We start from the raw sequence: 144,179 nt of genomic DNA, 5'->3' as shown, positions 1-144,179 counted from the left end.
AACACCAGCTCCAAAAAGTAGGAAAAGAAGCTGTAATAGGGTGTGCATTAACTATACCAATGTGAGCTTCTAATTCTTCAATCTGTGAATGGGCATTGGTAATAGTAGTATGGGCATCCACATCCTTTCCCTGGGTTGCTATTCTGCATCAGGCCTTCCACAAGTGCCACAATAATGGTACATTTTACTCAAAACGAGCTACCAAACCACACCGCCCATGAATATATGGGTATGTGATAAATGCATGATATATAGTCTCTGGTGGATCTTGATAGATCATGATAGGCATCTTGATCGACAAGATAATTCGGATCTTACTGTTTGGTTATCAGCTATTATTAATACGTACTTCTGATTGAGTGTATTCGCCCGTTGCTACGCATATGTTTTCTTTTTAGTGTGTTTGTTACGCATATTAGTTGTTACAAATTTATAATTTACAAACTCGTCCGACGGTCCGAGACTCCGACCAAACTGAACAGCTACTATTCAAGTACGGCATTAACTACAATACCTCAAGCCCTTTCCTTTACGAAAAGGATCCCTCATTCCCGCCTGCTCCCTTTAAAAAGCTTTCGACTCAAAACGCCTGTAAAACAGAAACCCAATTACAGAAACAGTTAAACGTTACAAGAAACTTCGGTAAACCACCTAAGAGCTTTTCTCAACATTATCAACATCAATATAACTTAAAAGTCAAGTTAATCCCTCTTGAACCATTCAAAACTCAAAGTGCAGTCAAATCATTCAACAAAGACTGCTGTTGAAAGAATCAAAGAACCCAAAAAAAAATATCAATATAGGCGGCAGATCCACCTCAACTATCACCTTTCCCGCCTTCAAAAAAAAACATTAAATTAAATCAACATTGTCAATTATACGCTTCCTTGAGAGGGCGTTGGTTGAATGACCTCCAGTTGTTTTCCTTTTCCTATTCACAGAAGGCAATAAATAATACAATATACTGAATCATTGAACGTGTTCAAGCATCATATTGGTTTTTTGACTTCCTAAAGCGACTCCAAGAAAGTGAGACAGCTTATCTACCAACAACAATAGGTTTATTAATTCAAATAAGTGCTTGTCAAAAATATACACGATAAGGAAGCTATATCCAAGCCGCAACGCCATAAAGGCTCAGTTTGGAAGGAGTATAAATACAAGTATGTACAGTACAAATACAAACAAAATGATACAAAATACATAGTTTTGCACTCTAGATATTTGTATTTGTACTCCTTCCAAATTGAGACAGTAACAGAGTGTCATACTTAAAGCGACCATCCAATAGCACATCATCAATCTGAGATTAAATTGGATAGATGTCACCTCATGCAATCAAAAGGGTCCAAACATGGACAGATAATTCTATAAACTCTAGATGTCAAAAGGTTTGGTAACCTAATACAGACCAAGTGTATCTTGAAGGCAAGATTCATCCTGTGTAGTGCAAATGCACCTAGTCTGGTAGTCACTTGTTTCTTTAAAATCAGGATAAATGAAGTAGAATCATAACAGGGATAGTACTAGGATTTACATGGAAAAAGAAAATAAGTACATCACCAGGGATATTAGCCCTCTGCTCCAAAAACAAAAGATCTCAACCAAATATCAGTGTTTTTCTGTTATTCTTACCTGTCCCCACACCAAAGGAAAAAAAAAAAGGAGGGAGAGGAGAAAAAGGCAAAAAAGGAGATAATACCATATAAGAAGCAAAACAGAACCTGCCAAGCAAAATACTATCATCAACAAAAAAGTATGTGAAACAAGTAACAACTCCATTGACCTAAATCTTGAACTTATCGAAAAACTAGATTTCACGATGTTATTTAGAACTTTCATGTCGACACATTCCCTATGTAGCATACAAAAGTAGCAGCAGAACTCTTTTTACATGTACCAACCCCTGTGCAAATAGCCTACTGCCACAAATTAGATGTAGAAATGTATACTGCACATTTAAGGTTTGATAATTCCCTGCCCGTGGTCAGCAGATTCTGATACAGGTTTGGAAGCTAGCTGCAAATACAAAGGAAAGAAATTAGTGGAGAAAAATTTGAACCCTAAAAAAAACAAAGAACAGCCAAGTTTTGATACATGCTGCAGCTACATTGTTACAAACAAGAAAAGCATGCAGAAAATGCCAAGGACCAGGGGGGGAAATGAAAATCATATTCGGAAACAATGGCTCAGCATGAGGGAAAAACTGGCATACATATTGCTGAAACACTGATAGGTAGAATGATAAAATCAAGACCTAGTCCCAACAAGGGTTCCAACAGCCATTGCAGCTGTACATTGGGAACATACACCATAGAGGACAAGAGAGATGTTCCCAATGGACAAACTGCAAAGGCTGTTGAGACCGGTTGTTGGGGCCTGATCTGAACTTGATAGAATCAGGATATCAGATATCTGAAGATAGAGGAAACAACAAGAGAGAGAGAGAGAGAGAGAATAATGAAAGTGGATGGCAAAATAACTGGCAGGCATAGCTGTTTTTTTTTTTGGCACATAACTGGTATTTTAAAAATAACTTAAATTTAATGTGGCTTTTGAAATATCTTGTTAGATGAAGTATATCCTAGAGTTGGATTCGAATGTCCATCATACAGGAAAAGTTACTACAGTTTCCTAGAGTAAGCTAGAATCATGCAGAGTAAGAGCCTGTCAGAACTCTAGTTTCTTTCACATATTGAAGGCAGTCTATGTAGGACCTTGAGTTTCCTATGGAACATGGTGATGGTTACCCCCTTAAAGAAGCTAAGAATTTGAGGACTAAGTCATTAAGCACTAAATGGTTTGAAGCTATATTGCAGGGTTTTAAGTTTGTAATCTCACAAGGGTGAACAGAAATTATCATTGAAGATTGCCAAGTCAAATTAAGCTGGTTGAGACAATAACAAATACCCAGGAGATACAAAACTTTGATCAAACAAAGCAGAATCAAGACAATCCAAATAGTTAATTCAGATGGTCTCCTCAGTCTGCAAATGCAATACACTAGCTAAGTCAAGGATTAACAGGGATTCTTTAGTGCGGGGAATACCAACCAGGAACCAGATTTTTGCTGAAATGTCCTAAGATAAGATGTGACTGTTCTGTCATATACCAGAAAGGCTTTGACCAATCAAAACCCTCCATGAATTTTGATGAAAACCCACCTGATTGGTTAGAACTTATATGATGCTGATCAGAGTTTTAAAAGCACAAGGCGCAAAAAAAGCGCAAGGGCCAATTTGCACCCAAGGTGCAAGGCGCAAGGCGAGGTGCGCGCCTTTTTAAGAAAGGTGCAGAATTACAAAAAAGAAGCTAAAAAATAAAAAGTCAGAAATTTCCAAAAAAATGCCAAAAAATTTTAGGAAAATGCAAAACGTTTTAAAAATATTAAACATAATGTTAATAAAAATATAAACTTAAATTTTAAAATAAATGATTTAAAAAACCTATTATCTAAAATTATAATACATAAGCATAACATGTAAAGTGTATTCAAATGAAAATTTAAAAATAAAAGCAAACATATAAAGCATTTTCAAGCATGTTAAAACCCACAATCTCTTTTTATCCCTAAATCGCATTGCTTCAAGTAGTTAATGTGATGTAAAACATATTGCATTCTTGATTCTATGAGTTGCCTTTGTAGCACACCCCTCGAGGCAAACCCGAACAAGTCTATGTTAGGGTCGGTCTGAAATTTTTATTTCTCACATAAAAATAATGATTTTACAACTTTCATTGCCTTTAAGAAGATATTTTATTGCAATGAATGAATGAACAACATAAGAAAATAGGGGGTTCTCGGAGCTTCGGCTGGGCTGGGCTGAGGTGCACGCCTAGGCGCACCAGGTGCATGCCTTTTGAAAGAGGTGTGCCTAGGACCTGGGCGAGGCGCATACCCCAAAATGCGCCTACGCCTTTTAAATCACTGATGCTGATTGATTGGTTGTAAGTTTTTCTGGTATCATGTCTTTATGGCATCATAGTCAAACTCAGAAAAAAGTTTTCCAGTCTATGCTGCCGGAAAGACATAGTACTATGACAAGAAAAAAAAAAACAGCTTGTTGTTTCTTTTCCAGACAGTTGATCAAAACCTTTTTAAACCAACAAGAAGGTGTTAAATACACCAACTAATTATTGACCCAACTATTTATCAAAAAAAAAATTTATTGACTCAACTGCCTACATTAATATCTCAGCAAATCCATTTATACATAGTAACAAGTTAAAGCCCTGACAGAGACTATATTAAATTAAATGCATTTTTCAGGTGAAAAATGGTGAGGACAGAAGAGCTAGTATCCGTCATGTAACAAATATACTCCAAACAAATAAAACAAGATTACCTTGCACTGAAGACTTGTTATCGTAGACCTCAGCAGTGTGTCCCCAACTATCAATCTCAACTTTTTAACAAAATCATCCCGACTAATCTTCTTTTGCTGATAAAACATATAAAAAAAGGATAAAAATTAGGAAAATCAGAAAAACATTAGAGCTAAAAAACTGGGAACAGGATAAATCTTTTTTCCTTTCTTTTGTTTTTGTTTTTGGTAGGCAGGGGAAGGACCAATCTACATCTTTACAGAACATACCCTGAATTGATCATAATGCTTGTTAACTAATGCCATATCTTTAGGAGGCACTTTACTGGAAATAGCCTCAAACAACAAAGGGAAAGGCATCCATGGTGATCGAGGAGTCTTTGCAACACATGGACCAAGCGCAGACGCTTTCCCATGAGATTGATTCACCAAATCTGGAAGCATATTACATGGCCCAACCTGAGTAGCAGGTGAATGTTACAAATAAATTTGAAAAAAAAAATCTCACAATACAACATTAATAAGCTTGAAAGACAGGACAAAGATCACATCCCTGTTACATTAGCTAAGATACATGAAAAAGTTGGAAAGCAGGGGAGCTTTGTACACAAGCAATCATAGGCATTGTCATACATCAGTGGTTTCAATAACAACCAACAATAAGGTTGTCACTATCAAACAATCCTACCCACAAACTAATGCAAACTATGTGAGATTGAATGACAGGAATCTTGGTCAGTTTCAGTCAGTAGACTGACTGGTGAACCACAAAAACCCCAAGATGTGGGCCCTATTTGCTCAACAGAAAGGTAACCTTTGGCCCAGAATATGAAAATTATGGTAAGATCGGATGCATAGAATCATAGACCAGGGTAATCCTTGCACCACAATATCTCTGCTAATGTACACATTGTGTGCTGAATAATAAAAGAGAATGACCGCCTCCAACATCATAGATTTTAGTAATACATTCCCATCTACATAACCACATATACTCAAAACACACATACACACACACAAGAGAGAGATAAGAGAGAAGAGAGAGAGAGAGAGAGAGAAAAGTAATGTTTTTTATCCACATGAAAACAACTCTGGTCTGCACAGGATACTGACTAGCAAGGGGATGATCGGTAGAGCCAATTTGGCCCAAGGATCCATGGTATTTAATAATTATCCCATTTTGCAATTAGCCTTAGCAAAGCCCAGACATAAAATGATAAAACAGACAAACTATATCATAGATACAGTCTATTGGCATGAATGCATAAATACATACAAATAAAAAAATAAACATGAATATATACATAAAGACAGAAAGAAGCTTACAGAATCAATAGGAGAGGAATCCAGTTGTGGTTGAACTTGACAAGTAGAATTCGTTATACCAGACACATCAAACTTGCTTTCATTTCCAAATGCATGCCCTGTGAGAACATTAATTAAAACATACTAGCAACTAAATCTTACACAATAGAACCAATTAATCACTAAAACCAAACGAGAAAAGAAATGATAGCAATTCTACAATGTTTACAGTACACATGGTCCACCAACTCATCAATCCAAACAGTTCAACAAGTACATCATCTCTTGAAAAAAGCATAGCCCACATATAAGACCAACAAACTACACAAATAGGTGAAATTTGTGCATCTTCTCTCTAAAAAAGAAAAAAGAAATTAGCAATGAAGTATTTCTCATGCTCGTCTGGATCCTTTCCTCCCAACTAATTAACTTGCTTTTTTTCCTTACAAACTCTGACAAAGAAATTATATTAATTGATTTGTCCCCAGCCAAGCTGGGGAAAAATGATCAACTTTTGAAGAACATACTCTTCCAACAATAAAAAATGAGTTGGTAGGTCATTTGTAAGCCAATATGATACAGTTTCTTGAATTTCAAAAAGAGCTTCAATTTCAGAAAACATATTCCATTATGAAACATATTAAATATATGGGAAAAAGAATCACCTTTTGCACTAGGAGGCACCCTGAAACTTATAACACATTCCGGATAAATGTGGGTGTTCACATTCATGTTCCACACAACATAATAACTTGGATTCTGGAAATCATCTATACCACTATCGAAGTTTTCACTACTAGGATAGAATTGCTCAGATCCGGGATGAATTAGTTCCATGTTTCCCATAATAACACGACACAACACCATATGCCGTATTCCATTTTCGTCAACATCACAATAATTTGCACTGTAAGGTAAACAAAATGTTAATCCTTATCAACAAGCAGATTACCAGGAAAAAGACAAGTAAGATATAGAATGGTGATTAAAAACAAAAAAGTAACTAATCAAAGAAAATCATTAGTCATCTTCTTAAAGCCAAATCTATTTACAACTTTGTCAAACATATTAACATGATATATTACACCCCCCAACCCACAAAAAAATCCCTAGCCTGGGTCCACAACAGATAACCCATAGGTCAAAAGGGAATACAACAACAAAATCCACCGTAGCATTCCTCATTATGGAAATTATCCCGAAAACAGAAGGCTGTTAATGCCCAAATATATTGAAATATCATGTAATTGTACCCTTAAAATTCTACTTGAAATCTTGAAAGGTTACCTAATTTTCAGTTTTCCAATAATAGTGCATATTAATATTATAATAGACATTTGCAAGCACAAATATAATTATAGCCATAAAACCAAGTATCACCTGATATGGGAACAGTTTGATGGTGTGAGATGAACACCAACTCCATATGAAGGATTAGGCTTAGGCAGTCCATTGATCCCAATTCCATGCACCAAGATCTTAGATACCACTTCTCTAGAGCAGCCAAGCCAAGCATATCGAACATTTGTATCACTTCGATACCTTTTCGTTATTTCCACTTGCTTTAGGAAAAGCTCAAACCGAGCTTCTGACAAATTACTTGAGCCACGATAAATATCAACTATGTCATTGGCCCCAACTAATGAACAAATCCTACCTGTAAGAAACATGTGCTGCACAGCATCATGTGTCAGCTTTTCACCCACGGATTCACATATATGATGTTGAGAAAGAAAAGTTTCATTTGTTTGTTGATTTTCTCCAATACACTCAACTTTTTCATCTGATTTTGCATTACTACCGTGTTGTTCCAGCTCAAAATGCTTGAAAGCAGATATCTCAATTTTACGCCGCTTCACACAAGTATTTGATTCTTCACTGACTTCATCTAGACTTGAACTTTCAGCCCCATTTATTTCTATTTCCAATTGCAACTTGATTTCACGGGTACCATTGGGCTCCAGATACAGAAGTATTTGATCATTCCCCAAATCAGGTTTAAAACATTCATATAACTCCTCATCCTCAGAAAAACGTTCAGGAAAGAAACAGCCCCCTACTTCATCAATCCATGCAATTGGCCTTCGAGCGCCTGTTCTGAGATCAACCTCAATCATGTGACAAAAATCCAAAAGTGAATGACGGCCATTGAACTCTACTTCAATAGCAACTTTCTTTACCTGGAAATCTGCCCTAACCAACCCAAGAAACTCATTTGAAAAATCAATCCACTCATCATTCTGATAAAACATTATGCGTTTTGGTGATTTACTCTTCATAAAATTCGAGTAGTTCCTCAGTAAAGATTTCTTGAAAGACCTGCATTGGTTCTTGCTTTTGCCTCCATTTAATCCTGCCCGCTTGGCAAGCTTGTTAGATGGCGATCCAAAGGTTCTCACTTGAGCAGCTCCAGTAAAGTGTGCTGCTGCACACCGGGATGCCCACTTTCTCTTGAGATCAACTATAATTTTACGCCCATTATCCAACTCCTTTGCGTTCTTTGCTTCCATTGTTATCTACAATATCAATCCTTAACCACGGATTTGACTCCAAAAGTTTAAATGGTACAACAGTTTACAACACCCTTATTTCTTTTGTGCACTTCAAAGAGACCATGCCAGGGAAGATAACAAGCAGGTTCTGGAAAAGTGGTGGCAATCAGATAAGACCTCTAATCCTCTATATACATTTCCTTATATAAAGCATCTTAAAACAATAACCAGTAGAACAGGAAGTTAAAATCAAACAAGAATCAGCCTTGCGAAAACCTAAACCAAGACAAAATGCAGGGTGATCATGTTAAGACACAAGGAATATATGCAATAGCTAGTGCCCTGATATAGTATCAGATTAGCAGCACTGTGGTATATATATATAGCAGAATCATTATTTCACAAGGTAAGTTCAATATCAAATCAAAATGTAGACAATGTCATCAAGGCAATGAAACAATGATTAGTTGTCTTGGCCTCTATTGTTGATACAATGGCTTTTCAGTGCCTAACCATTGTTGATCGACAAAAATTCAGATATTTAATATACTGATGCAATTAATATGGACTGCAAAAATGAAACAAAAGAATGGTATAGAACATTTAATATACACCCTTTGTTTTTCAAATAAAGAGTCACATCAACCTTGACTATTTGATGTACCCTTGTCTGTGGCAACTCCATATCAGCACATATTTCACTAGAAGAAAACTTGAAAGAAAAACTATAATATGTTATTTTAGTAATAAAGATAAACAAAGAAAAAAACAGGTTTAGACTAGCTTTGTGGTTGCCTAAGTTGACTAGTTGTTCAGCACATATTTCACTAGAAGAAAACTTGAAAGAAAAACTATAATATGTTATTTTAGTAATAAAGATAAACAAAGAAAAAACAGGTTTAGACTAGCTTTGTGGTTGCCTAAGTTGACTAGTTGTTAATAGACTAGTCAACCTAGTAAATACTTAGTTGCCCCAGCTTCCCAGGTGACTGCATCATGAGTATTGAACAACTAGTCAGTGGCACAGTCAATCACGCCCTCAACCAACTCAGCAGCCGATTAATTAACATTTTGATAATACTGCATGTAAATCCAATCATATATATTAAGATTTTCATGTCTTCAAAGAAATTTATCAAAAAGAAAACACTTTTTTCTGTGTCCTTTGAGTGAGTGTTCATTCACATTTATCCCTATGCAACATATTTATCCACAATAATCATATAAATGTAGCTCTTCAGACAAATTAACGATAACATCCTATGCAACCTATTTATCCCTTGTATTTTCCCTAAAAGAAAAAGCAAGCCTAAAGCAATAATTAAGGAAATTAAAAGATCAGCAAAATCCACACCTCCTTTAATACATATATGAACTCTCATCCAAAGCATGCAATCAATCAATATACCTAAAAATCCATATCCATTTTGCCCTCCACTGATGTAGAACAACAAAGAAACCGTTGAAACCACTTTCCAGTTAGAAATGGAAAAGATATCAAGAATTTTATGAAGTAGGATTCACAGACTTAAAATCCCCAAATCCCTTCAGTCAGTTCAATAAAAGTACAAAAAAAAAATTAAGTGGAAAATCAGAAAAAAACTTTACAGAAAATATGAAGCATTTTATATGATACACAACCAAATGCTAGTCAATTTACGCAAATAGCAAGAAGTGTGCAAATAATAAGATTCACCTAAAAAACACATATTAAACACAAGAAATAGAAAATACTTTCACTCCCACCACTTCGAGACCATATTAAATACAGATTTTCACACATGTGTCTTCATCCATATGTCAAGTGCGAAACATCATTTTTCATACAAAAAAACTCCATGTAAAATGTTCCCCCACAATATTCATATTCATACACAGGCAGTTCTTCAAATAAACAAACAAGAGTCACATGCAACATAGTTTTCCCTCAAGCATAATCTCCCCTAAAAAATGAATTCATCCATTTTGTCCTCCATTGTTTTAGAATGAAAGAAAAGCCACAACTATATTACTTAGAAAATAAAGAAGATATAATGATTTTTCTCACATTCCAGTCAAAAACCATAAATCGCTTCAGTATCTTCAAATAAGGCATAAAGAGAAGCTTTGAAATACACTTTAAAAATAAAAAACCTTTAAAGAACTTTGGGGAGAAAAGGAAAATGAAACATTTAATAAAACACAAAACTAATTCCTAGTCAATTCATCTTAATAGCATCATTAGAATGAATTGAATGATTCATAAAATTCACATATAGAATAACAAATTAATGAGAATTTATCAAAATCTAGTCCATTCTTTCCAGAAAAAGGATTTAAAGTAAGACACTAACTGAAACCCTTGCTATTCACATAAAAATTAATAAATCCTGTAGTAAATTGTAAGGTTAACAACATGGTATCTCCTTAAGATGAAAGCTCTAAAAGCCAATAATATAAAGCCTCGCCTAACTACCACGCAAATCCCCTTTCGCCATTACACTTTATCAAGGGTCATACCATGGTCAAATTGTTAACAATAATATATGGCACAGTTGAATAAGGTGTAGGATGTGAAATTTATGCTAAAAAATGAAGTATATGACATGATACCACACCCTTGTACAGGAGCTTAACTTTGCTCCTTCAATTAAGGAAATGCTTGTGTCCTTCCAAGCATTCCACTGATGGATGCATAATCAGGTTGAACATCAGCCTGAATAAATACATAAATAAATAAATAAATAAAAGGCTTAATACAATATTGATTACATGTCCATCACTGGGATGCTCAGAAGGACATGCAACCTTACGTCCTTCATTCAAGGAATGAAAACTTTTCCCTTGTACAACAATTCAGGTATTATAGCTAACAAATTATTTCTAACTTGATCTTTCTTTTTTGATAAGAATAACTAACTTGATTCTTCTTTACCTGATTCAAAAAAAAAAAAAAAGAATAACTAACTTGATTCATGTCCTATCTGGCAATTCATTTACTAATTGTTCCAAAAACAATGATTTCTAATTGTGTATTCCATACTAATTTTAAGTATGGCAGTACCACAGTAGTACAATCCAGCGTGTTCTACAATACCTTCATATGTCTCACACTGCTGTAATTCTACCACTTTTATGTTTTGTTACATAAGTAATGTTTTTGATCTGCATGTACAGAAATATCATTGAAACAAAAAATGCATCAATAATCCAAGTGTAGAAGTCTCTTCCCTTCAATTTTTTATCTTTAACCTCATTGTTTTGAGTTTTGTGGCTAGGAATGACCACTTCTTTGTCAATTTGCCTGTATGTCATTTTTCTCTTTCTAAAACACTTGCAAACTTACAAATAGCTTAACTTTATCCACTGCAAATTTTCAAGAAAGTTATGGGTGAAATCTTTGGGTCTCTTGAGGTTCAGCTATGCTTCTAAAAGGACCTGAAGGCTCTATGGGGTTGGCACTTGGCAACAGAGAGGTCTGTCCAGAAGGGGGAAATCATATGGGGAGTGGTGCCACCAGCAGTAATTTGGTCAATCTGGACAGAGAGAAATGGGAGGCTTTTTGAGAATAAATATATATATATATATATGAAATACTGGAATAAATCATTTTACATTATTTATGAGAAGAGAATATTTATTTAGGTGCTAATAAAAGCTAACTACATGTTTCATGTTTACATATTAACTGCTACTCTGCTACTGCTAGCAGTCAAAAGAATATGTACAGTGTTATTTGCAATATAAAAAAGCATCAACACGAAACTTGAGGTTATATATATGATATTTGGAATTTTCTAACTCCAAGTAGTTTTCATATTCCCATTTGACAATAAGGCTCAGTTTGGAAAGAGTACAAATACAACTATGTACAGTGCAAATACATACAAGAAGAAAGTTCACATATGAGTAGGAAAGAAAAATGCTACATGATAAATACAAAATGGCATCTAGTAAAAATGAAAATAGTTTTTCTATAAATAGTAAAAAGAAATATAGTTAAGAAAGTAGCATACATACTCCAGCAACAAATATTTTTGGACGTTAACCAAGAGGGTTAGAATTTAATACTAGGACAAAAGGTAAATAAAGGTTGTAATATGTATTGAGAAAGATACAATATCACATGATAAACACAAAGTATCATCTAGTAAGAAATGAAGCTAGTTCCAAAATCAATAAAAATTACCGTGCATGAGTCATGTTGACAAAGAGGGAAAAATAAATATGTTGTAATAAGCTTCAAATTCACACACACAAACAAAACAAAAAAAAAGGAGAAAGAAAGAAAGGAAAAAATAGAAACATATCACCAGGGAAGGGATTCCCACATTCATGGGAGTACGTATACAAGGTCCAAACTTGTTATCAGTTACAAGTGACCTCACCCAACTACAACCAAGTTAGCTTCTAAAAATTGTATCGGATGTTGCACATGTTACTGAATGACTTGAACCTTGTTCTCGTGTTCCCAGTGACTCTGAGCAGGACTTGCATGTAATTTGAACAGACATTTCAACCAAAAAATACTCGAATAATTGTTCAACCGTATTCACTTTACAAGATAGATACACAAAAATCACACGTCGTCCATCATTGCAGAGTCTTAACAAAAACTCGTTCATAAAGTATAAGAACATACCGAATTCTGCTATTAGTGGCCATTCTGTACAAGTATTCTGTTCCCAGGCGTCAATAAAAGTCACCAAGGATAAAGCATCCTCTTTTATCCTATATACCCGATTAGTTTTGTTCCTAAACAGAATTCAGAACAAAGCGAAAACCTCTACGAATAAATAAAATAAGGATTGTTCAGGATAAGAGTGCAGATTACTATCAAAAAAGAATAATGATAAATAATTAAATAGAAAAAAAACTATGACCCTACTCTTTGGTCTCAGAAAAATCCAGCCTTTTCAGGAAAAAAAAAATAACTATCTAAAAATAACTATATTAATCCGACCACCAGAAACTATATATACAAATTATCTTAACTATTCAGTCCATAATACAGACTATCTTCCTGATAGAAACACGATTAAACTAAAAGGGAACTTCATCCGATCCCAGTAACCAATATTTATATAAAAATAAGGGGAAAAACAAAAATTAAGTAAACTTCTGAAAATTTAAATGTAAGACAAAAGGAAACTAATCAGATCGGATAGGAAACTCGTGTAGGATAACACAAAACAAAAAAGAAGGTAGAAAACTAAACTGGCATTCGATCAATTTTAGAAATACAAACTGAAACGAAAATAATAACACTGATCCAAATAAAAAGTGCAAAAAGTATTTGAGAAAAAATGTGAAGTCAAATTCAAAAGATGAAAGGAAAAATATATGAAATCCAGGCCCGATAATCAGAAAAAAAGGGGCAAAAACGCTTAAAATTCTCAGAGTAAAGTAAGATTTCCGATTAAAAATTTACTAAAAGCCCATATAATCTCACCTGTTAGCACATTAAAACTGGTATTCGATGATTTTCATGAGAAGGGGGGGAATCGGGCTCGTCCAAAACTCTGAAACCCTCTCTCTCGCGAAAACGAAAACAGTGAATGGGGTTGACGCCGTTAATAGCCGAAGGTGCTAACGGCTCTCGTAAGTCGGCAGGCGAGGCGTGGACCACGCGTCATTTCTTGCGGCAAAAGAAAGAAAGAGCACAGGCAGCCGCCTCATCGTGTTGATCGGAGAAGAATCCGACGGCTAGGATTCGTTCGAGCCGCAATAAGTGATATTACTGTGTATATTCTAGGGTTTCAAATTCTTTTTCCGTTTTCTTTCTGTCAAATACCACGTGGCAATGCATGGTTCGTCTTAAAGGTAATGATCTGATGACGACATGATGATACGGGATACCTGATAAGCTTGAAAACAAAAAAATGGGGTAATAGTATATAAGGGCAACTTTTGCGGTTCAATATCAATAAAATTAATATATTTAAAAAAGTTTAAAAAATAGGATTAACTTTTTAAAAATAATATCAATAAAGGACAAAAATATTATTCATCTTCTTCTTTTTGTCATTTGTTCATCAGACGCCCGCCATTGCCATCTGCTGCCGTCCACCTCCGCCTCCGCCTTCGACAATGTTGTCGGAGGTGGCGGGAGGCAGAAGTGGAGGCGGCAACGCTGGTAGTCATTCCTCTGCTCGCCGCCACCGCCACCTCTATCTCTACCCATCTCCGACAACGTTGTCGAAGGCGGAGGTGGAGGCGGAGGTGGTGGTATTGGACAGATAAACCACCACTGCCACCTCTGACAACGTTGCCAGAGGTGGAGGTGGGTGGAGGTAGCGAAGGGCAATAGTGGACGGCAGTGGTGGGTGGTGGCAGGCAGCGGCGGACGGTGGTTTTGATGAACAAATGGCAAGAAGAAGAAGATGAACAATATTTTTGCCCTTTATTGATATTTTTTAAAAAAAATTAACTTATTTTTAATTTTTTTTAAATATATTACCTTTATTGATATTAAATCCCAAAAGTTACCCTTATATGCTAAGTAGTGAGTTGACTGTAACTAACACTACCACTTCATCCAAAAGTCGTCAAATTAAAATGTAAGGCTGAAAAAAAAAATAATTAAAAGGCAAGGCTTTGTTTGTTTGGGGGGTGTAAATACCGGATCGGTATAATTAAAACACCTTGTATGGAGTATAATTAAACATGGAAAAATCAATGTAAAATTCTACTCATATCGAATTTTACATTGATAATTTTGATAAAAATGATGTAAATATTTATATCAATAATCCCATTTTCTATTTACAACGATCCATAACTTTAAATCGATCAGTGTACAATTCCATTGGTGTAATTGTTCTTTTACACCGAATTCAAACGCAGCCCAAAATACCTAAAGAGATATGATTTCAATTTTTTATGCTAATTAGAATTTAGAAATGGTTAAAACTTTCTTTTTATATTAAATTTCTTAAAACTTTAAAGCTTTTCCCATTATGACCTACATTCAATAAAAACCCCGTTTTTATTTTTATAATATTTTATAATCTTATACCATATTTTTTTTAATAAATCTTATATCATATCTGTATTTATCTATTTCTATACCATATAATGCCAATACTTGCCTCTAGCACTGTATTTATATCAACCTCAACTCTCACCAAACCCCTATATTATGTAGGCTAGGCTTGGGCCAACCAAGCCCTAGGCCCACCTAACCTAGCCCAAAAGGTATGTATATATATATATATATATATATATATATATATATACTATCCATAAAAGAGCGAATTCCCTTTTTTCTGGAATTTTCATTGGACGTTTTCTATCCCTATAGTTTAAGCACACAGCGGGTATAAAGAGGGCATATATGTCCGTTACTCTCACTTCAGAAATTGCCCACTCTAACTACTCATAAGTTACAACCACATTTGAATGTGTGTGCATGTGTGCTATAATATTTTATATGAGAAACTTTGGTTGTTGGATACTAATAGCTTCGGCTATTGGATGCCATATTGGGCATGACATGTTATCATGGGTATAAAATAGTGTTTTTCTACCCGTCCCCTTAGGCATTTCGGATCTACTCTTCATAGATTGTTCCTCACAGCACATTTCAGCCATGCATTGGGAACATCTCTCCATCTCTATGAATAACAAGATACAAATACGGATATATTCACGAACAGATGTTCAATTGCAATGTGGTATGAACTTGGTATGAGGAGTGGATCTGGTCTCCTCTATGTAGGTACTTCTCCAATTATCAATCATAGCCCTTCCTCTAGCACGAATGCAAAAATTACGGAATGCAAGCTTGAAGTTTGGAATAGACCGCACTTAACAACAAGGATACCAATAGCCAAAATAGTTTTTAGGTTACTTGGTTCTTAAAAATGTTGACTCAAGCCCAACTTGTGTACATGTTTAAATCGATGTTAAACCCATAACATTTATTTTTAAACTTATTTTGATATAAAAAATCTTTAAGAGATAACCTACATTTTTTTTATTTTTTTAGTTAAGTTGAAGAATTTAGCTAAATTGTTGGATAACTTGACACATGACCCAACGAAGAAGAAGGTGGGTTTATGCTCATATCTAACAACATTGTGTATGACTAATTAATTTGTGGGTTGGTGTAACCTGACCAAGTCTTTAGGTTCATTTATAATCCTTAGGCACCACACTCCTAAAGAGACCTTCCAATAAGACAGAATAATGAAGAGACCTTTTGAATAATAAGTAGGAATAATGTACTATCAAGTCATGCATCTTTTTTTTTTTTTTCTAGAGAATCTCAAAAGGCAATGTGAAGAGTGAGTGCATTTTGAAACCAATCACCAAGCACAAAAATAGGACAGAATCCGTATCATAGATCACAATTCAACTTTCCATAGCTTTCTATTTTTCTCATATTTTCTATCGAATCAAATATGGTCTTAGGAGTGATCATTTCTAATCCCACCATGGGATGGGATGTTTATAAAATATAATACATACACGCGCACACACACATATATATATATATATAATACCTAACTACTGTAAAATGGATATTTATCTTGGTTTTGACACAAATCATAAAAGTTAATTTTTCTCCAAGGAAAATAAGGCTCCTAGCTATATAGGATGCACAACCTCAATTCATTCATAAACTACTCAATACATTGTGTAATAAAGTTTGAGACAAGAACTGTGCGTTTAGACCCTAGGTGCACATTCTAGGTATACAAAGCGCTTTCTTGGATAGAACATGAACAAATTTTTTGCACTCCCTAGGGACACAATGGAGTAAGCGGTGAGGGAGAGCAACAATTAGGAGCTTCCGATCTACACAATAAGAGTACTTACGGATCAACGAGGAGCAAAATTTGCCTCCAACAAACTCTTGATAACAACATGAGAGTCTCCTTCAATAATAACAGAACTACAGAAGTAATCATCCCAACTTTCAACACAAATTGAAGGCTAGATAGAGCTATAGTTGCTTCCACTTTGTTCATAAAACATGGAGGGGAATCACTAGGGGTGCAAGTCGGGCAAGTTGGGCTGAGTTTATGGTCAACCTAGGCCTGACTCTAAAATTTGGGCTCAAGGCCCGAGCCCGAGGTCAAACCCGATTTTCCCAACCCAAGCCCAGTCTACCCTGTAATTTGATGCACTCAGGTTGGGCTCGGGCCCGGGCCGGGCTCGGGTTGGTCAATGAACCCACTCTAAAATTATAGATATACAAATGCACTTATGCATATATATATATATATATATATATATATATATATATATATATATATGTGCATATTTATGTAAATATGTATGCAAAATATCTATACAAATGTTATATATACAAATATGTATATATATGTATAAATGTATATAATTGGGCCAGGCTCGGGCCAGGTTCAAACTACCTAAGGGCTAGGCCTGAGCCCAAACCAAAAAATAAAAAAACTGACTTCTTGGGCCCAAGTCCAGCCCATGTAAAATTCCGGTTGGGCCAATTCGGGCTCGGGCTGGGCCCGCCCAAGTTGCACCCGTAGGAATCACACATCAAGGCTGGTGCCTCTCCAAATGGAAGCTATGGGTCCATCCGTATACCGATTAACTGATCATCCATTGCCAATTACCCATCTATGAGAGTAGTTGTGGCATTTAAGCATGCTTGACCTAGTAATGGATTGGTGAGCTTTTGGCTTTAAGTATCCAGAAATTATCATAAGCATGCAGATCGATATTTAGAGGAGAGTACTTTGACCCTAAATTGTCCATGCATAATTTAAACAATAAAGCCCCATTTAGGCTGTGTTTGGAAATGATGCAAATGGAATGTAAATCCAGGGTAAATTTGCACTCTAGTTCATTTGTACCTGTGTTTGGCAACATTACATTTATGCATTGACAAATGACAGACCAATGCATATTTACATTGACAATAAGATGTAAAAGTACATCAATAAAAAAGAAGTAAATGTGTATTCAATTGGGCATTTGATAAAAAAAGAAACATATGTTTTATTGGAATTCATATTTGCATCTATTACAGCTGAAAGTCTGTTTGATAAGAAGATAAATTTGTCAGTGCAAAACTAACCCAATTTTATAATTTATATGAGCCGTTTTACACTCTATATATTTGCATTCACACTTATTTGCATCGTTTCCAAACGCAGCCTTAATAATTGTAAGTCCTTGAATGAAAACCACCTAGACACTTGGATGAATAAAAAGTAGCCCAACTCTTTAAGTATAGTGCCAATTTATATCTTTATCATTTACTTGCACATATGCATAGCAATGTGCTCTTACACTAGTATATAATATGTGAATTCTTCTATAAAAGTTCTAGTTCAATGGTTTGATTATCAAAACTTAAAAAAAATGAAAAAAAAAACATGACTTGAATTTCCATTGCTTTGAAAAAAAAATAGGGTCAATACAAGGAGGTAGGAATAGATTAAACTTCATCCATGTAATATTCCCAAGTACTTTTTAATGGACATCTAAGGTGGAGGAGGTGGGAACAAATTGGTAGAAACAAACAATAGACATTAAAAGGTAGAAAAACAAAATAATAATCAGCAACAGAATTTGTAATCAATAATATTAAAAACTAAAAAATAAGCAAGAGATGGAAAAAATACAAGATGGACAAGGTAAAATTACTTATTATAGTTGGAGAGAATAAACAAAAGAGCATCAAGTTTCTTCACTTGAGCATTTAATGCAAAAGAATAGAACTCTCCCCTTCTGTTTTGAGCTTGAAATGTTCAAAACATTAAGTAGATATAAATATGTAGTTTGTTTTTTAGTTGATTTAAAAAAAGCTTAAAGATTAGTAAGATCTTGTAGCAGTTTTGGGTTTTCTAATTTGTGTTGTTTTAGGCTAAGGATGAATATTATGATGAAAAGAATAAAGCTCCAAGGGGTGTCTATGCGAAAAATACCAACTAGTTAGTTGGTAAGGTCTCCATTTGGTTGTAGCGGAGACTTGGGATTGAATCCCAATTGCACCAGGGTTGGGGGGATGGGCTACTCCCTGTCATGTAGCCTCTGATAGAGCCAAAATAAAGGGGCATCCATGGCAGTTCATGTTTCACCACAGTGAAACCGGTGACCAAAATATAGTTCAGTCCACCCCTAGGGTGGAGCTAAGATTTTTAGGGGTGGACTGAATCCTGCCCGTGGATTAATGCCAAATTCATAAACAGGATGCAGTTTATAGGGGGGTTACTAGTAGACTAGAAGGGGGCTGCAATTTCAGATTTCTGAGGTGGATTGCAGTCCACTTATCCCAAATATATATAGAAAAATAAGAATTCATATGCCACTGGTGCAAATATTGAAACACAAAAGTCCATTTTTTCGAATACTAGGAATTTGGATGTTCTCAAATCTCAAATACACAAAAACTTCATTTTTTTTGGAATACTAGGAATTCAAATGTTCTCATTTCTCAATTCTCAACCACCAAATAGTTTCAATTAATACAAAAATATGATGTCATGGATGATCCAATATGTACTCAAATTTTAGATGAAACATTCATTTTTTGCACCTAATGCCCGCATGGCAAGCTACTTGACCCACAATCAACATAACTAGTATCACAAGGCAAATTACACAGCATTATAAATAAACATATGATCTTTTCAAAAATGAAACCTTGTGTGGAACACCCTCTTTTGGGCTATATCCATCTATGTCTATATTATAAATGGGATACTTACTTTGGGTTCCATACATATTGTAAACGTTAAATCAAAATACCATATATTGTTCATGTGCATAATATATACTTATTACACTAGTAATTTATCAAGCGAATACTTGTCTTAAGTTTTGTGCATATCATAAAAATTAAATATAAACACAATATATCATATATGATTAATTCTTATTTACACATAAGCTCTTCCACTAATACTAAAAACCTATCAACAGATATAACATCAAATAGGCTTCACTTTTGAAAAAAAAGATAGCTTTAACTTTTGAAAAAAGTGAGGTCCAAATTTTCAACCATACCACAATGTATTAACCACCACCTCAACAAGATAAAAATTGAATACTCTCAAAAAGGAGGGCTTGCCCTACCTGTTTTTATAGGTCAGTGTTGGTATATTTGATCATAAAAATAACGGATCACCATTGTTCAAATGGGGTTTGTTTCTTGATCGTGAAGAAAGTAGGGAAATTGCAATTTTACAATTGAATAGGGAAATTACAATTCATCAACCAAATAAATCAGTTGATAGACATTAAGTCAGTGTTGGCCTGTTGGTTGGGTTGAAGGAACCCATTTTTCTTTACTATATGTCATTTCTCTTGTGGTGTCGACATCAGATTTCTCCTTTTTGATATCTCAAGATATTTCAATGTCAAATTGGGTTTAAATAAAGTCATTAAAATGAAAACGAGTTTGATGGAGAAAATAGGGTATATTGATTAATTGTCTTTTTTGTTAGTTCTTTTTAAATAGGATAAATTTCTGAAACCTCTCCTGAAGTTTGGTAATTGTAATCGCCTCCTCTAAACTTTCTGACATCGTTACAAATAGACCCCCTATGTAGAATCTTCTAAAAAAAGGCATGAAATTTTCCAAAATACTCATGTAGTTACTTTTAACAAAAATGTTTATTTTTCAAATTTTCTCTTCATATGAATCACTACCCCAAACCCTTTCGGTCTCTTTTCTGAAATTGATTTATTTTTCAAATTTTTCCCTTCTTATCAATCACTCCAAAGTAAAGTTGTAACTTTAAATTCTCTTTGCTTTTATTATTCATAAAGTTTATATTGTTTTTTTCCATAGAAACCAGCCTCAATAGTAACTACATGGGTATTTTGGAAATTTTCATGCCTTCTTTTTAGAAGATTCTACTAAAGCGAGTCTACTTGCTGCATTAAAAAATCAGGGAAAATAATTGCAATTACTAAACTTCAGGAGAGGTTTCAATAATTTACCCTTTAAATATGAAGACTTTTGTTGTGGGGCTGGATTATGTATATTAATGTCACAAGACATTATAAAAGGGGCATGCCTTGGCCCTTGAGTCAACAATCAAACTATTGAATTTATGGCTGATTCATACCAAAAAAATCTATAGCTGATTTTTTTTTTTTGTGGACATTCTGTAATGGGTTGACGAGATCATTGCTATTGTTTTGTCTTTTATTGGAGCCCATATATTTTTCTTAAATGGCCCAGTTCAAACATGGAAAAATGCAGTATTTTTATGCAATATTTTTGGGCTTCAAGGTGAGAAAGTGAGTTTTGCACATGATTCCTTTGTAGGAATCTCTTGAAAAAAAAAATCTTTGTAGGAATATTTTGAAGGGGTTTTTGGTATAGTTATTAGTAATAGGTGGTCTTTTGGAAGCTTTAATAGGGTTTAGAGGGTGAGGGTTAACAAGGCTGGAGAATGGTAATGGTAGAAATACATGACAAAATTTACTATTGCTCTCTTTGGAAAGAGTACAAATGCTAATATGTACCATACAAATACATACAAAAATAATGTAAAATATAGGTTTTGCACTCTACATATTTACATATTTGTATTTGTATTCCTTCCATTCTGAGCCTACATAGAAAATATTAACTTATTTCAAGAGGAGTCCCTAATTGATAATACATATCTCTTTTTCAGATTTTAAAACTAATTAAGCTCAAACATCAAACAAAATGTTTCAACTGATGACAAATATAAGCTTGAGTAGAGGTATTTGCCTCTTAAACTTACTTAGTCAATGACCTGGTGGTCCATTTGGTTGAACCATCAAACCTTTAGACCCAATCAATAGGTCATAGATTAAACATTAAATCTCTTTTTTTTTGTTTAATATGGTTAATAAATAATATCATAGATATTATCAATTTTTGTGTAAGTTTTGTTTGTATGTGATATAATTATGTATCTAAATAGATATTGTATATAATTAATAAATTCAATATTTAATATTTATATAAATTTATATTATATGTATAAGTTAAAATCTAATTAATCTTTTATTTTTTATTTTAAACACAATAAAGCACAACTAAATTAAATTTGAATCCGGTCTAAGTCCAATGTATCAAATTTCATATTGATTTAAATTTGAAGTTTCGATAATTAGAACATATTGGGATGTGGCTGGATCTATCCAACCTCAACCCAATTACAATGATAAAGACATGATGCATTTTCTTTTGTATTTTTGCATCTTTATATATATATTATGATGTCATAGGCTGAGATGATTGAACCATTGACTCACCATGCTCCACGAAGGTTGAATTTTAACATGGACCCAATCTTTTTTTTTATATGCAATATAGATCAATGCTATGTTAAATCGTAGGGTGTGAGATCAATATAAAATTAAATTTGGATTGAGTTAGTAATAATATAGACCATTTTGGTTAGGAATGAGTCAGACAAATTAATTAATTTTATTTATTTTTAATATTATTAGGCACCTAATCTTATATTAATATTTGTATTTAGTTTTTATATTAAATAAAATTTATAATATTATAAATAGAGTAGAATTAATACCAAATTAAATTAATAGATATTTAATAGACATTTCAATTAATGACAGCTGAACTCCTAAAGTCTCTTATAATTAAAGACAATTGAGTTACCAATATCTTTGAGTTATTTCTATCATTTAAAAATTCAGAAAAATAAAAAGAATTAGAAGGGTCTATGACAGTGAAGAGGTGCTCTCCTGAGCTGGGTCCTTTTATACATATTGATTTGTGTTGTGTTTTTAATAAATTTTCGTAGGCTCAATTTTAATTAGTTTTGTTCATTAAATATAACGTCAAAGTTATTTCAAGTTCATTTTATTAATTAATTATATAATATTTTAATCATTTTTAACTTAATTTATTTATAAAAAAATCTTTGCTACCAAAAAGACATGATACTGAAAGGGCTTTGACCAATCAAAATCCTGAATTTAATAAACAACCACCTGCTTGGTTGTCATTTTTATGATATAGGTTAATTGGTTCCAAGTGTTTTCGGTATAATAGGTGAAAATCTGAATTCGATACGAATCATACATAAATCGACATAAATCTGATTGATGAGATCTGATCCGATTTGATCAGTTTGCAGCCCCACTGATTTTCAGCAGGGTAGGCTGGAAGTAACAAATTTGTTGTCCAGCATGAAATCTTTCGTATGCCATCCCACCCCGGCCTGATTTTGGATTCCAATTTCCAAGTTCCTCTGATTGATAAAAAACAAAATGTTTGAAGAGGCAAGACAAGGTACTTTTCTTCCAACAGTGAAAATCACCTTGTATATTTTCAGAATTACCTTGAGAATATCATCATACAAGGAAATTTTTCATAGCTGAAGAGGTCATCCATACAACAACCTTTAGGGGACTGTACTGGAGATCCCACAACTTTTTTTTTTTTTTTGATAATGTCTCAGACATGGGTTTTCAAAATCTAAGGCATTGTACAGTTTGGTGTTTCTCAGAAGTGAAACTGTTCTAACAATGTTTGATTCTAGTAATCACACCCTGACTTTAGCTGCAGCTTCCTTGATTTGTTCAATTGTGAAGACGCCAAAGAAGTCATCATCTACTACTGCATTTATCACAGCAAGGGCAACATCGTCAACACTCACGGGTGGGGCCAAGAAAATATCAGATGCTGGAAGAGAATTCAATGGCTTTGTAAAATTTTCAGTTGCACGAAGAATTCTCTCCACTGGTTCCCCTATCAGATCAAGTGGAATCTCAAGGCCATCAACTTTCCGTCTCCCATATATGAAACCTGGTCTTAACACCACACCTGCAGAATCTTTGAATTTGAGAACCTATGGCAACAAACAGCAAAAGCCAAAAACACAGTAACGTGTGGTGAAGAAAGAAAAAATAGATGGAGGACTGAGTCAGAGACCATCAAGATGGGGGTTACCAGAATTTGGGTATTTGGAAAGAACTTCTGATTCTGCTTTTCTCTTTCCAGTGAAGTACCCAGATGAAAGTAGAAATGATGGTAGATTATAATCATGCACAGAGATCAAGATGAATTTGGGAATTCCTGCATTGAAGAATATAAAGAACATGACTTTTGATATCTTTCAAGTATTATACACAGAAAGTATAATCGATGGTTGATGCTATCAAGAAATTACAACATTGTGTGTCCTAATGTATACTACTATAACAAGTTCGAGCAGGGTCTAAGATTTCTGAAAATTTTCTTGACTAAAATATCCCCTTTTTTTAAATATATGGTCCCTCTTTATTGTGAGGGCAGAAAATGTAATTTGAATACTATTATTCAGTGCATTTAAGTTTTTTTTGAAGAATCAATAAGAAAGAAAAGGTTACATCCGATCACATTGGTTGTCTAAATGACACACCAACAACATCGAGAACATACTTCAATTACATGTCCAGAACATTAAACTGAGAACATTACAAGGCTGTAACTCAAATGAATTCCAGAAATTTTCCAATAAACCAACTTTGGAGACTTCTGAGCTCCAAATTATGACAACCCCTCCTGCCAATCCCGAAGCTTGTAGATCCACCCATTCTGCACCCTCCTCTCCCCAAATATCCAGTTTCAACCTCAAGTCAAAACTTTCCAGTTTTGTTTCCTGCAACAATACCACATCTGGTTTGATGTTTCTAATTAGATTTCTTACCACTTTCCATCTTTTCCATCCCTCAAACCTCTCACATTCCAACTGAGAATCTTCATCCCTCTCCCCCACCCCCCCAACTATCCTACTCCTCTTTACTTGTTCTCGTCCAAAATTTCCTCTTCTTCCTCTTCCTCGTTCCACCCCTTGTTTTTCTCTAGGATTTCTCTTTTTCTCTCTTTCTCTTCTTTCTTCTTCTGCTCAAATTTCTCGAACGCTATTTTGGCAAAACCTTCCCCTCCCCAGAAGACTAACCCAAGTGATTTCCCAATCTGAATCTCCCTCTCTACCAACTTTTCTATATTTACCTTCCCACCTTGTATTACCTCTGAATCATTTCGAACAATTTGAGGGGAGTACACAGTTACCTCCTTTCCTTCCACCTCCCTTATTTTGTTAACTTCATTCCTTTCCCCTCTTCCTGACTCTGTAGTAGACCCGATTGTCTCCTTTTCCTATTATAAACCTTGTTTTGAGATTCTCCCCCTTCCTCCCCTGCTCTCTGTCTTCTATTTGTCTTTGTTTTCTCCCTTTCTCCTCCTTTTAAACTCTCTTCACCCTCACTAATCTCCTTATTTAACCCTTCTAGTAGAGGAGTGTCCAGTACGAAGTATTGACTCACTTCCTTGGATCTTGGAGTCGAATCAGTATAGATAGAGTCACGGTTTTTCTTCTTACCTTCCCTCCTTCCTCTGCTCCTTCTTCCTCCGAAACAATATTCTTTGGAGAAGAGATATGCTCCTCTCCCTGTTCGAAGGAACTCCCCTGCAACTCCGTCACTTCTCCTTGTCCGTCATTAAATTTTTCCTCCCTATTATGTCCCTTTTCTTTATGCAGTTCGCCTGATCAAGACATCCATCATCTACTTTTTTTCTCTCCTACTCCATCTTTTCTCCCCGCACTGTGGGCTTTTTCCGCTGTCTCTGTCTTCTGGGATTGGAGCTCCTCCCCCGTTCTTGGTGGCCCTCTCTTGTCTTCTTCACCTCCTTGTCCTCTTTTCTCTCTTCCATTATCATATCTCATCACTACCTAGATCATTTCTCCTCTTCTTTTCCCTCTGTGAGCAGTCGATCTATTCTCAGACAATCGAACTTCTTCTCATTCAGCCGAATGTATCTTTTTCCAGAAATGCCCCTCTTCAGTCCCTTCTTTTTAAATCTCGCCTTTGCTTTAAGATTAACCGCCAACCTATTTAGACTGTTAAACTTCTTTAACTTACCGGCTGGCACCGGTTCCTCTCTCTCTAGCTTCTTCCCCTTTTCTTTTGATGTAATTCCTATTTTATCCCATGACCCATCGACTCCCACCCGTTTCTTTTTTTTTCAATTCTTCTCTCATCCCCACCGTCCATTTGTAGCCTTCCTTTCATTGCCTTTTCCAGCTCAGCATCTTCTTCCTCTTCTCTTCGTCTCTTCAACTTCCCCTTCTTCTCCATCCTCTCCTCTGCACCACCGATTGAGCTCTCTTCTTTCTTCTTCCTCCCTGATTCATCCTCCTTCCTCCGTTCTTCCTGGAAACTATTTGCCTCCTGTTGCTCTATTATCCTACTAAACGTTCTGTCCATTCCTTCCACACACAGTCTCAGCTCGTAGCTTTCTCCCGCAAATACCAGTCTTAGAGCTTGAGGAATTTCACTCACATCTTCCACTTCCACCAAAATTCTTGCCACATCTACTTTCTCCTATTTCCTGTTTCTGTCATCAAACCTAATCAGGTTTCCACATGTTGCTGCTATTTCCCCACTATGCTTATCCACGTCACTCCCCTCCTTTTCTTCACCTCTCCGGCTGCTGGTGTCCACCATCCCAGTCTTAAATCGAAATTTCTTTCCTTTGTTCTCTCCTCCTTCAAAACCTGCTCTGAGAAGTTTCTATTCTTGAACATAATTAGCAACAGTTCTGCGTTGAGCTTTCTCACCCCCAAAACCTTCTCTCTTCTCCATTCTAACATTGCTCATTTCTCAAACCCCTTCGTTTCCACCTTTGTACCTACAATTCTTCCTACTAGACTTGCACGAAGCACTTCCACTTCCCAGTCTTCCGCACCTCCATGACTCTAACCTGATTATGCCCATTAAATCCCGCATACCTCCATGACTCTAACCTGATTATGCCCATTAAATCCCGCATTTAAGGTGCATTTAATTTCCTCTCATTAAATCCTGCATTTAAAGTATTAACTCTCATTCACCCTCATTGAATCATATATTTTAGGCATTTTTATTTCTTATCATTAGTAAATTCCACTAATTAAATTAGTACATTTTCTTATTTAATTCCACTAATTAAATCCATACATAATAATTCCAATAACATAAAAACTTGTAGTTTCAAAATCAGCCTAGAAAAAAACAATGCTTTCATCTAGGTGGTGGTAAGAAATTAAACCATTTGGGGTCAAATTGGCCTACCCTTGTTGTCGTAATTAAATAATAAAATTTCAAAAATAGATAAAATGAAAAGAATTATAGGAAGTAAAGAAAATTTTGGGAACATCTTTAACATCATAAATTCTTCATATTAAACAAGAATAAGTATGATAAATACAAAATATTTTTATTAATAATGGAAATGGAATATATGTTGACAAAATTAAATAATAAAATTTCAAAAATAAATAAAATGAAAAAGAAATAAAAATTAAAGAAAATTTGGGAACATCTTTATCATCATATGTTCATCATATTAAACAAGAGTAAGTATGATAAATACAAAATATTTTTATTAATGATAGAAATGGAATATAAAATTTAAAACCAATTGGAAATAAAACTATTTTCCTATTCTCTCTCTCATCAAGTCCCGTATCTAAGGTATGTTTTCTCATTAAATCCTAGATTTAAGATATATTTTCTCATCATTAAATTCTACTAATTAAATCCACAATATTAATTTCAATAGTATAAAAATAAATATTTTGAAAAGTAATTTGAAAACAAAACCATTCTCTTCCCTCTTGGTGGTGGGTAAACAATTCAACCATTTGGAACAAATGGATTAATCATTAATATCATAATTAAATAATAAAAAGTTAAAAGTAAATAAAATATAAAAATACAGAAAAATAAAAAGAATTGGGCATATCTCTAATATTATATATTCATTATACTAAATGAAAATAAGCATGATATGTAAAAAGTATTTTATTAATGATGAAAATGGTATAACAAAATTTAATAAAATATTAATAATAATAATCGTTACTATAACTTAAAATTTCCATGTGCAACGCATGTGCACATTTACTAGTCTCATAATTACTCAGGGAATCAAACATCAGGCAATTTGACCAATAGGACTTGTCAAGGAAGGTAATATTCTTAAGAAGAGATTGGGCTTCTGTTGGCTGCCCTACATTAGGGGATTTGAAGATGCAGGCGCCATGAATCTATGAAGAAAAGAATAGTAGTCAAATAGATTAGTCAATGAATTGATAAAGCATTGGTTGTGTAGCACCAAGGAACCATTCTTTGGTGTAATAGTAAAATCTCAAGCTGACAAGTGGGCAGTGAGATTTTGTCTGAGAGCAGCTGCTTTGTGAAAAAAAAGCTTGCCAAAGGTTAGGTCTGTATCCAGTCAACCCTTTCCAAGACCCAGATAGCTAGACCAACATTGAGTAATGGCCTTTTTTGTTGGAAATTGGCACTAATACCAACATTGAGCTGGCTAAGTTCCAACTTTCTGAAAAACCTCCTTTCCTGTATGAAATTATGAATAGCATATCTAATAGGAAAACAGAACCTGGATAAGTCCTTACCAAAATCCTTTGCAGCACCTACTGCCAAGATATTAGCCTCTCCATTTATCTTTTTCATTTGCTCCTCACTTCCAAAGCCTCCAAGTGTTGAAACAACTGCAGTAGCTCCAACCAATACTTCATCCCACTTTGCATAGAAGACGTCTCCTGCACAAATAACACAAAAGATTTAGAGGAACTACTAAGCATGTAAAAACTAGATTAAAGAGATCAGATAATTATCACTTAAAAACACATGCAGATGTGAATCCAAAAAGAAAAAAAAAAACGACAACAAAAGTGAAAACAAATAACCACCCCACCACCAAAACTATCTTGATAACCACTAGATGCCCACCCAAAACACTTCTAGAATTCCTAACTTTTATTTATTTTTTTATCTTCTTTTTACACCATCTCTTCAAGGGACACAAAAAGGACCATGATTGCTTTTATGGCCCTTTGAGAGAATATTTTAACAAAGCCAACTGGCTATTACCCAGTGATGACCCAGGCTATCCAGGTCCTTCGGAGGCATATAAAAGATATGGATGGACTTTTAGCCTTTTTCGCTCACATAGTCGCTTTTTTTATCAGTTAAAAGAGATTTCATTAATATCAAGTTCAAGTATTAAAATTAGGTAGGGATTTTCTCCGCCCCAAAGACAACTTTATAATTTATAATTTTGCCCAAAACACTTGGTGCCTAGCTGTCCCTTGTTTAGCCAAAACATCCACAATCCCATTTCCTGATCTTCTCACCCATTTAAAGACAACATTCAGCTCCCTTGTTATGCTTTGTATATACCAAAAAGTGTGTATAGATCCATGAAATGACCACCTGAGAGTCCCCTTCCAATTCCAAGTTGTGGAATCTGAATTGCTTAGCAAATTTATAGATCCATGGGATTTGGGACACACAGTTGCCATTCTCAGACTCAAACCCATATTCTCATTCTTGTTACCCCGAGATTTTACCATTGCACTAAACACAGCACAAGGTTGTCCCATATATAGTTAAAAACACAATAAAACAAAACATAATATAAAATAGTACAGCTTAGTCTCCTTGCTGCACCTCTAGGTCTGGAGAAATCCTCCTACACACACTGACACACATGCCAATTCAGATTTCAGACCTTACTCCTCCCCTTGCTATAGTGAGCTAGAGTTGACTGATCTAAGGGCCCACCTGAACAAGCTGTTCACCCTAGAAGCTAAAGCTCTAGCATCTCAAATGAGAAACCTGTGGGACCACAGATAATCACGGCATCCACCACCAGCAACATGACAATCTCTTTTTTCTTAAAGTAAAAAGAAAATCCGTTAAGAACAAAACAGGTTTTTTCTATAATCAACCCAGTCCAACCTGAGAACCAGACCAGCTTGGACTCTCTAGTAGTAACAAAATTTCAGACCTCAAAGAATTGCCTTCCTCAACTGGCCCCAAAAAGCTCACGATGGTTGTTGAGACACAAATAAAGGGAATACAAGTGTACAAGAAAAGGCCACGCCAGCCTTTAAAGAATGTAACTAACAGCCAACCACTAGAACAAACCAACTAACAAACTGGACAAGTGGAGAGGCGGGTATAACAGAATTGTAACAGTAGTATATAAATAAGGAAAGGAAGCTAGGAGGGGATTTATCGATTTGGGAATACAATCTCTCTTTCTTTCTCTCTCTCTCTCTCTCTCATTCAGGAGGCAGGCTCCCTCGAAAGAGTCCCTGAGTTAGGCAGTACCTAACAAGTTGGTATCAGAGCCAAGATGCCAAGCACAAGGTCATCCGCAATGGAGAACAGAATCAACAACATGGAAGGAGAAATGCAAAGAATATCGGCTGATGTCAAAGAAATCAAAAAAAGCTTCGCATCCTTGCTTGAATGACTGGCACAGGCACCACCTGCGTCGAATCAGGAAGAGCGCAGTGACACCAGTCATCGAAGCGGATCAAGAACAGCAAGAATCGAGTTTCCCATCTTCGTAGGGGGAGATCCCACATCCTGGCTTCTGCGAACAGAAAGATACTTCGATTACCACGACACACAGGGACCTGATCGTGTCTCATTAGCTTCTGCACACCTGGAAGGAGAGGCAATCGTCTAGTACCAGTGGTACTGGCGACGACACCCAAGAGCCACATGGGCAGACTTCACCAACGCCTTAACTATGCGATTTGGAGTCTCGGCCTTTGAGAACTATGATGAAAGCCTCGCTAAGCTACGACAGACCAGCTCCATCCAAGATTATCAGATGCCGTTCGAAAGATTAGCTGTGTGCGTGCAAGGCTGGCCAGAAAACGCGCTTGTCGGCAGTTTTGTTGGTGGACTCAGGGAAGAATTGCGGCTGGAGGTAAAAGCCATGCAGCCCACCACCATTCTTGAAGCAGCAGCATTAGCTCGACTACATGAAGACAAACTGAATCGGGCAAGAAGGATTAATCAACCTCTGGGAGCTGCGATCATACTAGGTATACCGAACCCAGAACCAGGTATCTTGGGTAAACCGGAGCCCAGATCAGGAATAGGAATCACAGGCAAGGACGCCAACTCTGGTTCAGGCCCCGACTCAGCCAAGAGGTTAACCTGGGCTGAGATGCAAGCCCGACGGGAAAAGGGCCTTTGTTATGCATGTGGAGACAAATTTGGGTCGGGCCATCGCTGTAAGATCCCTCAAGTTTTCTTCCTTCAACCTGAAACCGAATATGTCGAGCAATCAACAGACATTGAAGAGCCAATGGACAACCAAGAATGGGAGCAATGGACAAAGGAATACTCGGAAGTATCCCTGCAAGCCTTGACCGGTCTTGCTTCTTCTCAAACTATGAGAGTAACCGGACTGGTACAAGGGCGCCATGTGTCAGCTCTGATAGACAGTGGCAGCACTCTCAATTTCATTACCCAAACATTGGTCAGACAACTAGGGATTCCGGTCCAACCATGTACAACCTTCCGAGTGGACGTAGCTAATGGGAGCAACCTGGTGTGCAACAGTACGTGCACAGAATTAAAGATGAAGATACAAGGACATGAGTTCGAGGTAGATCTACACCCCCTGGAAATCAGTGGAGCAGATGTAGTTCTGGAGTCCGATGGTTAAGGCAACTAGGGCCGGTGATATGTGATTGGGCCCGCCTCACCATGGATTTTCAAGTGGGCAGCTCACAGGTGCATATTCAAGGGCAGCTGTCCAAGGGTCCAGGACCCATTAGTCTCGCCTCCCTAAGGAAATAGGCAACAGACCAAGCCCACATCATATTAATGCAGATAGACTCCCACAGGAACGGCCCCATTCTAGCCCAAGGAAGCAGATCCGAAGAAGGCCACACACAACTACAGCAGCTACTTCAGAAGTTCTCAGTGATCTTCCAAGAACCTAAGGAACAGATTTCAGGTGGATACGCAAAGGGGATCACATCGAACCAAAGACATTGGTGGTATGGTCAGGTCTCCCAATTGAGGATGCAACTTGGGAACCTTACTTGGATTTACAGAATAGATTTCCACATCTTGACCTTGAGGGCAAGGTCGCTTTCAAGGGAGGAGGGACTGTTGAGACACAAATAAAGGGAATACAAGTATACAAGAAAAGGCCACGCCAGCCTTTAAAGAATGTAACTAATAGCCAACCACTAGAACAAACTAACTAACAAACTGGACAAGTGGAGATGCGGGTATAACAGAATTGTAACAGCAGTATATAAATAAGGAAAGGAAGCTAGGAGGGGATTTATCGATTTGGGAATACAATCTCTCTCTCTCTCTCTCATTCAGGAGGCAGGCTCCCTCGAAAGAGTCCCTAAGTTAGGCAGTACCTAACAATGGTATTGCTAGAGTGGCCTCTAAGAATACCTCTTATACCGCTGGACCTTAATTTCCTATATAACACCTAGCAAAAAAATTTTTTGAGAAAATTTAACCAGAATTTATTAAGAGAGGGAGGAGGGGGGGGGGACAAGAGGAGATATACAAAGCAGGGGGGGAACCCCTACAAGTTACAAAGGAGGAAGCTTGTCGCTATACAGATGCTCCAAACACACACCAAATTTAGCTAGGCCATCTGCAGTATGATTGTGTTCCCTAGGAATCCAAACTAAGTTAACATTCAAACCATCCAAAGAATCCCAAGCTTCAGTCAGATAGTGATACTCACCTAGCAAAATTCGTTTTAGTCACTCCACTAACCAAAGCCTCCCAAGTTCCAAACTTCCCATGCTTGGATTACCTTTTTTTTGTGGGTATGATCAACCACCACTTGCCACCCCCTCAGAATTGAACCCATGAAAATACCCTTGAAATCCTTCCTTGTGAATATCCAATTAATTACTCTTACTATCACCAAATCAATAATGATGTTGACTTTATATTTTCTATGGTTGAAGAATCTAGACTTCCTCTCGCTACAAACTTACAATACTCCAAAATATTGCCGTTCTTGTGCATTTCCGCACGCTCTTCAGTCTGTGCTTAGAGGAACCAATCATAAGACTAACCAACCTCCAAGCCAATGAGCTGACCAGGAAAAAGACATTTCTCATGTGATAGATTTTACATCTCTTAAAACTTTTGAAGCTAAATCCCTTGAGTCATGGTTAATAGAGATTGGAGCAGGCCAAATTTCTCAGCTTCCTTCCTATTGTCATATAAGACACATGGAAATCTCTTACACTGCATTCTTGACAACTCAATAAAAGACCTCAGATTGTGCCCAATGTTTTAAAAGGTGCTGAAGGCAGATGGTGGAGGCGTGGAGACACTTAGGCATATGCCTCTATGGTGCTTTATGCAGGAAGCATACATCTAGATTGCTCTTACCTTTTAAGCTAGCTTTTTATAAAAAAAAAATATTATACGCAGAAGTGAGGGCACCGTTTTATCATGTTCCCAATTATACACTAATAAAATACAAAGGATGAAAGCCCTCCAAATTCATTTATTGTAATTACTCAATATGTTGGTCCCAGTTATCTGTGGTCTTGGGAGGGATAGACTGGACACAGTCCTAACCTTTAGCACTTTTTTTTGCCACAAAGTGGCAGCTCTCAGACTCGAACCCCCATTCTCATGTTTGCTAGCCAGAGATTTTACCACTACACCAATTAATGACCCCTTTATTGTAATATTATGATAAAATGCAATAACTTGAAGTAGAAATTGAGGCACCATAGTTTCGTTTTCTTTTAATGCATTCAATTCATTGGAATATAAGATGACACACTTGTTTATGTCAATGTTGTACAATTTATGTGAATTGTTAATTCTGAAATTTTCTTTTGCAACTTTAAAGTGATATATTGATGGCTGATGATACTGTTACTTATTAAAGAAAAAAAAATGCTTAATGCAGTGACATTTCACTAGTTCTTCACAAAACTTCCTATTTCTATGAGATATTTACTGTATTTTCATTTATTTTATATTGTTAACCTTTACCTCTTTCTCAAACGTGTACAATCTTGAACAGCTTAATTCTCCAAAAGAACCAGCTGCAATTAACCAGATGCCTCTTCACTAAACGATTTACTCAGGAACCTATCACCTGATTGGCTCTAGACTCTAGAGAAATATTTCCAATGGTGACTCCCTGTAGACATTAGATTCACAAATTCACAAAGCCCAACAATGGCTGGGAGACAAGGCCAAATCCTTTCCCTGCATAGAAGAAGGCATAAATTTTCCAAATATGCCATACTTCTGCCTAATGCATCTTATCTTCTACCTGGGATTTCTCCCCATCCACACTGAGCACCAACCCTTCACCAAGTTCTGAACTAGTTTTTGGGGTCGAGGAGGGCCACAGAAAAAAACCCACCATGGAATATGACATGCCCAGAATTGTCCTACAGCAGTATTGAACTGCTTAAATTTGGACCCTGAGGATGGTCTACAAGAGCTATAAAAGATCAATTTATCACTACCAGAAGAGAGTCTCCTATCCATTTCAAACTGTGTGAGAAGACTCCTCACAGAGCCCACTGGTTTATTAGACTCTTCTTTCTTAAAAGTCAAGGAGAATGTAACAGAAAAGTGAGAAAGAATCTAAGGATATCTATCTCCACTCAAGAGTTTTCCATTGAATACTTTCTAACTTTATGCATGCCAAATTTAAAAAGACAAATAAACTATGCTCAACTTTCAGAATATGCATCTCATCTGATGCTATGATTTATAATTTTTTTTTGTTGATAAGTAAAAGGAAAATTTATAATAAATTATAAATTATTAATTTATAATTTATAAGTTGTTCTATCGATTTATAATTAATTTATAATTTGTTCTATCAATTTGTTGAAAAGGTAAATTTGTACTGTGAAAATTTTGAGAGGAGAGAATCTATTCATTTATAATGTTACCGAATTTTAAAACCGAGAGCTTATAACACAACATATTTAAGTTCCACTTTCAAGTTAAAATTAAAGAACAGGAACATGCCTGCCATCCATGAGACCTGGTTGACCCATGAATCTGAGTAAGAAGGCCGCCCTGACCTGTAATTTAGTACTTGAGTAAATGAAGAAAAACAATCTGGATAAGAAACATATAACTTCCATACAAAGCTTTCCATGTACCTGCTTAGGCTTACAACTTCTATGCCCTTGGATACTGCAGCTTTGCATATTGCAGAACCAACAAAACCACTTCCTCCCAAAACTGCAATCTACTAAGGAGAACTTCATAGTGAGGTTTCAGATTTGCTAAGATGGATAAAATGAACGACATATTGGTAAAATAAGTGATTTTTTATAGGAAATAAAATAAAATAAGTGAAATTTGAAATGGTTCTATTTAGTGCAAACCCGTTCGGTCTTCACATCAGCCACAACATCTATTGGTGCAGCTGCATAGTCCTCATTTATGTATGACCCAGCATAATTGCAGCTTACACTGAACCTACACAAGCTATATGACAGAAGTGGAATACATTTTAGCAGGGAAGCATCAAAGTTACCATCCTTTTCAGTTTTATAACAATATACATATTAAAAAAAGGAAGAATAAGTGAAATGGGCAAGCAACCACCAACAATTTCAGCTGAACTGATCCCAACATGGTCAAGATATTCTATCTATCAAAAAATACATGGTCAAGATATTCTTTACCAAAAAAGAACATGGTCAAGATATTCCTGAATCCTGATGTGAAGGGGTTACAGGACAGGTCATAAAATCCACAAGGACCACAACACAGATGAGTATTCCTGCATAATAATTTGTCTTTTACTCAGGTAACACACATCAGTTTCCTTGTATTTGGAACTAAAGTTACTTAACCACTGCAATATACAACAAGACAAACACCAATAATCATCTATTCTCTAACCAACTGGAATCATCTTAGAGCTGTTATCTAAACTCAAACCAAGTCGTCAGAAACTCATCCAACTGTCCTAGTTGGAGGGCACAAATACAAGTAAAAGACTTTGTGGAAAGTGGAATGGAGAAAAGAATTGAGGAAGACAATGTGTTTTTGGTGTGGAGATGCAGAAATCACTAAGTAATATCTAAATCCATCAATATTGTTTTTTTTTTTTTGAAAAGGTAAGGTAATTTATTAAAACAAGAACCAGTACAAAGGAGCCTAGGCCATTAGAGGCTGCCTAGAGCCACCGCAAATTACAGATACATTCCGTTCTGAGATCTAAACAACAGACTCAAATTCTGATTTTTAATCACCTCCGTTGCCGACACCCAGGACAAGTTTACCCACAGCTTTCTGCACCATTTCCTCTGAAGATTTAGCTTTGCCCTGAAAAATTCTGTTATTTCTTTCAATCCAGATAGTCCAAAGCACAGCAGCCGGGATAGTCTTCCAAACCAAGATACCTTTCTTGCTGAGACCCTCAATCTGCCAACACAACAGCAGATCCTTCACAGAATTTGGCATTACCGAGCTGATTTCCAAAGCTTGAAGAAAATGCCTCCAAATATAATTCGAGACTGGGCAGTGTAAGGCCAGATGTTCAGTAGTTTCTACTACCCCACCACATAAGCCACATGACATGTCCGAAATCTGTATGCCACGTTTCACTCGATTAACTTTGGATAGACATTTATTTAAAGCCATTGTCCAGAGCAAAAACTTCACTTTAGAAGGACTGATTGAGCTCCAAATCTGCCCAGCCGGAAAGTTTTCCTGACCTGAACTTATCAACTTACTGAACATAGACTTTACAGAAAACCTGCCATCAGCTTCCCATTTCCATCTCCAAGCATCCTCCATGTTTGGGTCAATCCTCTGGTTTTGGAGCAGGCCCAACAGAATTGCATACTCCTCAATTTCCCAGTCAAAGAGGTGCCTCCTACAAGTTAGGTTCCAACTGAAAGAGTTACCATCCACATTGAAATTCTCAGCCACCAAGGAGTCCTGATTTACAGAAATTTGATACAAGAGAGGAAAGGCATCTTTCAGACAAACTTCAGAACACCAAGCGTCCTTCCAAAATTTAATTCTTTCCCCATTTCCCAAGTTGTAACCGGTTCCTTCCTCAAATAAATTAGCATTCTTCATTATACCTGTCCAAATGGAGCTTATCCCTCTTGAAATAGGAGAATTGGATCTCCAATCACCCCAATCCACTCCATATTTGTCCACAATCAGCTTTCTCCACCAAGCAATATTGTTTCACTGGCAATGAACTCTGATGGGCCTAAGTCAAGGAGAGGATCAAATGCAAAGAGGAAGAGGAAGCTGGTATGATTTCTCCTAGGGAAGTTTCCTATCAAGGGGTTGTGGGGACTGGTAATAATGGATTGGCTGGAGAGGAGATTAGATGCTTCACTTCACTCTTTGCTGGTCTTAACGGAAAATTGAAAGCAGAAGGCTTAGTTGCATTTTGACTTGAAGTGAGACAGGAAACTGTGAAGCCCCTTGATAACAGTTGAGTTAGCTGAAAAGTGAATAAGTCATTAAGTATGGGGTGGATTCCTAGTGGCTGTCATTTTAGGCCATTTCACCCACTAAGGAGCTTGTTCAGTAGAGGTTCCTTTTTTTTTTTTTGATAATTTTCAGTAGAGGTTCTATTGAACACACATGATTTCTCAAGCAGAAGATGGTGGGCCATGTTTCCTTGTATAAAATGGAGAAGTCAATAATAACGTCTCTGATCTCTTCTTCATTATCCATCAAACTACCAACCACCCAGAATCACTTTGTTGTATTCTCCCCCTGGCAATTGCCATCTTATGGAAAATTCTCATATTAGTATTACCTTCTTAAGCCGTTTCCCTTGAGCTCACTGCTGCCACATCAAATCCTCCTGATAAGTCACCCAATCATGGATATATTTTGCACTCTGCTCAGTGTTTGTTTCCTCTTATGCCAGTACTCTACATTCCTCCATCCTGTCCAGGTCTGCTATGATGTCTACTAGCTCCTCTTTTTGTCTCTCTATAGCCCTCAGATCCACTTTACTCTAGAATTTTAGCTCCAGAGCCTTACCTTGCATACAACTCTCTATCAAGATAGGGCCTGTTTGGCATGTCTTTCCGCGTGGTCTTTTGGCTGTTTACAAGCCAGGCAGACTGATTTTCAGTCTATTCCCGTTTGGTTCGCGAAGATCTAGCCGCCGAAAGCCATAACGCCGAAAAGACGCGAGACATTTTGGGCTGATTTCGGGAAGTCAAAATGAAGCTTTTCACGTCTTTTGCGTTTTATTCTCGTGCAGAAAGACACGGAAAGACGCACAGAAAGACGTGTATCTGCCAAACTAGCTTCAGGCTGCTCAGATCTTCATGCAAAAGCTCAATGTGTCTTTTGACTGTCGGAGCTACCAGAAGATCTTCCCAAAAAGACTTGCCAAACGAGCCCATAATTAACCCTTTAATACAACCCTCTACCCCACTTAATAGAATTCAGAGTTCTATGAACACGCAGAGATGGGATACCAAGGCACCTTGGTAATTTTTTGGGGTAATAAAAATAAAATTTATTAAAAAAACGAGAAATACAAGGAAGGTGGCCGACAGTCACCTGAGAAAAAGAAAGAAAAATACATCACGACTCCCAGCCATAACTCCAACCCATTACAAGCATAACACAAAAAACATAGCACCCAACTCTCTGACCCGAAATAGAACTCAAACTTTCAACTAAGCCTTGACACTAACCAAAAATCCCACTCAAACTCCACTTTCAATTATCCAAGGCTCCAAGCTCAAATGAAATATTATTCATCAGATGAAACAGCAATACCAAACCCCTCACCAAACCAAAAACCAGCTAATAGAAAAGTACAACCAGTCAACTTAACCATCAAAGTACTTGCTCCAATGCTCATCTTTTAGACATTAAGCAAGGACCTCTCTAACTCCTCTTACAGTTCACCTTTTTTTCTTCACTTTCTTGATTGGACCAACCCCAAATAAACCACTTTTCGATCTGGAAAACACTTTTGAGATCTAAACACTTCTGAGATTTCTCTGACTTGTGAAACGTCTCACTGCCAAAGAAATCTTCTTGAGATCCTTTTTTTTTATGAATGAGTAAGATTTTATTAAACCAGCAAATAAGAGTTACAGGCAACCCATGGAAAGGCACGAGGTGCAACCTTTCCTTTAAAAACTAGTTACAGAATTATAGGTTCAAAAGAAATTACACAGAAGCCCAAAATAAAGTAGCCCGAGAAACCCTCTGTTTTGCAAGTGAATCAGCCATTGAGTTTGCTGATCTGCCTACCCACTGAACTCTGATTGTCATATTCCTTGTTAGCCATTTAACCTTTTTGAGAAGACCTCTATAGCCCCAGATCACGGAGTCCGGATCCTGCAACCAACCCACTATCACCTGGGAGTCCCCTTCAATAATCAGATGCTCTATTCCTAGCTGGTTTGCGAGCTGGATTCCTTTCACAGCAGCAAGTAATTCGGCCCTTATAGAGTCTCCCACACCCACAGGACCTGAATACAATGATATAATACTACTGCTTTTGTTTCTCAGCACTCCTCCTATACCTGAAGGTCCAGGATTACTTCGGCTACTCCCATCAAAGTTCAGCTTAATAAACTCCTCCCCAGGTGGCATCCATTCAGTGTTCTTGAGATCATTCAGAACCCCAGAATGCTTGTTGATCCTTTCTAACTCCAAGATTGCGTTCAACTCAAAAGTCTGATATGTTTCTGAATTTTCGTCTTCTTTGTCAGTGTTCTTTACACTTCCAACAGGCCTCAATCTTTCCTGAACCTCTTCTGCCATGAGGTTATAATTTCCTTCAGGTTCTACTCCAATCTTAACCCCAGGATTTCCAAATTTCTCTTCTTGTTCCTTGAACTTTTTCCTAGAAAATTCCTCCTCTCCTAAGAAGAACAAGCCCAAAGACTTTCTCACCTTTACCTCTGTATTCACCACAGTCTCCAACTCAACTGAACCTTCAATTGCGTGGGTTTTATCAATAGGAACATCTTCTTCTTCACTTGAATTAGTTTCTTCATCATCTTCACCTTCAATGTCAATATTATCCTGTAACAGTTTAGTTCTGTACTCTCTCCTTGGTTAAGCTTTTGAGCAACACACTGTGCCAATGTCTCCTTTCCTTGCTTCTTGAAATCCTTCCTTTAAAATTTCTTCATTCCCTTGACAAGTTAAGTTCTCCTCAACTCTATCTCTTTCAAACTTCTTGTCTGATAGACTGATACCCCTGCTCCATATCCCTTATGACTATCCCTTGGCAAGTCGAGTTCTCTTCTAATCCATCTCCTTCAAACTCTTTGTCTGATACCCTTACTCCATACCTCTTCAAATCTATCCCTCCAAACCCGGTTTTGTATATTCGTCACCTAAGCAACTTCTATTGTTGGAAGTAGACGATTCCAATTTCCTATTAAATGTAAGACTGGAGTCCAAGGTTCAAAATATCAATACACCCTAATATGCCGGATGGTGCATATTGGGTGTTTCAACCACACACATTCCTTTTTTTAGTTTTTTATTCAAAAATTAGTCAGGGTGATCAGTTTTAATCCTGCCTAACCTCTGAAATTGGTCAAAATACCAAAAGCCTCATATTTGAAGTATCGGGCGCTTGCCGATACAATATTGTTCGGGTCATGGTTGAGTTGACATTAAATGCCATGTGGCTGCCCAGACAGCTTGGCCACATCGGCACCGCCCGGCCAGCTCCACGACATACACCGACTCCGCAGCCATGACCGCGCTATGCTATCTCTGTGGCCCCCTACCTTATCCTCTCAGCCATGTCAGCCCCACGTCACGCGGATAAGAACAACCAAGAACAAGAGGAGGGGTGAGGACAACTCCGCTGGGGATTAGGACTCTATCCCAAAGACCTCGGTGGTTAACCTCATCCCAGCAACCCTGGAAGCCTAATCCGACCAGGACACGGACCTTCGGCTATAAAAATGTATCTCCCGCTCAAGGTAAGGGATTCCAACTTCTAGCACCCATACTGTTCTCTTGCTCGGACCAGCACCCTCATTGCTCGGCCCGACCGTCCTCCACCTTCTACTGACTTGGGCGTCAGAGTGCCTACCCGGGGGTAACCCCTCGGGCCTCTGACTTCCTTTCTTGATCACAGGTCTTGAAGCGTGGCTCCGTCCTTCCACCTTGGCTCTGCCCTGTTGGCAAGGACTATCTGATATGCCTGATACAGAGCGTATTGTATCGAAATTTGAACCTTGAACTGGACAATATAGGTTGCTAGAACATAATATCTAAATTCCTTTTAACTTTGGGTGTGTGAGGAACCATAAAGGAGAACATTGAAGAAGGTGAGATAGAAGAAGTTTGAAAAGAATCCAGAGTGAGGATTAAATAAGAAGATGATCAGGACCTACAACTCAGTAAAGTGTTGCATTGAACTTTAGTTGGTAACTTTGATACTCCGACTATTGATCCAAACGAAAAAAGATACTCCAACTGTCTATCTGTGCTCTTACCCAATAGAGAATATCAGTTCAAAGTTGGGACTTCAGCTAAGTCAATTATTGTGACCATCCTACGTAATGGAGCCACCTTTTCTTTTAATAATTCAATGCCAAGCATACATGAAATATAAAGTTCTAAGCACTTGAGCTTCTTATGATATTGTGCCTTAGTTTTGAGTAGAATAAGGAATGGGTTTTGTAATAGGACACCATTTCTGATGTGGATTTCAAACAAGCACTTTGGTTACAAAAGTTCTTTTTCTGCAAATAAATGTTTTTTTTTTCGATAAATGAGTATGATTTATTAAATCAGAAATATGAGACAATACAGTAGACCCAAGAGGAGGCACGAGTTGCTACCTCTTCTAACAAGTATTACATCAAATTAAAAACAGAATTGACCAGAATTAACCAGAACTAGCATTACAAAGCAGCCCAAAATAAATGTTCCCTTGAAGCCCCTTGCTTAGCTAACCCATCCACTAAGGAATTTGCTGATCTTCCCACCCAAAGAAAGGTAACAGTCATGTTTCTTGTGATCCAGTTGACTTTCCTTAACGTATCTCTATGTCGCCACATAGCTGAAGCTGGTTCTTTGAGCCATCCCACTACAATCTCAGAGTCCCCTTCAACTACCAAGTGCTGAACTCCTAATTGTTCTGCAATTTGAATACCTTGCACCGCCGCTAATATCTCAGCTATATTAGAGTCTCCTATTCCCACGGGGCCTGAAAACAATGCTGATATTTTGCTTTCATTATCTCTCAGCACCCCTCCTATCCCCGATGGGCCTGGATTTCCTTGGCAACTTCCATCAAAATTCAGTTTTACCCATCCTTCAGGTGGAGGCATCCACACTGCAGATTTCCTGTCCTTCTTTGCATGACTGTTAGCCACCACTATCCAATTTCTCCAAAAATCATCAAGGAGAATGTATAAAATAAGTCCATAGTTCTTAACCAATGGATGGCCCTAGTTAAGAAACATTCCACAACAGCTTGAGAGCTTCTTTCCTCCCCCTTAAAAACCCTTGCATTCCTTTCTTCCCAGATTGTCCACAAGGCGGCTGCTCTAATACATCACCACATTATTTTCCTCTTTTTATAGGCCACACAAAAAAGGAGGGATCGAACAGCTGACTTAAACCTGTGGTCAGATTCCACCTGCACCCAAACAAAGAGAAAATCCAACTCCAAATAGCACTAGAAAATCCAACTCCGCATTATTTTTCCTCTTTTCTGCAAATTGAATGGTTGTATTTAGGGGCCATTACTTGGTGTAATGGTAAACTGTCAGGCTAGCAAGCATGGAAACGCAGTTTAGAGACTGAGAGAGACCACTTTGTGCAAAAAAATATGCCAAAGGTTAGTTCCATATCCACTCTCCCAAGCCCCTAGATAGCGGGGACCAACATTAGGCAATGGCCTTTTTAACTGAATTGTTATAATTGTAAAATTAAACCAAATGTTCTTACCAGAAGAATTGTTCTCTGCTTAGAGGAAGATTACCTAACTCAAGGCACATATGGTAATGTGTTGCTGATTGTCTACCAAAAAATGGAGTTGTTCTCCAAAGAAGCTTTAGTGACTGAAAATATTAATGGTAACCATATAACAATTCAGCGAGGATCTAGATATTTGAAGAACCAAAAATGCACATTCTTTTTAATAACCTTGTAGATTGTGCCTCTTTTTTACTGCTATTTATTATTTTTTCAGTGAAAGGTTCTCAATCAGTATTGTGTCTCACTCTAAAACTGTGAAACATCGAGCTTGTTTCTATGAACCTAAGTTCTAAAACCACCAATGACACTTTTCTATTAAAAAAACCAGATTCGAAACCAGTAACTTGACCATCAATAACTATTCTATACCGAGGGAAAAACTTACTGAACACCAGAATTCAGGGAAATTTTCTAATTAAAGGAAAGAAGACCCAAAAAGGAAGAAAAAGAAATGCCAACATTAGCAATAGCCACAACAACGTTTTAGGGGAACAGTCGATGGTGAGAGATTCAAACAAGAAAATGAAAAAAAAAAAAAAAACAGTGATGGAAAGGGAGAAAAAAGAACACTGACCGATTCATAGAAGAATATCGACAAGACGAACTCGAACGAGTCGGAACAGAAAATCTCTTGAGCAAGGCTGGAGGTTTGGAAACGGCAGTGAAGGACGAAAGAGAAGACATTTGTTGTCTGTGACTCTGTACTTCGCAGCTGAGAAGCGAGGACACATACATCCATGAAGACCGAAAGGGTTATGGTGGGAGGGTGGATGGTTTTTCGATTGTTGTGAATTTACTGAAATGACCCTCGAATTTGATGCATCTTGCTTCCATCGTGGCAGAGCTCGAGACTCGAGGGTTGACTCAGCCAACCGGCCCATCAGTTTTACAAGAACAAAATAAGAACTTCTCGCTTAGGCCCAACCAGCAAAGGCGAGGGGTTTTTGTATCGTCGTCGTTGTCGAAGCAAAACCATTAACCTGAGAAGAAAAGAATGGCGAGGTCGACATCCAAGGATACTCAAGCTCTCTTCCAGTCTCTTCGCTCGGCTTACGCTGCTACTCCTACAAATCTCAAGGTCTCTCTCTCTCTCTCTCTCTCTGGGCGTCCATGTGTAAGAAAGTCAGCATCAAGATCTAACCTAAGCCGTTTTATTGCAGATCATCGATCTCTACGTGATGTTTGCGATTTTCACAGCGTTGATTCAGGTATCCTTGTCTTCTCTCTGTATAGACATTGAATCTGCTACACTGATGTTTCCACACTTAATTGAAGTGTTCGTATCTATCTGTATCTGTAATTCTGTATATTTAGTTGGTTAATGTTTGATAATTTATTCTTTTCCTATGATGTTTGAACTTTGAAATGCCAATGTTCTTATAATCCGAATGTCCAATACTAGATCGATAACATCCTTAAACCTCCCTTCAACCTACGCTTTCTAGTTATGTTAAGAGATATTTTTTGGTATTTTTTTCATGAATTTATGGTAATTGTTTAGTAATTATGGTTGCTTGGTACATTTTTATTTCTTTGTTTAATATATTGCAAGCTCTGGTTCATTTTTTTCTTTATTTTGTGAATGTATGATTAACATTAGTGATATTACGCTTTTGTGGTACTAAAATGAGCTCTTGACAAGAATGTTAGATTTGGCTGAACCATATCCCTAATCTGGAGGGCCAATTACAAGTCCACATCTACATTTCATCTACATTTCAAGTGTTTCTTTAAGATAAATAAAAAAAGAAAAATTATTAAAAAAGGATAAGCAGCATACATCGCCAGGTGATGAGTAATCGCCCAAGATCGCCCGTCAAACCCCTTAAAACCGACCACAAAATCTAAGCCAATTACAACAAAAAAAGGAAACCCAGTTCAACCCACCCCAACCCCTCAATCCTTGCCCAAACAACATACCTCCAACTCGTTTAGAAGAACCAGCCCTAATTTCTTCCCCTTTCCTCAAACTCCTTGTTCACTGTCCTTATCATCCCTTCCCTTCTCCAATTACGTGAAAGCTTTTTTGCAAATTCTTCTGTTCCCAAGAAAAAAGACCCATAATTTTGCTCGCTTGCACCTCCACTTCCAACCTAATTTTCTTCTCAACATACTTGATCCAGAATTTGATCATCACCACTGCCTTGCAACTCTGAACCTTCCTCCTGATCTGAATCAATCTTAATATGGCCTGATTCTAGTTCCCCAGGTTGTGTTTCAATAGGAACTGAACCCCCCATCTTCAAAGAGGTTTGTTGTGATGATCCTTCATCTTCGCCACTACTATTTTTAGCTTTGATTTTCGCCCTCTTCCTTTTATACATCCTTTTAAGTTTGTTGCAAGGACCTGCTCCAAAGAGACCATCTTTCAGCTGAGAGAAAACTTTTGTTACTTGAACTAACCATTGCTTGGTCCCTTTAATCTCTTTGACTTCAGAGGGATTTTACTTTTGATTTTATCCCCCTCTTACCGCACCATCCATACAGACTTCTGGTATCTTTCTCCCTTGCTATTATGATTTCAACATAATTCCTCACTTAAGTTAATTCCTCAACACCTTCCAAACACGCATTTCTTCCCCCACAGTTATCTTCACAAACCACTATTTAACTCTGAAGGAATGGTTCCATCTAACACCAATCTCCTTTCAGTTTCTTTGGAATCTTCAACACCCCTTATCTCAGTAACCCAACTGCTACTGTCCACCTCATAGCTGATTTCTCTCTTATTTTCAACTTTCCTGTTTTTTTCTGGCACCCATTAGAATCACCAAATCCATCTACCACAACCACTGCAGCCCCCAAATCACATGTAATGATAGCGGCCTCCCCATCACTGCCAGTAACTCTAACCTCATTGCCAACATTTCGAGGGTCCTTCAAAGAGCTATCTTCAGAAAGAAAGTAATCAGAAACTTCCTCCAATGAACCGCACTGCAAATGAAACTTTGACTCGCCTGCCCTCTTCCAAAACTTCTAGCCTTTTCTCCAGCCCAGTCTTTTCCTGGCACCATCTTCAAGCTCTCTGCCATCTTGTTCTTTAAGTTTGATCCACAACATCCACCACTGTCCTTCACATTGACTGGATATAAAATATTATTTTATGTGGCCTAATTGCAGTATGCTCTGTGATTTTGATTTAAGTGAATCTGAATGGGGGAGAGGTGATTTCTAAGCGCAAATGCTACAAAATCGCGCTATATTGAAGGCATTAAAGCACATGTATGATTCAAAGAAAAGTAGGAGGCATGAGAAACTTCCTGAAATCCTTGTGAATATAGTTCCAACTTCCAAAAGAAAATAGAACCTGTTAGCCTCCTTGAAACTATCTCACTGGCAAAGATGTCTGCTGAAACATCCTGGCAGTCATTTCACCTTGAATGGCCCAAATGGTGGTTAAGGGCATAATGCTTCCTAATGCCTTTCCTATTTTGATTAGTTTCCTAAGTTGCCATTTTTCATGACTCATAAGTATCTTTGACTGATTGAGGAAGACATCAGTTGTTGCCAAAGACTTCCAAAAAATGAGAAGTAGTGGTACTATACTTAAAAGGGTAGCACATTGCACGAGGCTCCCACCAGGGGCAACCCAAGTAGTGGTACTGAACCTGCAATATGAAATGGTACTGGTGTCTGGTACCATATATGTATCTGATATGACACCAGATACTCCATGAGCACTTCTGGAGTATACTTTAGAGCATTAACATTTTTAAAATATGTACAGTGATTTGTTTTAACAAATAGTACTAAAAAATATGTATGTATTAGAAATTTAATGAAATTCAGAAAGATACAAGTATCATAATTGATGCTTAGCTTCAGGAACTGGAAATAAAAGAATGATGTAAGCATATTAAAGGGGATATAATACTCATACCTCTATCCAGAATCTTTGGAAATGGAGGGTTAATCTCTGTTTCCTGTATGCAACTATGCATGCTGCAAATGATATCTGTTTGTCTGAATTCTTTGCTTTTATAATTAAATCAAGTCTGAGAGAAGCTACTTGTGCAAGAAAATGGCAAAAGTTAGGTCCATATTCAGTCTACTAAAATTCAACTTTATCTTGTTTTGTGTGTTTGTGTTTGTAGGGAGGGAGGGATCCATGGAATTGAGTATCTGCTCCTTGACCCTTGTTTACCAACATCTCTGCCACCATAGTCCATCTTCTCATAATATTATATATAGGGACCAGAACACTAGATTGATGATTGTTCAAGAATACTTTAGAATTCCTTCCCTCCAAAATTGTCCACAAGATGGCTACTCTTGTACATCTCCACAATATTTTTCCATTTTTCTTCTTCAGGGAAAAAAATTTTGGCTGAAACAAAGCATTCATGATAATCCCATTTTTATCATGTTGCAAGGTTTTTTTTTTTTGGATGCCAGTTGCAAGGTTTTCTGATCTATTCATATATTGCCAAAAGCTTTTGCAGAATGCAAATTTAGAAAATATGAGCAGTTAAAAAAGTATAATGCGGATATAAAGTTTAAATTAGTATTGATGATTTTTAGAAGTATCCAATAAATTCCGGGGAGAATATTTTTGGGATTCTTTCGATTTTCTTGAACGATGCCTTGATTGCTATGATTGAGAATTGATTGCTTCCTGGTGAGCATCATCTATCTACCTATGCATCATCCAGGTCTTAATAATAATTCTTCATGTTCATTTCCATGATGAGCAGGTTGTTTACATGGCAATTGTTGGATCTTTCCCATTCAACTCTTTCCTTTCAGGAGTCCTTTCTTGTGTGGGGACAGCAGTCCTTGCTGGTAAGGAAGTAGTTGTGATGTTTTTGTCGGAATAGATGCTTATTTAACTGGAGGTTGAGAATGGTTTGTTTTGTTGCAGTTTGCCTCCGCATTCAAGTTAACAAAGAGAACAAGGAATTTAAGGTGACATTCTTCTCCTTTTATAAGAGGAATTGGTAGTAACATCTAACATTTAAATCCCATGCCCTTGTAGTTGTTGACATTGCTTCCACCATCTGCAGGACTTGCCACCAGAACGTGCATTTGCTGATTTTGTGCTCTGCAATTTGGTGCTCCATCTGGTGATTATGAATTTCCTTGGATAGGCAGTTTCTCTGAGGCTTTTAGGTTTTTATATAGTTCCAACTTTTAAGGTGGATGAGTATGCTGTTGTAAGACTTTCATGGTTGCTGGATCATCAGTTCCATTTCTAATTGAAACTTCTAATTTTTTCTGGAACCAGATGGAAAAGTTTGAATTTGGCATTGACATGAAATTCTTGTATTCTCTTTTCTTGTTTTCAACATGAAGCTAATATACACTTACTAGCTTGCATGTATGAAAGCCTCTTGAAAAGGTTCCTTTTTATCCTTTCTAGCGGGGGAGTGAGGAGGATGACCACTGGTGAACCATCCATCTTTGGTGCACAAAGATCTGGTTAGTATGATTGGTAGTATCTTTAGCTTCTCTTTTCGGAGTTGATGGAACCAACCAATCCCATGTCTGAAGTGGCATAATTGGCATATTAAGGGCCCATTTGGTTCGCGGGAATAGGGATCTAAAATTGGAATCAGAACGGACCATTCCAATTTCAACTGTTTGGTTGGGTGGAATCGGAATTTCATTCCCATTCCTTGTGGAATGGCATTCCCCCATTTGAGGGAATGGCTATTCCCTCCCCCTCCCTGGGGAAGGAAATACCACTCCATCTCATTCTCATTCCTGCTGGAATGGCATTTCCCCATTTGAGGGAAGAGGGAATGGTCATTCCCTGCCCCTCCCTCCGGAATAAATACTCATTCTTGCTGATTCCAATTTCCATTCCTATTCCTGTCTGAACCAAACAGACCACCCTAAGTTCCATCCTCAAGCAGGAATAAGCAACTGGAAGAAAGAAACAGGAGATTCAGTATCCTTGGTTATGTTTGTCATTAAGAGCTTTAACTATTTTTTCAATATGCAAAATGTAAGCTTAGTCTAGCCACATGGCTGGGTTTGCTGTCTGCTGAAACAAAATTTGCTCCATGAACGGGTGGGAGATAAGAGACGGGTGGCTTTTCACTTTCATGACTCCCAAGTCCCAACCTCTCACACAGAAGGAATCATGTTTGGAAGTTAATTTTTTCACCCAGTTCTGAATTTTCAAAATTAGGCGCTATTCCAGGCTTCGAGCAACTCAGCTATCGTTTATTTGTTTAGACTTTTGAATTAATAAATCCGTGAAGCAAAAAGTTCACATGCATTGCAATAAAACTCATACCTAGTTTTACAAAATTGGAACTGAAAATTGAAAAGCAGATAGCTGTTGCTCAAACCACTTGGACCAGTGGCAGTGGGTCAAAAATTAACTAGTACTTCGCTGCAACACTTGTTCTTCTACAGCAACAGAGAATACAAAACAGAAAACAAGACCTTAAAGACACACCAAGACCAAACCAAAAACGCTACCCAAAACTTGTCAAAACGGAAGTCTTCACGCAACACCTTTGCCATCCACTTTGGCTGTGCTATGCCTATGTCATAAAAAGAATTCGGATTCAAATCCGGTTTTCACCATGAGCTGCCGAGTTTGCATTTCTTGGATTTTTGATCCATTGGAATTGAATAGGCCAATTCAAGCAGAAATGAGATAGTCTTCTCGCAAAAAGGTTACTTTCAATTGGCATGAGTTACACGGGTGCAACAAGCTGTTTATCAAATCAACTGAAGATATCACTATCCACTATGATCATACTTGCCTTCAACACCCTATACCCGGTGGCAATGAAAAAGAAAAATAGCTACTGCTTGATTGATCTTCATCTGGTGAAGAGTCTGCGGATCTCAGCATCCAGGTCTGAGATCCCTCCATTGTTTGCCTGTGAATCAAAGTAATCACATCATCTAGATTCGCTTCTTTATCATTGAAACAGAAATCATTTCTATCATTCCAAATTTCCAAACATGCCTTGATGCCTTCCTTGGAATACTTCATTTTGACCAGATTTTAAACCAAGCAATCGCGTGTCTGCTTTATAACGCTTCAACAACATTTTAAACCAAGTAGAAAGGAAATACACTCATCAATTTGACCAGAGTTTGTACCAATTCCTGGGCCAAAGTACCAAACCATATGCATCTTGCCCATCACAGAAAACCAAAAGCATGAAGGTATGTTAGGTCTGTTGTGGTCTCAACCCTATAGAATCAATTTTGAATCAGATCTTGTAGGATAAAGATCCATAGTAACAAGACCTAGAGCCACCCAATTATTAATTGAGACTATGGCATGAGATATGATCAAATAAGATACAAGTATAGTTGAGAACCATACTTTTAACATGTAATATGATAGAACTCACTTGTTTGTTAAATTGGCACATTTGGACATCATGTCATCATAATGTTACATATATCATGAGAAAAATAGATAATAGATAGGGGTATTTTTGTAATATAAACATATACGTATTCTATACTATCTATATTATATATAAATCAAGGTTGTCCACGTCACCCTTCATCTCATTTCTCCCTTTCCACTTTCGTGCTTCTTCCTTAATCCTCTCTCTCTCTCTCTCTCCTTCCTCCCTTCCCCCTTCCCAGTCCCAATTTATTTAGATACTGATTCAAATAAATCTTAGTTGATCTGGTTTGGCTTGCCAAACCTGTTATATAAATTTGTAGAAAATACATCTTGAAAATAAATATTAGAAACACTATTAATTAACATGTTTTTGTTAAAATATTAATTTAAATGACAATTAAATTTTTAATAGAATATTTTTTCTGCTATATTTTAAGAAAATATTTTGATAAAAATTTACTAACTTTTTATATAAATCATGTAAAAATTTCACTGCTAATTTTTTAAAAGTATTTTATGTGTTCATGAATTGTCTCCTTTGTCTTATAACTCAATTGTGATGAACTTAATTTTTTTAAGCATTGAGTGGTATATCCAATGGATTACATATGTCGTTTCCCCAACTTTGTTAATTTCCCAAGAGAGGAAGAAAGTAGAAGAATAAATTAACCAAAGGCCCCAAAAATCGCTATGCATAAAAAAAAAAAAAAAAATGAAGTTCATGGGTTGAGTTATTTGAATACCCGAAAGCTATACAAACAATTAGCTCCGATTACTAACTCATATCAAATAGGCCAATCTGGTTAGATCAATTTAACCCAGCTATGCAATTTTCAAAACAAAAGAGTTGGGTCGAGTAATTTGAAAACTCGAAAAGCATCCGACCTGGCTATCTTAATTAGTTCAACCCAATTATGCAATTTTGATAACAGAAAGCGTAAACAATGAAAATTTTAATTAAAAATAATTTTGTTAATTAGAAAATAATAGAAAATTAGAAAAATGGAAGATAACAGAAAAAATTAACAATTTTATTATTAGATAGAAAACCAATAAAATAAGGGAAATATTCTAAAAATTCAGAAAATAACAAAAAACTTAGAAGCTTATTTTTATTTAACTAATAAAATAATAGAAAATTTAAAATTTCACTAAAAATAAAAGAATTTTTTAACATATTAAAAGTATAGTTTGTCAAGAAAATATCAAGTAATTAAAAAATAAAAATAATGGAAAATTAAAAACCAACAACTTACTTTACATGATTAACTTATTAAATAAGTCATTAATTAAAATAAATTAAATAACTTAGTTTTAAACTATGAATAAAAATTGTTAGCAAACTTAGAAAAAAATCTATTAGTTAAAATTAATACAAATTAATTAAAATTTTAAAAATAAATTTTAAATTTAACTTAATAAAAAGCAACTCCCTCTCCCTAATTCCTTATAGATTTTTAGTTTTTTTTTTCTTTAACTCATTGGACAATAAATAACCTAGGATTAATGTTAAGATGGACAGGATTTAGCTTTGCCCAATTACAAGTCTCCTAAAACTCGTGTAAATGTCACTTAACAAAGTCCGTGCATTGCATTTAAGAATAATAAAAATCAACATACATTCATCTAATACCATATAACCTAAAAATAGTTTGAATTTGACGTGATACCACTTGCCCAATTGATATTACTTGCCACAGTTTCTTTTAACAATACCGAGAATCTATCCATTGATAATCACGTTACACTAGCGAGGGGCGTCCGTGAATAATACCGAGTAAGTGGGAGAATAATAAAAACAATAGAAATTATAGTTGTGGAATCCGAATCCGGATCACTAATGTAATGAACCAATTAATCTATGAAAAATATATATTAAGAAATACAAATTTATTAAACATATAATTCCTAAGAGAAATACAAATTTTATATGTATCAGTGTGGTTAACAGTGACGTGCGTTAACCACATTCAGTGGTCTGGCCTTGGATCCAGCTTCTACGGCACCTTCCTCAACATCGTTCTGCTGCTTGATGTTGTTCAAAACGTCTTTAACTATACTGATCACTTGATCAGTGGTGTGGATCCAATCCCCAACCCAACAAGGAGCAGGACATCATATTCTTTGTAGTCCTGTGCTGGGGCTCCATATGGGCCATCGATCAACAGTCTCGGCAACCTGCTTGATTAACAGACATCATGTGAGTTTCAGAGTTAAAACTGAAAATTAAAGCATAGAGAACACTCATGGAGTACTGAAGAAAACTTTACCTCGGAGTGTTGGAGCCTGTTTTAATATCAGTTCGCAGAAGCCCACTCTGGTCTTCGGTTGAGGATTGACACACCTGCACGTGTTTAGACATGAAAGATTATTAATTGCTTGCTAAAACACACATACACACAGACTGAGAGAGAGAGAGAGAGGAGTTAAGCTGCAATCGAATTGATCATGCATCATGTACCTGAGAAAATACAGCTTTGAGCTGCGATGTCCAGTCACCTAATGTGCGAATATGAATGCTCAGATAATCATCTCCGGGGGCTGTGTAATAGGGAAAGGATGCCTGAAAAATAACATAGCAGAAACAAAGCATGATCATCAGTAACAACTTCAACCAGCTACAGAATTTTTATATGGTAGAAGCCAAACAGAATTTTGCTCAATTATGTGTGTACCATTGCAAAGAAGAAACAACGGAACAGTTGACAAAGATATCTTGCCCACTTCTGTACTCAAATCCTTGGGGTTAAGACATGTGGAGTACCAGCACATATCCTGGACAGACGGCAACCTGAGGAATTGAAAATGAACAGAAGTATGCACAAGGAATTAATGAATCTCCATTGTAATATCTTGCAATTGATAATATAATCTTGGGTTTTATGAGATTTGGTCTTGGGAGTACGAGAAGGCATTGAAATCAATAAGCTTCTTGAGGGGTTTCGGAAACCTGAGTCTGAACCAAGGCTGGGCTAATATGTATGCAATGATCATGAGCACCAGCTTCGTGACCCCAAAAGTACCAAAAATTGTTGGAAAAATGGGGTCGTTGTGACTTTGGAGGAGAAACTCTGAGACGCGTCTGAAGTTACTGTCTTTAAAACGTCATTTGCCCCTATTCAGTTTCACTGAGTTTGCTGTTGGGTTACAAGCAAATTCATTCATAGGATACAACAGAACCTTGGGTGAGAATCGGCAATCAGCAAAGTTGGAGAATCTCCGGAGAAACCTTCTGTGAGATTGTAGCAGACCGAACTGAGAAAGAGAGAAAGTGGATTTCGAAAAAGTGTGTTTTTAGAGTCTGATTTATGCTCCTTAAATAGTTTATGAAGGGGTATGAAGAAAAAGGTAGAGCTGATTCAAAGAAAGCACCTTGAACAGTCACAAATTCAAACATTGTGACTGTTTAAAAAGTAATTAACAGTTAATGACTGTTAACTTTGAATTGTGCCTCTTGATCACACCCGACCGAATCGTGACCGTTGATCTCATCAACGGTCACCAGCACCTGCCTTTTTTTCATACCTCTTCATAAACTATTTAAGGAGCATGAATCAAACTCCAAAAACACACTTTTTCGAAATCCACTTTTTCTCTCTCTCAGTCCAGTTTGATACAGCCTCACAGAAGGTTTCTCCAGAGATTTTTCAACTTTGTTGGTTGTCGATTCTCGCCCAAGGCTCTGTTGTATCCTGGGAACGGATTTGCTTGTAACCCAATACCAAACTCAGTGAAACTGAGTGGGGGCAAATAATGTTATAAAGACAGTGCCTTCAGACACGCCTCAGAGCTTCTCCTCCAAAGTTACAGTGACCCCATTTTTCCAACAATTTTAGAACGTTATTCTGCAATAGCGGCGGAAGCAAGCATGACTTCGATCAAGATGATGAACCAAGATCTTGTTCGACTAGACCAATTTGATGGAGCAAACTTCAATCGATGGCAAGACAAGCTGATATTCTTTCTGACCACACTAAAACTATACTATCTGTTGGACCCGAATCTGCAATCACTTCCTGAACCCACTAATAAAGACTCAGAAAAACTAAACAAGGAAATAGCAAAATGAAAAGATGACTCACTTCTCTGCCGATGACACATACTGAATGCCTTATCAGACTAGCTCTACAACTTCTACAAGGAACTTATATTTTCAAAAGAAATCTGGAGGCCCTGGAATTCAAATACAATGTGCAAGAAGCAGGTACGAATAAGTATCTTATTGCATAATACTTTGACTTCACCATGAACGACCATAAACCCATACTGGAGCAAGTTCATGAACTACAGGTGATAGTCAACAAAATTTGATCCCTTAACATCATTATTCCTGAATCTTTCCAAATGGGAGTAATCATTGTCAAACTTCCACCCTCTTGGAAGGATTACAGGAAGAAGTTTCTGTACAAGGCTGAAGAACTTACCTTTGAGCAAATTCAACAACACCTTCGTATTGAAGAAGAGTCTCGGATTAGAAACAGTAGGGATAAGACTCTGGCCGGTATACTGAACTCTAAGGTCAATTTTGTGGAAAACGGATCGAAGAAGACTAACCCTGCATTACAAGTAACAAGAATGATGGGAACTTCAAGAAGAGCAACAATAAGAAAGGATCCTGCTATATTTGCGAAAAGAAGGGGAATTATGCTTGAGTCTGCCGATATTGAAAAGGCGAAACCAAGTCTACAAACATGGTAGAAGACAATCTAGTGGCCATGATTACTAAAGTCAACATGGCAGAATCGTCTTCTGGATGGTGGTTTGATTCAGGCGCCACAGTCCATGTTTGCAAGGACAAGTCTTTGTTCAAGACGTATGAAGAAATAACTGATGGCCATAAGGCATAGATGGGAAACCAAACATGTGCCAAAGTTGTTGGAAGAGGCAGCGTAGAGTTGAACTTCACCACCGTAAAGACACTGACTCTCCTGAATGTTCTCTATGTTCTTGACATTAGAAAGAACTTGGTCTCAGTAAATATTGTTTGTAAGAGGAGATTCAAAGTTGTCTTTGAATCCGACAAACTAATCCTATCTAAGAATGAGATGTTTGTTGGAAATGGATATGGTTGTAATGGTATGTTCAAATTAAATATTAATGAAGAAAAAGTTTCTGCTTATATTGTTGATTCTTTCTCTTTATGGCATGATAGATTAGCACACTTGAATTTTAAATCCATAAGGAACATGAGCAAACTTGGTATAATTGCTTATGATAATGAATCAACTAAAAAATGTGAGATATGTGTAAAATCTAAAATGGCTAAGAAACATTTCCCTAGTGTTGAGAGAAATTCTCAACTTCTATAACTAATTCATTATGACATATGTGAACTCAATGGTGTATTAACTAGAGGAGGTAAGAGATACTTCATAACATTTATAGATGATTTTTCTAGGTACACCTATGTCTACCTTATGAGAACTAAGGATGATGCATTTGACATGTCTAAACTATATAAGACTAATGTTGAAAATCAATTAGAAAATAAAATTAAAATCCTTATAAAGGATAGGGGTGTTGAATACTTTAAAAATGAGTTTAATTTTTTCTGTGAAGAATTTGGAATAAGACATCAGTGTTCCGCTCCCTATACCCCTTAACAGAATGGTCTGGCTGAAAGGAAAAAATAAAACACTTACAGAAATGATAAATTGCATGTTGTTAAAAGCTAATGCACCCTTAAACCTGTGGGGGAAAGCATTCCTAACAGCCTGCCATTTACATAACAGTTCTAGAGTTAATAACAAATGCCCATATGAATTATGGACATGAAGAAAAAGCCTAATTTAGCATATCTAAAAGTGTGGGGATGCTTAGCATATTATAGAGTTCCATATCCTAAAAGAACAAAATTATGACTAAGAGCTAAGAGAAATATGTTTGTTGAATATGCAGAACATAGCAAGGCCTATAGGCTTCTAGACTTAGAATCCAACATAATAATTGAAACTAGAGATGTTGAATTATTTGAAAATAAATTATGTTATGAATCTATAAAAAATGAATCCACAAAAAATGATAGAGAACCTGAAAGAGAAACTCATATCTCAATACCTGTTGATAATAATGAGACTGAAAAAAGAAATGACACAACTGTAACACATACAATAGGACCTAGAAGAGGTAAAAGACAAAGAACAGAGAAACACTTAAGTTCAGATTTTATCTCTACTTAGTCAATTGTATTTTTGGTTGAGGCTGATAGAGAGAAGATTTTAAATAAGATACCTATTGTCCTAAATATTGAAAATGATCCAAAAACCTACAGTGAGGCTATGACCTCTAGAGATGATGCCTATGAAACTATAAATGATGAAATGTATTCAATAATGTCAAATAACACATGGGTACTAGTAGGCCTGCATCTAGAATCAAAACCAATAAAATGTAAATGGATGTTTAGAAGAATATACAACACTAATATAACTATATAAACTTTTAAGGCTAGATTGGTAGCCAAAGGATTTAGTCAAAAGGAAGTGATTGATTACTTTGACACCTATGCACCAGTGGCTAAAACAACTTCTATTAGAACACTCATAGCATTAACATCCATTTATCACTTATCTATTCACTAAATGAATGTTAAAACTGTTTTCTTAAATGGTGATTTAAATGAAGATGTTTAAATGGAACAACCAGAAGGATTTGTTCTTCTTGGAAATGAAAAGAAAGTCTATAAACCGGTTAAATCACTATTTGGATTAAAACAAACACCTAAACAGTGGCATGAGAAATTTGATTCTTGCATTCTACCTTTTGGTTTTAAACATAATAGTGCTGATAAATGCATCTACTCGAAATTCACTGAAAATTATGAAGTAATTGTATGTCTTTATGTTGATGATATACTTATTGTGTGTACAAATATGGTTGGCATAAATGAAACTAAAGACTACTTATCATTTGTCTTCAAGATGAAAGATTTATGAGAAATAGATATCATCTTAGGAATAAAAGTTAAAAAGCATAGTAGGGGCTATGCATTAAACCAATCACATTATATTGATAAAGTACTTGAGAAATTTAAGCATTTAGGGTTTAAAGAATATAGAACGTCATATAATTCTAGTATAAAGCTAGTAGAAAATACTGGTAGAACAATTGCACAACTTGAATATGCTAATGCAATAAGAAGCTTAATGTATGTTATGCTTTTTACCAGACCTGATATAACATTTGCAGTACGTAAACTCAGTCGGTTTACAAGTAATCCCGGTGCAGAGCACTAAAAGCAATTGGGAGAGTTCTTGGGTATCTCAAGAGAATTTTGGAATTTGGCTTGTTTTATTGTGATTATCCAGCTGTACTATAAGGGTACACTGATGCAAATTAGATTACCGATAATAGAGATAACAAGTCCACCTCTTAATGGATTTTTATCCTTGGTGGGGGTGCGATCTCTTGGGCATCCAAAAGACAAACTTGTATATCTCACTTGACCATGGAATCCGAATTCATAGCCTTAGTGGCTGCTGGAAAAGATGTTGAATGGATTAGGAATTTATTATTGGATATAAACTTTAGCCTAGTCCTATGCCTCCAATTTCCATTTATTGTGATAGTGAGACAACTCTGTCAAGAACCTACAGTGGTACCTACAATGGTAAGTCCAGACATATAAGCCTGAGACATGAATTTGTTAAGCAACTTATTCAAGATGGAATCATCACTATAACCTATGTAAAGTCAAGTAAAAACTTGGTTGATCCTCTTACCAAGGGCTTGGTCAGAGAATTGGTAATAATGACAACCAAAGAGATGGGATTAAAACCCTTTACTTAGTCACCTGTAATGGTAACCCAACCTAAATTGAAAAACCATCAGTATTGTGTTTAATAGGTAACAACAAGTTACAGCAATGTGATTGTTAGCACTGACATTGAGAAATTTCCCATCACAACGTAAACAGTGTTGTCCGTTATGATGAGAAGTTGAGTTAAACTCTTAATGAAGTTCTGAAATGTGTCAAATAACAGAACACATAGTGAAACTTCATCTATGTGAATATAGAAGTGGTGTAACTTCTCATGAGAGTTTGAGTTTACTCTCGAGATTGTTCATGAAACCAAGAAATAAGCACATGGCCATAACAATGCTGAGCAAAACTTGAAACTCTTGCAGAGACTTGACATTTTTGTGTGTATAGGTGTCTCCGGTCTGTTTTGAGAGTAATTGATTTAAGGTCTTACCACCAATAACTTTGACAAAGCTCTGAGATATCTATACTAACAAAAGGTTTAAGTTGATAAACACCTTTTGTATGCATAATTGTATCATAGTAGTTTTGATTGAGAGAGAACTATGTAATCGATCAATCAATGTGGGGGATTATTGGATTTTAATATCATAAAAGATTAAATCCAATGGGTTTGATTGGTCAATTACATAAGAAATTGCACATGCACACTTGATTAAAAAAAAAATAGCTTTTCTCTTACAAAACCCAATTTTGAACTTGTCCCACGTTGGAAAATTATAAGCTTTGTTTTCAGTATTTTAATAGGAGTTGATTTATACTCCTTATAAATAGTAAATGAGAGTATGGGGGTTTGATATCGTGCAATGTGTGTGCACGCATGTGCGCGCGTGTATGCAGCGCAATGAGGCGCTTTAGAGGCGCACTTCGCTGTTCGTTGATCACCGTTGACGAGATCAACGGTCATGATTCGATCGGGTGTGATCAAGAGGCACAATTCAAAGTTAACAGTCATTAATTGTTAACTGCTTTTTAAATAGTCACAATGTTTGAAATTGTGACTATCCAATGTGAATCAGACTTAAAAAACACACATTTTTTAAATCCACTTTCTCTCTCTCTCTTTCTCTCCAGTTTGCTACAGTCTCATAGAAGGTTTTTTCGGAGATTCTTCAACTTTGCTAGTTGTAGATTCTCGCCCAAGGCTCTATTGTATTCTGTGAACGGATTTGCCTGTAACCCAACAGCAAACTCAGTGAAACTGAGTGGGGGCAAATAATGTTCTAAAGACAGTATCTTCAGGCGCATTTCAGAGCTTTTCCTCCAAAATCACAGTGACCCTGTTTCCCAACATCGCTTGATGGGGTTGGGCTCTTTGGTCAGAACCAACCTCTGGCTCAATAATTGGTTGAGGTTGCGATTCTGAGTCATCCCCAAGATTCATTGACTGGCTGGGCGCTTGCAATAGCAACATTTCCAAATTGTAAACCTGTTAGACAGTCCCATACATAAAATGAAGTAGTTAGAAAGAGGAAAGAGAATACCGACACTTGTTTAACATGAGCCCGTGAAGAGATATAGAATATTAACACTTGTTTCTATATATATATATATATATATATATTAAAATTATTTTAAACAAATTTATACGTGTAATAAAAGATTCTATTTATTCAAATAATAGAGTGCCACGAATACACCAATCGTATTAATATATATAAAAGATAATGAAGACCCAAATCTTAATATAAATGGGTTGGCTCAGTTCGGTTCGGGTTACATAAACAGTCATTTTAGAAAAAAAAAAAAACTTTTTTGATCCAAGTATTTTTTTTTTTTTTACTCGACCCATGACGCGCACGCCGGTATTGTTATGCCCAAAATGCTTAATTTATTAGAATTCCAATTTTACCTTTCATCAAAAAGTATCCTTGGATTAAGCTTTTAGAGTTTTAGTGGTTAACCTAAAGCCCCCAACCAGAACAAACGTAGAACGCTCCATGCACAAAGCTCTAAAACCCTGTGATGGAGAAAGAAGCAGCAGCTACTTCAAACCCTAAGGAGGCTCCTACCTGCCAAGAGTGTGGCCGCAATCCATCAAAATACAGATGCCCGGGTTGCCATCTTCGCTCTTGCAGCCTTCCTTGCGTCAAAGCTCACAAGAAGCGTACTAGCTGTACGGGCAAGAGGGACCGAACCCAATTCGTCCCTCTCTCAAAGTTCGACGATAATCTCCTCATATCTGGTGCTTATTTGTTCCTCAATTGCTTTTTCCTTGTTCATTCAGTACCCTTTTCGGTTTTATCTCTGATTTTACTTTTATTTACTTATTTATATTTTTTTGTGTAGATTATAATCTTCTTGAGGAAGCAAAAAGAGTAGCCGAAGCTTCTCAGAGACGGCGAAATGGGTGGTCAGTCGGGTATCCTTCTTTCAGACTACCCCATAGGCTTTACCTTCTTCGGAATGCGGCAAGTAAGCGTCGTACGCGGCTTCTTTTTCTCCCAAGTGGAATGACAAGGAGGGAGAAGAACCAATCACGATATGACCAAAGGTTAGTTTCTAATGTGCTTCTCAATTTGCTTGTCTATTTGCTTATTCTTGCTTTGGCAATAGTTTTCCCTTTAATATGTTATGTTTCTTGCTATCAGTCTTTAGGTTTAATGTGTACAATTTAATGTTGTTATTTTAGAAATTTAGGAGATACAAGTACCTGGTGCTTCTGGTTTTAGTTTTTGGTTTGGCGGGTTTTAGATGAGGGTTTTTATCACGTTATGTGGCTTCTTGGTCCCTGGAAGGAGTACAGTGATAGCTTACAACTCAGTGTTAATCTATCTCTAAAATGGTCTTCAAGCACTTAACAAAGTGAAAAATACACAAATAAAATGAAATATAACAATTGAAATATATTCAAGCATGTCAAACTTTCTATTTCTTTATGTTTTTCCCAATCATATTATTTCAAATAGCTACTTTCATTATTAATTCTGCAAGGTGCTTTTGTATCAAGCTTCTTGGGGCAAGCCCAAACAAGTCCATGTTAGGGTCTTAAATTCTTGATCCGTACAAAAAATGGTTTTATAATTTTAATTATATTTTCTTTTTTAGAAATATCTTGTATTAAGAAAAATTGAATGAACAACAGTAGCAAATATGGGGTTCTTAGAGCTTAGGGTTAGTTTTTTTAATTTATAGATCATTCCCTGGCCTTGGCAAACCCCATTCAAGTTTCTTACCTTCACACCCCCACTTTTTCTAAGGATCATCCAGCCCATTTGGTGACCTAGGCATCCACCTGAATGATTAATTTAGGTGGCTCTAAAGATATTTAGCTTCTCTTAATATGAAGCAGAACATATGTGCAGTTTATTCTGCTGCTGTTTGCCTTGAAATAACCACCTGCCAATCACCTTCTATAATCAAGTTTCTCCAGTTCTACTGGCTATTCAGAACTGAAGTTTCAGATAATCAATTTCAGTTCTGAATAAGACCCAAAGCACAATATATTGGGCTCTGCATTCTGTTCCTGATACAGTAGAAGATGCAAAAAATGCATCTTGACATTCCTCAAAATCTGATAATGCTCAGTGCCTCAGTTCAATCCCAAGTCTTAATCCATCAATAAGTTCAATATGTATGGGTAAAACTAATAAAAAAGTTTAATAGAATGGATGCAATCTAGAAACTTGGGAGTATGGTTGCTTAGACAGCCTCTAGGAGAGATTATTAGCTTAGCAAGGGAGAATAGGGTGCAATTTAAATGGGTAAGAAGGTCTGCAAATGGAACGGCTGACGCTTTAGCTAAGCAAGGACTTATCAGGGAGGCTTTTTTTGGGGCTTGTTTATAAGGTTTTTTGTTCTGGTTTTCCATTCTTCTCGTGGGTGGTGATAACTGTAATTTTTATTTTTTATTTAAAATCATCATTGAAAGTTAACATTTCCTATCAAAAAACTAATAAAAAGTCATTACCTATTGCCAATACCATCTATCCAGGGTGTTAAGAGGAGTGGAGTGGATATGAACCTACCCTTTAGTAATTTAGCATGAAGTGGCCACTCCCAAGACTCAAACCTGTGTTTTCACACCATTCAGCTTAGGATTTTTACCTTCGCACCAAACAATGGCTCCTAAGGGTGAAACTACAAATAGGTATGAAAATCTAAGCCGTTCATGGCATGTAACCTGTAAGACACATGTTTAGTTTTGACTTCTTTTAATTTTCACAAGTTTCTTTTAGGTGAAGGTCATTCTATTTATTATTTAAGAATAAAATGTGTCTGTACTATGCAAGCATTCTAGGCCTGTAGAGTCCAGATTTCCATGTTCCTCTACTGTATTTACTTGAATGTGATAATGGTATTTGTTGAACTAGTGTATCTGTCTCTTGGTATGCATGTTATGTGAAAATTTGTGTAAGATGCGACCTAATTCTTTATCTGAAGTTAAGTTTATTGCATGTCCCAATTACCCCCATTGATAAAACAGTTTTTTGGTGATATGGGTACTGATACTCCACATTCATTTGTAGCATTTGTTAAGGGAATTTAATTTCTTTTGGTGATAGTTGCAATTGTGTAGGACTCTTGCAACTTTGTTTTAAATGTACCACAGATAATTGCTTCTTGTGTTTTATTTTTCAGGAAGGAATCTATTTCCTGGACAATTGAATGGCGGTTTCATTCGACAAATGTTGTTCTTCTTGACCACAGGTAAGATTGTCAAATTAGTCCTAATTCTATGTATTTATTTGTCTTTTGTGCTTAACATGCTACTGTGTGGCGGTAGCATCTCAGGTGCAAAAATACACAATTGATCTTTTCCCTCTTTTTTCTTTTTTCTTTTTTCTTTTTTGATCTCATTTCAGAGTAGATGAGAACACAAACCTCTGCTCCATAATTGAGAAGCATCTGGTATCTGGTCCATTGAATCATCAACTGAAACCATTTTGCAAGGAGCCTTTGGAACACCTTAAGCTCTTCATTCAGATAAATCCAAAGGTACCATTATGTTTTAGGAATAAGAAGCTTTTCTATTGACCGCCGGTTCATTCATCAATGCATTACCACTATACATGGCATATGTTTAGGAATTTTGATATACTATTCAGTGGGCTCCGCCTAGAAAATTTCTGGCTGTAAAGTCCCCCTTACCATTTTCTTTTCTTTTATATTTGGCTAGATATTCTATATATCTTTCTTGTTATCCTTCACTATCCTTGTATGGATGTTGATAAAGGAAGTGATTCATTTGTTCATATTTAGGCTGTGGATCAATATACTTATTATTAGTTTTGTGCCTAGGCGGGTATGACATGCTTAAATCTGTTCATGTTTGTGCTATGTATCATTCATTAAAATTCTTAACTGATGGAAGGAGTCAATTCACAGTTGGTGCCATGCTGATGTATGTGCATATTAGTTCTGTGTGTTGTTCATTACTAGGACTCAGCTTCCCCTTTTTGAAGTAGGTTCAACTTGGGGGAGTCAAGGAGTCAGATTGTGGCTCATCCAGTTCCCTCCCCCCCTCTTTTGAATGTCCAGAACACATGTCAGTGAACACTGGCATCATCTGCCAGATGAGTATACTTTATTTATACATTTTAAATATACTAAATCAGAACATCTCCATGTGGAACATAATCTTATCATGTCTTATTTTCTATAGGGTTCTCAGTCACCATTCCGTGAGTTGGACATAAAAGCCCCTATAAGAGAACAGTTGGCTGGCATAACTATTGTGGAGTACCCTGTTATTCATGTTTTTCTACCTTCAGATAGCTATGATTTTGATATTATTAGAGATTCGGAACCATCTCTTCAGAAGGTAGATGTTACGGAGTCTGTTAGCAATGATCAACCAAGCCCAAAAGGTGTTTTGTTCAGGGAAGAGGAAATAGAAGAAGATGGCATGTCCTCTGATACCCAGATTTTCGATCTTCTGAAGTATATAAATCAAGAGCCTATGGAAAATTTTCAGAGTTCTAATGTTGCACAAGTTCAGGAAAGAGGGTCTGATGAAGAAGATAACCAATCTTCTGAAATAAAATTGTCAGGAGTTCCCCAAGAAGGAAATCCCTTATTGGGGAATGAGTTACGAAAGTATACAGCAGAAGGTAAAGATGTTTATTTTGATTCCATTCCAAAAGATTTGCGAGTTGCAGAGAATGTGGATTTTGATTTTAGCCAAGATCTTAGAGATGCTTACTCAGGCCTCATAGAACAAGCCAATCCTGATGGATTTCTTGACCTGGAAGGTCAGTTTGATGAAGAAATGGAATTGGAAGGAATAAGAGATGCCCTTCATAACAGTGGAATGTTTTCCATGGAGGAGGAATTAGAGGAAGGGGAGATACCGGGGTTCTGAAAATTTGGAATTCATTGCCTCAAGGCAACAAGAAACCAGATGCTGAACCAAGCATCTGTTGAGAACCATCACACATGTTCCAACTCCCATGATTGTAATGGCCTCCCATGTCACAAATTTGAGGTCCAAATATAATTACAGTTTCCTGTCAAAGAGTACAGGATGTTAAGAGTTTCAGGTATGAAAAAAAGTGTTGTTATGCTTGGCGTCTCAACTTAACCTGGGACGATATAAATTTTCTGCACACTACCTGGGAAGTTTGGTGCTAAATTATAAGGTTACGGGAGAAAGTCAGAAAACCAAGCCTGGGATGGTATCGGTAATATGTTCTTATTAGTATGCTATACATTTTCATTTTTCCTTCCGGCTCCATTTGTTTGCAGTGCAATTTCATTTCACTAGTACAAATCCATGGGAGTACAACTGTACAAGTGAGAATAGTGCAAATTCTAATGTAATTTTGCTTTGGGTTTTATTTTATTTAGTCTGCATTGAAAACAAACTTCAGCATTTGACAGTGTCAGGTCCAGGACCTTCAAATTTTGACAAATTCTCAACTCGAGCCCGCCCAAGTTACAGACTTGCAGCCCTAGCTTTAAAAAACAGCAACAGAAAATTACAACATTATTGTTCTTTTCTCTCGAGTCTCGACTCTCGACCTAAATGAGCAAACTCTTCTTTTTCATTCGATTCTCTCTCTTCCCTTCCCTCTCGATGAGTAAAATGAGCTTCACTCGATGTTCGATTCGGGAGAAATAATCCAGCCCAATTCGTTTGATGGATCTTTTTGAAGGTCAAAGATTTGTTTAATGAAGGCATGTTATCCAAATTCGAAGAATAACTAAGGACAAAAGAGTCTTTTTCGTCCAATTTAACGAGTCGAATGGAAAGCAAATTTCCAAAATCTCAAGCGTACCGTAAGTAGAGTAGGCTCTAAAATTGTAGTGCTAAGTGATTATATAACTTGGCTAGTTGCTATATTTTGTATTTTCTTTGGCAAAGATATTTTCACTCAAAAACCAACACATGATACAACCAAAGTTAAAAGTATTGGTATTGAGTATTCTATCGGATAATTTGGATATGGATACAGATAGGGATACGAGTATACTTTAGAAATATATGGACGTGGACAAAAGATTTGAATATGCTAGGAAAATATATATAAATTTCATAAATATATTAATAACATCAAATTTAAAATCAAATAATACTTAAGAAATGTACATTTTAATACTATATATGAAAAGTATATTACAGTTAATATGTCAAGATGCATAAATATCATATGATTTTATAGATAATGCATCAATCAAGAGTCTAAGACACATAAAATATACACATATTGTATTTTAATTATTATATCAATTATTTTTTATTTTACTATTTCCTACTTTTTTACATTAACAAAAAAATCAACCAAATGTTAAATTTCCAAATTTAAATTAAAATATCAATTAATAATTTATTAAATATATAATTTCAATTTTTCAATTTAAAATATATCAAATTTGTTAAAATTTCGAAAATATATATAGGAATTAAAAATTAAAAATTATATTATATATGTTGCAATTTTTTAATTATTAATATAATTATTACATTATTAGTATTTTTGTTTCTATATTTTTCTAAAATTAAAAACCATTTTTGGTATAAATTTTAATTGGTAGAGTTTATAGATTCTATTTAATATTCTATTTCCAAATATTTGTAAATATTTAATGTGAAGTAAATTAGAATATTAATTAATAATTGATATATATTAATTTTAAGTACTAAAATATTATTCTATTATTAATATTTTTATTTGCATAAATTTCTTGAGATCAAAATAATTTTTTGATTTTAATGTGAATTTGATAGGTTATTTATTCGGTTATTCTATTAGTTTATAAAATAACAATTTTGAATATTATTCTTTTAATTTTTAGTAGGAATATTTAAACATAAATGTGTTATTTATTTAGATTACATGTAGTATATACATGCAATATTTAATAAAAGTTATTTTATTTCACTAATGAACACAACAATTAAATTAGGTTAGTGGTTTAGGGGTTGATTTGAAACACAAGTGTGAGGCGTGGTGGGAGACATAGGTTCGAATTGCCCCTTTGTCAAATTCAGTTTTTAACAAAAAGGCATGGTTGTGTTGCGTATGGTCTATATCACATTGTATCTGATTGATACGCAAACCTGATACTTGTGGGATACACCTATAATCATATTACAACTTGCAATAAAAAGGAAGGTCTTAAGTAGGGGTGATCCGAATTGGATTGGACTCGGATCACCCTTATCTGATCCGATATATGTTATATATTTATTTATTTAAATATATATAGCATATTATTTTTTTATTTATAAATATGTTATTTATTTTGTATTTTGTAAATTCGTTATATTATTTATTTATTTATAAAACACATGTATATATATATATATGATGGAAATAATTTTGTTTTTCTTTATTTAAATTGGTTCATTTTATTTTTATTTTAATAATTTATTAATTTTTGAAGAAAACAAATTGGATTGGATCAGATTCGAAGGTCTGACTTCCCGATTGGATTCAAATTAGATCCTTACCTATCTTATTCGATCGGACCTTCGGATCAGATTGGATCTGTCATAAACAGTGTCGGATCCAATCCGATCCAGTCTGTTTGCATCCCTAGTTTTAGGGGGTAATCACTAATGACAATGCGTGATTATGTTGTTTTTGTTTTGGAAAACAAAAAAGCAAAATCATATACAATGGAGAACACCAACTCGGGCAGTTTTGTTTTTTGAAGCACAAAACAACTACAACATGGACAAAAGGGATGTTTAGTTTCAAATACAAATCAAAACCACCACATGGCCTTGATTTTATGGTTTAACGATCCAATATCATTATCGTCATCATCTAAGCCTTGTCATAACTATATGGAGTTAGCTACATGAATCCTGTTTTTTCTATTCTTCTCTTTTTAGTGTTACAACCATTATTAAATTATAAGCCCTTAAATCATTTCTTACTATCTCAACCCATGTCCTTTTTTATCTGCCCTAAGTGCTTCTAGCCCCTTTGATTTGCAAATGATTATTTATAGGTGCTATAGATGGTATTTTATTATCTATAAAAGCTAATCCTAAGTTCCTTTGAATGATTTTATTTTTTGATCCTATTCTTTCCATAGTTTTTTTACTCATCCATGCCAACAACTGCATCTTTGCCACACTCATCTTTTTTGGGACATGTAGAGTATTCTCTAACATGAATTTTTATTTTTCCTTTTTTCTGTTGCTGCAATTTTCTCAAACAAAGCAAAATCAGATGGTTTGAAAGTAAATTACTTCTTAAAACAAAGAAAAACAAAACAAAAACACACACACACAAAACAAGGTTCTTTGTTGTGTATGACTTTTGAGTTTTTTGTTTCGAAAACTGACAAAAAATCTCATTTTGAACTTTTGGTTTAAACTGAAAAAAGAAAATGTCGTCTTTAAACTTTCATATGCTTATTTAACATATCTCAACTCAACTTAACATATCTCAATTTCATCTCTTTATATGTCCTATATCAAAGCTAAATGTGCCAAAGATTACCCGTTTGGGATAGTTTTCATGTAGGCTTCTGGTTTGCCAAGGTGGATTCCACATGAAAAGCCTAAAAGTTATATTTAGTGAATCAAAGATGAAACCCTCCCAAATGGGCTCAGTCTTTCCACTTGTTATACCTTTGTTAAGTGAGTTCAATTATGATGCCAAAAAGGAAAGATATGATACATGAAAAATTTATAATCAATTAATCGGTATCATAACTCGTTATGGGTCTTCATGAAAATTCATGGGGCTTTGATTGGTCGATCTTTCCGGCATAATAATTTTTCTTTGTTAATAACAGTCCACCTTGATGAGCAAAAATGCTTTGATCATTGAATATGACTTTACAATTTCTTCCTCTTCTTCTTCTTCTTCTTCTTCTTCTTATTATTATTATATACCCTAAAGGATTCCACTTTTCATATATCAGAAATCAATTTCACCTATATCTCGATGTTATAGTGAGAAATTGCAAATATTTTAAGACTTCGTTTTCTTTTTGGTAAGTTATCCATGCTCTTTTATTTCCCAGGTAAATAAGGTAATGACCATTTTAACCATAATAATCTATAATTAAAACGGGCATTTTTGTCCCATTCAAATGTTAGCAACTTTGCCCCAAGGTGGAAAAGTTATTTAACCACGTATTAAATGGGCATCACTTACCCCAACAAAAATAAAATTTCCATAATCCCCACATAAATATGAAAAAGTAACATGGGCTTCTTGGTCATTGAAAACCAAAATCCTATTGGCCAAAACTTACTCTCAAAATCCAAAAAAGGAACTCCCCTAGAGTATAAGTATAATTTTCCTCCCATTAAATTATCCCATTTGAAACCTGACCTACAAATCATTTCAATGCTTAGGGGTGCAAATGGATCGGATCATGATCCTGATCCGAAGTCTGGTCCTGTTTTTTTGGATTCGGATACCCAGTTTTTCGGATATTTGGATCAGATTGGATAAGATGATCCCTATTCTATATATATTGCATTTTTGCAATTTTTATAAAAAACATGTATATATATGATAAAAATAATTGAAATAATCTATTGTTTTATAAGTGAAATCGGATCCGATCATATTCAGATACCTAACATCTTGATCGGATTTGAATTCAAATTCAAATAAGTATTTTATGAGATCCGATTGGATCTCGGATCAAATCAGATAATACCCTTAACCAAACCCAATCCTTTTTGTTTGCATCCCTATCAATGCTCTTTGGTCACTTTTGACCCTATGTGTGGCTATAGTGTCTTGTCTATAGGGTGCATGTAGCGGATGTGGGCTCGAAACTAGTGGAGAATGGGTCGGGCTCATTAGAAAGTGAAGCTTGAGCCCGATCATGATTGTAACGAGACATGTTCATGGGCTGGGTTTCAGGCCCGACTGTGACTTTCATTGTTTTGGGCAAGGTTCAATGTATCGACTGATACGTATCGTTCCAGGACCCCTTCGATATGCCCTTATAATGGCTGTATCGGGGGTATGACCGGTTTAAGGTGTGGAGGAGGCCTAAACCGGCTTCCCTGAACTAGTTGCAAAAAAAAATAAAAAAAAAGTATCAAAAGCTGTATTGATTTGTCCAATATGCCCATATTAGTGTATTGATATTTTGAACCTTAGTTTTGGGTTCATTATTCAAGCCGAGCCCATTCAAAATTTGGCCAAGCCTGAGCCTGACCCATGAATAAGTCTTTAAAATCGAATTGAGATATTCTGCCAACAAAACATCTTTTTAACCCTCTACCAACTTTATCTAACACCGCACATCTCACCATGAAACTAATACCCACCATAAAAGTAGGACCCCCACTATATATGAGATGTGCGGTGTGAGATTACGTTGGCAGAGGGTTGGAAGGTATTTTATTGGCAGGTGATCCGGACTTAATTGAATCACAAGTCACAACCACTCTAAACTAGTTGTGTTAAAGCATAATGCGTAGTCGGGCTGTAGCATATTCTATATGTGCGGCTGTACCCGTCTTGTTAATAGCATGTTGATAGCGTCGTGGTAAACATATCCGGTCGCAAAACGGGAATCAGTCCCAATCAATAATAAAGTATGAAACGCTACGCAACGCTACAGCCGCTCATCTCTGGGACGATCAATTCTTTCTCCACGTGTCCCTTGCAGACTTCAAATTTGTCGGTTCCCATGTGTAGACTGTGAAAAGCTCGTCCGCCCGCCGAAGGCTAGTCAATAATGTAAAGCCACGTGGGGGAACCCAATTGATGGTCAAGTCTTGTCTCAGACCTAGACAAAGCTTTCGTTGTAGCTGACGTGATGCTCACTTCCTGTTACTGCTCACCGCAATCTCTATCCCACTTCTGCATCTGGTCTTTCGCCTTCTCTACTCCCTTCGTTCTGTTTATTTTAATTTTCTCGAATTACAGACTATTCGGTTGACGTAACCAAGAATAATTTACCTTTTATGCTCTGCATTATTGAACACATCATGGAATGAATCTCCACTCACAGTCCTTTCCTCATCTCGGTTCATCTTCTTTCAATAGTAAACATCAAAGAAATCGAAAAATCTCAGTGATTAACTTCCACCGCTCTGCAGGTAGTAGCTTTTCGAACTTTGAGGCCTCGAATTAGGATTAGGATTTCTGTTTTCACTTTTGATTCTACTTCTCGTTGTTAAGAAGCCAATTCTTGCTCTTTATCAATCGATTGCACTATTTGTTTCCAATTACAGGAGTGGCTTTACTGATAGGACTAAGGAGTGTTCAAGGCTTGTTCTTTTCATTCTTGTTGGGCTATGTTGAGTTTTTCGGCTGCGCCTTCTGTTTGTGGAACTTTTCCGAGGCTTAGGGTTTGTTCCACTTCGTTGTCTTCTACTACTTCGAAGGTTTCTCCGATTTCTTATTCTTTTTCTAGATATAGAGGGTTGGGTGTTCGGCGGTGTACTTGTACGTTTTATTCGTCGTCGAAGGTCAGATCCATGGCGGAATTGGTGGAAGATAAAGAGCCGATGGGTAAGAGGGGTTTGCCTGGAAATGCGGCAGTTCTTGCCTCAGATTCAGGGGCAGAGAAGGAAGTCAGCCATTCACGGACATTTCTTGATGTTCGGAGCGAAGAAGGTTGGTATTCTGAATTCGTTTTGTTAAGAATGATTGTCAGATGGTTTTTGTTTTCTCTGCTGTTCTTTTCGTCAGCATTTTAATTTTTAACAGGAAAGAGACATAACTCCAAGATGGTGTTCGGTTGTGGTGTAGTTGAAAATACTAGGCCCCATTGGTGAAAACTAGTGTTTTGAACCATGCAACTCAGTTGAGAGTATTCTGTCATTAGCTGGTTGTGTTTTGAACCATATAACCTAAATGAATGTGTTTCCTATGTGGCTTTATGGTTAAAATCATGTGAACAATGATAATGTTTCACAGTTATATCCGGTGACATCCTACTCTCATCAGCAGAATATGGAACATCACGCTTGCTTCAGCCAAGGAGAAAAAAAGGCTTTGTGGTTGAAAACATGAAATTTTGGTGTATTAAAAAATTGATGGCATTTTGTGTTTAGGAACCATGATTTGGTTGTTCTAGAACCACTAAACTTGCCAAGCAAGCACCCTAACCGGGTTTTGGGTTTCAGAATTAATTGAAGAATGAACACGACACTGTACTGAACACTCCTTAAAACTTAGGTTAGAAACTGTCAATTTTTACATGTTTGCAATTCTTCCGTTAATCCTTTTGCTACTGCATTGATTTTCCTAACCTGTGTTTTGTTTCTAATGGTTATCCTTATCCAATGGTTTTGTTTTCTATGGTTTCTCTTCCTGGTTTATTGCTTGATGAACCTTGAGTTACAGATGACAAGTGGGAACTTCAAAGAAATAGAAGGAATCCCTTGTGTGGATGGAAATACAAAGAATAATGATTGAATTTTATATCTCTTCCTTGACAGCTCTAGAGAGGAGTTTACAAAAAACATCAGCTACTAGAGTAAAAAGGAAAAGGTAAGAGAGGATAACCTTTGAAGTATAACTCTTTCACCATTCCATTAATGTGGATGGAAAAATGACAAGATCATATACAACCAAACACCCAATTGCACCATCTCTCCCCAAATCCATGATTTTCGTCACCTCTAATAGGAAAGTCCAATCCACTATGTCATAAGCTTTCTCCATGTCCAATTTGCAAACAAAGTCTTCCTTTCTAGATCTCTTCATTTCCTCTAAACATTCATTGGCTATTAGGATTCCAATTTTATCGGATGTCTCCGAAGAGACTTTATTGGCTATTAGGAGTTGATCAATTATTTTTCTCCCTTGACTAAAAGCCCCTTGGAATTAGCTGCTGATGGAGGGAAGTACCACTTTAATCCTAAAAAAAAAGGACTCTAGCAATTATTTTGTAGACATTGGTCACCAAATTTATGGGTTGAAAGTCTTTAGGTTGGCTTGCATTGGGTTTTTTTTGGGATCAAGGCTATAAAGGTTGCATTGACTTTAGGGCTGATGATATATTTATTTGAAAATTCCTTAAATACTTCACATAACTCATCTTTCAACACTTCCCAACAATCCTAATAGAAAGCTATTCTCCGAACAATCCTGATAGAAAGCCATTGTAAATCCATGTGGTTCCAAGACTTTAGATCTACCCATAAAAAAGACTGCCTTTTTATTTCCCCTTCCACAAAATCCCTTTCTAACCCTCTTGTTGTCTCATCTTCTAATGATGGCTTGCCACTCTAATCCTTACTTGTGTTTATTTGGGTTGGCAAGTTGTTAATGGCTTTGATGGCGTTTGATACTAACATGTTTCAATCTGAAGTGTTTTGTTGCTCATGTGCTGTTTCATGTACTTTTAGTGACTTAGGGGTAATAATACTATTATTAAAATAATAATTCAATGGTTCAAAATTTTCATTGAAATTAACCTATTGCTTTAAAGATAGTCTAATTAGGTTGGTGTCTCCCACTTGTCCTTGGGTTCTCTCACGATTTATAGAGAAATGGGGAGGAGAGGGCAACAAACAAGTGTTAATAAACACAATGGCACATTGAGTACACATGAATGGTGGGGTGTGCTAGCAAGAGAAACACTACATGTAATGGATCTCTTTTTGAGATGTTGCAAGATAGGACTGTGATCGTCAATTGAATAATACTCTCAAAGATGGGATGCCACCTACTTCTTGGAAACAGAACCTAAAGGAAAGGTGGAGAGGAGAGTGTTCCTTTAATGTTGCATAATGGTCGGTCTGAAGGGGAGGTTGGTGATGCAATGCAGGTAGAAAATGAGACTTGGAGACCATGATGACATTTGGCTGATTTAAAGGTGAAGAAGCTCATTCATGGTCTGTTCCTTTTAATCATCCCCTTAGCATAAGTAGCTAGGAAATTAAAGGTGGAGAAGCTCATTCATGTTTACACTAGTTAAACCTCCATTGACCTAGAACAAAGAGATGAAGATAGGGGAGTGATGTAGATCAGGTTTTTTTGGCTACCATTGTTGCTATTACTAAGTTTCACAAATATAGATGGATACAGTATCATATATGAAATTTACAGTAAAATTGAAGTATTCAACATGATACAAATTTACACAACATCAGGCCCAGGCCCTTGGGCCAAGCCGATTCAAATTTTGACAAATGCTTAACTTGAGCTCACCCAAGTAGCAATTCCTAGTATTAGTACCTGCCTAATGGGCATGATCATCACTTCGTCAGCTTGAAATTCTTTTCAAACATGAAGTTAACTCGTAGATTTTGTTTGATATGAAGATTTGGAATTCTGATGTCTCCTAGTGATATCTTTGCTCTTTGGCTGATTCTCCATGGGAGTAAAAAGCAAAAATTTTTTGGAGTTGTGCACCTTTTGCAGTTTTTCGGGAGATATGGAAAGAAAGAAATAGAAGGACCTATGAAGGAAAGTCAAGAAGCAAGGAGAAGCTATGCTGCTGGATTGGATTTTGATATTACCAGAATTCAAAAAAGTGTCTAATGAGCCTGATCTTTGGGTGTTGCCTTAACATCTGGATAGGATGTAACTTTTTTCTTTTCTAATGAAATTTTATTTTTACTATAAAAAATTGTCTAATGAGTCCTTTGAGGCAGGTTTTGGTCTAATTTAGAAATGGAAGATGTTGGGGGTGGCTGATAAGGTCTTTGTATTTTGTCGTTTCTTTTGTTTCTTTCCTTTTTGTTGGTGATTCCTCATCACTTTGTTTGATGTATTCTCTTTTTATTTGAAAAAAAATCTTTTTTGTTTACTACCAAAAATATAAGGTCTTGTTTGTACAATGGATCATTTGGTTAATCTATTAGAATAGTATCATTATTCTAATTATGGTTATTGTTGTTTCTATTATTATTGGTAGTATTATTCTCATTATTGTTTTCTTATGAATAAAGTTAAAATTTCATTGATATCATAAATAGTAAGTAGCTGTTACAAGCTTCCCAAGGAGAGGTGTGAGGTGCAGCCTCACACTTAGGCTATGTTTGGTTTGAAGGAAAAAGTAGGGAAAGGAAAGGAAAGGAAGAAAAACCTTTATAAATCTTGTATAGGTTTTCCTGCATTTCTCTTCCTTTCCCTACTTTTTCCTTCAAACCAAACATAGCCTTAAAGAAAAACAGCAAGAGATTTACAACTGTGCCCAAAACAACTGATCAATCATTACTCCTTGCTTGGCTAAAGAATCGGCGAAAGTGCCAAACAATTAGCTTCCCTCCCTACCCATTGTATAACCAGATTCATATGTTGTGTTAGCCATTTGAATTTCTTCATTTCATCTCTATAGCACCATATCGCTGAATCCGGATTCTTTAACCAGCCCACCACCTCCTTGGAGTCCCCTTCTATCACCAGGTTCTCCACGTTCATCTCTTTTGCTATCTGGACACCTTGTAATACTGTGTACAACTCATCTTTCAACGAGTCTCCATTCCTCACTGGTCCTGAATATAGTGCTATTAGATTCCCTTCCTTATCTCTTAAGGCCCCTCCAATTCCAGAAGGACCTGGGTTGCCTTGACTACTTCCGTCAAAATTTAGTTTCAAAAACTCTTCAAATGGAGGTACCCAAGCCTGCCTTGTTTTAACTTCTGCACTGAACTTGAAATTATTGCTATTATTATTATAATTAGTAGTATTAGTATTCCTCCACCACTTGTTATTGTTGCTATCACCATTTGGAGCTGATGTGGTCCTGGGGGCAGGGGGGGGGATGATTAGAAGACAAAAGCAAGGCAAAGAAAAAGTATTTTGGTCATTAGGGTATACTTTTCTGCCTATTATTTTGTAATAAATGGTTAATTTCATATGTGCTCTGGCTTGTGCATCCCTTGTATGCCACGTGTTTGTGACAATTCCTGGCTTCTAATCGAATGCACAGCAGATCTGAACTTGTACAGATGGTATTATTTGCTTCAGACATCCTTCTCTAAACCTGTTCTTCTAAACATTTTGCTAGTATTCTGCATCATTACATGCATTATTTTATTTTATTTTTTATTTGGAAGTTACTCTAAAGTATTTGCTTTCTTGTCTTAAGTTTGATCTGTAATGACAGAGCTGCTATTGGGAATTAGAAAGGAGAAAGAATCTGGGAGACTTCCTTCAAATATTGCTGCTGGGATGGAGGAATTATATCAGAACTATCGAAATGCGGTAAAAATATATTTAAAGACAAGCTATAATATGTGTATGCATGTTTTCAAGCTTGTATTCTGTAACATTGAATTGTTATTCGTGTAATACCATCATGCTTGTAAGTATGCCATCACATTTTTTGAAAAAGATTTCTTCAGGAGATTGAATATGTATTTCATTTACAGATAAAGATATCTTTTTCATTCCACCTTTTGGATCTAACTAGTAAGCGTACATGTGCTTTGCACGTGGTAATTCTAGATGATAATGATAGTAATAATATAAATATGCATTTTTATTTTTTGTTTTTATATGCTTTTTGCTTTTTATTATTATTGGATGCATATTGCAAAATCCAAATCTGATTACATAAACACCTCATCTAAATATGTGATAGTCGGATCGAGTTATGAAGTTTCAAGTATCATTGATAGGTCTACCTGTTTGGTTAGATTATTCTTTTTATAATATTTTATCTTTTTGGTGTTTTTTTGTTCATTTATCAAAAAATGTAAGATTTAATAGAGGGAATTGAATGAGGTGAAAAGTAGTAGTTTAATTTACAATTTAAACCTCACAATTGAATAGAGACTAAATTCAAAAATTAGTATTTTAGTCAAACGAAAGTTCCACAATCTTACTTATATTTTTAATAGTAATGTAAATATAGAATTATAGATGTGCTCAGTTTTTTTCTATATTTTCTTTATATTTCTGTGTAAAAATAATTCTGATATGTCAAACTTCTTAGCAATGTTTTAAAACATGGAAGTGTGATACGAGACATTTCACTGTCTGGAGGTGTGAGGTGTAGTTCAGAATGTAAGAGGCGTAAGCATCCCAAGCTCAAGGAGGCACCTTAGGAGGAGGGAGATGAGGAGGAGGAAGCAGAAGAAGGAGGAGGATTCCTTCCCTTCCCTTTCTTTTTCTTTTTATTATTTATCTTTTTTCTCCTACTCTTTCTTCTCTTTCTTTCTTGCCCTTTCCTTTCCTTTTTCTTTCTTTCTTTTTTTTTCTGGCTTTTTTTGTATGAGGCATACACCTCTAGCATGCCTTATGGACCTGAGACGTACACCTCAGAGGCATCGGCACCTCTGGCATACACCTTAGGGAATTTTGGGGGCACCTTGCCTAGGCTTATGCCTCTCAGACCTTTTAAAACACTGCTTCTTAGTAGAAAGGTGATGGTCAACTATGGAGCTTTTGGTAATCTTGGTGGTTCCTGACTGCCTGGCTAATCTACCCAGTTAAACTTCCCAATCACGACAGAATGTGCTATTAGTGTTGGTTATTATTAAACTTCTTTTGCGAGAAATAAGGAATTATGCTAATGCATGGTAGTGTTCTCTCATTTAATGACTGTTTATGCCATGTTTCTTCATGCTCTATATTTGGGTAATTTCTCTTTCTACCATAAATGATGATGATTGGCATTAAACATAAAGGAATGTTAAAACAGGATTCATGTAGCCAACCTCATATCTGGGATAAGGCTTAGATATTGATGTTGATGTTTCAACTTTCAGGTTCTTAAAAGTGGAGATCCCAGGGCAGATGAAATAATAATATCGAACATGGGTGTTGCATTTGATCGCATATTGTTGGACATAGAGGTAAATATTACTTTGTGCATTTATTTTCTGTCAATTTTTTTGGGTATCAATTTTAATGTGGATCTTTAAATGAAAATTTTATTTATATGCCTTTTATATGAAATTGCCATGTATTTTCAGGATCCTTTTATCTTCTCACCACACCACAGAGCAATACGAGAACCTTTTGACTATTTCATGTTTGGCCAAAATTATATCAGGCCATTGATTGATTTCAGGTGGGAATGACTTTCTTGTGTTGATTTCTTTATTTCTTTTGTTAGTAAAGGTTTGATAATTAGCTTACTGGATTGTAAATTGTCAAAGTCAGTGTGATCTTTGATTTTTGTGACTATAAATTTGTATACAATATTGTTGTGATGTCTATATATGTGCATATGCTTATACCTATACATTAATGTTTTGAAAGGCGTGGGAGACGTATATCTGGAGGTGGACCTCCAGGTGAAGTGCCCTCAAACTGGCCTGAAGCACATGTTGTAGGCGTTGATGCCTCTTAGGTGTACACCTCAAATGCCTCTTGCATGAGGTTTACTAGAGGCATATGCCTCATGTGCCTCATGCATGTCTCCTTCAGAAAGAAAAATAAGAAAAAGAAAGGAAAGGAAAGAAAATGAAAAGGAAAGGGAAGTCTCACTTGCTTCACTTTCTTGCCTCTGCTTTGATAGGACCCCCCCTTTCAGATAGCATTATGCATTCTCATTCTTCTTTATAGGAGGCTCTTTCATAAAAAAAAGAAACAGGAAAAAAATAAGAACTCCTCCTTCCTCTGCCTCCTGTGCCACCACTGCAGTTTTGTTTTGAGCTAGACAAGACTTCCTCTAACGTTCCATTATGATGCAACTCCAAGAAATCCCAACATCTCTTTGGTTGGGTCAAACAGAGCACAAATGGGATGGCGGATACCCTAAACAGACAAGGGGCAAATAGATCTACATTGTACTGGGGAGAACTGTAACTGATTGTTTGTGGGTGCAGATTAGATTAATGCTTTTCTGCTATCTATAACTTTTGTAACTGATTGTAACTTTTGCTACTTTATTAATAAAAATTGTCTTGCTGATAAAAAAAAAGAAGAAATCCCAACATCTCTTGTAGAAAATTATTGCAAAACCATCTGGACAGGGTGCCTTGTCCCCCTCCAACTTCTCAATAGCTTGGAAAAATTTCCTCTGTGAAGGGTTTTCTAGGTCCCCTGCATCCTCCGAAGATAAATCAGCAAAGACCAATCCATTTTTCTTTGAAGAACTTAGCATAGAACTTAGTGATCTCCCTCATTCCCTAACATAGCATAGAACTTAGTGATCCACCTCGAGCATGAAAATTTCCCTTCTTCTCCCACTAGCCTTCAGCCTTCTATACTGGTCCATCCCTAACATAGGTCCATGCTCCTCAGCCCTATCAACTTTACTAATAATCTCTAAACAGTCCTTCTTAGTCAACTCAAACCCCCTTTTAACCTTCTTCCTCCAAGTTTTCAGTTTCTCTTTTAGAAAATAAAGCTTCTCCCCAAAAGTATGGTTGGCTGACCCTACTGTTCTGTGATCCACCCACCAATTTTGAACATTATACCGTTTAGTAAATTTATTGTCACGAAAAGAGTTTCCATGTTTTCTAGGTTTTATTATATCCTATGCCATACTATTCTATAATTAATTTCTTCTTCTGAATCTTGTTTGCTTTGTCTTATAGGAGATCATATGTTGGCAACATCTCCATCTTCCACGATGTGGAAGAAAAGCTTCTGCAGGTGATTAACGTAGTCAATAATCTTTTTGTTCTTTGGTGGTTTATGTGCTATTATTTGGTTCTGAAATAGCGTACTTGTGTTGGAAATGAGTGCTTGAAGCATGAATCATAAGCTGAAGCAGCTTAAAAGTGAGGAGGTTTATGTTTATTGTGGTTTGGTGGTATTCCAATTGCTTTAACTGGTGCTGGAGTTTCTGAGCAGAAAAAAAAGTGGTGCTGGAGTCTCCTTAAGACTATGGACTATGGCTTTGGTGGATGAATTGCTGTCAGTGGCTCAGTCAGGCAATGGATATGACACTGAACAGAGTGGAATGGCAGAAGAGGATTCATGTAGCCAATCCCATATAGTTGGGACTTGGGACAAGGCTTAGTTGAGTTATGTTGGTGGTCAACAACCACTACAAAAATTATGATACTTTGGAAGATTTTGAACATATTGTTGTCACTTTGTGAATTTGTTTTCCTCAATGTTTGCTGAACACTTCAAGTCATTTAATGGTTTTAGAGTTAAAGCCTCTTGAAAAAATTAACCTTGAATGAACATTTTGATCAATTAGCATTTTAGTTCCATATGTAATTCTCATTGGCGTTCTCTCATCCTCTGATGAGGAATGCCTTTCTGGTATGGAAAGTGTTCTTTTTGTTTGGAAGTTCTATTATTTTGATTTTTTAAAATTATTTGACATCTTTTCTGTCTGCTTATTCATTCTTTTTCTGCATATGGTTACTGGCTATTTTCATGGCTGTATACGATAATCCTCCATGATGAAATGTAGGGCCACAATGTTGTCTTGATCTCTAATCATCAGACAGAGGCGGACCCAGCTGTTATTGCATTATTGCTTGAAAAGACAAATCCACATATTGCTGAGAACTTGGTATACTTAATCTTTCTATACTGTGTTACTGCACAAACTTATTGATGTCTGGTTCATATTAGCTTGCATGTCCAAGTTCTTTTCCTTTTTCTTCAACAGACCTATGTTGCTGGCGATAGAGTTGTAACGGATCCTCTCTGCAAGCCCTTTAGCATGGGAAGGTGCTCATGAATTTTTCTCATGTGCATGATAATGCACCACTTAATTTATACAATTTATACATTGTTTCTCCTTGGTTTTGTTTTAGGAATCTCTTTTGTGTGTATTCGAAAAAGCACATGTATGATGTTCCTGAGTTGGCTGAGATGAAAAGGCGAGCAAATACCCAGAGTCTGAAGGAGATGGCTTTGCTTCTTAGGTATAATTATTACTTTGGATTGATCATGTCTTCACTCCAGTCTTAAATCAGCCCTAACCCACTTTGTATCTCCTATAAGCTGTAAAAAATTCTTAATTTTGATTTAAACTATGCTTCCAAAAAATAGCTTATTTTGGCTGAAAATTGCCTCATAAATGTGGGCACTGAAAGGAATTCATGGGGCACATTTGGTCCCTAACCATGTTGTTTTGTTTATTCCAAGTGCATTTATTCTTTCCCATTAAATAACCTGACTGTTAGACCTGTCTCCATGTGTGTGTATGTGTCTTGCTAGCACAAATATTTCAAGATAATAATTTCCTTCTAGAACCATATGCAGTCCGTCTTTTGGCCATAACTTGCTTAATCCATGTCTAACTTGCATGATTTTGAGTTTGTTAGCATGAAACAACCTTCCAATGACACCGATGATTTGCAATTTCAATATTGGTGGACATTTCACCATGTAGAGATGGGGAAATTTCAGGGATATTTCCCTAATTTTGCTAAGATATTTGGAAAATATAAAAAATAGGGAAATTTTCTAAAAAACATGATTGGTGAATAAACCTTCAAGAATAATTAGAAGTGGTATAATTGCACATTTAAGGCTCAAAAATCCAAAGCAAACAATTCTATAAGTCAAATAAGATTAAGAGACTTAAATAGGCAGCTTACACTTTTATCTCCTTGTTAGTCTTTTAGCTATCTTCTTTTCTTTATATATGTAAGTTGCCATTTTGACTTTTATCTTTTTTTGTTATTAATATGTTTTTGATTATATTGTTGTGTGCCTTTTTTCTTTTTAACTATAGTGACTTAGTAAGTGAATCATATTAGAATAATAAGTCAATCATCCAATCACCAAATCCCCCTTTGTTCTTTTAGGAAGAGTATTTTTAAAAATTTATGATGACACATCGGTAATACATCAGAGATGTATTGCTGACATATCAACAATACCTTTAGTTTTATGCTGTCTATCATTTCCTCCAAAGATCTACTTTTTTCATAGAAAATCCTACTATTTCTTTCTTCCCATAGAATCCAACAGATTACTGCTTTGGTGGCTTTCTAGAGCACTTTCCCTCTTTTCTTTGATCGTCTCAAGAAGTTGGAATTGGAAATGCCCACCACTTCCTGAGGGGGAATCCATCTGCAACCAAAAAGAGAGTAGAAAAACACCCAGATTCTATGCACAACAGGACAGGAGATTAATTAATGGCCCAAAAGATGCATATTTATCCATCTTAAAAATACTGATTGGCATAAAAAAGCAATAATGGAGTAGTAAAGGGAATTAGAGAGGAGAGCCAATACGAAAAAAATTAGACAGAGAAGTGAAGCACCAGGATCACTCTGGAGTTCATCTAAGAATCACTCATCAGTCAATGGATGCATAGCTCTTATATTCATTTGCTAGCTTCAAAAGGTTCTTTTTTTATTTAAATAGATGTTAACTTCAAAAAGAATTGAAAATAATAATTTAGGTGTCAAGTGTTGGGTGGAGGAACATTGTCTTCTGTTTTTAGGGTAACTTATGCAATAATGATTCTTCATTTGTTAATAACATAATGGAGCCTGTTACTGTTTTTTTCCTTCTCTCCCATCTTTATTTTCTGGTTTTCTGATTGACATAATTGAATCTAGGGGTGGATCACGGATAATATGGATTGCACCTAGTGGTGGTCGTGATCGCCCAGATCCAGTCAGTAAAGAATGGTACCCGGTAAGTTTGCACTTGAAATTGCATTGACTTTGTTCTTTTTAAATATAAACATCTTGGGGGGCTTCAAATTTCAGTATGATGGTGCTAATTTTTCAATTTTGTTCATAGATGTTATGATTTTTAATTGTTTTCCTTTTGGTTTCTAACATCATTGTGATCAGGGTAGTATCCTTTGAATGTATATGTGCTTTAATTATTTAGAAGCCTCGCACTTCTTCTCATGATGAGTAAATCCAACTTTGGGTAGATATGGGGGTTCCAGAGATCCTGGCGTGTTGGTTGACAGAGTTGGATTGCTCTGTAACAATAGAGAGCGTCTGTGCTGGTAAATGTTTGTCTAAGATTGTCAGTACTTTGTTAGGTAAGCAAGGGGAGGAACATCCCCATGATAATGGAAGATTCACCTAGTCATTAGAAGGCCGAATTCTTTTTTTTTTTTTTGTCTTTGTTTTTTTTTTAAAGTGAACTTGAACTTTTATTAGGTAATAAAAAGTGAATTAATTAGATATTTTTCATAGCATGCCAAGCAAATGAGGCTGGAAAATCCGCTTCTCCCTTGTCTTCCATTATAGTTCTCTATTACAAACCTGCAATACAACTGTTTCCTATCACCCCCTGTCTGGCCATGGCATTGGCCAGGACATTTGTTGATCAGTAAGTCCACTGAAAGCTTGTTTCCAATTAAGTTACTAAGGTTCTTAATTCTTTCATGTAGTTCCACTATTTTAATGATCCTTGTTTATTTGTATCACAGCAAGCTTACCACCACCACCTTTTGGATCTTCTTCAACAATAATTTTCTTTACAACTTGTCCAAAAAAAAAACAATAATTCTCTTTGTTTTTTATTAATTTTTTTTCTTTTGAAGGGCTACACGACAGGGGGTAGCCCATCCCCCAACCCAGGTGCAGGCGGGATTCGACCTGAAGTCTCCACTACAACCAGCAGTAGACCTTACCAACCAGCTGTTTGGCACCTTGCAATAATTCTTTGTATAACTGCTAAGAACTCTGCCCTCGTGGAGTTCCCATTTCCTGTAGGGCCTTGTTGTTAGAATGATTTGAGAGTTATTTGTGCTGTTAGTTCTAGGGTTCTGTCAGCTTGTTTGTTGCTTTTTCTTATTTTTGTATTAGGGTGTGCCTCCAGGGGCAAGTATGTAATTTTGATCTTTTATTTTTAATCTCATTGTTATAAATAGAGAGCTGGGCACCGCCAGCCTGAGTTATGGCTCCCAAACAGCCTTTCTTCTCTTCTCTTTCTCTTCTCCTTCTTCTTCTCTTCTTTCTAGAAGAAAACATGGTATCAGAGCATATTCCTGGGCAATAGGAGGATTTTTTTTCTCAGAATTACATCTCTTCTCATCAGATTTTTGATTTCTTGAACTGTGAAGTAAAAGAACCCAATCAGACTGGTCAGAATAGTCTGGTTGTGTTTTCTCTGGGTTCTTCCTTGGTTGTAACACCAAGGAAACCCTAGGTTTTTTTTGATCAGTACAACATCAAATTTTATTACTGTAAAGAACACTGATGTGGACCCCACTGATGTGGTCTCCACATGTTCATATGGCAGCAATATTTTTGTTAGATATGACAGTGTTAGTTGGTAGTTATTTCAGCTTTATTATTAGTTATTTCTTATTCTATTTGCCATGTAAGCAATAAGGGCAATTCAGCCCTTTTACAGTTAGCCAATAGTTATAAATACTAAGAGAGGGTCGGCAGAAATTATGACCTACTCTCTCTCTTTCCTGAAACTCTCTTCGTGTACTTTTCTTCCTCTCTTCTCTTCTTCTTCTCTTCAATTTTTCATCCTGTTTTTTTCTTTTTAATTCAAGACTGATTGTAGTCTAGATCGACTACTTGGTATCAAAGCCGACCTAGGAACTCTTATGCTAGTCTGATTAGGCCGACTGCATGAGAACCGCCTAGGTTTGGAAGTTTTTCAACAAGGAAGGAGGATTGGCTGATTCTTGGAGGTTACTAGTAGTGTGCAACTGCTACTAAAGAGATTGTAGAAGTCTGGGAGAGTTCCAGTAGTCAGGAAGAATCAGAAGATGCTTCGGATCCTCAAAATTAGGGTTTTGCATCAACCAGAAGGTGGCGGCCATAGATTTTTTCATCAAGTAAGCTTTTTCTTGTGTTTCTATTCAGAAAAGATAATCTTAGTTTAGTCTGAGAGGTGCGGCTTCAGAATCTGTGTTTTCTTTAGGGTTTTGAGAGAAAACCCTAAAATTCAAAACTGTTATTTGTTTTAGATCAGAATTTGGACTGGTTTCATTCAGAATTCTGTTTTCTGTGTTCTTTGGAAGAACTAGGCCGGCTGTTATAAGTTATTTGGGTGTTGTTTCTCCTATTACAGTAATTAAAAAAGTTTTTTTTTTTATTATGTCTTGATCAAGAATGGAGTTCAAGAGTCAAGGAGAAGGTGTTTTTGGGACTAGCAATTTTGGTAACATGTCTGAGAATACCTTTCAGATTACAACCGTTAAGTTTGATGGATCAAACTACCTAGAATGGGCTCAATCGGCCATGATGGCCATTGGGGGTAGGGGAAAACTGAGCTACTTGTTGGGAGATGTGAAAGAACCAACTAAGGAGGACCAAACCTATACCAAATGGGTTCAGGAAAACTATTTGGTTATGACATGGCTGTGCAACTCTATGCAGCCACATATAAGCCGGAACTATTTGTGGGCGAAAACAACTAAGGAAATCTGGGATGTCATTAAAGAGACCTACTCCCAACCCCTTAATGTTGCTAGGGCTTATGAACTGAAATGTGAGGTTAACAACCTTAAGTAAGGAGAGAAACCAGTCTTGGTTTACTTCTCTTCACTGAAATCTTTGTGGCATGAAATTGACCACCTAGAAACACTTGAATGGAAAAGCCAGAAAGATGCACAGACTCATAGAAAGCAGGTTGAGACTAATAGGGTTTTTGAGTTCTTAGCTGGTCTGAATCCCGAGTATGATATTGTGAGACAACAGCTACTGACAAGAGTCAGTGTGACCCTATCACAAGCCTACTCCTTAGTGCACAGTGAAGAGACTAGGAGAAAGGTTATGATGCAGCATTAGCCCTTCCCACCAGCGTTGGCAGTAGTCAAACCTAAGTCCGGGGGTGATACGGAGAGGGATATAAAGAAGGAAGACAAGCGGGATCAAGTATGTGAACATTGCAAGAAACCTAAGCATACTAAAGACACTTGTTGGAAGTTGCACCCTCATTTAGTCCTAGCAAAACTCAGGAACAGAAGGGGTAATGCTAATATGGCTGTTAATACTGATTGTGCCTCCTCATCGGGCACAAAAGGCACACCCCTAGACACCCTAGCTGCTGTCTGGGCTGCCCTGATTCAGTTGGAAAAGGAAGTTGGCATACTGATGTTTGGGGTCCTTATCACATCACTGCTATGGGGGGGGGTTATAGATATTTCTTGTTGTTTGTTGATGACTATACCCGGTTTTCTTGGGTTTATTTTATGCATTCTCGAGATGAGGTTCCTACTTTGACCCGGATCTTTCATTAGATGATTTTAACCCAATTTGGGGTCAAAATCAAAATCTTCAGATCCGATAATGCGAAAGAATACTTTGCCAACCAATTAGCCTCCTATTTGCTTGACCATGGGATTATCCACCAAAGTACTTGCCCTCATACACCACAACAGAATGGGGTTGCTAAGAGGAAGAATAGGCACATATTGGAGGTGGTCAGAAGCATCATGTTTAACTCCAATGTGCCTATTCGTTTATAGGGAGATGCTATTCTTACAACAATGTATCTCATTAACTGGGTTCTTTCACGGGTTCTTGACATGAAGCCTCCATTTACCCTCCTATACCCTAATAAAGACTTGTTTACTGTTCCCCTTGAAACCTTTGGTTGTACTTGCTTTGTTCAAATTCTTGGACCTCATCGTTCCAAATTTGATCCTAAGACCTCCAAATGTATTTTTCTCGGTTATGCACAAACTCAAAAGAGATATTGCTGCTATGAACCCACTTTTGGGAAAAGATTTGTCTCTATGGATGTTACTTTCTTCGAGGATGTACCCTATTATCCTAGGGTTTCACCTCAGGGGGAGAGTAGTGAGTGTGGGGTTAACTCATCAGAAGTTTCTTTACTTGTTCCATTGAGTGATAAGGGATGTAATGGGGAGGGGTGTTAGATGTGCCGGGATTTGGGAGTCTATCATAGGCGGTGGAGGCAGGTTGATTTCGGTCATCAGCAGTCCAGGCCAGCCCTAGTTCCTTCTGCGGACCCAGATCTAGGTACTACAGTTCCTTTATCGGATCCGGGTTCCACTGAGATACCTTCCACTGTTGAGCTCTTACATCCTTTGGATGACCTTGACCTCCCCATTGCAGTCCATAAAGGCAAACGACGTTGCACCACATCCACAACTCACTACATTTCCCAATTCTTGTCCTATGATCACTTGTCCCCCTCTTACAGGTCCTTACTCACATCTATTGCTGATATTCCTATCCCTAGAACAGTGCAAGAGGCCTTGCCAGTTTCTGAGTGGAAAGATGCAATGAAGGTTGAAATGGATGCTCTTCTGAGGAATAATACTTGGGAGCTAGTTGACCAACCTAAAGGGAAGAAACCGGTTGGATGTAGATGGGTATTTACTGTGAAACGTAATGCTGATGGGTTCCATTGAAAGGTATAAGGCTCGGTTAGTTGCAAAGGGATTTAATCAGACTTATGGTATAGACTACTTGGAGACTTTTGCTCTAGTAGCAAAGATGACCACTATTAGAGTTTTATTGTCCCTTGCAGCTAGTTACTCTTGGCCCTTGTTTCAGACGGATGTCAAAAATGCCTTCCTCAATGGAGACTTGCAAGAAGAAGTCTACATGCAGTTGCCTCCTAGATTTTATGATGCAGACACAAGAAAGAAGGTTTTCCGGTTGAATAAAGCTTTGTATGGACTAAAACAGTCCCCTAGAGCTTGGTTTGATAGATTCAAACAAGCCCTTGAAAGGTTCGGCCATGTACAGGCTCAGTCAGACCATACATTGTTCGTTAAGAGAGTGGACTCTTCCTTGACCTTGCTTGCTGTATACGTGGATGATATTGTAGTGACAAGGAATGATAATGGTGAGATTGAGTCTCTCAAACAACTCCATCAAGAATTTGAGGTGAAAGATCTAGGAGAGCTACGATACTTCTTGGGTATTGAGGTAGCTAGATCTAAACATGGGATTTTTGTTTCCCAAAGAAAGTATGTTCTAGATTTGTTGGAAGAAACTGGAAAGTTAGGTGTTAAGCCTGCAGATACACCTATTGAACAGAATCACAAGATCAGTGTAGAGGGTGGAGAGCCACTTGAAGATAAAGCTATGTTCCAACAGTTAGTTGGAAAACTCCTCTATCTTTGTCTCACACGACCAGACATTAGTTATGCTGTCAGCATTGTCAGTCAGTATATGCACTCTTCTAGGACTACTCACTTGCAGTTGAGAGGATATTAGCATATTTGAAGAGGTGCCCAGGTAGAGTTATACTATTCAAGAATAATAATCACATGAAGATAGAGGTTTATACAGATGCTGATTGGGTTAGGAGTATTGATGATAAAAGGTCTACCTTTGGATATTGTGCTTTTGTAGGAGGTAACCTGGTCTCCTGGAGGAGTAAGAAGCAAAGTGTTGTTTCTCGTTCTAGTGCAGAAGCTGAATATAGGTCCATGGCTAATGGTGTGGCTGAAATCCTATGGTTGAAATCACTATTTGAGGAGTTGGGTATTGCTTATGAGAAGCCCTTAATGCTGTATTGTGATAATTAAGCTGCTATTAATATAGCTCATAATCCGATACAGCATGACAAAACTAAGCATATTGAAGTAGACCGACATTTTGTCAGAGAAAGGGTTTCATTTCAAGAAGTGTGTCTTCCATATATCACCTCCAGCATGCAGCTTGCAGATCTTCTCACCAAGGCTGTTCCAAGGAAGAAGTTAGAGGCAGATCTATGCAAGTTGGGAATGACAAATATCTATTCCCAACTTGAGGGGGAGTGTAGAGAACACTGATGTGGTCCCCACAGTGTTCGTATGGCAGCAATATTTCTGTTAGATATGACAATGTTAGTTGGTAGTTATTTCAGCTTTATTATTAGTTATTTCTTATATTATTTGCCTTGTAAGCAATAAGGGCAATTCAGCCCTTTTACAGTTAGCCAATAGTTATAAATACTAAGAGAGGGTTGGCAGAAATTATGACCTACTCTCTCTCTTTCCTGAAACTCTCTTCGTGTACTTCTTTTCTTCCTCTCTTCTCTTCTTCTCTTCAAATTTTCATCCTTTTTTTTTCTTTTTAATTCAAGACTGATTGTAGTCTAGATCGACTACTTGGTTTATGACCTACCCTCTCTTAGCATTTATAACTATTGGCTAACTGTAAAAGGGCTGAATTGCCCTTATTGCTTACATGGCAAATAGAATAAGAAGTAACTAATAATAAAGCTGAAATAACTAACCGAAATAACAACCAACTAACACTGTCATATCTAACAGAAATAATGCTGCCATACGAACACTGTGGGGACCACATCAGTGGGGTCCACATCAGTGTTCTTTACAATTACTTAGAAAAAGAAAAGTGTACAAAACAAAGGCAGCCTCGGTTACCACCAAGAAAATACAAAGACAATTTAATATTCAGTCTTACAACTGAGCCCAGAAACACACTGCCCTGTTTGCCCCTTGCTTTGCTAGGTGGTCAACTAGACCATTTGCCGACCTAGGAGTCCATTGAATTTGTAGAGAACACTGATGTGGGCCCCATAGCTGTGGTCCCACTCTGTCTGTAGGGTAGAATGTGCCCTAGTCATCCTAGGGTTAGCTGATGGTCAATCTGTTATTCCAATTGTTATTTATATTTCAATTTTATATTGTTTTATGTGTTATGTAAATACCAAGGGCAGATTTGTCCTTTCATGTAACTAGCATAAACTATAAATACTAAATAGAAGTGGCGGCGACAGAACATTCAGATTCTGTCATTCCTTTCAATTCTTGTGTTCTACTGCTCTCTCTCTACTCTTTGTCCTCTCTCCTCTATACCTTTTTTCTCCTTTTTCGAACCTGAAATCTATTAGGGTTCAAGACTGATAGCAGTCTCGAACTTCTACTTGGTATCAGATCTAAGTTAGGGTTTCTCATGTGAGTCTAGTCCAGCCGACCACATGAAAATTCCCTAGGGTTGGAAGCTGAGAAAGTGGAGTTCGTGGATTGATTCTTGGAGATCGCCAGAGGGTTTAGTAGCTGTTGAAGATGTGTCACGGTTGCAGAGTGTTGGTGATCAGGAAGAATCAGAGAAGACTAGAGTTCGGGTATCCTTGGAAGGCAGCGAACAGTTTTTCCTTGTAAGTTATCTATTTTCTAAGAGAAGTACTATCAGGATAGGTTGGACCTATCTGGAAAGGGTGGCCGAACCATTCTAGGGTTCTCTCCCTTCTATTCTCTAGGGTTTTACAGCAAACCCTACTGTTGGGCCGAACTGCCTTAGGGTTCTTTTCTCCTACTCTAGGGTTTGAAAGTGATCTTGCGGCAAGCCCTAATGTTAGACTGAACCTTGCGATTTACCTGGAGCTGTCAAGTTTTGTTAGCATTGATCAACCTTTAGGGTTTCATATTAACCCTACTGCAAATCTATCTGTACAGTACTGATTGGAATGTGCAACTGAAATGTTTTCTTTAAGGACTGATTAAAACCCTAATTCAGCCAAGCATATCAGACCTGTTTCTAAGCTGATTTTTCAGATCCTTTTGGGGTTTTTGAACTCTCTTAAGGGGTGAAAACTGTACGGACTGCTGCTATTGTGTTTGCTAGTTGGTTTCAGATCAGATTTCTACCTGTTTTGTGCACATACACTGTGAATACAGATTGGTCCTACACTGTTTTGATTGTGATTGGTAGTCCAAGTGCTGTTTTTGAGACTTGACCGAGATGGAGTTTAAAAATTAGGCAGAAGGCAGTTTTGGGAACAACAGTTGTGGTAGTGTTTCTGAGACAGGTGGTCAGATTACAACCGTAAAGTTTGATGGATCAAACTATTTGGAGTGGGCCCAATCAGCCGTGATGGCTATTGGGGGAAGAGGTAAATTAAGGTACCTCTTGGGAGATGTGAAAGAACCCCCCAAGGGAGATCCTACATATACCAAGTGGATCCAAGAAAACTACTTGGTTATGACATGGCTGTGTAATTCTATGCAGCCCCATATTAGCCGAAATTACTTGTGGGCAAAGACAAGTAAGGAGATATGGGATGTTATGAAAGAAACTTATTCCCAACCCCTTAATGTTGCCAGTGCATATGAATTGAAATGTGAAGTGAAAAACCTTAAACAAGGAGACCGATTTCAGTATACTTCTCTACCTTGCAGTCTCTGTGGCGTGAGATTGATCACTTAGAGACTCTTGAGTGGGAGATTCCCAAAGATGCACAGATATATAGAAAGCAGGTCGAGACAAACCGGGTGTTTGAGTTTCTGGTGGGCCTAAATTCAGAGTATGATATTGTGCGACAACAGATTTTGACTAGAGACAGTGTGACTCTCTCAGGCATACTCCTTAGTACATAGTGAAGAGACCGGAAGGAAAGTTATGATGCAACCTCAGCCTTTCACACCAGCCTTTGTAGCTGTCAGACCAAATCAGGGGGTGATTCAGAGAAGGACAGGAGGAAGGAAGACAAAAGGGATGTGGTATGTGAACATTGTAAGAAACCCAAACATACAAAAGAAACATGTTGGAAACTACATCCTCACTTTGTTCTGGCAAAATTGAGAAGCAAGAAGGGCAATGCTCATGTGGTCGTGAACACTGATTCAGCATCCTCATCTAGCACAAGAGTAACACCTTTAGAGACCTTAGCTGCAGTTCGGGCTGCTCTAATACAATTAGAAAAGGAAGTTGGAAGTTTAGCTCAGCCACCGCAGTCACCATCAGCTCCTGCCACATCTGCCTTCGCACATTCAGGTACTCGAGCTTCAGCCTACCATGCCTTAGCTCCAGGTACTACTGAACCTTGTTGGGTAATTGATTCAGGTTTATCCGACCACATGACTAGCTTGCCTTCACTGTTTACCACTTACCATTTGTCTTCGGGTAGGGATAAAGTATCTATTGCTGATGGCTCCCTGGTCCCTATTTCTGGGAAGGGTGACATTAAGTTATCAGATACTATCTCCCTGTCATCTGTTTTGCACGTTCCTAAGCTTGATACTAATCTTCTTTCAGTCAGTAGTATTACCAAGCATATGAACTGCTCAGTAACCTTCTTCCCTGACCGAAGTGTTTTTTAGGACTTGGAGACGAAGAAGGTGATTGGGACTAGCCGTGAGACGAATGTGATCTATCTGCTCGGGGAGAGGTCTCGTCAGGGAGCGTCAGTAGAGAAGATGTCTTTTGTTTCTCAGAGTGTGAGTTCGGTTATGCTTTGGCATAACCGATTGGGTCATTTGTTCTTTCGGTCTTTAAAGAGTCTGTTTCCTATTTTATTTGAGTCTATTGAGTTGTCTCAGTTGCAATGTGAAAGTTGTGAGTTTGCTAAACATTGTAGAAAGTCTTATTTATTGAGTAATAAAAGGAGTAATAATTCTTTTGATATTGTGCATATTGATGTTTGGGGGCCCTATCACATCCCTTCCATGGGTGGGTATAGATATTTCTTGTTATTTGTTGATGACCATACCCGTTTTTCTTGGGTTTATCTCATGCGTTCACGAGATGAGGTTCCTGCCCTGACCCAAAACTTTCACCAAATGATCCTAACCTAATTTGATGCCAAGATCAAAGTTCTTAGATCCGATAACGCAAAGGAATACTTTGCTAAACCATTGGCATCTTACCTTCTTAATCATGGGGTTATACACCAGAGTTCTTGCCCTCATACACCTCAGCAAAATGGAGTTGCAGAAAGGAAGAATAGGCACATCTTGGAGGTGGCTAGAAGTATTATGTTTACCTCCAATGTCCCTATTCGCTTCTGGGGTGATGCTATCCTCACGACGGTATATCTTATTAATTGGGTTCCTTCCTGGGTCCTTGATATGAGATCTCCCTTTTCCTTTCTATACCCAAGTGAGGAGTTGTTTTCTATTTCCCTTAAAACATTTGGTTGTACCTGCTTTGTTCAGCTTCTCGGACCCCATCACTCCAAGTTCGAACCCAAGGCCTCCAAATGCATTTTCCTTGGTTATGCACAAACTCAAAAGGGTTATTGCTGCTATGATCCTGTCTCAGGGAGGAAGTTTGTCTCCATGGATGTCACTTTCTTTGAGGAGACACCCTATTATCTTCGGGTTTCTCCTCAGGGGGAGAGCAGTGAGAGTGGGGCAGTTCCTTTACCTATTCCATTGGGCGATGAGAGCTGCAATGGTGAGGGTGGTCAGAGGGATCAGGAGTTGAGGGTCTATCACAGGCGATGCATGCAGGTTGATCTCGGTCATCAGCAGTCCAGGCCAGCTCCAATCTCATTTGCAACTCCTAGTCCAGGTATTACAGTCCCAAGGCCCACAGAGACTCCCTCTACAGAGACTTCCTCTATTGTTGCTATTTCACCTCCTGCAGATGACCTTGACCTTCCGATTGCCATCAGTAAAGGGAAACGACCTTGTACCACATCTACAGCCCACTGTATTTCCCAGTTTTTATCCTATGATCGCCTATCTCCTACCTACAAGTCCTACCTTAGTTCCATTGCCAATGTCCCTATTCCAAGAACAGTGCAAGAAGCCCTATCCGTCCCGGAATGGAAAGATGCAATGCAGGTTGAGATGGATGCCCTGTTGAAAAATAACACCTGGGAGCTAGTTGGTCTGCCTAAAGGAAAGAAACCAGTTGGCTACAGATGGGTATTTACCATGAAGCACAATGCAGATGGATCCATTGAGAGGTATAAAGCTTGGTTAGTTGCGAAAGGGTTCACCCAAACTTATGGTATAGATTACTTGGAGACCTTTGCCCCAGTAGCCAAGATGACCACCATTTGAGTTCTATTATCCCTTGCAGCAAGTCACACTTGGCCTTTATACCAAATGGACGTGAAAAATGCTTTTCTGAATGGAGACCTACAGGAAGAGGTTTACATGCGTTTGCCTCCTGGATTCTATGATGCAGAAACAGGTAAGAAGGTTTGCCGGATCAACAAGGCTTTGTATGGTTTGAAGCAGTCACCTAGGGCTTGGTTCGATAGATTCAGATTAGCCCTTGTGAAGTTCGGCTATGTACAAGCCCAGTTAGATCATACTCTATTCATCAAGAGGGTAGAGTCCTCCTTGACACTACTTGCAGTATATGTTGATGATATTGTGGTGACAAGGAATGATAGCCATGAGGTTGAGTCCCTTAAACAACTCCTTCATCAAGAATTTGAGGTGAAAGATCTTGGTGTACTTCGGTATTTTTTGGGTATCGAGGTTGCTAGATCCAAACAGGGGATCTTTATCTCTCAGAGGAAATATGTCCTAGATCTGCTGGCAGAAACTGGGAAGTTAGGTGTCAAGCCTGCGGATACATCCATTGAACAGAACCACAGGATTAGTGCAGAGAGTGGGGAGCCTCTTGAAGACAAGGTTATGTTCCAGCGATTGGTAGGAAAGCTCCTATATCTCTGCCTCACTCGGCCAAATATCACTTATGCTGTTAGTGTTGTCAGCTAGTACATGCATTCTCCTAGAACTACACATCTTCTTGTGGCAGAAAGGATATTAGCATACTTGAAGAGATGCCCGAGTAGGGGTATACTGTTCAAGAACAATAACCACATGAAGGTGGAGGTCTATACGGATGCCGATTGGGCTGGGAGTGTTGATGACAGAAGGTCTACATCAGGATATTGTGCTCTTGTGGGAGGTAATCTTGTCTCTTGGAGAAGTAAGAAACAAATTGTTATCTCCCGATTTAGTGCTGAAGCAGAATACAGGTCAATGGCTAACGGAGTGGCTGAAATCCTATGGCTGAGATCTCTACTTGAGGAGTTGGGTATTGAGTATGAGAAGTCCCTGATGCTGTATTGTGATAATCAAGCAGCTATTAATATGTGCAGCATGACAGAACCAAACACATGGAAGTTGATCGACATTTTGTACGAGAGAAAGTCTCAAGAAGTATGCCTCCCTTACATCACATCCAATATGCAACTAGCAGATATCCTCACTAAAGCCGTATCAAGAAAGAAGCTAGAGGCGGATCTATCCAAGTTGGGAATGATAAACATTTATTCCCAACTTGAGGGGGAGTGTAGAGAACACTGATGTGGGCCCCACAACAGTGGTCCCACTTTGTCCGTAGGGTAGAATGTGCCCTAGTCATCTTAGGGTTAGTTGATGGTTAATCTGTTATTCCAGTTGTTATTTATATTTCAGTTTTATATTGTTTTATGTGTTATGTAAATACCAAGGGCAGATTTGTCCTTTCATGTAACTAGCATAAACTATAAATACTAAATAGAAGTGGCGGCGGCAGAACATTCAGATTCTGTCCTTCCTTTCAATTCTTATGTTCTATTTCTCTCTCTCTCTCTCTCCTCTTTCTCCTCTCCTCTATACCTTTTTTCTCCTTTTTCGAACCTGAAATCTATTAGGGTTCAAGACTGATAGCAGTCTTGTACTTCTACTGAATTATCAGCTGCATATCCCTTGAGAACCTCTTGAATTGTTTGATTTTGTTTCTAAAAGACCAAGGAGTCTTCTCATTCTGTTTTAGCCAACTTATTTCTATTTTGGAGTCACCTTCAAGCAAGGAAACCCTAGTTGGTGACAACCGATGCTGTGAAGGCTTTGTTTTTGTTATGTTTACCTTCGTACAGGTGCTGTACAGGGGTTGTATGACTCCCTCGTGACAGGTATGTTAGTTGCTGGTAGTGGGGTTTCAACAGTGGTGTTCCATTCTAGGAGGCAGATTAGTGTGTGTTTTGTGCCCTACTTTTGTGTTTGGCTTGTAGAACCTGCTTAATATGGAAACTGTTAATTCAACTTCATCTGAGGTTACAACCTGTGGTACAGTTGGTATGGGTGCTGAGAATATGTTTTTTCCGATGACAATCACCACTTTGAATGGTCTAAACTATCTAGAGTGGGCTAAAAGTGTGAAACTATATGTTACAGCTAGGGGAAAACCTGGATACATAATTGGGAGAGTGAAAGAACCTAAAAGTGGGACAGCTGATAGGTGGGACTAGGAGAACAGTATGGTGATGTCTTGGCTTCTTGCAGCCATGGAACCAGGGGTAAAGAAGAATTTTATATGGGCAGAGACTACAAGTGAGATATGGGAACAAACCAAAACAACCTACTAAGCAAAGACACTATGCTAAGATTTATCAGTTACATGCTGAGTCCTCAACTTGTAAACAAGGTGACCATAGTTTGTCAGCTTATTATTCAACTCTTACCTCTATTTGGAAGGAGTTGGATCACTATCAAACTGTAGAATGGAAGAATGATGATGATGCCAAAGCCTATAAGAGGTTGGTATCTCAACAATGAGCCTTTGCTTTTCTGTCGGGATTGAACGCTATGTATTTTCCTTTGGTATCCCTCCTCTCAAAAGGGATACTGGTGTTTTGATTCCGTTGGTCGTAGGTACTTCATCTCTATGGATGTTTCCTTCTTCAAGTTTGAACCGTTCTACCCTACTTCTCCTTAGGGGGAAGGTAGTATGGAGGAGGAAAAACAAGTTTACCAAGTTTCTCTTCCCTCTATTCCGGATCTAGCTCCATTTCATGCTTTTCTACGTATGTGCTGTAGAAACCAGCAGCGTTCTAAAGATGTAGAGCTACCGGATACTATGCAATCGATGCCATTAGACTCTCAGGAGGTAAGTCCAAATGAGTTAGACACCCTTATCCCTGTTGATTCCCTTGTTCCTGTTTTGGTTGTGGATGATCTTGACATCCTGATTGCTCATAGAAAGGGAGTTAGATTGTGTACTACCAAACACCCCATTACCCACTATGTATCATATGACCATATTTCCCCCTCTCACCGCGCTTTCTTATCTGTTGCTGATAGTATTCCCATACAAAAATGTGACAGAGGCTCTGACTTACCCTGAATGGACAAATGCTATGAAGGAGGAGATTAATGCCCTCCATAAGAATCACACTTGGGAGTTGGTGGATCTTCCAAAAGGGAAAGACCCTGTGGGGTGTAAGTGGGTGTTTACAGTGAAACACAAGGTGGATGGAACAGTAGAAAGGTACAAAGCAAGGCTGGTAGCCAAAGGGTACACTCAAGTTTATGGTATTGATTATGATGAGACATTTTCTCCAGTAGCAAAGATGAATTCAATTTGGTTTTGTTATCATTGGCTACAAATCTTGATTGGGAATTGCATCAACTTGATGTACAAAATGCCTTCTTAAATGGTGATCTAGAGGAGGCAGTTTATATGGTTCAACCACCAGGCTTCTATGCCAAAGGAAGTGAGAATAAGGTGTGCAAGTTGAGAAAGCCTCTATATGGCCTAAAACAATCTCCCAAAGCATGGTTTAGTAGATTTCATATGGCAGCTCAGCAGGTAGGATTCGAACAATGGCAGTCTTATCACACTCTTTTTGTTAAGAGGTCTCAGGAACAGGTTGCACTACTGATAGTGTATGTGGATGATATCATCATTACGAGGAATTAAGCTCTGAAATACAAGAGTTGAAGGAGTTATTGTCTTCCCAATTTGAGGTGAAGGATTTGGGTCCTCTAAAGTACTTCCTTGGGATTGAGGTTGCTTGCTCAAAAAGGGGTATCTTCATCTCTCAAAGGAAGTACATCCTAGATCTGTTACAAGACATAGACAAGGTGGGTGCAAAGCCACTGGACACCCCTATGGATGTTGATCATAAATTGGGTGATTGTGATGGTGAACCACTGAAAGATGTGAAACAATTTCAAAGGCTAGTGGGAATATTGCTTTACTTGTCTATGACACGTCTAGACATAGCTTATTTGGTTGGAGTTCTAAGTCAGTTTATGCATTCCCCTAAGACACCAGATATGGAGGCTGTAGAAAGAATTCTCAGGTACTTAAAGAAGTATGTGGGAACTGGGTTGTGATTCAGTAAGCACAGTCATCTGAAAGTGGAAGTCTATATAGATGCCGATTGGCTAGGTGCTGTGGATGACAAGAAATCTACAAGTGGGTACTGCACATTTGTGGGAGGAAATCTAGTGGCATGGAGGAGTAAAGAACAAAATGTAGTTGCAAAGTCTAGTACTGAAGCTGAGTATAAGGCTATGGCACATGGGGTGGCTGAAGCGCTTTGGTTGAAGAATTTACTAGGGGAGCTTGGGTTCCCAGTTAACAGCCCTATGTCTCTCTACTGTGATAATAAGGCAGCCATAAACATTGCTACTAACCCTGTTCTACACGACAAGACAAAACACATTGAAGTGGACAAGCACTTCATAACTCATAAGAGATAAATTGGAAAAGGGTGAAATCTGCACTCCGTATGTCAACTCCAAGGAGCAGATGGCTGATGTTCTCAAAAAGGGACTTTCATACTTGCGACAAAATGAGCTATGTGACAAGTTGGGCTTGATAGATATATTCAGTCCAACTTGAGGGGGAGTGTCGTTAGAATGATTTCAGAGTTATTTGTGCTGTTATAGTCATTTCTGCTGTTAGTTCTAGGGTGCTGTTGGCTTGTTTGTTGTTTTTTCTTATTGTTTTTTATTAGGGTGTGCTGCCAGGGGCAAGTATGTAATTTCCTTCTTTTATTTTTAATCTCATTGTTATAAATAGAGAGCTGGGCGCTGCCAGCCTGAGTTTTGTCTCCCAAACAGCCTTTCTTCTCTTCTTCCTATAAGAAAACAGGCCCGAGTACTTTGCGAATATCTATCTATCTATCTATATATATCCATTATGATCTCTAAGAACTCCTCCAATACCCAATGCTCCACAATTACCCAAACTGTAGCCACCAAAGTTTAATTTTACAAAAGCCTTCATTTGGTGGGATGGAATCTGTAATTTTATCATTCTTACTACTCAAGTATAAAAGATAGTGGGGACTCCAAGAACCTCACGATCTGTTCTGCTCTTTTTCCCATCTATTCTCCTCTCTTTTCTATTCTTTCTCTTCTCTCTTCACTCCTTTCCTTCTAGATGTGAATCAGTCTTCTAATATCAGGTTTAAAATCAGTAATTAACAGTGCAAATCAGATCTGAATAATAGTGCAAGAGCTGTGTATGTCAAAGAGAAGAAGAATTTGAATAATTCACCCTTCTCCTCTAACCCTATTTTATTAATCTCTAAAAATTAATGATGACAAGTATGCCCTTAAGTGGGCGGCCAGCTTGGCAATTACATAAAGAAAATAAAACAAGAACAAATAACAGGCCCATTAAGTGTGGCCCATCAACATAAAATAAAAGATAAAAATAAAGGATATCACACAAGCAGCTGTTAGGGCCCATTCGGCCCAGTCTCTTTACACTTCTTATTTCACCTATTCCTTTGAATTAAAGAAAGTTTTGTGCTGCTGAATTCAGTCCACTTCACTTGGATACTTCCCATGACCTTTTCTTGGGTTCTTCCTTTTCTCCCAAACAGTTAATTATTTCTTTTTTCCTGCATCATTCGGAAGGTTGCAGACCTAGTGCATCTTTGAATAATCTTGCCTTTCTTTGTTGATGATGGAGAGGAAAGGCCTTTCAAGAGAGGTCCAAGATCCTTAGGAGTGCTCCACCTGCACCTGAAAAGATCAATTAATCCCTTCCAAATACCATCTGCAAACCGATAGGAGATTAATAGATGGTAGATAGATTCCTCACACGCAAAACACAAAGGATAGATAAAAAGTAGAAGTTACCAATAAAGAAGGGGTAGATAAGAGGAGACAAACACAAATATGATATTTTTTGCAACATCTCAAAGGTGTGAATCTTTTGGTAGTACACCTCCCAAGTCCCAAGTCCCAACAGCCCTAATTTTGATTGGAACTGAGTTGCTCCAATTTCCAAATTTCCTTAACTAGGAAAGATTGAGCAGAAGGGGTCAGAGGAGAGAGCATTCTAAAAGGTGGCAGCACAAGTGAACATCCCCAATGCATTAGTTGTCCAGATTCTACAATCAGCATTAGAAGGCTGATTTCTTATTATTCTCAATTTCACAAATACTCCCAAAATACTTGGCAGCAATATGCAATTTAAAGTAAGTAAAGACAGATTGGTGACAATCTGTTGAAATAACTGATTATTTTTTTTCATAAGTGATAACTCATTATTTGGACCCTTTCAATGAAAGAGCTTTGTTATTTTATTTTATTTTGTAGTGGGTGGAATAAAAGAATATGCTAAGGGACTAAAATTGAGATACAGCATAACCAATTCATAACACTTGATCTCTCTCCTAAGCCTGGAGAGGCCACAATGGATCTCGCTTGGATGGAAAATTTGTTTACATGTCAAGTATAAAAAGTAAAAATCTGCTACTCCTCTTTTAGAATTTGGATAATTTCCAAGTAGGAATAATGTCCACATCTACAAACTGATCAAGGGTTTCCTGGTCTCCAATGCTGCAATGTTCATGATGCCGAGAGGATTGTTAAAGGGCAATATATTTTTTTGTCTATCATTCATATAACTTGAGGATGCAACCTGTGGAATCCCAAGTGAATTACTTACTTTTGAATGGTCAATGATTTGGCGCCAAATTCTTATCCGCTAGTTTACAGGGCTACTCTTCTTATGACTCTTATAAACATAGATCTCAGGTTTCTTGTTTCTTGGTGTAATGCTATGTGTCCTATTTAGAGCTGTCATGTTCTTTCTACACTGTTGGCTTTTATTTATTTCAATCTCAAAAATAATCTAGTTTTCTTCCGTCCTGTATGGTAAAACTTACATATATCAATAGTTAAAGTTTAAAACCATTATGTTTGACATATGCTTAATTTCCATTTCTTATCTTTATCAATCTCCTTTACCAATTTATTGGGGGCAGGCACCCTTTGATGTTTCTTCAGTAGACAATATGAGAAGACTTGTAGATCATTCAGGTATTCCAGGTCACATCTACCCTTTAGCATTGATATGCCATGACTTAATGCCCCCACCACCCCAGGTAGGCTCTTATCTCTGACTTTTTTCTCTTACAGTTTTCATTTATTATTTTTTGTGTTTCTTTTCCTCAAACTTGATAAAAACACAATCTCTTTCTCCAGGTTGAAAAAGAAATTGGAGAGCGGAGAGAAATTTCGTTTCATGGGGTTGGGTTATCTATAGCTTCAGAAATCAACTTTAGTCAAGTTGCTACTCACCATGAAGACTCTGAAGAGGTTTGCTCTGCATATTTTCTACATGGGTTACCATCATAATTTTTGATAGTATTCTATTATAGGATTGGTTCCTTTAGATGTGGTAACTATCCTGTGTTTCTTTAAATTTGCAATGCTCGGAATTGTTTAGCTAAAACCAGAGTTCTTTCACAAATTTTCCATGTTCCACACCACACTTGTTTTATTAGATTTGTTACTCATGAGATGCAGTCATAAGTGATAGACTAACAGCCAACAAAATTTCTGTTGCATCTTATACATGTTGAAAATTGTTCTCTACTTGTATCATTATATGGATGCTATCTCATTTATTATATCCAGAACTATGTTTAAAGAACAACAAATTTGGCGATAAAAAATTAGGAAGATTACCATCCTTTTTTCTTCTGTTTTTCCTTAGTTTTTCCCCTGATCAATGATAGATGAAAAGAAGTTCAATCAATCTCTACAATGAATATCCTTCAAATAATGCAATGCAAAACAGGGAATACATTACATAGAATAAAAAAGAAACTGGCATAAGCTTGCTCTTGGACTTCAACCCCTAGTAGAGCATCTTGTTTGCCATGGAATTAGCTGACTTAAAATACCATCTGCAAGGGCCATAGCCCAATGTTTGTCCCAGCCATCCAGGGTTGGGAGGGCCATTAGCCAATGCTTGCACCTCTGCAGCTATACCTTGAAACTTACAACTTAAGAAGTCACTGAAATGTAACTCATGCAACATGTCTTTTCATCTATAAAAAAAAAATAACGTGTCTTTTCCCAGATAACCTTCCACATCTCTTTAAGGTAAGTTATATTGTCTATTGTTGGTTATTTATCATTTACTCAAGTTTTTATCCTAGGTTTCTGATTTTCTCATAGTTTATAACTATAACATTGTTTCCATGAACTTTTTATTAATGTGCCTCAAGACTTCCTATTCTATTGAAACTTATATTTGCATGAAAAATGAAATCTGAAGCCCTTCATTTTTTTTTTTTGGGGGGGGCGGGGGCGCTGGTTGCCTGTCTACTGCTTCAATGCCTCAACACCACTTGGTAGATATTAGGAGAAACTGGTTTTTATGTGTAATATTCAGCCCTGAACTATATTTCTTATTGGGTAGTTTATACCTATGTTTATCAACCACAGACATTATAGATGTGGATAACAGCAGTAGCTTGAATGAACGACTCAATCACTTATTGCTCTCTCTTTTTGTGAATAAGATTTTTAAGGAGGTGGTGCACTCCTTAATGGCTGAAGTTGGGTTGAGTACTAGATCCTCAAATATTTTATTATCTAATTATTTAATTCACTAAAAGAAAAAAGCAATAAGTAATTCAGTTCAGCCACTTTAGTCATTATCAAATAAGTCTTAATCCTTGGGTAATTGGTGTAACACTTTAAATTCAATTTTTGAAATGCATTTTGACCTGCTCTAAAACAGTAAAAAAATCTTTCAAAATTTTGTTGAGGCTTTGAAGTTCCAAATGAATGTAATTAGGTCATTTCTTAAAATTTCTCCTTTTTTATGTCATCACATTTTGGTTTCCTTTTCCTTTTAAAACACTCATCATCTCCTCATCTTCCTATTTATTTATTTTTGTTTTCTTTTTCAACGTCTAAGCCTTGTCCAAACTATATGGGTCAGCTACATGAATCCTGTTTTGCCATTCCATTCTATTCAGTGTCATATCCATTGTTAAATTATCAGCACTTAAATTATTTCTTATGGGTATTGTAGATGGTCTTCTATGCACGTGATCAAACTATAAGTACATGGACTTAGCCCCCCTAGAAGAATGTGCCGGAGGCATTAAGACAAACGTCTGTGGCACATCACCTAACACAACCAAATTGAGATTTCTGCACAGAAGAAAAGAAAAGAAAACGCACAGACACCCACAACAACCAGGAACCCCACGTCCGTACAACAATTCTCTATCAAAGCCTGATGCACAGGAATCTGCGCATGCAATAAAGACTGGAATCATCTCGCAACCTGTGATAGTGCAGCAACCATCTGCGCTACAGCACCACACCATCACAACGGCACCAGTGCAACAGTGTGGCACACCAAGATAAGATGCAAATATTTCACTACTCAGATAGCACAATGCAGTAACTAGTCATCCTGGTTTCACCCAAGGCAGAAAAGGGCTTCTAGAAGCAGGGCTGTAGCCAAAGTCATGTTCCCATGCGAACCCGGAAAAGGAGGCATCGGCCTCTGACCCTGAGATCCCCATGACAACACATGGTGAAACCTTACTTGTGAACCCCTTCTCCCATATCTAACTGACTACCAAACTTACCATGATTGGAAGATCCCCTTCCTTATCACGTTACCTTCCTATTCGGATAGAAAACTCTATGCCTATAAATAAGATGAAGACCAGGCTTTCCACACTTCACGTCTTTGGAGAGAACAAACCATTCCTTGCTATGTCTTTCACCTCCTTCAATCTTCTGTAACCTACATCCACTATTTCTTTCCCTAAGAAAGCCATCTTCCGTCCTTTAGGAAGACCTCATACTGCCACCTTACCCCCCCCTGCCTACACAAACCATTTTAGTCTACTTTCTCTCATTTATCACCTATTGGAGCTACCTCTAGGTTTCTCTGAATGACATCATTTCTGATCCTATCCCTTTTAGTTTTTACACTAATCCATCTCAGTATATGGCCCATACGCATTTTTCCAATCTCATTTTTTGGACATGTTATTTCTTGGCTGCCCAACACTCTACTCCATACAGCATTGTTGTCCTTACAATTGTTTTATAGAAATTTCCTTTTAATCTAAGCAGTATTCACCTATGACATAAGACTCTAGGTGCACCCCTCTAGTTTTCCCATCCTGCTCCAATTATATTGACATAAGATTCTTGATTTTACTTTTATCATTATTAAATCTACATTGCATATATATATTTTTTAGTTGTACTTATTTTAAAACCTTTTGTTTCTAAGGTGTTTGTCCATAAACCTAATTTTACATTTAATCCTTTGTTAGTTTCACTAATTAATACTATATTATCAGCAAACAACATGCACCATAGGTACACACACAGACACACACACACACACACACACACACCAAGCTATGTGTTGACCTTTGTACTCATGAATTTGAATTTGTAAGTTTTATGAGAACCATTTAAATTGTTTGGTTTCATTCATGAAGCACCACATAGCTTTTGCCTCCTCCAAAAGACAACTAATTACCACCTTGGAGTCTCCTTCAATAACTAGTCTTTCAGTTCACATCTCCTTGGCTTTTTGTACACCAAAGGTCGCTCCCATTAACCCAGCCTTTTTGCACTTGGCAAGGATACTTCCACTCTCATCCCTTATTGCACCTCCAATACCAGATGGCTCCAGGTTACCCACACTACTCCCATCAAAGTAAAGCTTTCACCACCGTCTGCCTGGTGGTGGCGACTCCTTTGTAACTCTTATCTTTCTAGAAGATGAAGCCACAACTGCCCTCCCTCTAAGTATATCGTCCATTATGAAATCAGAATAAATAAATGAATGAATGAAGTCCTCACCCAATATGCAACTCTCATGTCATTTTTGCGTCTTAGCAAGTCATTTACTTGGGTAAATGCACTTATCCGGACTAGTGTTTCCTGGGAAACACTTACCCAAATAAGTTCACTTACCAGTGCTCTTTTATTCCCCAAGTAAAGTTGTACAATGATCGGTTTATATAAAAAATGACATTATTGAAGGGACAATATTGTCCCATGACGCATTAGCAATTTTCGATGAGGATGGGCAAGTGATTTACCCAAATCTCAGCAGTGTATTACTTGCCCAAGTAAATGAGCCATTCGGGAATCATTCTTTTCTATAGGACCCACTAATACTGAAATATGAACGTGGGTTTATTTCTTTTCCATGGGACCCACCAACTTACCTGTCCCTACTTCCTGGAAAACAAACAAGACCTTAGAGTAGTAGTTTCAATTAAGGCTTCCTTGCTCAATTCTTTCTCTTTGAAAATTTGTGCATTTCTTTCCTCCCATAACGTCCAGTCTATTGTAGCTCCTGTGGATTTTCACATTATTCTACCTCTTTTTTTGGGCATCAAAGCATTGAAACATCAAACGACCTATCCAAGCTGACGAGATCTCACCTGCAACCAAAAAGAGTCAGGAACCGATTCCAAATACAACAAGCCAATGGACAGGAGATTAGCCTGAATATTTTTAGTCAATTCATCTGTGACTAGTGCAAATAAATAAGGACTAAGTGCTGTGAGCCTTGGTGAAGACCCATTCTAACTATAAAATCTGATTTCTCTCTCACAAGCGTTCTAATATTGATTGTTGCATCCTCACACATATCCTTGATTAGGCTCACATACATATTTGCAAATTCAACAATGAGAGCTTGTCTTACACCGCCAGTCCTAAAATTGGATAAAGGAGGCTTGTGTCAGGTTGGCAGCCAGCATTCAAACCTTTTGCCAAATTCTTATGGTCATGGATCCCAGTTAGGGAAGTGGGGTTTAACTTCTTGCTTTAGAGATGGTCCAATTAGATTGGTGTCTCCTACCTGCTGCTGGTTCTCTCATGTTTTGTAGAGAAATGGGGAGGAAAGGGTGACAAGCGAATAGAAATAAACCCAACAGCACATTGGGGATGCATAATGGTGAGGTGTGCTAGAAAGAGAAACACTACATGAAATGGATCTCATTTTGAGATGTTGCTATAGGACTATGGTCATGGAGGAGATTGTACCATTTTCCTTATGTTGTTCCACTCCTTCCTCCTGAAGGAGATGTGCATGCAAATCCCATATCTTTTGATCCTTAATAAAATGTTGTTAGCAATTGAGGTAACAAAGAAACTATATGCACTTTTCTGAAGTCTGCTACCAATGGACTCTCACCATATTTGAAAGTGTAAGAGCACAGTAACTGCAGTAGTGGTGGTAGTAGATGGAAAGTTTTATTGTTTATTTTGTATTTGTGTATGATCTTGGAGGCATGGCATTTTATACAATTCACTGAGTTTCTTTGATAAAATATGAACTTTAACTCCAAAGTAATAGATACAAGTAGCTTTTATTTCTTTGAATCAATTCTTTGAACTAAACAATCATTGATTTCTTCATTTTCATGCCCTTATTCTGTATTGGTTCAGTTCTAAATGAGCCTACTTATAATTTCAGGCTAGGATGGTCTTCTCACAGTCTCTCTATAGTTCTGTAACTGAGCAATACAATGTGCTGAACTCTGCTATACATCAAGATCAAGGACTTGATGCATCAATAGCTACTGTCTCTTTGTCACAACCCTGGCAATAGGTGGCTCTTGTAGCTTATTGTGTTATGCTCCTTTCTTATCAGGTTTGTCTTTCCTTCAATATGTTCTGTTGTAACATAATCAGTCCAAGTATCTTGATTAAGATATCTTTGAGAATTCTAATTGTTAGGTCTCTGTATTAGCTAACATTTATTAGGCTTCAGTTGCACAAAACCTTTTCAGTCAATATTAGTACTGGTTAAATGTTTTCATGTTTTCTTGATGTGTAAAGCATTTTTTATAATGGCATTTCATGTGGGTAGTTTTGATCTTTATGAAAATCTTACCTTTGTTAAAAGGGACACGTGGGTAGTTCAGGATCAACTTGGTATATTTTTTATTTTATTTAATTTTTGTTCTATCATATTAATCTTGTTGTGGATTCTAATGTCTTTTTGAGGTTCCTTTTCACATATATGAATTTAATAGGCATTGAATGGTATTTATTCAGGGAATTTTTGTTTGTAATATCTTTCCAGTCTGTTTTTGAGAAGAAAAAGTGTGTACATGTAAAATGATGTACATCAATATACAAAAAAATGGTAGTCCCCATTAAAACAAAACTAAGCATAGAGCTGTTTTTATCAATGTTTTAAAATGTGGAGGCATGACGCAAGGCGTTCCACTACCTAGACGTGTGTGGCATAAGCCTCCCGAACACAAGGAGGCATAAGCCTCCCGAACACAAGGAGGCATAAGCCTTCTTAAGAGGAGGAAGAAGGAGGGGGAGGAGGATCTCATTTTTCTTTATTTTGAATAAAACTATTCTATATTAAGAAGAATGAAGATGCATGATACTTAGCTGAAAGGCATGATCCTGGCTCACTTTCTTTTCCCATCTCTTTCCTTCTCTTCCATTTTCTTTTCTTTCTTTTCTCTTTTTTTCTTCTCTCTTTCTTTTTTTTCCTTTCCTTTCTTTTCTTTTTTTTTTCTTTCTGTTTGTCTTTTTATATGAGGTATATGTGAGGCACACGGGGCATATGCCTCTAGCACACCTCATGGAACAGGCATATGAGGTGTACGCCTCATGGTGCAGGAACATGAAGGAAGCTGTAAGGGACTTTTCTTTTTGTTTGTCTTTTTAGTTTATGGCTTGGGCTGCAAGTTTCGTTAATGTGGCTTGCGAGGCAAGTTTCTTGGTTATCAGCCTATATAAAGAGAAGGGGCAGATCTGTAAGGGACTTTTTGGCTTATTTTCAATCAATATTATCAAATTGAAGGGCTTGTTACATCCCTTTCAACCTGTTCCTTGTTCTGATCGTCCTGATTCTCTAAATCTATCTCTTCCCATACTCTCCCTACATCAGTTTGCTATTTGAGAAAACTCATCCATTGCCATGGATGCAAGAGGAAGATCTGGTTGTGGAGGCAGAGGACAGAAAGCACAGCAAGCTGAGATTTTAGAGATGCGACATATGATTGAACAGTTGTTACGTCAAGTGCAAGCACCACAAAGGCAGTGATGTGCGGAGGCCCGAATGGAGATACTGGAGGTCAGTTGGTGTACTGGAAGATGACCAGGAAGAATATGAAGGATCTGATTATGAAGAGGATATTGATCCTTTTCATAATCTTTAAGGGAGAGATGAACCAGACCATGGGAGTTTAGAGGAGAGACTGGTAAGTGCTCTGGACTTGAATATGGGTGGAGTTAAAGTAGAATTACCTGATTTTTATGGAATGTCAAGTGCTGAGGATTATTTAGATTGGGAGATAACTGTTGAATTTCTTTGAATGGAAGGTGATGTAAGATGAAAGAAAAGTTCAGTTTGTTAAGCTAAAATTGAAGGGAGGTGCTCTCAATGGTGGAAGAGAGATGAGGAAGTATTCATCAAAAAAAAAAAAAAGAGAGATGAGGAAGTATGCTTTCATCAAGGAAAAGCAAAGATTAGATCGTGGGAAGACCATAGTTGTCAAGGCGATGCCTAGGTGACAAGGCACCCTTGGGGCTCGCCTCGCCTAATTGCCAAATAGTTTTCTACAGCGTGTTATAAACAAACTTTTATATTCTTATTTTTTTTTGAGGTTATAATTATATAATAGACATTTTTTAAACTAAAATATTCATTTTGTGTGTTTACATACTAATTTCTTTTTCTTCTTCTTCTTCTTCTTCTACCTTTTCTTTTCTTCTTTTCCTATAACAGAAATAGGGGTTCAGGCCCTATATTTTTCTAATTTTCTTTTCTTTCTTCTTTTTCTTCTCATGAATATGTTGGAATATGTTGATTTTCTATACTTAAACATGAAGTTTATACTTGTCTTATGAAAATTATGGATATTTATTAACGAAATATGATTATGGAACCTAGGGAACTACCATAGGATACATGTTTTTACTTAAAAAAATTCATCGCCTAGGCGACAATGCGCCCCCCTGTTGCCTAGCCTTGCCTTGGCGCCTTGAAAACTATGGGGAAAGACATGAAGAGAAAGATGCAGAAACAGTTCCTGCCTGCTGATTGTTTAAGGGACAGGTACTGGTGCTTCCATGAGTTGAAACAAAGGAATCATGGTGTGGAGGACTATTCAAATGAGTTTAATAACTTGTTGGTGCGTGTCGGCCTCCAAGAAACTAATGATCAACTTACTGCCCATTATTTATCAGGCCTGAATTTCTCGATTCAAGATGAGATAGGGGTGGTTTGGCTCACAAATCTGGAGGATGCTAAATAGCATGCCCTTTGGGCTGAAGCTAGAGTCAGAAGGTTAGGTTAAGGAGAGTCCCAGCTGTACTCATGGATGCAGATTCAAATCAGAGGTCTTATGGTGGCAGCCGGACAGGGTTCAAGGGTATGGATGAATGCAAGAAAGGTAGGGAAGTTGCCAGACCAGCAATTGGTCGCACAGGTGCTGGATCTTCCAAGGATGTTAGCATGCCCTCAATATGTTTTACATGTAGGGAAAGGGGACACACCTCTTTTTTTTTATTTTTTTTTCTTTTTTTCTTTTGATCAGCAAAGAAAGATTGATTTTATTAATAGTGAGAGAACAAGTTACAACATTACAACAAAACAGAAGATACAGTTGTTACTTCACAATGTGTTATTGTAAGCCCAAAAAAATGCTCTGTAAACTCCCTTCAGTTAATTGAGTCAGCCATCCCGTTTTCAGTCCTTCTGATCCAAGTGAAAGAAGCATTGAGTTCCGTTGCTAAGCTTTCAATCTCCCTTAGGTAATGTCTATAAATCCAAGGAGCATTAAGCCTGTTAGTAGACCAATGGCAAGTTTTAGCCCCTGAAGCAGTATAAAAGCTCAGCCTTTATTGAGTTGATGTCCACAGTGAAGAGTTAATCTTGTTGAAAGAGATGATGAAGATGAACCTGTAGAGCCTGTGTATGATGACTATGGAGATGAAGAGGAAGAAGTGGATGTATTTCCTTCCCAAGGTGAGAGTTTGGTGGTGAGAAGAGTGCGAACATCCCCTAAGAGTGAAGAAGAGGAGGATTGGCATCGTCGAAGCATATTCCACACATGCGCTACTTGTGGTGGAAAGGTGTGCAATCTGATTTTCAATGGAGGGAGCAGTGAAAATATCATCTCTAAGGATGTTGTAGAAAAGCTAAAGCTGCCTACGGAGAAACATCCACAACCTTACAAGGTTGCTTGGTTCCAAAAAGGTATGGAGTTTCCCATTACTTCACATTGCCTTGTAAGATTTACCTTTCAGCCTGTAAATTTAAGGAGGAATGCAAGAAGTCAGGTGTGATGTATATGCTGGCTGATAGGAGTTATATGGCTACTAACCAACTGGATGAGTTGATAAAAAAATCCTAAGGAAGTGGAGCCATTGCTAGAACAATTTGTTAAGCTTGTTAATGGGAAGTTTCCAAGTGGTCTACCTCCATTATGCATTGTGCAGCATGTTATAGATTTGGTGCCAGGTGCAACCTTGCCAAATCTTCCTGCCTGCTGTATGCCACCTACTCAAATGGTTGAAGTGAAAAGACAAGTGGAAGACCTGATTGCAAAGGGGTTGATTCGTGAAAGCAAAAGCCCATGTGCAGTCCCAGCATTTCTTACACCAAAGAAAGAAAGCTCATGGAGGATGTGTGTGGACAGTTGCATAATCAACAAAATCACCATAAAATACTAGTTTCCAATTCCCAGATTAGATATGTTGGATCAGATCAGATCAGATGTCAGGGTCCAGAATTTTCTCCAAGTTGGACTTAAGATCTGGTTACCACCAAATCCATATGAGGAGTGGAGATGAGTGGAGGACAACATTTAAGACACTAGATGGTCTTTATGAATGGTTGGTGATGCCATTTGGGTTAACCAATGCTCCTAGCACATTTATGCATGCCATGACTACAACCCTTTTTGAACTCATTTGTTGTAGTTTATTTTGATGACATTCTGGTTTACAATCGTAAGGAAGAGCACTTAGATCACTTATGCCTGCTTGGAGACTCTTCACAAAGAAAAGGTTCTTTATTAATCTTAAAAAGTGTTCATTCTCATGTAACAAAGTAGTATTTTTGGAGTATATTGGTTCAGATGAGGGGCTACAACTAGGTACTGAAAGGGTGAAAGCTATTGTTGAATGGCCTACACCACAATCTCTGGGAAATATATGCAGTTTCCATGGATTGAACTCTTTCTATAGGAGGTTCGTTCGGAATTTCAGCAACATTATGAACCCCATTACTCAATGCTCAAGTCAGAGACATTTTTCATGGACTGGAGCAGCAGAGAAAGCCTTCCAAAGAATAAAAAATCCATGCCAGAAGCTCGTCCTTATGTTAGCAGATTTTGAAAAGGTCTTTGTTGTGGAGCGTGATTCTTCACATGTAGGAATTGGTGCAGTCCTTATCCAAGAGAGCAGACCAATAGCTTATTTTAGTGAAAAGTAATCAGAATGTAAGACAAGATACTCTACATGACTTGGAGTTCTATGCTTTGGTAAGAGCCCTACAGTATTGGTGGCACTACCTAAACCTAATACACCGAGATTTTGTGGTGTATTCTGATCATCAGGCCTTTAGATATCAAAGTTCACAAAAACAAGCTCAGTCCTAGACATGCCAAGTGGAGTTCTCTCTCTCTTTGAGGCACAAGTCAAATGTGGTGGCTGATGCTTTGAGCCAAAGATCTGTTCTGTTGTCAAGTTTGAAGGTACAAATAGTTGGATTTGAAGAATTGAGAACACAATACAGCAATGGTCCTTTTTTTCAGTCACATTGAAGGAATTGGATGAACCAACCAGCAGGAAGGATTCTCCATTTGTTTTGCTTGAAGGTTATTTATTTAAGGGAAATCAATTATGTATTCCCGAAGGTTCACTATGGGATCAAATCATAAGAGAGATGCATGGAGGAGGGTTGGGAGGTTATTTAGGTAGAGATAAGACAATGGTTATGGTGTCTGGTCGCTATTTCTGGCCTCATATGTTCTGAAACGTGGACAGATTAGTGAGACCTGAGACGCTGCAGTGTTTTTTTTTTTCGGTAATAAAAAATTTATTTATAAAACATAAATGATTACAGCTTTTAGGTAGCCTCGGCACCCCACACGGGCTGAATCAAAGGACATCAGTTACTAGAAATCTTTAACTTTTCACTTTACAAATTAGCCCAAAGCACTGTTGCCTGTTTATCCCTCGCCTTTCTAACTGATCTGCTAAACCATTGGCTGATCTTGGGGTCCATTGAAAAACCAGCTGCATATCCTTTGAAATACTCCTGAACTTTCTGATTTTATTTTTGAAGCACCATGGAGTCTGCTCAGTTCGCTTCACCCAGCTTATGACAACTTTAGAGTTTCCTTCAACTACCAGTCTCCTTACCCCCAACTCCATAGATTTTCCAATCCAAAATATCACTGCCTTCAAGTCAGCTGTAGTTGAATCCCCTACTCCAAGTGGTCCGGAGAACAAACCCAAGATTACTCCATTTTCATCCCTTAATACCCCGGGTTACCAAGCTACTACCGTCGAAATTCAGTTTGAGGAATCCATTTTCAGGAGGGACCCAGTCTCTTGGGATTTTTGTTTTTGAGGATGACGGAGCTGCCACTGTGCCCCACGATCTGATTATATCATCAATAGTAGAGTTTGAGAATAAACTCAATGATTTCACCCAATGTGCCACCTTTACCATGATGCTTTCTATTGGTGATTCTTTGCTTCTTTTCTTTCCCTCAAAAATTCTTAAATTTTTTTCCTCCTACACTGTCCATAGGGGCAATCACAAAATACAGGTCTGTACATGCCATTACCAGTACTGGAATCACCCATGGGTACATCTAAGCACGGACTGTGTTAGGATTGCCAAAGATGGCAAGGGAACATGACTCAGTTTTTGTTGTGGTTGATCATTTTTCAAAGATGGCACACTTTATCCCATGTTCTAAGACAGCTGATGCTACTCATGTAGCTAGGGATGCACATGGATCGGATTGGATTCGAATCAAGGTATATTCAAATCCGATCCGACACTGTTTATGTCGGATCCGATCCGATCGGATCTGATAGGATTCAATTTGAATTCGAATCCTATCGGTAAGTTGGATCTTCGGATCTGATCCGATCCGACTTGTTTTCTTTAAAAATTAATAAATTATTAAAAGAAAAATAAACTATGCTAATGTAAATAAAGTAAAAACAAAAAATACAAATATTATTTATTTATTTTCATCATATATATACATGTTTTTATAACAAATAAATAATATAACAAATTTATAAAAATATAATATAAAAAATATACTTATAAATAAATAAATAACACATATATGTATAATATATATTTACATTTATAAATATATAATATATATCTGATCAAATCTTCTTGGATCGGATAGGGGATGATTCGAATCCGATTCGATTTCTGATCTGGTCCTATCATCCGATCCAAAGATCCGAACAGGGGTGATCCGAATTCGACAAAATAGGATCGGATCTCAGATCGGACCGGATCATGATCCAATCCATTTTCATCCCTACATGTAGCATATTTGTTCTTCAAAGTTCTGTGATTGCATGGGGTGCCAACATCTATGGGATCCAATTGAAGTATTCCAGTACATGCCATCCCTAAACTGATGAGCAAACAGAGGTTGTTAACAGAAGTTTGGGTAATATGCTAAAGAGTATTGTGGGAGAACATGTAAAGATATGGGATCAGGCCCTCCACCAAGTTGAGTTTTCTTATGATGACTCAGTTAATTACACCATTAACCATGACATGTTTTGGATCTTGTTCCATTACCACAGAAGGCTTGCGGAGAATGAAGATGGTGAGGCTTTTTCTGAACACAAAGAAGATTCACAAGAAGGTGTGTGAATCAATAGAGTACAGCAATGAGCTCTATAAAGAAGTTGCTGACTCTCATAAGCACTTAAAGGAGTTCCAAGAGGGAGATATGGTATTGGTGTATCTAAGAAAAGAAAGATCTCCAAGGGGCAAATACAAATTGATTTAGAAGAAGTTTGGGCCATGCAAAATAATAAAGAAGATAAGAAACAATGCCTATGTTATAGATCTACCAGATCACTTGCAAATTAGTCCAATCTTTAATGTTACAGATTTGTCTTCTTATGAAGGATTTGATGGAGATGAAGAAATTGTAGTATCTGGACCAGAGCAGCTGCCAGTGAAACTACCTGAAGTTATTGAAGACATCCTAGATATTAAGGAGGTTCCATCCTGTAGGGGAAATCAGTACCGAAGGGTTTTGGTGAAATGGCTAGGAAAGCTAGTAGCAGAAAGAACATGGGTTGCAGAAAAGGAATTGAAATGACTTGATCCAGCAATGTACACCGAGTTCCAGCAAGTATACTAGTCAGGGCCGAGTTCTTCTCACCCCCGGGAGATTGGTGCAGGAGCATGAAGACAACACAGCCCGTAGTACTGTAATATCACTGTTCACGGGTTACTTTAGCAGATTGTAGCCATGGGGGTCTTTTGTTATTTGTGTTTTCTCCGAGGGTCTTTCTGTAATTTTATAGCTTAAATGTTTTGTTGTCTTTTGTGGCTTGGGCTGCAAGTTTCTTTAATGTGGCTTGCAAGGCAAGCTTCTTGGTTATCAGCCTATATAAAGAAAAGGGGCAGATCAGTAAGGGATTTTTTGGCGTATAAGCGTATTTTCAATCAATATTATCAAATTGAAAGGCTTGTTACAGCCCTTTCAACCTGTTCCTTGTTCTGATCCTCTCCAGTCTCAAAATCAACACCTCTGGCATATGCCTCAGGGCATTTTGGGGCACCTCACCTGGAGGTGCGCCTCCAGGTGTACGCTTCCCATGCCTTTTAAAACACTGGTTTTTATATAAACATTCCCTCTCCACTCCTGACCTAGAAGTCCATCATCCTCTGGAGTTCTTTTCCCAAGGTATCAATCTAATCTGAACTGAGAAATCTCTCTAATGTTGTTGAGGTAGTTATTTAAGCACCATAGGCCCCTCTCAGTTCTCTGTCTCCACCGAACCACATTGACTCGAGTACCCAAAGTGAGGTAAGACTGTTGACAATCCACATACCTGTAAGGAGAGAGCACCTTGGCCTTTGTGAAATATGAATCACCAGAAGTATTGCTAAATGCTGAAAGATGCTGACTCCTGTTAAAAACATTGTTCTAAAAGGTAAGGGAGGTGTTTGCCTGGAGTCGCGGCGAGGTGCCCCAAAACACCCTGAGGTACATGTTCGAGGCATTGATGCCTTTTAAGGCATATGCCTCAAGAACCTTTTGCGTTAGGCTTGCTGGAAGCGTATCCCTGATGTCAAGGTCTTTTTTTTTTCTCTCTAAACAATTAAGACCATCTCTACCCTATATTAGGATATTGGCCTGCCTTTTTTCTTACCATTTGCAATTTGAAAAACAGGGACATGATCGAGTAGTCAGTTCCCGGCCCCAAATAGTTGACAAATTGAACAGGAAGGCCAAACCAATTAATCATTGTTCCACTGCGTTGACCATACCAGTATTTCCTATTGGAATTAGAGCAAGTGGATGTATTTCAGCTGTCTCTGTCATGTGATAGATGCATATAAATCAACTTGAAAATTTTTATAAGAATTAATATTAGTATGTTATCAGATAATTTGTTTGAAAAAAATTGTAACAAGGATCCTCTGAATGAGCATACCGAGATGGATGATTGACATGGTGCCCCAATGGCAAATGTGATTTCGCCTGGGTTGAGATCATGGTCCTCCTATTTAGCTTTAATACTGCAGCTACTAGATAGCTCGCGTCACTTTTGATCGAGGGGTTTGATCAAATGCAATTCAATGGAGTACTTCAAGAAGGTTCCTTGGAGATGCTTGTGTTAAATGTCAATGTCTCTGGCAATCTTGGGCTCATAGGCAAGATTTAATTTTGTGGGTTCAGAGTCTTCAGACTCACTTGGCTTGTTGCTATGCTTGTTGTATTAGCATTGAACTTGATGTTTAAAAGGTAATTGTCCATATCGCAGGTCATGGCTCTGATTTTTTGAGTTAATAGTTTAGCCTATACGCCCTCTTCAATCTTCATGATAACAATGGAACACTCTAACCAATTAAGTTGAGAAGCTTATGTTTCTTTCAAGTTTTAGATTTGCATATTTTTCTTTATTATGTTTTTTTCAACTTTTTTATAGGTGGTCCCTTCATTCAGGTGCTTATTTTGGTTGTGCACTTAGCTTCTCAAGCTTTAGGAGTAGTAAAATCCAGTTTCCATATCAATGATTTCAGGTGAAGTTGGACACCTTTGATCAGATTTTTATGCATGTGATTTTCTACACAAGGAAAGGAAGATACTTTTTGGAATTGAAACATATAATTTGGAGATGAATCATTGTTCGAGATAAGCTGCCCAGTGTACAGATTGTTTTCATTCCCTGAAATGCAACGTGCTTATCTTTAACAAGTCCCCACCCGCCCGCCCCCCATGTGTAGTATCTCTTATATTGCTTAATTGGATTAACCGATTAAATGTTTCTATTTCCTTTTATAGGCTCAGTGGAGTCCAAAATCTGTGTTTACTTTTGCTTTGGATTTGACTGTCTTGTTTTTTCTGTGAGAAGTAAAATGATGTGGCCCTCACTTTTCTTTTGGGCAGACTAAGGTAGGGGGCAAAATGATATGATCCCAACTTTATATGCCAGAGAATTAAGGTAGAAGGGTTGTGATTTAAATGCAAAATTTGCATTGCCAATGACTGCAAATGAGGCAAAATGTAAATTTTGTAGCAGCTATAAAGCATATACCACGCTCAGTAGGGAAAGAGTACAAATACAAATATGTACAATACAAAGACATGCAAAATAATACAAAATACAAGGTTTTGCACTCTCATATTTGTATTTGTATTCCTTCCAAACTGAGCAATGGTTAAAACAAATGGATGCAAAACTAAACTAGGTGCAAAATTTGTATTTGGTTTAGATTTGCACTCCAGACAGAGCCTTGGGCTGTGTTTGGAAATGATGCAAATGGAGTGTAAATCCCGGTTCAGGGTAAATTTGCACTCTGGTTCACTTTTTCCTGTGTTTGGAAACATTTTACATCTATGCATTGACAAATGACAGACCAATGTATATTTACATTGATAATAAGATGTAAAAGTACATCAATAAAAAGTAAATTTGCATTCAAGTGGGCTTTTGATAAAAAAAAAGCATATGCTTTATTGGAATTTATGTTTGCACTCGTTACAAACACAGCCTTAGGAAAGTTCTTGGGTATGTATGCCCAAAGTTCAAAATATAAGTACATATCATATTGGTAACACTTGGATATGGATGCATATCATGATACACTTGGGATAAATGTAGACATGGCGTATTAGGTAAATACATAAGAAATGCATACTTTAATAGGTTATATAAAGAAATAAATTAATATCAAGATACAAATATCATATAACTTTGCTGGTATTGCATCAATCAAAAATCCAAGGTGTACTGTTTAAATTTTTTCACATTACTACATGTATGAAGTCGTTAATATGTTATTATTTATTTATGTTAAACTATTAATTAGTTAAATGCATAATTAATCTAAAAAGTACATAACATTCATGACAATGTAGAATATCCAAGACAAATCACACACAATTTTTATATCTTGATTATCAAATCAGTAATTTTTCATTTTATTATTTTATATTTGTATATTAGCAAAAAAATAAAGCAGCGTACTCTTAAGTTCTAAATATTTTATAAATAATATTTTTATTTCTACAAATAACAAAATATTGTGTTATTTATTGTAAATTAAATTAATAGTTTATAGAAACATTATAATTTCTCAGATACATATTATATTGCAAATTCATAAAATAATTATTTTGTTAATGCAAAATACTGATTTTAATGATCATTCTTTTCTTTGGTTGAACATTCATATAGCATAATTAATGGCAATAATCAATCGTGTAATTAATGGAGATTTAAATCTAAATTTCAAAAGGACTAGTTTGTAATTAATGGACATTTAAATCAGCATAATTGATGTCGACCGAAATGGATTGATACAGACTAGTGCATATTTATTAGGGCTGTTCATAAGAATGCTCAATCCGACCAACCCGACCGACCCAACCCGAGTCGGTCGGGTTTTCATCAGTACCGGTCGGTTTCGGGTTGGGCAAATATATAAATCGATATATCGGGCCGGTTTCAGTTTTCTTGTGTGAAAACCGAAACCAACCCGACCTGAACCGAACTAGTCTTCTACTAGTTCGGTAGTTCCTAGTTTGAGTAGTTTCCTACTTAACTATAACTAGTCTTCTACTAGAACTAGAAGTCCCATTAGGCAATTACAATTAGAATATGCAATCTATCATAGTTTCTAATTTTCTATAATCTTTTACACTAAATAGGCAACCCATTAGGCAATTATAATTAGAATTCAATTAGGTGTCCTTTTGTACAGGAGCAAAACTGAAACCGACCCATCCTGACTCAAACCGATCAGGTCGGTTTGGCCTATCAGTGAGTCGGTTTCGATTTTCACCTTAGGTAACCCGACCAGGTCGGGTCGGTTGAGAAAACCCCAATAAACCGATCCAACCCTACCCATGAACACCTCTAAATATGTATCAGACTATCAGTTGATACCAACCAATATGGACCGACCATCTTGTATCAGATTTGAAGGACCCATATTAGTTGAAAAGTATTATTATAGTACTTGAATAACAAAGATTAATCTGTTGCTTTTTAGGAGAGCATTTTTTTCATATACTCTTGATTTATTTTGGTGTAGGTTAGTTGAAATAATGGTACATCACTTGATGGTTGAGATCAAGTAATTATTCTTAATAAGTTACTTTGATGGGCTAGATCTTTGGGGATTTGGTACATCATTTTTTTGGGGGATTTGATACATCATTTGGATGAACTAGATAGTTGAAAATCTTCGTACATTATTTAGGCTTAGATTAATTAACGTAGGCAATTTTGATGTTCTAAATCTATGGTTTTTATTTTGTACGGCGTTATTTGTCTTGGATCCTTTAGAAAATTTACTATACAATGAACAAAATTGGTTGAAACCTTTGGTGCTTAGAAGGTAAGAGAGCAATTCGATAGACTATACTTTTTTATTTGATTTGATACATTATTTGGATTGTCAATAGTAATCCAAGGGCTTGTTCGTTTGTTCTTAAGTCTGACATTTGAAAGTGCACTAATTATATTAAGAGGTGTGTTGGTATTGGTGAATTTTTCTTTTTCTTTGAACTCTAAATGCAGAGAATGTTGTTCTGAATTCTGAATTCTGAAAATGATCAAATATCCATTTTGACACCATATATGAGAGTTTTTGTTTGTCTTTTTGGGGGGCATCATTGAAAATAAAAAGTTATTTGATTGCACTTTAAGAGATAAGAGATAAGAGAAAACGAACAACCACTTTTCTCTTAAAGTTAAAAGATTCCTCTTAAGAGATAAGAGTTAAGAGGAAACAAACAAACCTTAACTCTTAGTGAATCACTTGGATGATTATGGTTAATTCATCGATCTTAAAAGGTTATTTTGATAGCTTGGACCATTGGGTTGGTTTGTGTTAGAGTTGGCTCTCAATAGTTTGGTCTTTTTATCGTACATTAAGTGTAATGTCTTTTATGATTTATTTAAAGTGTTTTGTCCGGGGCATAACTATCTTTATAACTCTAATTAGAAACATATAAATAATATCAAGCCTATTAGATATAGTAGTTTTTCTCTCATTCAAACCAAACTGTCTCTCCTATCTCTCTTTCTCTTCTTTCTCTCTTTTTCTCTCTTTCCTTTCTTCTCTGTTCTTTTTCTCTATTACTAGTAATTAAGCACATGTGTTGCATGTGAGAAAATTTTCTTCATATTAATTACTTGAATTTTAGATATATCATAGTTAAGATAGAAATTGAAAATTAACAAAAGTAACAATATGAATAAAAATAAACTTAAATATTTATTATTCAATTATGACATCATGGGTTTCTTTGAAAAGTTTGATCATTAACCCACCATCTAGATAAGAAAATAGCATTACTTTTGGATTAGTTTTAAATTAGGGAAAATTATCATTGGAGTTGGCTGTACATTTAAAATTAGGCTACAACATGGGACTATACATTTCAAATTATAGTCATTTCAAATTATCGTTGGAGCTGGCTATACATTTCAAATTATAAATACCCTCGCTATGTCATCGGAGGGTTATGTGGTTGCTGACAACACGGGACTTTTAATCCATATTGGACACAAAAAAAAGCTTATATTGAAATTGTCCTTTAATGTTGGGTAATTGGAAAAAAAAAATTAATCTCTTTCTCTCTCTCTCTCTCTCTCTCTCACTCAAAGTCATCTTTATATGCTCAACGACTATGTGATTTGAAAATAAATAAAAATGGTTTTTGGTTTATGTATTTACGTTATCTATATCAATTTCTCTTATTTTCTCTCTCTACTTATCGTTCTCCCTTAATCTCTCTCATTCTCTTTCTTGGTCAATTTTTCTTTCTCCCTTAATTTCTTTCGTTATCCTCAGTTTCTCTCTCGCTTCCTTTCTCATTTTTTTTATTTTCTTACACACTTATATTGTATTAATTAAACTGTATAAAAGAACATGAGACCAACTTGGTATGGTTCAAAAATTATTACACCAATTTGATACAAATTCACAAGAAACTCTTGGCTATGAAATTCTTACCAATTGGAGAACAATAGAGATTAACGAAGAAGGAGATATTGACCGAGAGGGAGAAAAATGAAAAAAATTTAGGAAGAACAAGAGAGAAAGAGAGAGAGCGATATTTTGATTTGGCTATAGATCGAAGCTGAGAGAGTGGGGGAGGGAGATCAAGAGATGAATGTGAAAGTGAGAGAGAAGGGAGGGAGATCGAGAAACAAAGGGAGTGTGAGAGAAACTGAAAACCTATATTCATTATAGGTTTTTTGTTGTGCCCAACATGGAATAATAGTCCCATTTTGGCAAGTCACATAAACCTCTGATGACATGGCGTGGATTTTTATAATTTGAAATGTAAAGTCGGTTGTTAGAGGTTTTTTGGTTTCTGAACCAACCTACAACCTAATTTTAAATGTACAATTTACTTTGACTATATTTTTCATTTAAATTATATATTTCATTTACATTATATAAAATACTTTTTGCTTATTACACTTAATTTTTGTTTGTCTATGGTATCATTTTACTCAAACCATTAATCCACCATCTAAAAATAAAAATTGTCTGATTTCTAGGTTGACATTAAATTTTGTATTACATTTCAATCATTGATAAAATTATTTCTTATGTATAAAATTTATTTTTGTTCAATATAATGAATGTACAATATTAGAGATGTACCCAATAATTTATTTTTTTATAAATATATAACATTAGATATGTGCCCAATTTTTTTTCTATTTTTTATTTTTGTGATTCTTTGTATTTTTTTATTATTAAAAATTTTATTATTTGACTATGATATCATTTAATTTCTAGGTAGATATTGAATTTGGCATTCCATTTTCATCATTAATAAAAATACTACTTACATTTCATAGTTATTTATTTTATTTTTTTATTATTTAATTATGCCATTATTTATTAATCCATTTGACTCCAAATGGTTGATTTGCTTGCCGACCACCGGGAGGGAAGAAAATGGTTTTGTTTTCAAAATATTTATTTTTATACTATTAAAATTAATATTGTGGATTTAATTACAAGAATTTAATGATGAAACGAATATATCTTAAATAAAGGATTTAATGAGAGAGAATAGAAAAATATTTTTATTTCCAATTGGTTTTAAATTTTATATTCCATTTTCCTTATTAGTAAAAACAGTTCTTATTTATCATACTTATTATTGTTTAATATAAATGTTCCCAATTTTTTTAATTTCTATTTTTTTTTCAGTTCATATATTTTTTAATTTTATTATTTAATCGTGGTAACATGGATTAACCCATTTGACCCAAAATGATTTAATTTCTTACCACCACTTAGATGAAAATACTATTTTTCCTAGGTAGATTTTAAAAGTATAGGCTTTTATGTTATTGAAATTGTTAATTTATTAAGTATGAATTTAATTAATAGAACTTAATGATGATAAGAAATAAAAATGACTTAAATATATGATTCGATGAACATGAATGCAAGTTAATAACTTAAATGTTGGATTTAATGAGAGAGAATTGAATACATTGAATATCTTTAAATGACCTCTTTTCAACTCATTTAATATCAAGAACCGATTTCCCTATTTGCCCTCATTTTTTTTATCAATAAATTTAAATAGAGGGATAAATTTTATCCTTAGAAAATTCCAAAAATATTCTTGAAACTATTTGTACTTTTTAGAGTAGCATAAATAGATATAGATTCTAGGATTGAAACCAATACAGATCAGATCTGTAACCATTTGGTTCATCACTTGAAGCTAGGAGAACTGATTAAGATACAAACTAAAAAGCACATATCTTTAAATTGAAAACTGTGCACATCACTTTGGATTCCTCAGATTCATTAACCAATTTGAGGCATGATTTCCACGGTTTAGATTATTGGTTAGAAGATTGTTACACTTGTAAGAAACCAATGGTTTTTGAAAATTATTTGTTTCAGATCTTAACGCAAATTGTTGAAGAACCCTGCAAAGAAAAATATAATGGGGAAAGGAGATCACAGAGCCTAATATCACTAGTCGAATTTTGAATACTTGCACAAGTTATGATTTTTCCCTTTTGTCTTCTTTTTGTCACTTTCTTCTCTTTGTGATTTCAATAACGTGGTAGCAAATAAGGTATTATGTATCAAAATTTATGAGTGGGTTTTGATTGATCAAAACTATTTCCATATCACATCTTTTTCTGCATCATAGATTTTCCCTTTTGCCTGACCACAAATTATTCTTTTTCTCACCGTCAAATGTTCATTTTTGTGAAGCTCGTTCCCTTTACTGAAGATCTTGAATAGGAAGTGAGAGATCCTCCTTCCATTGTCTTTTTGTTTATATTTTTCTTCTGAAGGTGAGCTTTATTTTAGGGTTAGTTGAATGGCTTAATAGTGGTTTGTGGTCAAAGTCAACAGTTTTATCTTATTAGTGGGTAGTTCACGTATAATAACTGTTAGTAACGTTGGTTAACAATTTTAGTAGTTGAACTGAACAGACTAGCCTAATAACAACTCATAACTGAAAAAATAAAGACACTTTGAATCCATTGAATTATAAATATTAAGTAGTAGTTACGTCCGATGGAGGCAAAATAATGGAAAGAGAAGATAATTTGCTAATACGCTACACATCTTTTTATTTTCATAAACGATCAATTAGGGCCGCAAGTTGGGTTGCCCATCTGGAAGAATTTTAACCCAACCCAATTGCACCCCTAGCGATCATTGGGATCAATCTGAACCTAGTTGTACCAACCACACCAAGTAGTATAAACAAAGCCAAGTTTTGAAACTCTTAATTTCGATGATTGTATTGAAACCTCAAAAATGTTTTGTAATTTTTTATTCATTTCCTTGAAAAATATACATACATATGGGGTGATGATAAACAATTAAAAAACTGAATAAAAAATTTTGGTTAACCCAATTTGATTTCGATTAGGCATTTTTGAAAAACCAAAGGCATCAGTTTGGTTTCAATTAACCATTATTAAAACCAACGGTATCTATCTATATATATATATAATCTATTTCTAGTATTTGTATTATGCATTTATATATTTACTTATAACATATATTATAAATATCAAAAACCAAAAAGCTGATGAACTGAATCAATCAACTGGTTGGCTTCGGTTCAGTTACAACTCACGATTTTTCAAAACCGGTGGTACCAATTTGGTTTGGAAAATAGGCCCACGGTTCGATTAACCGAATCATGAGCACCCTTGCATGCATTCAATTTCATTCATTGTTCAAAGGAAACCAACATTTCAGTCTCATCTACTACAAAATTTATACTTTTTGTCTCATTTGCGCTCATCTGCAGTATAAATTTTGCATCGCAGAAACTGATGCAAAATTTGCACCACCTTCCACCTACCTCAAATCTCTCATATATAAAATGGGGACCCATGCACATTATCTTGCTTCCTACTTTACTATCAAACAAATAACTCCCCTCCCAACTCCTTTCTTTCATCAAAGCTGGGAATCACACCATCTTACTTCTCACAAATAAATAAGACAAAGTCAAATCTAAAGCAAAGTAAGTAAACCAGACTTTACACTCAATGGTACACCTCTTCTTGACTATCTTGATATATATCGTCTTAATTATATATAGAATGGGGTTGGATTAGAGAAGGGTGCATGTAAAATCCATTAATCTTATCATAAAAAGTCTACAGTTATACAGGCGCATAAAGAGAGGAATTCCAAATGACAATCTGATCAGCTAGTGGGCAAGATTTTAAAACTCATACTCCCAATTTCTTTCATTAGTTCCCATCTATCAATACAATAGATATCAACAACAAGCGAATAAAAAAAGAAAAAAATAATAGGCGTATACACTACCTCCTTCGCACTACATTACTCCAACTTCATTTTTTTTTTTTTTTTTAACTTCACGTACTGGATATATTTATATACAATTTTAAGAAAAAAAAAGTCGGACTTAGATTCCGTGCATTCTCTTATTATTATTATTATTATTTTCTACCTTCATTCTTCTTTGTAAAGGATCATTGTAGTTAGCAATGTAAGAAAAAACGTCAGCATCTTATCTTAGATGGAAGAAAAGAACCGATTTTTTTTTTTTTTATATATATAATGGATTAAGTAACCACAGACAAACTAAAAACCATGAAAATAAATAATATAAGAAAACAAACTGGTAAGTAGATGGCTAAAGATTGTCTCTAGTATCATAATGAGGCTTGGAGTTGTTTAAAACTTTAAATAAAATTGTGGGCAACATAATTGATTCCATAGTTGCGTGGTTGAATCTACAAAATTTTATTGTGAATGAAATTATGTGATATTTTGTGCTTTGAAAAATGTCAGTGATCAATGGGAACAATCATGCCCAGACAGGCTGAGCTGAGTTCCGGGCCTATAATTTTAAATATAAAATATAAAATATATTTTTATCAAAAGTATTAAAAATATATTATAAAGGGTTTAACTATAATACTGAAAAAACCAATAAACCTCTTTTTCCTCTTGGTATCATACCTTTTGGGCGTCATAGATTTACCCTTATATAAAACATTAGATATATATAATATATAATAAATAATGTGTTATAATATATGTATAAAATTATGTTATACTTTATTTAATATAAAAATTTATATATAATATGTATTTTATGTCATATTATAATATTTATATATACAAAATTAAATATAAAATAACACAAAGTATGGGCCTGGGCCTAGACTGAGTTTAAACACAAACCCTAAACTTAAGCCCAGAGTATTCCAGGCTGGGCCATGTTAAAAATGATCATCCCTAGGCCCCTGCCATGAGTGGATTCCAAACAAACCAACCCCTTACCCCTCAAAGGAATGTTCAATGAGTATAACGTGTTGTGCAACCCACCTAAATGCTGCTTAGGTGAACATGGAGATTAAATAACCTATAATCATTTCATTTGTTCTATTAAATAATCCTTAATCATTTCATTTCATTTGCATTAAAATACAAATGATGTGAAAATTCTCTTCTTGACCAATATACCCTATCTTTAAATTTGGTCAACGGCATTTGCTTTACTACTTTTCACTTAATTTAATTCTCTCTCATTAAGTCTTACACTCAAGGTATTAACACTCATTCTATCTCATTAAGGTCATCTTTCTCACTAATAAATTCTTCTAATCAGATCTAAATTCAATACTAACAATATAACATCCATATTTTTAAATCAACCTAGGAACAAAATTGTTCTCCCATTCAAGTGGTTTAAAAACTGACCCAAATGAAATTGTTTTTCTGTTCGGTGGTGGGTGAACAATTCAATCTTTCTTTAGTCAAAGGTGTTAACAATTGATGCTATAATTAAATAAATAAAAACTCAAGATAAAAATACAAAAAAATTAAAAACACAGAAATTTTATAGAAAACATTTGGGCATATCTCTAACATTTTATATTAATTATAATAAACAAAATATGTGTGATGAATAAGAATTATTTTTATTGATGGTGGAAATTAAATAGAACTTTTAAAACCAACCTAAAAATGAAATTGTTTTTATGCTTGATGGTAGGTCAGTAATTTAACTTTTTGGATTAAATGTGTCAACCCTTGATGTCATAATTAAATAATAAAAATTTAAAAAGATAAGAATACAAAAAAATAAATAAAAATACAGACTTTTTGTAGAAAATATTTGGACACATCTTTAATATTATATCCATCATATTAAACAAAAATAAGTGTGATAAATAAGAATTATTTCCATATACACAGAAAAAAAAATTGTAGAAAAACTAGGACACATATTATTAGTATTATTGTTATTATCATTTCCATCATGATCATCATCATCTAAAATAGCCATGTCACACGTGTAGAACACATGCATATTTGTTTGTACTATTATGTGACTAAATTATTACTTAACAATCACTTAGGCCATGTTTGGGAGTGATTTTTGGCCTAAATGGGCTTATAAAAAAGCCAATTTTTGAAATAGGCTTTTTTGGAAAAACACATTTTTTAGCATTTGACTGGTCACCAACTTTTTTTGTTTGACATAGCTTCTTGTAAATGTAAAAAGGCAAAGTGATTTTTTTTTTTCTATTCCAAAATGAGCTTTTTGATGATGGAGAAACTGTTCGAGCAAATTTTCACAAAGACAAGTATTGAAGGACTTCAAAACGGTTTGCTTGACTTGAAGAATTTCAATTACATCTGGTTAGAGTTAGAGTTTGGGCCCATTGAAGAATTGAGAAATTCCTAACCCAACCTAATCCAAATTGCACCCCTGAAGTACAGCCTTGACATCCACCATATTCAAAGAGAAGAAATTGGAATACAATAATAATAATAAAATGGTAACGTAACCTTGAAAAATTGAGGAAAAAGATTTAGGGTAACAACTATCATGAGGATGTCAAGTTCAATTTCTAAGTATTGGAGAAGGAAGGAAAAGATTTAGGGTTACAGAAGCCATGAGGATGTCAGGTGCAATTTCTGTGCATTGGGGAAGGAAGGAAAAGATTTAGAGTTACAACAACCATGAGGATGTCATTAGGTGCAAAGGCCAGGGGCTAAACTGGGGCAATGTTGCTTTGACTAGACTACTAGCTATCATGAAAGTAGTGGAAGAAGCAACATTAGCTACATTAGGTCTTGAAGCTTTTTAAGTTTTTCAACCAAATCCCAACAAAACTCCTTTGTGTATTCAAGTCTCTTACAATGAGGACACTAAAACTTGTCTCTATCACCTCTGCCTTTTCTCTTACCTTACTCTTCTGGTTGTCCCCCTTGAACAATAAGGCCACTTTCTCCCCCTCAAGAGGATTCATAGCAGACCTCATAGTTTCCTCATATTGTATCAAAGCAAACACGGTTCAAGTCTTAAAATCTCCTTACCACCTAAAATCTGAACTATAATAGGCTTATAAATAGGATTTAGGCCTTCTAAGAAGGCAAACATCCTTTCTTAATAGAGCAACTTTCTGTACACGAAAGCATCCTCTTTATTCTTCCAATCTATAGACTTATAGTGATCTAGTTCTTTCAACATAGAAGTTAGGGTAGAATAATAAGCTACAAGAGACTTCTCTTCCTGTTTCAATGTAGTTGGATCGACTTGAAGTTGGTAGATTCGAGCAAAATGCCTTTTGTTTAGAGAATATAGACTTTGATTGGTCAAATTTTTCCTTGGATGTTTCAACCCACAAAATTCTTTCTAAGTGCAGACTGAATGGAAGATGTAAGCCAAGACATAATGAGGTAGTTCTTTTGCTCCCACTTCTCATATTTAGCCCCTTCATTTGTAGGCTTCTGAACTTTTCCGGTAAGGTACCCCAACTTTCTTCTAGCTCCAACAAACATCTTCATACTTTTAAACCATTCAAAATAATTCAAACCGTTAAGAAGTACAATAGATATTGGAAAGACAACACTACCCATCCCATTACCAGAACTAACTAGTCCTCTAGAAGGGTTTGAAGTAATAGAACTCTTTGAGGATATACTTAAAACACAATATTTTAAGGTCCAAACTCAAAACATATGGATTTTTGTTCACACACAGTCACATGGCTACAACGACCCAAGGTAACAACATTAAAACTTATCTAAGAAGGATAAACTGAACTCCAGAAAACACTTACCTAAAGACTACAATCACTTTAAACATGCACACTCGATTACTGTGAACCACTACTGCAGATACACCTGTTAATATCCAAGCAACCCTTCATCTCCCACTTGGTAGACCAAAAAACATAAAACTGGTCACCAAAAACAAACTTCCCTTAAACCAAACATACCTTACAGCTAAATAGTATTACCGGTCTTGGACATAACAACCTTCAATCAACCTTCAAACGCATACCAAACCAGAAACACAACAACACACTTTTGTAGTCCTCTTGCATGCTTCAGTCACTTGAGGACCACCCTAGAAAAAAAAAAAAAATCAGCTTGGTCCCACAACCAAGAAAAGGAGAAGAGAAAACTTGATGGGATGATCAAATCATAGGGCATAAATGAACTACTGTATTGGAGAAGAAGGAAGAGAAGAGAGGAAAGGGAGAGAGAAGAAGAGAACAACGGAAATGAGGGAAAATGAATGGGATGGTCATGAGTCATGACTCTCACTCACCCTAATATATTAATAAGAAATATAAGTATAGAGTGGTCCTTTGAAGAAATAAAAATCACAAGAAATCCCCCTACGCGGCAACGCCTAAAACACTCATAAAAACACCCCTAACAACAAGCTCTACAACTTCTAACATGATAGTTTTGAAAATGTTTAATAGTTATGCAACATTTAATAGTTCTTTGTTCTAGATCTCACTCTACATTTAGCACTCACTCCATTCTAGGAATGGAAACGGGGTGGGGCATCCCCACCTTATCCCCGCCCCATAGCCAAAATACCCTACCCCGTCCCTAGTGGTGGGGCATCCTCTCCCCTTCGGGGACGGGGAATCTCCGAATTTTCCCCCTGACCAATCACCTAAAAATACATATAATTTAAAGATATTTTAAAAATAGGATTATGGGAATTTAGGATATTTTAAGAATTGGATTATGGAAATTCGGGGGTATTATAAAAATGGATTTATGGGATCCTAAGGTTTTAAGAATTTGGGAGAAACTTAGAGGTATTTTAGAAATTAACATTAAACCTTTTACTAGTTTACCATCAGGTTCGGGGCAAGCCTAGGAAATTATATGCAAACCCCGCCCCATCCCTATTTAAGATCAGGGAAAATCCACTCCATTCGGGGTAGAGCTCCAATTTTATGGGGAAATTTGCCATCCCTACTCCATTCTTCTACAATGTTTAATAGTTCTACAACTTCAAACATAAAACAGAGTGAGAAATGAACTATTATCTTCCATGGATTCTTTAGCATAACTACATTTCTCTATTTTTTAATCTTTTAGTGAAAAGAGCTTATTTCTCCTGAAAACAAAGATAAAAAATAGAGAAGCAAATGAAACTCTAGCATAAGCACTAAGGCTCAGTTAGGAAAGAGTACAAATGCAAATATGTACAGCGTAAATATATGCAAAATAGTACAAAATATAAGGTTTTACACTCTACATATTTGCATTTATATTCCTTCCAAACTCAACCTAAAGAACATTGAAAGATAAAAACTCTCATGAAAAACAAACCTATTTGAACTTGAAAAATCTCTATGTTATTCTAAAAACACCACCTTCTTCGATCTTGTGTGCATTAGGTTCAACCTACAAGGAAATTGAAATCATGGTTACAACTATGGAAACTAAAACTATTCCTAATAGAGATGTGATAATAGGATATTGATAACCATTCTTAGTAGAGACTTGATAATAGATAGGAGGAGTTTGAGTTTGGGAGAGGGAAGAAAAAGAAACCTTTCTTGGTGAGGCTATGTTTGGTTTGAAGGAAAAGGTAGGGAAACTTATACAAAATTAAATTACGTGGGTTTTGGCAAATTTCCTTGTATTTCACAATTTAGATTCTTTAAGATTGGTTGAAAGCCCCTGACGACGTGGCTTAATGGGAGGGGTAAGGGAGAAAGGAGATAGAATTAAAGAAGAAGCAAGGGAAAATGGAGAAAGGAGAGAAAGGGTGAGGTAGACAACCATATTTTATATAGGGCAAATTGTTGAAACCCCTTATATTTTGGAACGTTGCTAAAACTTCCCTTGAAGTTTGGTAATTTCAATCACCCCCAAACTTTCTGACACAATTGCTATTAGACTCTCTTCATTAGAATCCTCTAACAAGAGGTATAAAAATGTCCAAAATACCCATACAGTTCTATTGAGGCTGGTTTTTATAGAAAAAATAATAAGAGAATTTAAAGTTGCAACTTTACCTTTGTACGATTGATATGAAGGGCAAATTTGAAAAATAAACCAATTTAAAAAAAAAAGATTAAAAGGATTTGGGATAACAATTCATATGAAGTAAAAATTTGAAAAATAAACATTTTGGTTAAAAGTAATTGCATAGATATTTTGAACATTTCATGCCTCTTTTTAGTAGCTAATAAAAGGGTCTACTTGCAAAAGTTAAGGAAAGATAATTGTAATTACAAAACTTCAACTCCAAGGGAGGTTTTAGCAATTTATCCCTATACATATGAATGAAATCATTAATCGATTAATTTTCATATTAATTTTTCATGTTCATCACTACATGACATCATTAACTAATCCACTATATGACGCGGACTGCAACTCCCAGGAACAAACAGGGGAACTCTCTTTCAGTCATCCTCATCGTAGCTGCAGGCGAACCTTCAAGGTGCTTAACGAAATTAATCACTTTGGGATATCTGAGTATTTGGTTTTGGTGATTCTTTTTAGCCTTATTCAGAGTTTGTCTGATCAATCACGGATATTGCTAGACTGTGCTGAAGATCATTTGCTTTTCGTTTTATTCTTCTGTGGGTTTACACGGTTTTCATTTTTTTTGTTCAATCCGTTATCTTTCACGTTTATTGTTGGGAAATTTTGGGTTTTTGTTGTTTGGGTTGATATTTGATATAATGGGTTTCTGTGATTTGTAGGAAATCGGATCGGGCATCAGGTCAGTCAGAACGGTTGAATTTGGGGTTTTGATGATATTCTGAACCCTAGAGCTTGAGATTCTTTTTAAAGGAGGATTTTTTTTTGGTTGGAATTAACGTTTAGGTTTGGTTTGGCGGGGGAGACTTTGCACGTAAGGTTTTGAAGATGAGTGACAATTTGATGGATAAAGTCACTGCATTCGGGCAACGCCTGAAGACTGAAGGAGCTGAGGTGGGTAGGAAGATGTCCGCTGGAATGAGCTCAATGAGCTTTAAGATGAAGGAGCTCTTCCAGGGGCCGAATCAGGCTGAGAAGGTTGTGGAGGAGGCAACTGCCGAGACGTTAGAGGAGCCAGATTGGGCCACGTACCTTGACATTTGTGACCTGATTAATAATGAGAAGATAAACAGTGCTGATTTGATCCGTGGGATTAAGAAGCGGATTATGCTGAAGAACCCCAGGGTGCAGTACCTAGCTCTTGTCTTATTGGAGACAATTGTGAAAAACTGTGAGAAGGCATTCTCCGAGGTTGCTGCAGAGAGGGTCCTTGATGAGATGGTGAAGCTGATTGACGATCCTCAGACTGTTGTAAACAATCGGAACAAGGCTCTCATTATGATTGAAACATGGGGAGAGTCGGCCAATGAACTCCGGTATCTGCCTGTTTATGAGGAAACCTACAAGGTAAATGTGCAGTCTTAAGTCTTAACTGGATATATTTGCATTTGGTTTTATTGTTTTCATGTTTCATTGAGGACAAAGAAATTTTGGTGCTTTATATAACACCATTTGATATCCCCGTTCAATAAAATGGGTCCATTTAGTGGGTATAATTCTACCTCTTTCTTGGGCCATAAACGAAAACTCAAATCATCATCTTCTAAGTTTTGTCCCCTCTATATGGGGTTGGCTACATGAACCCTGTTCTGCAATTTCATTATGTTCAATACCATATCCATTGTTAAATTATAGGCCCTTAAATTATTTCTCTCTATTTCACGCCATGTCCTTTTTGATCTACCCTTAATTCTTCTAGCCCATTCATTTTGTAATAGATCACTTATTTTTACTGTTGTTGTAGATGGTTCTTCTCAGCACATGCCCAAACCATCATAGTCTACTACTCTACTTCACCTCATTTTATCCTCTTTTGGAGCCACTCCTAAGTTTCTTCGAATAAGTTTATTTCTAATCCTAACCTTTATAGTTTTCCCACTCATCCATTTTAACATTTGCATTTCTATCATACTCATTTTTTTGGACATGTTTCTTGATTGCTCAACATTTTGTAGTTTACTCCATCTCAACATTGGCTTTATAATTAATCGCTTTATAATTGGTTTACTTTAGAACCAAAACAGAAATATAGGTGACCCATAGGAATACTTAAATAAGGACTCTAGCTTGTAAACAATTCCAATTACACCTTTTATTTATTTATTTATTTTTATCTGTAACTCAGAGGATTTCATTAGAACTTAAAATGAGGAGCATACAACAAGAAATTGTTAGAAATAACACCCATTACAATGAAGAGACCGCCACCCAATTAACATTGAGCCCAAAACAAATGATGTCTATTCACTCCATGTTTAGCTAATCCATCCACCAAACCATTAGTAGACCTCCTAATCCATCTTAACTGAATTTGCATTTGTCTTGACAGCATCTTGAACTGCCTGAATTCATTTCTGAAGTGCCATAATGCCCCTTGTCCTTTTTTCAGCCAGCCAATGACTATTTCAGCCTTTTGATTCCTATTTTTTTTTTTTTAATATTTTTACACCTCAACAATAGCCGCCATGAATGTTCCCATTCCCATCTCTAATCTCTTCTCCAATTCTAGAGGGACCCAGATTGCCAAAACTACTTCCATCAAAGTTAAGTTTCACCCATCCCCCACTTGGGGGAGACCAAATCTCTTGGACCTTTTGATTCCTAGAGGAAGAAAGGGAAATCGACCCCCAACTTCAAAAAAAAAGTCAACCATTGAGAAATCTGAGAATAGTTTCAAATTCTTTACCCAATGAGCAACTCTAACTGTAACAGTCTCCAAAATTGTTTCTTGTTTCTTTCTTTATCCTCAAAGATTCTTAAGTTCCTTTCCTTCCAAATAGTCCACAGAATCGTTGCTCTAGTACTCTTCCACAAAATTCGGCCTCTTCTTTTTGTGCATCTCAGGAGGATGGGCTAAAGAGTCTTTCCAAACTAACAGGAGGGATCCCCCTACAACCGAAGAGAGAGCAAAACCATTCCCAAATACAACAAGAAAAAGAAGAGGAGATTAAGAGATGGAAAGCAGTCTCACCATCCAACTTACACAAAAATGCATCAATTGGGAGACGAGCACGAATTTGGTCTTTTTTCTTTTTTTTGCAACAAATCACTTGTTTTGATGCTCCCATGGTAAACTTGCCAACAAAACACACTGATATTTGAGGGTATAGGGGCACACCAAACTTCTTTAACAGGGAAGGGGACTAGGAAGGGGAAGTGGCCACGAGGGAAGAGAAGAAAGATTTACAGGTAAGCGACCCATCCTAGTGGGACTGAGATCCCACAGGTATCTATCTTCCCAAGGTTCATAAAAAACTAGGTTATCTAAGATATCCAAATTCCAACCCTCCCCAGATGAGAAGAAGACCCAAAGAAATCATATACAGGTTTTTCTTTAAGGCTTGAGAGAGCAATCCTACTAAACTAATAGTTGATTTCTTGAAGACTTGAAACCCTATTCTTAAGACATCTACAACTAGAAAATGATTTTTTTGATCAATAACTAGAAAATAAATTTTAAAACTCAAAAGTACCAATATCCCTATCACTTAAAAATTTTGAAACTAGTGTAGGAATTGGAATACTGATTCATTTCTCCATGGATTCTTTCATTGCTTTTGTATCTGCAATAGCTTATAGTGTAGAATTTACAACCTGTGTTGTATTAATTACCCATATGGTGGATTTTTTATGAGCAAATTACTTATAGGGTGGATGTAGATTGAAAATGGGGTAAAATCATTTTCCTACAACAAAATCTATGTTTTGATTTTGGCCCACAATTGGAATTATTTAATCCCATTTTTAAATCATTTCATATTAAGATATTTAAAATATAGTTGGGAAAAAGCAACGTGAGTGGAATTGTTCAGTTATTCAGACTGGATACTGTTCAAACATTTGATGGTAACTGGATATCTGAATGGTTCTTTGATCCAGTTAATGATTTTTAAGGAAAAAGGCATTTGGTAATTGGCTCGCATATGGAGACCAGAGCTCCTGGAAGTTGATGGCTCTAACAGTTCAACCACTAAATCTGCCACAGCTTTCAAAGCATTGACCATAAGGATACTTGCAATAAAGAAAGGAGACAAGACAAGAAGGCAAGTCTAAACAGGGTGAAAAAAAGAAGGGAAAAGACTAGTCTGCCTTTTAGTGATGTTTGGGCTTGGGACTATGTTTTAGGCTGAGCCTAACATTTAGGTTGTTATTGACTTAGACTGAGAAAAAGTAGTTGAGAATATGCTAAATCTGAGTCTCTGATCTGAGCTTGAGATGAGCTATATGTTGGAATAGTTTAGTTTATTATTCTGTTTAGCTTATTTTCTGTTTACTATGTTAAAATAGTTCAGTTTTATATTCAGTACTATATTGTTTATACACTGTAAGTACCGCAGGGGCATAAGGGTCTTTTCCCCTCTTTTAAGTGATGCCCTATATATAATAAAATATTCTGTCTCCGCCAGAACTGGATTAAAGTCTTAACATTTTGCTTTTTGATTAGCACTCAATCATATAATGTGCGTTCTTTGTCAAACATGGAAACCGAACCCCTATTAGGACATGGGAGGTTCTAAAATCAAATTTAGCTTATAACAAACTGAGGATTAAAGGAAATCCTAGTTTAGTGGCTGTTTTAATTTTGCTTATAACAGCTTATTACTAATTTGACCATGTAAGATTGTTAAAGATACCTGCTAGTTGTAATCAAAGCAGTTCTTAGAGACATCTTTTAAATGGACAAATTGATGACAGTTGAAATAAGACACTTCAAAGCCTTGTGGCACCATTATTAGTTCTTAGGCCCTGTTTGTTTATTGCTATCTTACTTACCTAGGAATTTACCCAGGTAAATGTTTCCTAGACAAAATTTACCTAGGAAGTTTATTTACCCATGTTCTTTTTGTTGAAATTTACCCAGGTAAATGAGACACCCCAACTTACCCATGTTCTTTTTGCCTCACCCACTTTCCTGGGTAAGATGACCATTGCTTCCTCTATTGCCAATGTTACCCTTCGGTCCAAATGAACATTTTTGGACCTTTTGTTAGAAACCTATTTAATGGACTATAATGGGTCCATTCTAAATAAAACCTTATCCAATAAATCAATAATCCTCAAGGATTATTTGGGCCGAAAGGAATTACAGAAATTTCCAAAACAAACGTAGTGAAGTGGATCAACTTATTTCCTATACATTTGGAAAGCTAATATCCTGGAATGCTGCTGTGAAAGGACTTCAACCAAGGACTTTAGTGTAGCCCAGCTGCTGGCTGGGGAGATCTAAATTTCTTTTACTCTTGGTTTTGGGCTTTAGTGGAAAGGACCTTTGTAATTTGTATGCTGTTTTCTTCATCAATAAAAGTTACCTTACCTTTTTTCAAAAAAAAAAAAAAAATCCTCAAGGATTATTGTCATTATGCTTGCAACTATGTCATAAAAATTTTTGTTTTTTGAAGTTTCAGCCACATAATAGACTGGCCGAGTGTTCATTAATAAAAAAATTATTGCAACTTGGTAATCTTTCAAGGGTATTTTTGTCTGATTAAAGTTGGTCTATTGCTCTCCACGATGGGAAAGTAACTTACCCACCTCTGAGGTGGGTAAGATTTTCCCAGGTAAATGGCCAAATTATTTACCCGGGGGAATATATCTTTTCCATGAGCCCCACATACATTTGCAAAAGAACACGGGAAAGTTGGTCAACTTTCCCATTGGCCAACCCCACCCTAAGATAGTGCGGTAAACAAACTGGGCCTTAATGGTGTCTTTTGATTGGGAAATTTCGGACTTTTTTTTCTTGGTACCAATATTTTGTCCTTGCAGTTTTTGTTTTGTCATATATTTTTCTTCTTTTTGTTATTAAGATAATTAATTTAGTTGTGTGCTTTTCTTCTTCTCATTCATTCAGAGTTTGAAATCTAGAGGTATTCGATTCCCTGGACGTGATAATGAGAGTTTGGCTCCAATATTTACCCCACCACGTTCAGTTTCGGAATCAGAAGCCAACATGCTAGCCCAACAGATTCACCAAGACATCCCTGTGCAGACCTTTTCTGCAGAACAGACAAAGGAAGCATTTGATGTGGCACGAAACAGTATTGAGCTTCTTTCAACAGTTTTATCCTCTTCTCCACAACAAGATGTTTTAAAGGTAGTTTTGTTTTTTTTTTTTTACAAGTTAAATGTCATTTCTTTATATTGAAGGTTATCTTGTCTTGATAGAAAAAAAAAAAAAAAAGATTTTTGTAAGATATAGTTCCATGGTTCATTTCTGGCTTCTGAGGCTTATAAATGGATGGGAGGTTACAAACCATCCACTTGATGGAGCCAACATAACTATCCATTTAGATTCATGCTTTATCCGCTACATCTTTGATTAGTAGATGGAGGCATGGAGCAGGATATCCTTTTGCCTTTTACTATTGATTATAATATACCTATGCAACATTGATGTGTATATGAATGGTGGTACCTGACTTGGGGGAAAAAAGAATTTGGGGATGTAGGCATAATACTATGCTTTGTTTTTTAATTGACGTAAATAGTGCAAAATTTGATTGATACGCTTTGCATTTAATCCTTCTTCTATTATCTCTTGATCACATTGAGTTCTACTTATCTCTTGGTTACATTGAGGCTAGTTATCTCTTAAGTCACATTGAGTTCCTTCTTTCATTATTTCATCAATTAATACTATGCCAGCAGCAAAAAACAAGCACCATGGGAGTTCTATCTTATGCTTTCTCTACAGACCATTGAGTACCACATTAAGATCTTTCTTCTTCTTTCTATACTTTTCCATTAATCATCTCAATAAAACGATAGTTTTCTATGGTTCATCTCCCCATCATGAAACAAATTTTTCTTTTTTCTTATATTCTTGTTTCATGTTATAATTGTTATTTAATTACTATTTCCAAGAATTTCATGGTGTGGTTCATGAGTTTAATCCCACAGTAATTATTACAACTTTGCATATTGCCTTGTTTTTAAAATATAGGCATTAAAATGCTCTTTCTTCATTTATCTGGCCTCCATACCTTTCCAATCTTTTTTTTTTTTTTTGCTCAAGGGCCAGTCTTCTATTGGATTACTAAAAGTCCCAACGCCTTTCCCATATGTCCATTTAATTTTTTTTCTTCTAAAGATCTTTTCTCTTGGATTTTTTTTAATTGATCCATTTATGGCAGTGAATGGAAAAACAGGATTAGTATTTTATAAAGATCCAATTCAAACAAACACCAAATGTTTATGTTCAACAATTCCAACTGAAAAATTAAAAAGAATAATGTTCAAAATTAGTATTTTATAAACATTAATGGAATAAATAACCTATCAAATCCACATTTATATAAAAAATGATAATCTCAAGAAATTTATACAAATAAAAACATTAATGATATAATAATTTTTTTAGTACTTAATATTTAGAAATCTGCACTTGACATGTATCTTGAAATATTTATATATTTTTATAAATTATTAATTAATATTTTAATTTACACCAAATAACAATATATTTATTATTTACAAAAATAAAAGTTTTGTTTACAATACATCCAAGAATATAATATTAAATTGACTATCAAATCCATTATTCTACATTTATATCAAAAATGATTTTTTATTTCAGAAAATGTATAGAAATAAAAATGTTAATAATGGAATAACTATTTTAGTAATTAAAAATTATGAATTTTCATATAATATACATATTAAAATTTTAATATATTTGATATATTTTGAGTTAAAGTTATATATTTTATAAGTTATTAATTGGTATTTTAATTTACATTTTATAATAATATATTTATTGTTAAAAAATTACAAAATATTGTTTACCAAACATTTGAAAATTTAATATTTAGTTGACATTTTGTTAATGTTAAAAAGTAAACTAGTAAATTAGAAAATAATTGATATAGTAATTAAAATATAATAGTTGCATGTGTTTTGTGTCTTAGACTCTTGATTGATGGATTGTCAACAAAATTGTATGATATACTAATTAAAATATAATATACATTTTCTATGTATTTATATCATATTTGTGGCTATTTTGACCTTAAAATTAGTGTTATTAATGTATTAATGGATTTTGTATGTGTTTCCCTAGCATATCCAAGCATTTTCATATCCTTCATCTGTATCCATGTGTTTCTAAAATGGATCCGTATCTGATCTGTCTAATATGATACCTGATGCAGATGCTTTAATCCTTGAATACATATATGTTTTCTCAAAATTGTCTTTTAATTTTTCCTTCTAAATTCACCTTATAAGCAATAATGATGTTAGATTTCTTCACCTAAAAAAGTACAATTAAAATAATTCCATCTCCTACTCTTTTAACATTTATAGTTCCATTTTTTAGATCCTTATTTACTATTATTGCCACTCCATTTCTATTATCTGCTTCCGCCGTGTGCAATGGTCTATGGTAATCAATTTCTTTAGCTTCCCCCTTGGTTTCTTGTAAGCATGCTGTATTGCAGCACATTTACATATTATCTTCTTGCTTTTCAGATTCTGTGTTTGGCACTTCATCATCAATGTTGAATAGGATAATTGTATCTACATATAATTGTCTCTACATTAAAGCTTTTCCTTGTGCCCAATTATCATGTTCTTTAAATTTAATGGCCAGAATCACCTTTTTCTTGGTGATACTACATTTCTTGGGAACCTTTAAGACAATGCACCATATATTTTCTAATGACAATGTAGTGTTCAGTATAAAGGCCATTGCTCAATGTTGGCCCCAGCTATCTAGGGCCTTGGTAGGGATAGACTGGATATGATCATAATCTTTGGATTTTTTTTACTTGAACCCACATTCTCAGGCTTGCTAGCCCGAGATTTTACTATTACACCAAGTAAAGGCCCCTCAATGCAGTATGCAAGATGCATGTAAATAATTTGGTGAATGTATGCTAAATGTGTTTTCCTGTATAAACTCTTTAATATAATGTGCTTTTTCTACGCCAGTTGCAGTTGCAGTTGATAATAATCTTTAGTTCTATGGGCAGGATGACTTGACAACAACACTCGTACAACAGTGCCGGCAGTCCCAATTCACTATCCAGAGAATTATTGAGACTGCAGGTGACAATGAAGCATTGCTTTTTGAGGCCTTGAATGTTAATGATGAAATTCAGAAGGTTCTTTCCAAATGCGAAGAACTTAAGAAGCCTTCTGTAGCTTCTGTAGCTCCACCAGAGACACAGGCTGCAATGAGTTCTTTTGCCATCGAACCTGATGAATCCCCCAGTGTTGGAAAGGAAGAAGCACTGATCAGGAAATCCTCGGGTTCTCGAGGTGGGGCTCGGGCAGGAGAGGATGACATTATGGATGATCTTGATGAGATGATTTTTGGGAAGAAAGCAGGTGGCACATCAGAAGGGAGCCAGGATCCAAAGAAGCAGCAGTCACCAAAAGATGATCTCATAACCTTTTGATTTTTCAATGCATGCATGGGTTTCATGTTGTAGGCCAGAGGATCCCATTGATGGTAGTCATGTTAGGTTTTCCAGGTTACGGAGACCATCGATTTGGTGTTTGAATGGAAGAGTGTGCACTCTTCTTGATTTATATATCTGTTGCTTTCTTGATTGCTGCATGTAAGTAATTCATGTTGAACAGATTATCACTTGACAACACATACATACACACAAAGATTTTTCACATGAAAACGTGGCTACCCTGAATTGTGCAAAGTCGACTGTCGTGTATAGATGGTCTTCTAAACTTCAACGCATCTGCTTCTGTTGCTGCTGCGGTTGTCTGGCTTCATGAGTGGACTTAAAAGGATCGAATTCCTCAACCTAATTCTAACCCAAACTCAGATCAGCAGAACTGTACAAGTCTTAACTTAAATCCTTTGAGTTCTAGGTTTCCTGCCCAACCTGGCATAAAGATTGGGTTGGCTCTGTGTACATGGTTGAGTCCATGCTTTTAACTTTAATCGTTTTCTTCATGGCAGATGAGAACACTCCCGATCAAGGCATCAATAACATCAATAAGTTATCCGATTTCTAAACTATGTTCTATACGTGTTATGATAATTGGCAAGAGTCCTCTCGCCTCAATGCTGTACATCTCTCTCTCTCTCTCTCCATTAAATCCTTCACCCTTGAATCTTTATATTTTCTTTTACTCTCCAATATAGCAGAGGTATAAATATGAAAAAAAAAAAAAAAAATTTGGATGGGTTGCTAAGTGAACGACCAACCCACGCCCATCCCTAGATATCTCTGCGCCCAGCTACAGACCAAGGAAAAAGCCCAAGTCTCCCAACTCAAACCCCATCCGAGCTAAACCCAATATAACTTAGGATGGGCTCAGGTGAGTTTAGTTGGAATTTAGCCATAAGATCTTCTTTCTTTCCTTTGTTTCTTAACTTATTGTTTTGATGCACAACAATTATAATTTCTAAACCCATGTAAAATAATACAAATCCTTACTAAAAATTGGAGGAAGGAAAATAGATAGAGTAATGAATCCAGGCATTTGTCGGGCAGAGAACAGAGGTAGGTAAGGAAATGTCCATGGGCAGAATCATAACTTCAATTCCTAAGGTTGTGGATAGTGGATTCACTCAAGCTAGTCAAGGGGGGCAGGACAGGAATCAGAATTGTCAACAAGGTAATAAACAGAGTAACTGAAATCTCAACTAGCAATAGACATCCAATTAGAACCAGGCAGCAATAGGTTCATTTCACTACTCCGACCCATCTCCTTCTCTTCCACCCTGTTTCTTCTAAACCTTTCATTTCTCACAGAGCTCTCCATCACATACGACAAATGGCTCAGATACACCAAAACTAGAGGTTGTTTTGCTCAGCACGAATGCACTTTCGACTGGGAAATTAACCAATGGTAATTCAGTCTGTCTGAATTCTTCCAAATTGCAAAGAGAGTCAGAGAGACGTGTCGAAATCACATATTAGTTTACTGATTTATTGATTGCTTGCATCTTGACAATACTGTCCTTGCAATGAAAAGCTTTTTAGCTGACAGCTCGATATCTCTGCTTTCCTTTTTTCCTTCCTGGGCATTAGATTTCCATTTCTGGAGGACGGAAACTACTGTACGAAGTTGACACGAGAACGAAGGGGTCCTCGCCGATGTGTCTTGTCTACTCGAGAAGAAAGAGGGATGGATAATGGATTGATAGCAGCAGGTGTCATTGTTCTTCTGTACCTTGTTCCTTGGTTTTGGTGATCCTCACGAGGTGGGGACAAACGTACAGAGACGACAGGACGGCAAACGCTTCTCTGTCTCAATTCTGGGATGGGTTGGCGATTTATCCATTTCTGTGTAATTTCTTATCCATTTATTTCTCTGCAACTTCTTCTGTGCAATTGCGTATTAGACGTTCAGTTCTTTCCCCCATTTTGACGGTAAACCAGTAACCTTTCTTCAATTCACGATGCTTCTTGGCAATATTTCCCAATCCTAAGAGGATGATTCTCAGCTTTCATTTTCTGGCTTGTGATTTCGAGGTGTTGGGAGTTGGGACTTTGGTTTAAAGGAAGGGAACCAAACTCTCAATTTGTCATTTTCTTCACTAAATTTTCCAGTCACCGAACTTCCAAAGGAACGCTTCAACTGCATCATTGCAACAATGAAGTATGATATATTATTGGGTGTGCTGTTTGCACACAATGAATCAATAATTGATTGTGTAATTTCTTAATAAGAGTTATGGCCAAACAGGATAGTTGCGACAGTCTTTGACGATGATAGAACATAAATATCACAGCTCAAAGCATAGTTTTATTCAAATGCGTAAAAAAAAATTGAATAAGGGTTTGATATAATATTGTCAGGCTTGGATCAGACCAGATGATTGAACTGGTGATGCTGGCCTTTTGGGGTCCTGATTAATTGAAGGTTCTCACAGTTAAAAGGAGCTAACCAGCTGATTAACCAATAAAACCATGACCAAGTCTGGTTTCCAACTTAATAATATGTCATCTTTCAAAAAAGAGAGATTATGATAATCAATAGTTGTGATGCCCAAAAAACTTAACAATCAATAAAATAAATCAGTTTCATAAAAGTGGTAACCAAACAGGTGACAATCAGCTTTCATAAAAATTTCATGAGAAGTTTTCATTGGACAAAGTTCTTGTTCAATCAATATTTCAATAAATCATGTTAAAAATATCACATGCTCTACTTATTTTTCATTGCCTCATTGGCTTGTATTCTATACAATTACAAATTTAACAATGCTAGGGGGTGAGCTGGCTGGGTTTAAGGTCAACCGGGCCTAAGGTCAAATTCAAAATTGTCCATACCCGGCCCAGCCTGCACTGAAATTTGATACATTCAAATTGAGTTGGGCCTAGGCCAGGCTCAGGTTGCAATTACCCGCACTGAAATTTGTATAAATGCATGTGTATACGCACGAATTTATGCATACATATATATTCTACCAAGAAAAGTATGCATATATGTATAATTTACCAAAAAAAAAGTAAGGCAAATTACAGATAGGTACCCTATACCTTGGGGGTAGTGACAAATAGGTACTTTGAATTTTTAATTGTAACACTTAAGTACCTTGAACTCTCAAAAATAGACACTTGGGTCTATCCATTAGTATTCTGTCAGTTGAACATTACATAATGCCAAAAATACCCTTCTCATGTATTTATGAGATCATTCTCAGGTAACCAAATCTGTCCCCATTATGATGTTCTCCCATGGAGAACAAAAAACAGATTCAAAATTTTTGACAGTGGCAATCTCTGGTAATGATTTTACTCTACAGAATGATCTCAAACATACATGAGAAGGGCATTTTTTGACATTATATAATATTTAACTGATGGACCCAAGTGTCTATTTTGAGAGTTCAGGATACTCAAACATTGCAATTGAAAGTTAAGGGTACCTATCTGTAATTTAATACATATATGCATATACTACATGCAAACATGTATCAATATATGAGTGTATGCATGAATATAATCAGAACAGGCACAGGTTCGGATAATGTTGAGTTGGGCTCAGGCCAGGTTGGGACTATCTAAATGTGAGGCCTGAGCCCAACCCGAAAATTAAACAAAAAACAAAAAGCAAAGTTTTAGACCTAGACCTGACCTGAGGACCAAAAATCCAAGCTGTTGGGTCCACTCAAATTGCACCCCTATTTGGATTGGGATCTTCTCTTCACACAGAGCGCCTCACTCCGACCTCACATGCACATCTCACCATGCATTAGAAATATCTCTCATAAATAATAACGTATAAGTATGGGAGGTATTCCCAATGCATGATAGGATCTGCATGTGAAGTCAGTGTGAGGCGCCCTGTGGGAGAAGCAGATCCGATCTCCCCCTATCCATTACTGATTTATAGTCTCCCCCTATCCATCACTGGTTTATATATATATATATATATATATATATATATATATATATATATATATATAATAATTGCAATAACATCAACATGCTATTACAAAAATTGAAGCCTTGGGGTTGAATTATTTTAGTAATTGGAAGGAATAAAAAGACAATGTTTAAATACTGTGTGAGAAACAAGATCACCATATGAAGAGACTTAACCTCAAAGTTTGTTCATACATGGTTGTGTGGTGCAACAGATTGCAGGTAAGATGTTAAACATCAAGCTGCAGTCTATGTGGTCGGTTATTTATTGTAATGGATGCATTACTAACCAATATGGACAAAGCTGTGGACCTGCACAGACCTTGCCAACTGAATCATTAACCCAATGACTCAATTTCTCTATAATGCTTTGGGATATACTCTATCCAACAACCTGGAGGCTTATGACTTGATATGGATCAATACATGTTGTGCTTGAGAAGTTGTCAAGAAGGACAAACATGGTGTTTGGCTTTGTATATTGATGGGATAAACCGGTCTATTATTTTTTATCACAAACAAACTGCATGTGTGTATAAATCATAATTGCATTTCAATGATATATGGCTATGATTTCAAATCCCCCAACACATGGGCCCTACATTGGATGTTTATATCCACACAGTAGGACACATAATTTGTCAATGAGTTTCAACCTCCTGATTATAAGAATTTGACTCATAAACCACCATTCATATTAATCACTACTTTATTGGGTTGTCCATCCTGGTATCTGCTGTAAAACAATGATATCAATTCTTTGAGTCTTCTGTATTTTGTACAAGATTGATTAATGTGGACAAAGTTGTGGACCAAGTAAGGGGGAGTTTTTTCTTTGAAGAATTTAGAACTTTTAGAAAGAGAAATTCTCCATTCTAGCTTCACCATGACCAGAGTGTCTTGAGCAAATTTCAGACTGCATACTTTCAGGTATTCACTTCTAATAAGTATTGTGATTCTAAGAAGTATGGATTCATGAAAGATGTTTGGAATTAAATCTTTGTTCCAAATTCAAGACTCATTCTTAGGTTCAAAATATTGATACAGGCCAATATGCCAATTGGGGCATATCGGCCTATATCAAGCTTCGCTTATATATATATATTTTAAACTGATTCAGAAGGATTAGTTTAAGACCTATCTATCCCTGAACCAGGTTTGATCCCAATACACTCACTGTAAAGGTGTATAAAAAGGTCATCTATCAGTTGATACGGTCCGATACGTATTGATATTTTGAATCTGATTTTGAAGATTTAAAAGTAAAAAAAAAAAAAAACCTTAAAAATCATTCTTAACTCAAATTTCAACCTTCAAATAGTAATGCTTTGGACTAGAATTTTAACCAAATGCGGCCTTATCCACACCATATGCATTCAAAAAAGTGAATGATAAAAACCTAACATAGGTTCAGCTGTCCTTCACATAGCAATTCTTTGTACTCCATGCTTTTCTCGGTT

At 36.4% G+C, this 144,179-nt stretch overlaps 6 protein-coding genes and 1 pseudogene across 18 annotated transcripts in view; 4 read left to right on the top strand and 3 right to left on the bottom strand.

Annotated features, from left to right (window-relative positions):
- Window positions 1-13,719, bottom strand: part of LOC104611459 (inactive poly [ADP-ribose] polymerase RCD1) — a 20,213-nt gene extending 6,494 nt beyond the window's left edge. The window contains exons 1-9 of one of the 6 annotated variants that reach the window (XR_016083491.1): window positions 13,554-13,719; window positions 12,744-12,856; window positions 7,011-8,270; window positions 6,296-6,537; window positions 5,652-5,749; window positions 4,596-4,784; window positions 4,347-4,442; window positions 1,905-2,019; window positions 515-589 (exon numbers count right to left, since the gene is read on the bottom strand). Coding sequence is in view for 2 of the 6 variants with exons in the window: in XM_010278518.2 (XP_010276820.1) it covers window positions 1,960-2,019; window positions 4,347-4,442; window positions 4,596-4,784; window positions 5,652-5,749; window positions 6,296-6,537; window positions 7,011-8,140 (1,815 nt within the window). In the remaining 4 variants the exon portion in view is untranslated. Of the gene's footprint in view, window positions 1-386; window positions 590-1,445; window positions 2,020-4,346; window positions 4,443-4,595; window positions 4,785-5,651; window positions 5,750-6,295; window positions 6,538-7,010; window positions 8,271-12,743; window positions 12,888-13,553 lie in introns of those variants that run through there. The other 5 variants (XR_737672.2, XR_016083493.1, XR_016083492.1 and 2 more) reach the window with 5 other exon arrangements.
- Window positions 13,720-23,340: 9,621 nt separating this feature from the next.
- LOC104611457 (uncharacterized protein At1g32220, chloroplastic) lies at window positions 23,341-43,585 on the bottom strand. Its single transcript, XM_010278516.3, has 7 exons — window positions 43,425-43,585; window positions 35,266-35,368; window positions 35,038-35,126; window positions 34,901-34,956; window positions 28,489-28,635; window positions 23,997-24,122; window positions 23,341-23,870 (listed from the first exon to the last, which is right to left on the bottom strand). The coding sequence occupies exons 1-7, from the start codon at window positions 43,583-43,585 to the stop codon at window positions 23,590-23,592; spliced, it is 963 nt and encodes a 320-aa protein (XP_010276818.1). The 3' UTR covers window positions 23,341-23,589.
- Window positions 43,586-43,729: 144 nt separating this feature from the next.
- On the top strand, window positions 43,730-48,115 carry LOC104611456 (dolichyl-diphosphooligosaccharide--protein glycosyltransferase subunit DAD1). Its single transcript, XM_010278515.2, has 5 exons — window positions 43,730-43,928; window positions 44,011-44,058; window positions 47,545-47,632; window positions 47,712-47,755; window positions 47,854-48,115. The coding sequence occupies exons 1-5, from the start codon at window positions 43,845-43,847 to the stop codon at window positions 47,935-47,937; spliced, it is 348 nt and encodes a 115-aa protein (XP_010276817.1). The 5' UTR covers window positions 43,730-43,844; the 3' UTR covers window positions 47,938-48,115.
- A 3,855-nt stretch (window positions 48,116-51,970) lies between these two features.
- On the bottom strand, window positions 51,971-59,353 carry LOC148801187 (respiratory burst oxidase homolog protein B-like; annotated as a pseudogene). Its single transcript, XR_016083829.1, has 8 exons — window positions 59,270-59,353; window positions 58,062-58,138; window positions 54,602-54,732; window positions 53,703-53,713; window positions 52,853-52,968; window positions 52,639-52,740; window positions 52,448-52,521; window positions 51,971-52,355 (listed from the first exon to the last, which is right to left on the bottom strand). The product of XR_016083829.1 is annotated as a respiratory burst oxidase homolog protein B-like (transcript).
- A 451-nt stretch (window positions 59,354-59,804) lies between these two features.
- LOC104611455 (HIT-type Zinc finger family protein) lies at window positions 59,805-64,718 on the top strand. The gene is made up of 5 exons (XM_010278513.3): window positions 59,805-60,124; window positions 60,229-60,433; window positions 62,521-62,589; window positions 62,745-62,877; window positions 63,545-64,718. Exons 1-5 carry the CDS (start codon window positions 59,905-59,907, stop codon window positions 64,241-64,243), a joined length of 1,326 nt encoding a protein of 441 aa, XP_010276815.1. The 5' UTR covers window positions 59,805-59,904; the 3' UTR covers window positions 64,244-64,718.
- Window positions 64,719-70,133: 5,415 nt separating this feature from the next.
- LOC104611454 (glycerol-3-phosphate acyltransferase ATS12, chloroplastic-like) lies at window positions 70,134-121,675 on the top strand. 5 transcript variants are annotated; one of them, XM_010278509.3, is made up of 14 exons: window positions 70,134-70,414; window positions 70,550-70,934; window positions 75,382-75,479; window positions 76,988-77,074; window positions 77,195-77,292; window positions 78,767-78,824; window positions 79,600-79,701; window positions 79,801-79,862; window positions 79,949-80,059; window positions 81,710-81,788; window positions 99,750-99,869; window positions 99,970-100,083; window positions 105,254-105,430; window positions 115,067-115,457. In XM_010278509.3, exons 2-13 carry the CDS (start codon window positions 70,613-70,615, stop codon window positions 105,386-105,388), a joined length of 1,386 nt encoding a protein of 461 aa, XP_010276811.1. In that variant the 5' UTR covers window positions 70,134-70,414; window positions 70,550-70,612; the 3' UTR covers window positions 105,389-105,430; window positions 115,067-115,457. The 5 variants fall into 5 exon arrangements, with proteins under 5 accessions (XP_010276811.1, XP_010276813.1, XP_088757739.1 ...); XM_010278511.3 differs by lacking the exon at window positions 115,067-115,457 and adding an exon at window positions 121,442-121,675 and having other exon boundaries at window positions 70,141-70,414; XM_088901613.1 differs by having other exon boundaries at window positions 70,141-70,414; window positions 114,990-115,322.
- Window positions 121,676-129,704: 8,029 nt separating this feature from the next.
- Window positions 129,705-139,032, top strand: LOC104611453 (TOM1-like protein 1). Of its 3 annotated transcripts, none has more exons than XM_010278506.3 (4): window positions 129,705-129,770; window positions 130,036-130,720; window positions 135,225-135,467; window positions 138,346-139,032. In XM_010278506.3, the coding sequence occupies exons 2-4, from the start codon at window positions 130,202-130,204 to the stop codon at window positions 138,772-138,774; spliced, it is 1,191 nt and encodes a 396-aa protein (XP_010276808.1). In that variant the 5' UTR covers window positions 129,705-129,770; window positions 130,036-130,201; the 3' UTR covers window positions 138,775-139,032. The 3 variants fall into 3 exon arrangements, with proteins under 3 accessions (XP_010276808.1, XP_088757741.1, XP_010276809.1); XM_088901615.1 differs by having other exon boundaries at window positions 138,334-139,032; XM_010278507.3 differs by having other exon boundaries at window positions 129,715-129,912.
- The last annotated feature ends 5,147 nt before the right edge of the window (window positions 139,033-144,179 follow it).

The sequence above is a fragment of the Nelumbo nucifera genome, chromosome 3 (assembly GCF_055504915.1).
Source record: "Nelumbo nucifera cultivar China Antique chromosome 3, China Antique-T2T, whole genome shotgun sequence".
NCBI lineage: Eukaryota > Viridiplantae > Streptophyta > Magnoliopsida > Proteales > Nelumbonaceae > Nelumbo > Nelumbo nucifera.
The sequence above is the reverse complement of the archived record's forward strand: the minus strand, read 5'-3'. Positions and strand labels throughout refer to the sequence as shown.

Coding starts and splice junctions, on each gene's coding strand:
- LOC104611456 (XM_010278515.2), top strand. CDS start 43,845: ATGGCGAGGTCGACATCCAAGGATACTCAAGCTCTCTTCCAGTCTCTT. Junction 43,929..44,010: donor CTACTCCTACAAATCTCAAG/GTCTCTCTCTCT, acceptor GTTTTATTGCAG/ATCATCGATCTCTACGTGAT. Junction 47,756..47,853: donor AAGAGAACAAGGAATTTAAG/GTGACATTCTTC, acceptor CACCATCTGCAG/GACTTGCCACCAGAACGTGC.
- LOC104611457 (XM_010278516.3), bottom strand. CDS start 43,585: ATGTATGTGTCCTCGCTTCTCAGCTGCGAAGTACAGAGTCACAGACAA. Junction 24,123..28,488: donor AGGTGCTGCAAAGGATTTTG/GTAAGGACTTAT, acceptor TCTTCAATGCAG/GAATTCCCAAATTCATCTTG. Junction 23,871..23,996: donor TTCCAAATACCCAAATTCTG/GTAACCCCCATC, acceptor AAGATTCTGCAG/GTGTGGTGTTAAGACCAGGT.
- LOC104611455 (XM_010278513.3), top strand. CDS start 59,905: ATGGAGAAAGAAGCAGCAGCTACTTCAAACCCTAAGGAGGCTCCTACC. Junction 60,125..60,228: donor CGATAATCTCCTCATATCTG/GTGCTTATTTGT, acceptor TTTTTTGTGTAG/ATTATAATCTTCTTGAGGAA. Junction 62,878..63,544: donor TCATTCAGATAAATCCAAAG/GTACCATTATGT, acceptor TATTTTCTATAG/GGTTCTCAGTCACCATTCCG.
- LOC104611454 (XM_010278511.3), top strand. CDS start 70,613: ATGTTGAGTTTTTCGGCTGCGCCTTCTGTTTGTGGAACTTTTCCGAGG. Junction 79,863..79,948: donor AAGCCCTTTAGCATGGGAAG/GTGCTCATGAAT, acceptor GTTTTGTTTTAG/GAATCTCTTTTGTGTGTATT. Junction 100,084..105,253: donor ACCATGAAGACTCTGAAGAG/GTTTGCTCTGCA, acceptor TTATAATTTCAG/GCTAGGATGGTCTTCTCACA.
- LOC104611453 (XM_088901615.1), top strand. CDS start 130,202: ATGAGTGACAATTTGATGGATAAAGTCACTGCATTCGGGCAACGCCTG. Junction 130,721..135,224: donor TTTATGAGGAAACCTACAAG/GTAAATGTGCAG, acceptor TCATTCATTCAG/AGTTTGAAATCTAGAGGTAT. Junction 135,468..138,333: donor CACAACAAGATGTTTTAAAG/GTAGTTTTGTTT, acceptor AATAATCTTTAG/TTCTATGGGCAGGATGACTT.